Source organism: Coloeus monedula, assembly GCF_965178545.1.
Source record: "Coloeus monedula genome assembly, chromosome: 2".
Classification (NCBI taxonomy): domain Eukaryota; kingdom Metazoa; phylum Chordata; class Aves; order Passeriformes; family Corvidae; genus Coloeus; species Coloeus monedula.
Window position 1 is genome coordinate 22,619,025 of NC_138782.1, and position 144,179 is coordinate 22,763,203.

Genomic DNA, 144,179 nt, shown 5'->3' on the forward strand with positions numbered 1-144,179 from the left:
CCAAAACTCTTCTTTCTGTGACTCACACGTGTTTTAAGCCATCTCTGGGGTAGAGCTGATGCTTAGCCATGAGCACACCTCCAGACAGCAGAAACTGGTGCTGCTCTGTCAAAGAAGCCTGAGACCATAGTCATTTGGGAAGAAAATCCTTTAGAGTGATAAGATTTGTCTTGGTTTTCTCCACAGCTTTAGCTATCTATCCTCCAGTGAAAGGGCAAAGGTCAGGTCTTCCTCTTGCTCCGTGTAGGTCTAGGCCTGCTATCAATGCTGGCAATACAACTGCTGCTGTCTGAAATAAAAAAGCGGTAAGTAATGCAAAGATCGTAAGCTGAGACCTGCACATCCAGCTAGCTCACCATTTTAATCATCAGCATAACTCTGACAAAATTGGGATCTATATATATGATGTAAACTGGCAGACCTTTGTGTAGTATACCACCTTCTGAATCTCCATGAAAACTGCTGCCCAGTGGTTCCAAAAGGAGAGATCTTCCATTCTGCACTGGCCACGTCGTCCAAACAGCCTGAAAATGGAGGGACTGCACCTCAAACCATGTAAGAAATCAGCCAGCAAACCTGAGAAAAGATTCAACTGTTATAGCTGGATTAGAACAGGCCATGTTTTTTCCACCCTGTGATCTAAGGAACTTTTAGAGAAATTTCAGAGACCAAAATACTCTCATGAGCTGATAGAATACATAAAGCACAGTAGTGTTCCCTGTGATATGCAGCATCTATTGAATACACAAGGAAATACTCTGGTGCCCCAAACCTACAACCAGCCAAAGTCAGGCCAACAACACTTTTGCTTCTCTTTCTGTTTTATCAAGGCATGTGGTGACATAAATCAGACCTCCCTTGAAATCACTGGACTGAACTAATGCAGCAAATGGAGACCCAGCATGAAAGCTCAGTGTGCATCAGGACAGCTTGAGATGTGACACAGTTGTGTGCAATTTCACATCTTAGTGAAACAAAAGCTCTACAACCCCAATTAGTTTTGTAATGTCTCTTTAAAGGATGTTGCACTGGACACCACAAATGGGGAAAATTTTAAATCAGGACAACTGCAGGGACGTTACATTTGCCGTGAGGACAAAAACTGGGGGTGGAGGCTGCATTTTTAAAAGTATTTTCTTAGTTTGTAAAAACTTTGCTTGAACCCATCTCTAATACCTCAGCACCAAGAGTACAGATTCCATTAATAACCCTGCAAGGATAAAACTGTGACTTCAGCATTTCTGAGTTATCCTTAACATATGAGCCATTTTCTGGAGAATCCAAACCTTTGATCAACTTTATGAGAAATACCTGTGACAGAAAGAAAACATTTAATGAGCCAGAGATGTCAATTATAAGCTTTCAAGCAATTTTATACCCTATATAATGCATATAAACCAATACAGTTTAAAGTGTATTTTATCATTCTATAAATGTCCTGAACTATCCCTTTTAATGTTTCAACTTTTTTTTTTTCATTTATTTGTTTCAGAGCATGAAAGATAAACCCTTTTCACATGTTCACAGTCTTTCATGGGATAAAGCAAAACAAATTGGGAACAAACTGGCAGAACAGCACAGAGATTGTAAATTTCAAACAAATGAAACACTTCTGCATTTTTTGTTTTAATCAAAATTTGTTCAGAAGGATAAGTGGCTGATGTTGATTTTCTGGTTTTTATGATTTGCTTCTTTTTTAATACTCTCCTTTACTGACCATTATGTTCCAGAACCTGACCCTGAATCACCAATATTAAGGAGGAACTTACCTCTGACTTTAGAAAAAACATGTTTCTTTGCCAACATCTTTGAGAGATTTTAGACATCTTTATTGATTGTTGCTATCTGGTTTTAGGTGTCTTACAGTGCCTTGGTTTTTTTAAAGAATGCTGAATTTCAGTCTCCTGAACTGCACAACCATTATGTGACTCGAAGACAGACTTTCCAAATATCTGTTTGCTTTGGTAAATCTTGATCCTTAGACCTTGAGTTTTGCAAAACTGTTCCATCAGAATGCTAAGAATCTCTGATTATCAGTATAATAAGGAGTGGTAAAATAATGCTACTTTAGCCATTCAAAGCTCATGTAGACCAAATTCTACTTTTTACCATTATCAGTACACTTTGACTGAGAAAGAACAGGATGTTTCCCTTATGCAACTAGACAAATGTCCTGGACAGACAAAATGTTACAACTTCCAATTTAACTTAGGTACTCAAGCAGCAGACAGGCTAAATCCAGCTGCTTTAAAAGGGCTTTCATTCCTTTGCAGTCTCTGGGCCTATCTGTAATACCTTATGCTTCCATTTTGTGAGGTTTCTTGCAAAACATATTAGCCTCAGTAAGAAATCTTCAATTCCCACGGAGAATTACATTTCAAAATGATGCTCCGTGCTAGTAAGTAATATTTTTCCTGGGCTTCCACATATGGCAATATTTATCTTCAAAGTTTTCCTCTTTGGCTCGTAGGCTGGTTTGCAAACCAGATGGTCTTGTGTGGCCTAATTGTAAGATGATTTGTTGTGTGATTCAGTAGCATTGTTTATTTGTACAGTGGTTTGATGGAATTTGTAAACTGCATAATATTGTTTTACTGTGTTTTCTTTTATGACAGAGCCACATCTTGCTCTGGCATTTGTGGCAGTGATTATAATTAAATGTAGTTCTCAAGATACTTTGATCTCTGCTTGCTTGCTGCATTAAACCAGTAACATAAAAACACAGTATTTCTCATTTAAGCAGTTAAATAATGCTGGATTTGAAGGCTGAGTGAATGCACCAAATTTCATCTTGAACCCCCCAAAAATACACTAATCAAACAAATAAAATGTTAATTGAATGCTGGAAATCCGGAGGCTATTCAGCAGTGTCAGCTTCATGATTTACTGGGAGCTAATCATAGAATCACAAAATGGCTTGGCTTGGCAGGAACCTTAAAGATTGTTGAACTCCAACTTCACCATGGGCAGGGATGCCACCCACTAGATCAAGTTGCCTTGGGCCCATCCAGCCTGGCCTTGAACACCTCTAGGGACATCCCCATTTTAACCAGCCCTTTTCACTATGGGTTCTGCAGAGAAGTCTCTTTTGCTTTTTTGAGACAAGAAGAATTTGGCTGTACTTGATCATTGCATATGATTAGTTGTACTCATGTAACTATTCCTTTTTTAGGAATATATTTAGAATTCCAAGCCTACAAACAGATTTAAAGAGCTTTCTGGCCTTCCTGTTCTGTTTCGATCATGAAAGGTACCTTCAGTGGTCTGTTTAGTTTCTGGAAGCAGACTTGCAGAGGGATGACTGTGATCCCAAAGAACACTTCGGGGTACTGGCTCCAAGATTAGAAATTTGGGAGGTTTCTTTCACTTTTCACTTCAAGCCAACCCATTTTACTCAGTCCCACGTGTGTCTCCTAGCTATCAATGGTCTGTGTGGCAAACTGATGGACAAACTTCAATGTCATACACTTTTTCAAGAGATATCAACATCAGATACAAGAAAATCAACACCATGAGCTCATGGCATTGATACACAGAAACTTCAGGACTCAGGCTGCAGAATGAAGAGACAGAAGAAACAGATTTGTCCTTTAGCCTCTGGAAGCAGTTCCCTTAAAGCAAATTGAAAATTTTTGGTATGGATTAAGAATTATTTTGGTACAAAGATGCTCAGCATGTAATCTCTAGTCAGTAATTTACAACAGATTTGGAATAAATCAAAAGAAGCACAGTGTTCTAAACAAATCTCCTAATTATTCCAGCAGGAAGTATGGGTGTAATGATGATTCACATAAAGAGTGTCTGATTGACCTTTATTTTTCATGTGAATATTTGCTACTTTCATCCCTTTATACAAACACATTCTGTGGCAGATTACCCTTGAAAGGATTTCAAAGGAATAAATCAAGATTCAGAGACAGACATACCACCAAACAACCCAAGTGCATGAGGAAGCTGAAACTAGACTGTGATGAAGCTACTCCCACACAGTCCCTGGCCAGCCTAGGGATGTGTCATCATTTTTTGCAGTGCCTTGAGAGAAAGAGTCACTGCTCTCCCACTTTCCTAAGCAGGTCTTTGGTATAAAACCTTCTCCTTCTGCCTGTTTGTCTCCGGAGATGCAGCGTGTGATTCTGGTTCTTTGTGGTCATTTTTTGCTAAATGAGATTCCTTCACGCTTACATTTTCTCTTGGGTCAGACAGTGGTTGAACATCAAGACGTGTCTGAACACAGTTTGTCTTCTCTGCATCTACCTTATTTCAAAGGGCCATCACAGCTTTATTCTCTTGTCAATTGCCACCACTCAGCAGTGAATCAAGGCCCAGCTGCAAGAGAGAAGTGCAACTAAAAGCAGTTTTAAAAGGGATCTGTCATCCCTTTACATTAGCTGGTGGAGAGTATTGGCACTGAGGTGTTTGCCCTCTTCATACAGATAGGAATGGGCAGGGCTCTTTCTGGAGAGGCTTCTCATTAGGACACTTACACAGGTGGACCAATTCATGCTGCAAATTCTTTTATTTCTTTTTTTCTGGAAAGAATATTGTCAAGGCTGAAAACAGTTTAGATGATTAGCTATTTCTTTTGCCTCATTTTTTTTTTCTCAACAAGAACCTGAAAGACATTTTCATTCTTGAATTCCAAAGAAAAAAGATGACAACCGTTTCACTTGTGAGATGTTGTTCCTGTATGCCAGAGGCATGGGGGAAAGAGCATTCCTCTGAAAAGAGCATATTCTCCATTGAAAAGCTACAAAGAGCAAAACTTCACTCCATGGTCTGCTTTGGTTATTCTGCAGACTCAAGTAGATGTTGCTGTCTTAATTCAACACAGCTCGTGGTTTCATGTATTTCTTTACAGTCAGGAACACTGGAAACCTGCTTTCATGTTTGAAATGAAGGCTGATATACTAATCTGATTGTGACCCCAACAAACTACAGTTCAAATGGCTGAATTCTGCTCTCAAGCTGAGCTGTGTGTGCAGAGCCTTTCTGATCGAAAAGTGTAAGGCAAATATACTTACCTGTTCTCTCAGAAGTCAAAGATATCTCAGCAAAGTCTGATAAAACTGTGTAGACAAATTTATCTCTGGGCTGGATTCCAATATCAAAAGGTCAGCCTGAAAACTATTTGAGAGCACTATAAGCCACTGAAAAGGATAGTTTTCCCCAGGCTATAGTTATATATTACACCCATGCAATAAATACAGCCCAAGAATTGATTCCAGCATTAGAGAATGTTATTTTCAATACTGTTGGATGAGATAAAAACCTTGCAACACCTTGCAAAATATACCAATTTAAATGATAATAAGATCAATTTCCTTCTCTAGGATAGTGCCACGTTCATCATCTTCCTAGATTTCAAATATAAGCTTAAATGTGCAATAGAAATGCCTTCTTGCAGGCTACTGTGGCAATCGTTGTTCAAACACTTCACAAACACACGTGTTTTGTGGGAAGGCTCTAGTAAAGTAGCAAACTGAGCTTGACATTCTTAGAAAAAATATTTTAAGCCTGTTTTGTCCCCTGTTGAAACAGTTGTGCTGTAGTAAAGTTGGAGTAAGAGAGCTGGGAATAAGACCAGTCAGTTCAACTCTGTTGCCTCCAAAAGTAATTTCCTGAATCCAGCAATGCAAGTTACAAACCCAAACTGCTATCATGGAGTAACCCAGAAGAGAATCAGTCTCTGAAATTTCCTTTTTTCCTCCCTGGGGCCATACAGTAAGACTGCTAAGAATACATGTAGTGAAACTGTCCAGAAAGTGCAAAGTTACTTAGCAAATAGAGGGAGAGGCTTATGAATACAGGAAAAAAAAATATAAACATTGCATCCCAATGTAAATTTTAAAGAGGCCTTTAAATTTATATTCACCACTTTAAACTATGTATCCACAGAAATGGATCAAGCATGACTTGATTCTTTCCTTTTTCTCTGTGTACATTCTTGCTAGCAAGTGTGTGGATGGGTGTTGTGGGTGTAAACCCAGCTGGAGATGAGGGACCACACGACTGCTCGCTCAACCCCCCTCGCCCTGGTGGAATGGGGAGGAGAATCCAAGTGACAATTGTATGTTGAGATGAGAACAGTTTAATGATTGAAAATAGAGTAAAATACAGTAATAATGGCAAATAATAATGCTGGCAATAAAAAGGGGAAAAAAGTGATGCACGATGCAATTGCTCATGACCTGCTGACCGATGCCAGAACCCCTTCCCAAACCCAGACTGGCAACTCCTCCCAGTTTATATACTGGGAATTATGTTCTGTGGTGTGGAATATCCCTTTGGTCAGTTCAGGTTACCCGTCACAGCTGTGCTCCCTCCTAGTTTCTTTCCTCACCTCCTCGCTGGCAGAGCATGAGACAAGGGGGGAAAAGTCCTTGCCCTAGGATAAACAAGACTTGTCAAAAAGCCCAAAGCATCAGTGAGTTATTAACACCATTCTCATTCTGAATCCAAAACACAGCACTGTAACAGCTACTGAGAAGAAATTTACTGTAGCTAAAACCCACGACAAGGCGGTTTTCCTCTCTGAAATCCATGGCACATATTTTTGCATACACATATTAATCATCTCCTGAGGATAAATTTCCCCTGGCATGGGTGAGACTCACCAATTCCTCCTACACTGCTTACAGGGGGGGAGGAGGTCTGATCAGTGAGAGAGCAGTTTGAATGAGTCTGTGTGTATCTTGTGGAGATCAAAACAGAGTATTTTTGCATTTACATGGATAGCCCAGTGTTGAGAGAGCATTTGAGGTCCTGCTTTATGCACAGCCTGCAGATCATCTGGTGTGCTACAGCACTGCTTCAAGGGACCAGGAGCTAGAGAAACCAGGGAGTTTAATGCTTGAGATCTCCTCCTCACTCCTTGGGATACTTGCTGAGATTTCAACTATTTGATAGACACCATCTGTTACCACAAAGCTATGGAGGAACTTTTAACACTAAAATAAGAGATAGGGGCCAGGAGAACAGCTAGGGGTGCTTAGCTACAGGAAAAGTTAGCTAGGTCTTGTTAACAGTTCATTTAAATTATGTCTCCTGACTGATAATGATCTCAAAATTTATCTTTCTGTTATTCCTAGGTAAATTCCTACCTCCCTAAAGACGCCCCTTTTCTTAAAGCATGAGAAATGGGAATGGCCTGTTGTGCTGTGGAAGCAGTCCAAAGCAAAAAGTACAACAAAAACTAGTCCAGTTTTCCTGTGGAGTTATGTAGGGCCTATACTTATGCTGACAAAAACCTTCTGTTGCGTTCATCTTTCCTGCTCCTCTTTCTGTGACCCAACTTTGTGTACATCAATTGGCTGTATCTGACACTTGGGATCTGCAGTGATTCACCTTCTGTGTTATACATCATAGCTGGGTAGCACAGTGAAAATGTCAGTTCATTTGCTTATTTGCAGTCTTCTGGCTTTTTTTTGCTTCTTTTTTTTTTTTCTTTGTAATTGAGGGTTTCGTAGAAGAAGAAGAGGAAACAATATATTTCAGAGTATCTCCAAATGCAGCTTTCCTTCCCAAATGTTCACAAATTGATCCAGACCACCTCTTTGAGAACAGGTTACACACTGCAGAGGAATGCATAACTTGCCCATGAACTGCTGCATATTTTGTCTTGTATTTACATTTTTCCAAAGGGGAAAAAAAAAAAAAGACCTTTTTTTCCAGATAAAGATATTTTCTGCTTTTGATGGATGAAATTAGTCTGCATATCCTTGGAGACTGCCAACAAGTTTACACTAGGAACTGGAATGAAGCCATCAATTCATTTCATGTGGGTTCCATCAGATGGCAAAAAACCATCACACAGTCCCATCATGTTGGTCCTTAAATCCCTGAAGAATGAGGTGACCCATAATACTCTGGGCTCTCTGGGAAACACCTTGATGCACAGGGACATTCTGACTGTTTCCAACTGTCATTCTTATGAGTGGCAATTATATTTATGTGCCTTTGTGCTCAGGAGAAAAAATAGAAGACTTGGCTGTGAGAATTGCATCTGGCACGCTCAGAGCAGCTCAGGTGCAAGAACTTTGGACATATTAAACTCAAAGCCTTAAAAGCCCCAGCAACAGCTTGGATGATTAAGGTTTGGTTACAAACCAGTTGCAGAGATTGAACCTAACTGAATTTCATAAATTGGTTCAGGTTTGAACACTACTTCAGAGTCCCAACCACTTGATTTTTGACTTTAGTAAAATGTGTACTCTCATGTTAACATTTTGGTTGCATCCATCTCTAATTAGCTGGATCAAATGGTATGTGAGAGCTCATGGTGCACTTCACTGAACACAAAGAGACTCTGGTCCCCATTTGCCATTTTTGTCTTCCTTGTTCCCTTTCTTGTAGCAAATATTTCTGGAATGAGTTTGTGAATCATTAAATCAGGACCTGCCTATAGTATGCAAATGTATGTGCAAATATATAGTATGCCTATAGTATGTGCAAACAAGTGCTGAGACCCAAAGATCAATGATCGCTGACCCTTCCTCCTGCCATCATCTTGGTTTGGCACTAAAACACACCATTTATAGGAAATATTTGTTTCTTGGACCACCATATGGTTGGAGAAAGGTTTATACCCCAGGGGTTGTGTATTAGATTCCAGCAAGTTACTTCATTAAATGAGCATATCAAATTTGATTGGAAGTTCTCATCAGCTTTCTGTTCCATTTAATTTTATTTTTATACAGATGAAGAAATTACTGTTACACCCATACCCACTGACAAGCCAACTACATTACTTCACATCTACTTTATAACCACATATAATTACATAACCTCTTGGTTTATTTTCTTCCAGAACTCATGGCTCCTCATAGAATCTGTTCTGTCTGAACTAAGAGGCAGATTTTGGCCTAAGAAATGGTTTTCAAGACATTTACATGGTTTGGGTTTTTTCCTATATTGAATATTCCACATTTATTAACCACAGTTTGATTCAAGCAGAGCAAGGGCTTCACTGATACAGTCTGGAGAGGCTGTGTTAACAAAAGGAAGACAAGACCAGCATCAAAATACTCTGCATAAATCTCATTATCATGGGACATCTTCCATCTTTTCAGCCCCATGCTATAAAATATCTTTTAGCACACTGTGTTCCCTCCACTTTGTTCCTCTTTAGTTACAGACACCATGACTACTTTCTCATCTAGAATTTCCAATCAGCATTCCCCCTCAAACCCTCCTGTTCTTCAGTGATTTCATGAATACAGCAGACAGGGCTGCAAAGTATTCTCACCTCAAGGCAGTGTGAGGGCTTCTTTGGGTAAGAAGGAGGCTGGCAGATTACATTCACGTCAAAGAACATAGCTGGGTAGCTAAAAATAGATAGAATAAAAATTGGCATCTGGAAAATTTTGAAGGGCCATAGTTTTAAGCCTGTATAAACTCACTGAAATCAATTAAGGCTGGAGCATAACTGTGGTGAAATCGCCCCTAAGACTGTTTTTAATGCTCATCCCAACTTACATTCTTAAACATATTGACAGACCACAGAGTCCATTTGTTATTATTTATCACAATAACCCTAAACAATCTGGCATAAACATGCTCTTTCATTCATGCCAAGAAATGCTATGCACTCCTTAGATGCCAGAGAAGGCACCAGGAAGAGCAGTCCCCAGTCTCCTCATCAGTCCCTGGTCTGGAAGCATTTTCATATATAATTTTATCAACTTTAAAAGGAATGATTCAATCCTGTAGTCCTTTCTCCCATCAGTTTTATTTATTTAAGAGCCCGATAAAGAAAAGCTGCAATTCCAAGCTCCTTAATTCTTATTTGCTTAGATAATGCAATTGCATATTGCAGAGTGCATAGAAATAGACAACAAACTAGGGAATCCTATTTTCTGTCGAAAAAACCATTTCCATGTGCCACATGGCTGCTCCTGGTAAACTGATACAACTGAGGCAGTTGAGCACCAGTGCTTCTTGAGCTCCTTTAGCCCATGACAAAAACAGTGGTTGTGTTGGACCACAACTGTTTGTGGATACATGGGGGTGGGCAGGGGTCTATGAGGTCTCCAGCCCAACCTCCTGCTCAGAGCAGGCACAGTCGGAGGAGCAGGCTGCAACCTTGCCCAGACAGTTTCAAGCATCTCCAAGGATAGAGATGTCATGGCCTCTCTGGACAACCCATTCCATGGCTTGGCCACCTCTACTGCAAAAATATTTTCCTTTTATGAAGCCAGAATTTGCCATGTTCCAACTTGGGTTCATTGCCTCTCACCCATCTCATCTCATCGTGGGCTGCTCTGTACAACACACAGACGCAACAGTCTCACTGTGCTCTCCTGGGATGCGGTGGTGTGGGATCACAGTGTACAGGCATCAGAAAACACATCACACAGAACACCTTCTCACCTGCCACAGCACTACAGAAATGAGGAAGAAACTAATTTGAGATCCTCTACCAGAGAGGAAAGCCCCAAAAACTGGTGCCAGCAGCAACCAGCCTGACAGGATGGTTCTAGTGAAGGACAGAGCTCCTGCCCGGGGCAGTCCCTGTCCTGCACACACAGAGGACAGCGCTGCTGCCCAGAGCAGGTAACCAGAAGCTCCTTCTTGTCTACAGACCAAGACATCCACTACAGTGGCTGAGGAGAGAGCAATTCCCACAGCAGATGTGATCCACCCTCACCCTGGATGGATGTTCTTCACCTCAGCCTGTGCTGGACCACATCAAGGTCACACATGCCAAAACCCCACACCAAATCAGGCTTCACAGGAATTAAACTGCAAAGACTTTAACATTCCAGAGCTGAGGAATTGCCTGTGCCAGAACAACACTGTCATATGAAAGCAACACCAGCATATAATTGAAATAATTTATTTACCACTAGAGCACCACAAAAACAGACATACAATGTGTTAAAATACAGAGTAATCAATCACCAAAGTACAACACAGCTGTCCTTTAAGTTCCTTTTTTTTTCTCCTTTAAACCATGCCAACCATACAGTTGTATTAATGCTAAACACATAAGAAGTGCTGTCCTACCCCACCCAGCTAAGTGCTGTGATTCCCCCTCAGCCCCAGTCAGCCCCTTGGGTCTGATCTTTCAAGATGCTGAACATTTCCCGTCAGTTCTCAGGTACTTTGCTCAGACAGTGGCAATCACCTTGCCAAAATAAGGCCCTGTAGCACAAAGCACTTGACCTGTTGCAGACCCATCTAAAGATCATTTGAGGGGTTCTTACATCAGACCTGAGCGGTGCTTAGGACTCACATTACCCCACTCTGTAGAGGGGAATTTCACCCATGAGTTCTGCATATTGTAGGATCTGGCCTAACACCCTTGGTAGTTGAAGGGAAATACATGCCTAATGAACAAGAAAAAAAAAAATTGTAGGAGCATTATAATAGAGAATTTAAAATATTATCAGTGCATTTTGAGGAACACTAGAAGTTTACAAAAAAAAATCAATCTTGGGCCATGACTTACAGAAGTAGTGTTTTATGCTTAGAGAAGAACTCCAAATCCAAGTCCAAATTTTCAGCTGCATCCAGGGCACAGTGAGTATAGTTGGACAACTATGCTATCTCCTATTCCACTTTTTCAAAACTGGTTTTGAGCTGCATTCCTATATCAGAGAACTGCAAAAACATTTTTAAGTTTTGTAAAATGTGCTCACCCTTGTCTTCTCTCCCATCCAACAAAAATACAGCTCTCATACTGAGCCTGATAAAACTAATTTCGCTGTCATTATACAGCAAAATCCAGAGTATGTATTACCCTGAGGAGTTTCGCTGAGTTCAGTGCATCTTCTCACTGGAGTTAAGTCTGGCTCAAGCAAGTGTTAGCAGGACAGATTTTTCACCTGGTCCCCTCAGCTCACTAAATAAATCAGAAGTCTAATATACCTCCTCCTCTGAGCTGAGCCAGTGGGTGGGATTAGATCATCTCTAGGGCTATGCTCCCATCTAGGCAGTAAGCACAGGCTCCACAGAAGCCCTGAGAAGCTGCAGGTGCGAGCCACCACGGCACCTCAGTTTTGCGTCAGTGTTCTGCTGAAGCCAAAGAAACTGCACTTCTTAAAACTGGAGCTGACAACACCAAGCTCAGGAGTGTTCTCCCAACACCGCTCAGGACAATGGCAGAAAGTGTCCTTCTCATCCAAGCAGAATGCTTGTATTGCAGGTTTCCAGCTTTGCTCTGCAGAAGCATCCATCATGTGAAAAGAAATGATTGTTGCTTCTTCATGATTTTTTTTTTTAAAATTTAGGTTGGGGCTTTTTTTTAAATGAAGTATGTGATGTGATTTTTTTCTTTTTACTCCCTCTATAATATGAAAACGTATAACAACAGCAACAAAACCCTAGGACCCCCATGTTCCTTGTTTTTTTAAAAGAAGCTTTAACATGAACTCAATTGAGAAAAGAATTGGTAAACTTGCAAAAACTCAAGGGTCTGATCCTGCCAATCCTTACACACACCCCAACAGCCTAAAGGGGCCTGCTGAGCCACTGCAGAAGTCAAAGGCAAACCTCTGTGAGCTGCAGCAGGAGCAGGAGCAGCCCCACAGGAGCTGCAGGACCGGGTTCCCGCGTGCCAGGCCGACACATCCGAGTGCGCTCCGATCCCGCTCCTGCCCCGTGCGGGGCATGGCGCGGCCGACGCTCCCTACAGCCTCCTGCACAGTGGTGAATGTCATTCTCTTCAAGGGTTTGCCTTGCCTCAGCCAGGCTGGGACATCTCTTCACTCAACACCTTGCTCCCTGCCCATCTGTTTGAATGTCTACAGCCGAAAAGAAAAGGCCCAGAAATCCGAACCGCATCGCGATCCAAGTGTTATAAACGGGGACAACTGGAGAAGGAGGGGATGGGGGGGGGGGGGGGGGGAGGGTGGAAAGATTGCTTGAATCCATCCCTTTTTATAAAACAGAAAAACAAATGGAGTCAGGTAGCTTATGTCATAATGATGAACAATATACAAAGCACATGTATAGCAATTATTATAAAACATGTATTTGTAGTGCAAGTCAAAATATAGGGACTCTACTCATACTGGCCAGCTAGAGGGAAACACATGATTCTGAGTGATCAAAAAGAGCCCCAAATTCAAATTCAAAGTCATGAGAGCTGACAGTATTACAGAGTACAAAAATATGGTGAAAATTTACACATTACACATAAAGTACGTAATTTTTTAATAGTTTACAAATAGAGATCTACAGATATGTTTCCAATTAAGCTGGCTTCTACTACCCACCTATTGTAATGCTCTAGGTATGGTTACATATACCAAAAGAACAAAAAAATCCCATAGCATAGCTATACAGCAACATATTAAGGTCTGAAGATTAGACCAGTACATGTTAAATATTTCACTGGTTTACTAAACTGAAATTTTAAATCATTTACAGTAAAAAAAAAAAAATCTTATAGACTTGTCTTTGAGACTGAAACAGAGTGTCCTTTATTAGTAAATTATTCAGTATTTAAAACAAGGGTTTGAGACCTTACAAGAAGTCTCTCTAGGCAGCTGGCATGAAAAATAAGGTATTTTAAAGGCAGAGTTTGTCAATAATGTAATAACTGATTTCTGTTTTAATCGAACTAAACTAACCATTACTTTTCTGATTCTTTTGAGCTTGTGTTCCTTTAGGCTTTATATGTATTTCTGGCAGCTTATTTGGTCTCCACTTTGTCCACATTGGCTGGTTTTCGTTTTTCCAATGGCAATACAGAAATGTTCATTTGATAGTTTTTACACACAAATAAATAACGCACTGTTAACTCTACAGCTAAGAGGAATGGGTAGGATGCTTATTGCGTAACAATACAGAGAGATCAAGTAAGGCATGGGACACATACAGCAACTCCACTTCATGGGATTTTCCTGTTTTTTTCCTTTCACATAGTAACACTAACAAATTTCTTCCAGTGTTTATTTTTTAAAAGGTTTCTTTTTTCTTTAACTTTGCTTCTTGTCTATCTCACACTATGTGTAGGTGAAATGTAGGAAAAAGCCTTCAATGTTTTGCTTCAGATGCCAGTTTAAAAAGAAAAAACAAAACAAACTTTCAAACAGTTCAGACTAGTACCGCTTTTTTTTTCTTCTTTTTTTTTTCTTTTAACACTGATGAACCTGGGTTTTTATTTTTCTTCCTTTCCTTCCCGCTCTCTCTTTCTTTTTTTCCTTGGTTATTTTTGTTTTTTTTAATAAACACACGTCATGCTGTTTCAGGGATATCCTCTAGCTGCACTTGCAAGACTTTACAATCATGTTGGACAGCTGTTCGATTTTGGGTGTTTTTCCAATGTAATAGAGGATGGTGAGGGGTTCCAAATCCTGGGACACACAGCATGGAGAGGCAGAAGCTTCTGGATTTATGGTGTTATACAAGCTGAGTACCTAGGAGGAGAAACAAAAACAGACAGATTAAAGCAGCTACCTCTAACAAACAAACTGCTTTCTGCATCACTTCCTCCCACAGCACCTGAGAGAATGCCTATTGAAAGCAGTATGAAGATTCCTAGATTTTAGGGGTTTTTTATGCTTTTCCTCTTCAGTCTGGCATTCACAATATGCCTGAATTTCCTAAGGTTTTGTCTATACAGTCTTAAACCTCAAAGCTGGTACATACCTGGAATCTGCCTCTAAACTGTTGCCATTTGAATCAACAGGCACATTTTATTTATGAATACAGAGCAAATGGAAAGCTTTTTATCTGTTTCTTCAGGTTGTCATTTCCTGTTTACAGGATTTTGGATTTACAAGGGACCAAAGAGAAAAGGGACCTCTTCAGATCATAGGCACTCCCCTTCTTTTACCCTCTGGCTACATTAATTAAGTCCATTAATGCCACCCTGCAAGCACCAGGACTCAAGGTGCAGGTACTCCTGGTGAGAACCAGCTGCAGAGAAGTTATCACCAATGTCACCTTGGATTCCTATGCATGGTTCTCTGCAAGGGAAGTATGTAGGGTTAGCCACTGATGATGCATAGGTGCTCCTGCGGATGCCATTAATGCCTTAGCCAAACACCAAGTGACCTTTTCCTAGAACTTCCACACAACATTTGCAGCTTAGAGAGACAGAAGATCTGTTCAGGACAGCAACACTAACTACTTTATTAGGCAACTTCTGGCTCCTTGGGCATTTATCCAAACCACATATTTGTGACCATGACAGTTACTCTTCCTCTTTCCTTTAAAAACAAGTGCTGTTCCAAAACGTGTACACTGTTACTCCACACCAGCACAGAAACATACTCACCTTATTTATACCTCTGCCTGCTGACATTGCTAACAGTACAATGTCACAGCCAGTGACAGCTATAAAGGGGTCTGTAAGCTCAGGAAGAACATGGTATCATGGTTTCACCAACCAAAAGGAACTCAAGCTGTCCCTTGGACACAGAAGAGTTTTCCCTGCTGGCTGACATTGATCTGGTATTTTAAGTGAGGCTTGAAAAAGGGGAGACATCATTCTTCATATGGACCTGAGGGTGAAATTCTTACTTTATGACAACTGTGATGCAAATGTCTGTCTCTTGCATTTACTGTCTAGACATCCTTATTGATAGTTGAGAGGAAATTAGCACTTCACAGCAGAATACTACTCATCCTAAGGCAGTTGGCTAAAATACCACATCTAATCCCTAAAATAAGAAGTCCCATCTCAGACAACTATGACTTGGTTCTTCAACGTCCCAGACACAAAGTCTCTCCTTCACATATAAATTTTCAAAGTATAAGAAAGAATATATCTTTTGAAGTAAAAAAAAGACATCTATCAGTATATTTCCATGAAGTTCAGCATGGCAGGTGCCAGCCTTGAAATGGCAGGTCATAAAAGTAGGTGATGACCAGGTGGTACCCCACAGCCCTTTTGTTACTCTGAAAGTGCCTCCCTCAGTGCCTTTGCTGACCAAACTCATTGTGCCATCTTCCACTCATGCTCTACAATGAAAGCCTTTTCCAGGCCACTTCCAAAGGCTACATGCTCACAAAAAGAATTTAATCCAACCATGTGTTCATATCAATGAACACACACAAAAAAGGGAAATCTCTGGGGTCAGTACATTTCTCCTGCTTCAATACTAGCCTGAGGCCATGTGTGACTTCCTCTATAGGCCCACATTTCATCCTTAAGAGTTTGAGGCTGACTTTGGGCATTGGTGCTGATATCAGTCCCAGAAACATAGCTCAACCTGCAGTTGCTGAAAATGAGTGAATCCGTTACTTACTCTGCTGTGCTGCGTATCTGAGCTCCATAAATAGGGGCAGGCTCCTGCACAGAAATTAGCATGGTATCCTTTAGGTTCATGAATCCATTTCCAGCCAAGATCCCTCTTGAAGTCAATATAAAGTGGACGCAGACAGCAATTATCCTGCACATTCCTGGGAAACAAAATACAAACACATCGGTCATAACAAAGACAACATAGGGAATAAAGATAATCCAGTTGCTTGCTCCCTGAATGATCCTTCACAGGCAGGCAAGTCTGAGTCACAAAAGTTCTCAACTCAATCCAATAAATTGTAGCTTGTTCTGTAACTGAAACTGGATGCTTAGACATGGCAGGACTTGCTCATACAAAGCTAACGGCTTCCCTGGAGGATTAGTCAAGTGTTTTTCTCCAGGTCCTACAGAGGAGACTCTGAGTAGGTGAGCAAAGTGAAGGTGTTAATTTGGCTCTAACTATGGGGCTAATGCATCTGGGAATCATCCCAGATGGAACTGAGCTTCTGCTGTCGAAGGTCACAGCAATCTGTCCCTGTCTCTGTGGGATTGGAGACCACCAGGCAGAGACCTGCTGCACACAGACCCCCTGGGTCTGAGAATGAGGGTCTGTGTTCTGTATAAATGCCAACTGTAAAGAAACATGATAAACAACTGCATGACACCTCTCAGGCTGGCAGGACTGTGTAAGAGTATTGGATGTGGAGGCATAGTTACCTAAAACAATAGGCAGCATCTAGAGCACGCTTCTTCCGCCGACTGGGCTGTTGCGACTCAAGTCTGTAGGAGGGTAACAACATTAGCAGAAGATGTGGGGTCTTCCCACTGTATTTTTTCCTATTGGACTTTAAAGCTTTCACATCACCACTGGAATATGTGTAGTCATCAATACCTTCAAAAAATACATTTTGGTGATAAACATTGTGTTGCTTTTTCTTCACAAATTAAATAAACCATCTCTTAAAAAAAATCTCTCAGAAACCGGGCCATGATGGTGTCAGCTGGGCATGTTTACTGGGGAAGTGGGGGCAAATTTCAACCCAACATGCCTAAGACATTCACAGTTCTCATGTTATCTATTCTATCAGCCCTCCCACATTCACAGCTGTTTAATGGCATTTCAGCACATTCACTAGAAACGTTTAAATTAGTAACAGAAAAGGTAATTTCAGTCACTGCATCTGCACTGCTTAGTTTCCAATGCCCTAAGCAGTGATTCTTTTGCTGCTTCAGTTAGAGCAGTTTTCCCAACTTTTAACAGCTACCTACCGTTTAAAACCTCTTAACACACTTAAAGCTGCTCTGGATACTTCATCTTCATCTCCCACTCTTATTTCTATCCCATTAGTTTTCTCCATCACAGTCACTCTTTTCTAACACTTGTAAATTCTCTTTCATTGCCAGTTTATTTAAATCTCCTAATTTTTCCCAGAAAATCACTTATTCTAGCCTCTTCCTTTATATGGGCATGGCAAAGACACTGATCAAAGTATTTCTTCTTGAAATGTCAATCCATGGCCTCACATTTTGTATTCTCTTTGAACACTAACTGCCTTACTAGCTTCTTATCTTGGCAATAGCACAGGCAAGAGACTCAAGACACCGGCCTTTTATAGGAGTTGTGTTATGCCTTTTGTTAGGACCCTTTAGAAAATCACCCTCCCCAACCTGATACAACTATCTAAACAGTAAAAGATACACTATTCTTTTTTTAACATATGCAATTACAGTGATCAAACATCATACTAACAGTATTTTTTTAAATGCACACAATGGCTTTAATCATATGTACAGTACATGTATTTACTTACAGGAAAAAATTCCAAAGCAGTGAAACAATGGTTAGAAAAACTTAATGCTTGACAAGGAATATAGCCAAATACTCGAACCACAAGTGAACCAAATCATGATACACTTCAATAAATGAGAACTTCATTAACAGAATTTAGGTTAAAATTGTATATAATATATATAATAATATAGTTATAGATTCATATGTACTGGTGGATGGTAACTATAGTATAGTCAATTAAATATAATTTCCCTTTGTAAAACTGGAAGTTTAATGACTTAAAAACACAACAGAACTTATATGTCCTTGATATATTTACTCCATATCACCTTGCCTGATGTCCATAAAGAACACATATATCCACAACCCTCACTACACAGTTTTTTATTTTTTAATGCCCACTCATTCCAATCTTTCCTAATAAGTCTGACTCATTACAGTACTATGATGGAGAACAGTCAAAGGGTTTATTTTGAAACTACTGAGCTATTGTCTCACCACTATCCAGTAGTGGACGGCAAACTGTGCAACAGTCTTCACTAAATCCAAAATTGTGTGTATATCCTGTGTGCATGCTGCAAACTGTAACACAGACTCTTAAAGAATCGAAGCTGCATGCGTGGAATGAGACAGCTTATTCATGACATCTGATTATAGAATTGTTCATGTGATATAGTTCTACCCTTTGTGTCTCTTTTCCTAACAGCTGAGAATCATGATTCTCAAATGAGCAAGTTTTCATCAGCTGAACGCCTTTTAGGAGGCAGAAACAGATTTTGTTTCCTTCCTCAGTTAGTGGGTGCCACAACGTTTTTAAAAGTTGGGGTTTTTTTCTATCATTACCTGCAAATCTTGCTTCAAGCTCCTCACTTTTATTTGGGATGATATAATTATTGGAAGGCACGAAGGTACAGCACGGACAATGTAAGCTTATCTTAAATCCAAGATTCCTGTCTGCAAAACATAAAAGTGAGTGGAGTTGGTTTTTACACGTGGAATGACTCCGAAATACTCCTGAGTTAATGGAGGAGCAGGTGGGGCAGGAGGGAAGGCAAAGAGCACTTTTTGTCACCTCTGTGATGGAGCCACTCGTGTACAGCCTCAGTGACATCAAAAGACAACCATTCTCCTTCAGCTCTTGTTTTAACTACTTTGCTGTCAATATAGCGCTGTCCTGGTGATGATAATTCTTTAGATTTTAAAACCTGCAAGAAACAACAAATAAGATTGCCTACAGGTTAATATTTATGTGGTTGCTTTTAAAATGGATCACTAACATTACAAAATAGCACAAAAAACTATTACAGCTGAAACCTCTGTGCAGCAGATGAACATTCATGCACATTTTCAGAAAGAATCTTCTTAAGGTGTGTAAGGAGAAGAACCATATACAAACACCCTAATGAAATCAGCTTGTGCTCCGAGTCAAAACACACCGTCACATATTCCTTCACGAGAGAAACCACACAAAAAGAACTGCCCTGAAAACTTATCCTGTAATACAAGGGGTCAAGACATCACAGTAATCATCAGAAGCAGCTATTTGACCTTCTTCAGTAATACTTACACTGGCTAGAGCATAAGATGCCAAAGTCCAGGCTGTACAGTGTAGTCTGTACACCGAAGATACCACACTGCTCCCCTATAACTAACCTGTATGGTATTGCCTTATTCCCGCTTCCAGCCTTCCCTCTCACTACAGGTACTAATCACACATTAAACTGATGGCCACACACAGATTTGTAAAACAGGTGAGGCTGCTTCCATCCAGACTTTGATGCCAGCTGTATTTGTATTTGTGTTGAATGCTTCAGCAAAGCTTCTACTGACCAAGCAGTAAAAAATACCTGTAGAAAAGAAACCCAGGCCCTGCATGACTAGAATTTCAAGTGCCCACAGTCTTCCTCCCAGGCAAACAATTCAGTGAGTGCCTTCCCACATACAAGCATAGCCTGCTATTATTTAGCCTAACTCTAGGACAAAAAAAAATTGGGACTTTTGGCTGTTAACAGGTGTCTGGTTTTCTGGTTATTACTCTGCTGATAGTTTTGTGATGCAGGGATCTGGAATGCCATGCAACATTAAGTCAACTCCAATCAAGATACCACACAATAACATCACTTTGTAACTTTTGGCATGCCAGCTGTGCAACTTCATATATTGTTTCGGGTTTTTCCTTTCTTTAAGCATCCAAGTCCATCTCCAAATGAGTAACTGACAACATCTCATTGTTTCCTCCTATTTTCTCAGCCCAGAACAACCTGACATCTAGCAAGCACTGCTGTAATAAAATCATGAAAACGCATAATACATGTAAAGAAAAATATTTCAAAAGAGGTGTGAAACTATGTCATCATGATAAAATCAGGCTTTTTGTAATTAAACAGGCTTGGAAAGCTCAGATTCTGTCCAGCATGTGGAGTCAGCATGTAGATTCTCCCTATTTATTGCAAGGCAATTCTGGATCTCTCAAAGGCCAACACCATGTCTCCTACAGTAACATTTGTCTTATGAAAAGAACAGCAACATGACAAGCTCCTTGTCTTCTTTCTGATCAACACATTTAGCAACAAGCTGTGAGAAGATGTTGGTTCAAGTCCAGAAGATTACTAAGGGCCCCTAGTAGGCGATGATGAGTTCCCCAGTAGAAACTAAGGGCACTCAAACAGTGAACATTGGGACTCCTTTTTATGAGGTAACCTTCAAACAAAGTGTCTGAACAACTGTTTACAGAGAGTCTGGCAGCAGCAAGGGGACTACCATTGCTCAGAAGTGCCAGAGGGATGAGAGAATCAGTAATCAATGCTGGGAAAGTCCCAGAGAAGTACAAATATAACTTTGCCTTCCCTTTGGTCTTTATCAGGTCAAGTGTTTCTGAGGATGTAATGCAGCTGTCATTCTGCAAAGATGTGTTGGGGCTGGGGGAGGGGGTGGGGGGGGAGGGAGGTGTGAGGCAAATGGGACACAAGAACTTGGCTCATTTGTCTTCCTTTCTGCACAGTCATATCTTTCCAAAGACTCCAGAAACTGCATACCTCAGTTTTGGCAGTGATGTAAGGACTAAAAGTAAGTGATGTGCCAAAAGCAATCTCCTGATGTTAACTATAATTGGTCTTAGACATATTCTGAATTCACAGCAGCGCCTTGGTATCAAAAATAACATGTATTTATCCCAGTCTTTACCCCATTTGCTACCAAAAGACACAGTCAAGGGCTGGCAGCGTGTACCTGGAATGAAAGGCATTTGTAAAAGTACCAGAAATCATCACTGCACATATCCAACGGTACAAGGAAAATCCATCCTCACTGTTGAGCTGAACGACAAGGAAAGTGTTGGCAGGTTTCAGAACTGTATGGCACTATGGGACAGGATGGATGCTGTGGATTGAAAGAGCTGGATATCATCCATCCTATGGTACCTACAATATCTGAAAGTAAAGTTTCTCTCCATGTTGTTTATGCAGCATGTTCAGGAAGAAAATTAAGAATAATGAGGTAAAAAGTCACAAACTAAGTATGAGATAATTTCCACAATTGACACCATGGGTTAAACAGGCACTGGCAGTTCTTAAGCAAAAGGCTGTTAAGTGAGATGAGCATCACATTTAGTGAAATTAACTTCAATCTCCTTCTCTTGGGTTAAGTATCTTTATAGTGTGAGGGTGATGAATGATCTCAACAACCTGAGTACTTGTAAGCAAGAATGATCTTCTAGCCTCACCATTTCTATCTTCCCTGCTTTTTCTCTTACATTGTGCAAGTGTGGAAAGCTAATGGAAGAGAAAATCTTAGGCTGGATCCTCAGAGTCCATTTTCTTCCACAAAATTATCTGATTTTTTTCCTACACTGCATTCTATTTCCATCCACACTGAAGCAATTGCACTCTATACAGCGGTAAACAAAGCGGCCTTTTTGTAGGAATCTCTCAGAAATTTTTACAGCTACAATATATTCTTCAAATGAGTCTTCCAGAAATTACTACATGAAATAAGCATTTTAGGTTCTCTCTGCCATTTCCCCCCTTTGGTTCGCTTCTTTTTACTTTGCCTTACATTTCTGGTTTTAACCTTTCCCATCAGCAACAAACCTTTTACTTCCAATACACCCTCAAGCCTGTATCCTCAATGCAAAGCTTCTCTTTCAGTGTTTCCAATCCTTTCTTCCTACTAGTTCAACTAATTTAGTTTCAAAAAAGAATAAAAGCCTTTTCTGTGCCTTGCAGCTTTTGTGCTTGAAAGCTTATCTTCTTCTTCCAACCACACTGATTGGTCTTAGAAGAGATACTACCTTCACCTATAAACATTGCCTTGCCTTACCTATAAACACCACCTCACCTTCATGCTTGGCCCATCACAACCACATCAAACACTGCTATCAGAACTGCTGCTGCACAGCTTGTACCTGCAGGAGCTAAATGAAAGCCTTTGTGCAAAAGTTTTCAGTGCACTAAAAATATTAACAGAAGGCAAGGGGGGGAAAAGAAAATCCACAGAAGAGAAAGTCAACTGAGTTAAACTTCCCCTTTAATCCTTTCTTATTTCCTTCTGGCAGCTTACCCAAACACTCCTTCATAAAGAGGTAGAAGGAGTTTGGTCTGACTACAGGCCATGACGTGGAAGGCTAGGGTTTTCCGGTGGGGGAATCCTGTGCATCACCCACTGCATGCAGAGACACACATCCCATCATTTGCATGAGCAGGAGACAGAGTTTCCACACAGGCAGGCCCACCTCCCTCACTGAGGAGCGACACATCCCAACACCTGCACGCACAAGCAGCTGCTGATGCACGACGGCTGCGCTCGTGCGGGTGTGAGCATGCACACCTTCACATATGCCTCAGAGAGAGCTCAAAGCCAACAAACTCGGGTTCTGGATGTGGGGATGCCTGCCCAGGGATAGCTGCTTACTTGGTCTTGCTTCCCTCAGAGTGATAATGTAGCGCTGCTGTTGTTACAGTAAGTGATTACACAGGGAACAAATGCATATGACCGCATGCCATCGGGATGAGCTGAACAGGGAGAAGTGTTACCAAAAGGTGATCCATCAAACTTCTAGACCAGTATGTAGAGTCATTTTCATTCAGTAGCAATGCTCTAAATTCTAAGAAGAATTTCAGGTTTTTTCTACCCTATTTTTGTACCTGATTCCTCCCTTCCACAGGAAAACAACCAACCAAAAATCTTGTTAATCTTCCCTCGACCAAGTGTCTCGCACACTGCCTTCTACCTACCATTTTCTATGCCTACTCCTAACCTACCCCTCATATACCTTTTTTCAATTCTGAGGCTTCTTGAAAACACCTGGGGGAAAAAAAGTATCTTACAAATACCCATGAAGGGTCTCTAGATATCACATACATGCAGTTACTGCCAGCAGATCAAGGTGAAACAAACACATGAACAAATGAATAATGCAGTTAATTGCAGGAAATGGCTCATGAAGAAGCCAGATGCAAACAAAGCATTGCTCTTGTTTGTACAGCTCCATATGTTTAGGAAGCCCAGCTGGGGATCTTGGTGATGACAGCACTCACATGCCACCCTCATCAGGCCTGCCAGATTTCTGGTATTTTACAAATCCTGTTGAAATCTACTCTTTGTTCTGCTCAGTCTTCTGGGGGAGAACCTCTGCTTGGCTGGCAGGGACTTGTCTCTGCTCCTCTTCATCCATTAGAGGAGGCTGACCCATGATGTTATCTTGAAAGCATATCCCAAATCACCATGACCAGGGCATTCAGCAGTGAAAAATTTTAGTTTTGTCACAAACTGGTTTCAGAAGAATGAGGAGTTTCCAGAAAATACTGATTTCTAAATTACTTCTGTCACTTGCTATGCTTATTTTTCAGACTAACTGGAAAGCATTAACAGATATATTTTTAAAAAAATTAAGTATCAAGTAGCTGAAATCTTCATTAAAATACTGGAGGATGAAACTGTTTATTTATAGGCACAGATGTTTATACCCTCAAGAAACTATCACACAGTTCTGAGTATAAAAATAAGGATAAGGATTATCCTAGTCTGTATTTTATAAACTGTAAAGTACACTGAGAACACTACATAATTCATGATAACAAACAAAGCAGAATGTTTGAAAAATTAGCAGAAACATGACTTCTTTAAGGAATGGGGCATATCAGAAGCTGACATGAGCAGAGCAGCAGCACTCAGCATCAGTGCAACTGAACTGGTTCAAAAATAAAACCAAGAAAACTCCTAACCCCAAGACTCTGTTAAAAGAAACATAATTATTTTGCTCAAAGTTTCCTTCACCTACTCCCCCGCTCATATATTTAGGCAGCTAAAGCAGGGGATAACTGAATCAACACATTAGTGTATGTATTCTAGACAATAACCACTGACACCAGACGCCAGAACAGCCTGTCTTCATGACTCATTACAGGGCTAAAAGGAAAAAATTTGACATGAAGATACACTGGTTCTTTCAAGTAACTACAGCTCCAGAACAGCAACTTGCTTAGTTCATTTAAGATTTGGTGTTCCAGCCAATAACTACTTCTAGTCTTCTACTGCCACCACAATCAGATGCAGAAGAATAGGAAAATTACAATTAAGTGTAATTTACAGTGGAATAGTTTTGGCTAATAAATTCACCACCTCCTCAGCAAGCAAACAAAAAAACTCCCTGAATGTGGTTCAGCAGTGATGATACACAGGCTGATGCATCAATGACATACATCTGCTGCAGCCAAGAAAACCCTGGGCACCCATCAGAGGCCAAGCTTCAGCAACAAGAGGAGCATTTGATAGCTGGGTTTGAGAATTATGGTCACCAGCTCTCTGGAAATATTTTTGGTGACTTACAGTTTCTTTAAACAAGTTGATGAACTTTCCAAACATAGTCACATGGCCATTTAAAAAATATCTATCCTGTTTCCTGCATTGCCCTGGAACTTGAAATGGGCACTGCTGTCAGTGTGGGCTCTGCAGTCACTGAATAGCAGTAAATATGACATTATCTTGTGAAAACCTGCTATTAATCTGTTTTTCCTCTCCATTCTTTCTGGACTGTCTGATCTCCTACCTCCAGATGCTGTTGGCCCCCTGATAACTTCCTTCCTTCCCTTCCCTTCTCTGTCATTTCAGACTCATGTGATGTTCTTCTGTATTACAACATCTTGGCAGGCTCACTGCTCTTTCTCTTACTTATCAGTCATTATCCATGATTTCCATTGGAACTTCAGGGCCCTTTTACAAATAATGGAAATAACCTGACATGTACTTGTAAGCTCAAAGTAAATAAGCCTGAACAATGAGATCCAGGGGTAAAATAAGGTGCTTATGCTGGTTAACATGAGAGCAGAGATAAGTTCAGCTATGCACACCATGGCTGAAAACTGTCATTTAGGATAACTTTTTCTGAACTAGAAGAAACTGCAGGGAACTCCAGCCTAACTCTCTACACTGTAATGATCAGATTCCCAAGGTCTGCATAGGCAGCTGCTTGTTGTTTCCAAATTCTTACATACTATTCACCCTACTGAAAGATTCACTCACTGCCTGGCTCCAGATTTCAAAGGTCTCCTCGAACAGCCCTCAGGGACTTCAGCCAGCTCTTTCTGAAACTTAAAAAATGACCATGCTAATTATCAATCCTTTCTCATTCCCTGGTTAAATCTGAGGCCTTTGATCCTATCTTGGACACAGGAAAAGCAAATCCTTGACTCTGTTGCGAACCTCTCCAGTTTCTTACTCATTATATGTGAAAACATATGGTGTAAAGTGCAAAGCTTCCATATAGTACCTTTTGCCAGATAATTGTGAATCTACTGGCTATCAAAATCCTAGCTCCTTCTAAGTGCAAGAGACCAGCTGTGTATTTTTTTAAAAAATTGTCAGTGTGAGTTTTCAAGCTCTTCTTGTAGCCACTTGTGCAAGGGCGTCATTCAGACTCTGCCTTCAGTGCTATGGAGTTAAAAGGCCTTTACAGTCCCCCTGCATATCAATGAAGTCCTTCCATTACTTGCAGCGGTCTCCGAATCAGGCTCAAACTGAGGGCAGAATCTTCAAGAGACTAGTATATGAGATGCAGAGTTCCTGCCAAAATACAAAGAAAGGTATGGAGTACTTGCCAAAGTTTGTAAAAAACCCATAGCTCTGATCCATCTGCTCAGAACTTGCCAGACACGTTCTTCATGCAAACTTGCAAATAAAAAGAACATATTGCACACATAACCCAACCCCTTTTATATCTGGATGGGCTACAGCTGCAGAAGGATTCTCTTACAGTGTTGGCTGCTGCTCACTTAAAGGTAAAAGAAGGTGAAGTGTGAGGGGGGTAAAGAGATAAGCACTTAAGCAGGTCAGAAAGGGAGGGGAAGTCAAGTATGTCATGGAGTCACTGTGACTGATTCATTGCATCACCCTGCGGTAAGGGGATGATCTCTGGGAAGAGAATGGATCCTGGGAAGGGATTTCCTCTTCATTTGTTCCCCAAGCAGGGCCTTCCTCCTGATACTGAAGATACATGTGCAGTGTAAGTTGGGGACAGGGCCCCGAGGCCATCCAGCCTGGTTTATGTTTAAGCAGGCAGGAAGACTGCATTGTATAAGCAATAAACAAGAACGGAGGGTCTGGGGTCCTTCTCCTGGAAGACTCTGAAATATTGAGGGCAATTTCCTGCCATTTGGGAGATTTTAAGATAGCTCCAAAGAAAGATTTTATATAAAATGAAGCAAAACAAAAAAATCCCGTAAACTTATCTAGCATTTAGCTTTAACTTGCCAAAGGCACGTTATGTTTTATTAAAATATCAACAAAGAGGAGCCAAAGTCAACAGAAACAGAGTGGGTTCTCCTGTCCTCTAGCCAAATCTCCTGGATCCTGCAGGGTACTCCTGTGTTCATCTCCCCTTTATACACAGGTCTCCTAAGCCCGTTTCTCTTCCTCGGTCCTGTCCCTGACAGTCACATCTCATCTTCACGTGCATTTTACTACAACATTTTGGCATGCAGCTTTCTCGGCTAAATGAATATTTTGACATACTACTTCTTCCAAGATGTTGTCTTCTTCTGCAAGTCCCTCCTCTTTCTTCCCTTCCTCTTGCCTGCATTGCTCCCCATAACTCACAATTCTCTTTGTGGTTTTCTCTTCCCACCACCTACAGGCTTCCACCCAAACCACTCCCATCCTCCTCCATTTTCTCCCATCATCTATTCTTCTTCACGTAGGCTTCTCTCCAACAAAGCTTCACATTGTTTCCTACACCTGCCCACAACAGGAACACCACCCTTCCCTCTCCAACAGGCTCTCTAGCACACGGCCATCAAGCCAACCTGATGTTCCTCAGCCCAGTAACTACCACGCTGAGCTGCTTGGTTCAAACTTGCTCGTGTCCCAGCATAACGTAGGCTTGGCTATCCCAACAAACCCTAGCCCAAAGAGCAGGAACCCAACCCTAGCAGTTGTTTTCTAACCCATGGCCTACACTGCCACGCCTCTGACTATGTATATACACCACAAATGGCAATACATCCATCCATGGCCCACATTTCTACGTGTGGCAGAGTCCAGCTGGGAAGCACACGCTGGCCCTTGCCAGGAGCTGATGGGGATATTATATATTTCTTCAAGTCATCTTCAGTAACTGCTCTGTTCCTGGCAAGAGGTGGCTGCATCCGAGATATGGTCTCAAATTGCAGTGAAGGTGACGCAGCCATAAATACTTCGCCCTCATGCTCACAGAGTATTTTCTGAAGGTACTCTATACATGGTCTCCAATGTACTAACATCTTTTTGCAGGGCATACAGTATTTGGAACCAGAAAAAGGAATTCTGAAACAAGGAGAAAACAGCAATTCAACTGAAATGTACTGCAAATTAACTTCCTCTGACCCTGAGCAGTTTTCCCCCTTTGCTGAGGGAAAGAGAAGGAGGCTGGTAAAGTAGAAAGTTATTACGTTCACGCTTTATACTGAGTTTGGCACTTCAAAGAACACCATACATTTGCCATTCAACAAAACCTGGTAACCTTTCAGAATGCAGGAGAATGGTTTCAGGACAGCAATACATAAACTGTGAGATCCAAATGCCCTACTTTAGATGTGGGTCACAGTGATGGCAGGCAATCATAACCAAATGCCCCAGGTGACATCTGTAATACAGACATCCTGTGCCAGCTCACAGCCACAAATCCTGCTTCATGGTATTTTCTTCTGTGGCATTAGAGAGACGGCACTTTTTGGCAAGAAAAGAGAGCAAGGCCCCTCTGCTCCTGATTATACGGAGATCAGCCTGAAGGATCTTTGTTGCAGTCAGTGTAAATTGCCTCAGATTTGCACCACAGAGATTTGGCCCAAATCTATAGTAGCTCACTCTAAACGTATTCCCCAACTGAAAAACAAGACAAAACACTGTCTGAATTGAAAGCATTTGAACAACTGACTGTGGTTTAAATTTAAATCTGACTCATAATGGGGTAATATGTTCCACAGCATCTTCCTCCTCATACCTCCAAGCAGGGAGAGAGGCCCTGGAATAAGCAGGGGTTACCACTGCCTAGACCACAGACAGTTCTTCCTAGACCCCGAGCAAGCTCCACAGGAGCTCTTGACATGGACTGGAATCTCCATAACATGGAATGACCAAAGGTCTGCTCCTGTTTGCTTCAAATTCTTCACTGCAATCTGATGTGTCCCCCCCCCAGCTTTAACCTGGCACTGTTCATTTGCCCCAGCCCTGTGCGCTGATACATCCTGTGGGACATCCCTCCCATCCAGAGTCTCTCAGGTACCCCCACCCAGAGCAGCCTCAGATAACAATGACAATAAAACACAGCACTTCAGCTGCATTTTTTGTGATGCTTTATGATGTGTTAACAAAACATGGCACTGCTTCCATAGGAAGTAATTATTACTTGTTATTGTTTGACTTCCTGTACGTAATAAAAATACCTTAAACCCAATACCACAATACTCTCTGAAGGGTGTCTTTTCACCCTGTAAGGGTTTCCACTAGTTCTGCTTTGCAGTGGTGCCTATTTATTTTTTGGAATGCTTATTCATAAAAGACAATGGTTTTTTTTGAAGGGTGCGGGGACTTTATTCATAAATACAGAAGCACCTTAATAAAAGAAAGATGTGATGAAGTCTTCAAAGCAGGCAAGAAAACTGATGAACAAAGACATTCCCATAACAACTGAGCTTTATCTGATCAAATTCCAATAAAGCCTGCATTTGGCATAAATCTTTAAAAACATAGCAAGGGCCACCGGAGGATGCTTAAACCTGTTTATTTAATATTATTCCTCCTCCTTTCCCCAAAAGCACTTTATCCTCTTAATATTTTCTGAAGTCTTGGTGCGCGTTGGGAAGCACATTGAGCGAGCATGGCGCGGTGGAAGGACGGGAGAAGCGCGGCTTGTCTGAGGTCACGCCGCTTCCTTCCTTCCCTCCGGCTTCCCACTCGCCAACGTGCTGATGATCAGCAGTATAACCATCAGATTAAGCCTCCCGTTCAGGCAGAAGAAACAACAGAAAAGATAGTGCCTTTAAAGAATTTAATTCTCTGCAGCTTCACTTAACCAGAGCCAAGAAGAGACAGGAGCTTTTATACCAGCCTTATAAAAGTAACTTAATTCCTACTTCGGTGAGTTTTATTATTTTCCATCCTAAGACTATTTAGTATGTGCACTGCACTTCCCATCTGTGCAGGAACACACAGATGTGGCTGACTAATCCTTAAATACCAAGAGAAGCATTCTGGGTGAAAACAGACTTTTTCTGCGCACAGGGATTACTACTTGCCCACTGGCTTTGTGGATGCATCCAGGGCACCTCCATGAGAATTAATCTCTAGGACTCACTGCCTGGAGAAATCCAGATGGCAGAAAACCTGGCAAACAGATTCACAACCACTCACTCCCAGCATAAATACGATGGGTGCTCTCTGCTCCAGCTCAGCCTGCGAGGTGGAACAGGGTCCTGCTGCTGCTGCTGCGCTAGGGGCCGGGAACAAGGGGCCACAGCCCTGGCTCACCATGCCAAGCAGCCCCAGACTGCCTTCCTGGAGTCAGTGCAAACAAGGGCTGTAGGAAAACACAAAGTCCCTTTCTGATGTGGTTTGGAAAAGGGAGCCAAGTACAGCCTGAGGAAAGCTTAGCTGAAAAGGTGCAGTTTTGCATTTCTTCTTTCATTTTTAAGGGGTAGATCTGTAAGGTCAGAGGACCACACAAAGAAAGAATCAGGCAGAGAAACAAAATATTTATATTCTGCTTGCTTATTTTTTCAATTTACCCTGCACATCTGTCTCTAGCTGTTCCTAAAATAGTCCTTTAGAATACTGTTGTCCCTTCTGCTCCAGTGGTATATATGCTACTACTAAACTGGTAGCTGCTGGACTACATCAGAAAGCTCTCGGAGGGTAGTTAGGAGATGTGCACATGTTCAGGAACAGCTACCACCTCAGTGAACTGCAAGAGAGCTCCAATACTCTCCAGAAGACTTCTTCCCCTCTCCTCCTACTTGACTGAGAAAGACAAGGGGACAAAGGAATAACCATTCCTTGAAACTGCAGGTATGAGAGGAATTTCAAAAACCCGCATTAAGAAGAACTCCACAACAAAGCAAAACACTATGCAAACTGAAACTTGGTTGGAGGAGAAAAAAACCCCTAATAATTAAATGTTGCTTATGCAAGATGAAAAACCATACTGTTCCTTCTGGGCACAACAGCCCTGGCAAGCCCAGCATGTATGTCACAAGACAGGAAGCAAAGCTCATGCACAGAGGAGGAGCGGCAGCTGCTCATGCCAACTCCACTAGCAATCTCTTCTGCAAGGCTCACTCTCCGTGCATGGCTTTTCATGCTGGAGTCAGATATCTGTCTAAGTCTTCAGCCCTTACAGAACATATTTGCCTCTCTCACTGAAAGGAGGATCTTCCTCTCCCCTTTTACCTCCCCTGTTTGTACCTTCATTCACTGCTAGACAACTCTATCTGCATTCTCAATACATCAATACACAGCTCTGAAGCTCCTCCAGCACCACTGTGGCACCAATGCCTCCCTCCCATCCTTCTTCACCTTCATCTGCATAGATTTTCATCTTTCTAATCTCCAGAATTCATGTGTTAAGTTTTAGGATGCTTTCTATAGCACTGTTTTACAATACACCATAGAATCACAGAATATCTCAAGTTGGAAGGGACCCAAAAGCCTCTTCGGTCCCTTCTCTCCAGTTTTTCCCTGCTTTTGCTTCTCCTGTTAAACACTGCATCCTAATTTCACGTGCTGTGATGGAGATCAGTTGCAGCAACATTTGGGGACTCTCATGCTCCTGCAGAAGAGCTGCTGCCAAGCAACCCATGCAGTTCAGACTGCCCACCGCAGAGCTGTAATACCCCCGTACATGGTTTTAGGAAGAGCTGCGTACAAGATTGCAAGAAATAAACATGACCAAAGGGAAATGATCCAGAGACAGCTTGCCTCTCTACAAGCAAAGGAGCAAAGTAACATGCCTAAAATATACCTGGCACAAACACACAGGGCATGCTGCCTCTGGCTTGCCTCTTACTTGGTGGAGAAAAGATCTAATCCTACAATAACCTGCACTCACTACTCACCTAACACTTCACTTAGTATGCTCCACCCAGCCCAAAAAAGCAACTGCCTTACTCACCAGCCATATATTTATCCAGGGTCCCAAGTACCTGCCCTGGATGCAGGTGTCAGTCATTTCCATGGGCACAGACTTGCTGGAGTCAGGCTCTTTCAAGTAAACCCCAGCTGTTTCTCATCACAAGGCAAAATCCCAGCCAAGCAAAGGCCCTTTCTTCCCTACCTCTGCTGAACCCTTTATGCCCCATGTTCCTCAAACACGGAAAGGCAATGAACTGAGCTCAGGCAATCACAGCCATATTCTTTTCAGGTGGCTGACTAACAGCTCTCAAAAGTAGAACAACAGAAAGCCCAGAGATGCCATCAACTCCTTTTAGGATGTCTGAACAGTGAGGTCAAGCCAGAATATACAACTGTTTCCAGCAGGCTGCCATGGCAGCATCACTGGGACTCACAGTGTATTTCTCTGGGTTGGCTGTTCTATACAGGCAACACCAGTGATTCTCAACAGACATTCCTAGCTTTCCCTTTTAACAAATAACACCTTATTTGCTCAACTTTTCTGCCATCCTGTTCTTGGAAAGGAAGGCAGTCAGGTCGCAGCCCCCAGTGACCACCTGTGGACCTGAACCACATTCAAATGGGAATTAAGCTTTCCCTATGTTTAAACAACATCTAAACAGACCAATGCACTTTTCCTGCTATCAGCCTCCATGACTGGCTTTTACTGCCACTTCAGCGAGCACGTGAACCCAAACTGCCCCCTCTCTCTGCAGCACATTTGGCTTCCACTGGGCCAGACCAGGCAGGAAAAAGGTGAACATTCAACGTGAGGGAGAAATTTGCACCCACGCAAATTTGCACCCTCTGGATCTGAGCAGGACTCTGCAGTGCTGCAAGCCCAGGAGAGTGCCCAAGCACAGCTAACGCAGGCAGCAAGGACAGAGCTAAAGAGGGGCTCCATACCCTTTTACAATGTGGTATTCTATCCATCAGGGTTTTCAGCAGAGCATGTCACAGGTTGCCGGAACAACCACGAGTTTTACTCAGTATAAAACCGCTAATAGCTGGGCCCCTTTTAGTTGCTGTGTTTCTCAGTGAACTGAACGACACTTTAGATGAAATATGCTCTAGACAGTATTTGCACAAACGCACAGACTCTGTGTTAAGTGAGGTTAAAGGCTCTAAAATACTTAAAGATTTAATGATATAAATCTTGTCAACACTCAAGAGTGAAAGAGTCATGGGGCATTTTCTTATTCACTCCACAATCCCTGAATTGTCCACTCCCTTGCCTCAACCCCTGGACTACTATACAGAAGCCAGGTTTGAAACGGCTAAGCTTTAAGTTATAATGTCATTTCTACAAGGAAAGCTATAAATGCTTCTCCTGAACACGGGCCAGAGAGAGGAATTTGACTTCCATGTAAACTACAGATCAGGTGTTGGGAGACAGACATCCTGGGGACAGCTTTTTTGATGTCCTGTTCTCTCTCAGTTTTTTTATATGCTGAAACATAAAATCACAGAATCACAGAATCACTAGGGTTGGAAAAGACCTCCAAGATCACGGAGTCCAACCCTTGACCAAACACCACCATGTCAACTGATCCAGGGCACCAAGTGCCAGGTCCAGTCATTTCTTGAACTCTTCCAGGGGTGGTGACATTACCACTTCCCTGGGCAGCCTGTTCCGATACTTGACAATCCTTTCAGTGAAGGAATTCTTCCTGATGTCCAACCTGAACCTCCCATGGTGCAGCTTGAGACCATTTCCTCTTGTCCTGTTGCTGGTTGCACAGGAGGAGAGGCCAATCCCCACCCGGCTGCACCCTCCTTTCAGGCAGTTGTAGAGAGTGAAAGGTCTGCCCTGAGCCTCCTTTTCTCCAGGTTAAACATTGCCAGCTCCCCCAGCTGCTCCTCATAGGACTCTCTCTCTAAACCCTTGCCCAGCTTTGCTGCCCTTCTCTGGACATGCTCCAGCACCTCAACCTTTTCCTTGCAGTGAGGGACTGGAATGGACTGAAAAACTGGACACAGGATTTGAGATGTGACCTCACCAGGGCTGAGTAGAGAGGGAAAATCACTGCCCTGGTCCTGCTGACCACACTATTGCTGATACAAGCCAGCATGCCAGTGGCCCTCTTGGCCACCTGGGCACTGTGCTGGCTCAAAACCCTGGAGTCCTGAGGCTCAACTGCAAGAGAAAGTTTGCACACTTCAGCTTCGTATGACTTTGAGTGAAGTCCTTTCTAGGGAAAGGCTGCTTTGGAGAGAGGGGCCTCAGCTGCTTCTCCCCACGGTTTGTGCTGCCTGCTGGATGGGTTGGCAGCAGCCAGGTGGGCAGCTGACAGGTCCGAGGTGCCGCCGTACCTGGTACAGCTCTATCCGCTGCTCCGAGACGCGCGCCTTGGAGTTCTGCAGGCGGAAGACCCTGAACTCAGCCTTCACCAAGTTGGAGGCGTTCTTCTCCATCGCTGAGACGTCAAATCTGACGATCCGGAAGTAAAGGCTGTAATAGCTCGGCGGGATGGCGTCTGCAAGAAAGCAGGGTGGTTTTATCACTTGTTTTGATGATAAAATGATGTTGTTCCTTCAAACATTTTAATACAAGGCAGCCTCAATCAGGAAAATATCTGAACCATGATTCAGTTTCCAGTGGTCAATTTAGTACTATTAACAATTTAATAAAAATTCAAAAAAATCAACCCCGTGTGTTTTTTGTAAGACTGCCATATTAATAGAGATTAACAACTACTTTCAACTCTATTTCAGGTCATGCATTTAAACCTCCCCTTTTTTAGCCTACTGGTGGAAAATCATGAATATTTATGAACTGAGAGAAAAATATAGCAGTTGGTATAAGGTAAATGCCTTCAGGCTAGCAGAGAGTTCACAGGGATCTGCTAAGACAACACATAACAGCAGCTCATCTGATCTATATGTTCTCTGAAACCCACTTCCCCCAGAATATGGAGCATGAATTAGCCAGCTTCAGATTTTGTTCCATACCTAGTTATTAAAGGATATTTTTGGAACAAAATAGGCATTCTGATTATAGTGATGAGGGCTGGAAGAGAAGAGGAAGGAAAAACAAAGGGAAAAGGCAAGCAGACAGTAGACATTATAAACAGGATTATATGAATTTTGACCATTTGGAAGCAGTAAAAGCCATAAACATAACCACCCCTTACTATATATTGGGGAAAAGCAGAAAAAAACCAGAAAAATGCACTCAAGTCTTCAATAGCAGTGTTAGATATCTCAGTTTAGGTTTCAAAACAATGTTTCTCCTTCTCGGCGGTAAACCCTGACTAAGCGTAAGCACCAAGGCACTTTTACACAACCCAGGTAACCCTAAGGGCTTCAGTCATCATCTAAGGCCCTTCCACACTGTCCAGAGCAGCAACACCAGGAGAAATTTGCCTGCAGCACCCCTGCCTGACACCCAAACTCCTCGGAGAGGAGATGAAATTACTTTAAGGCCTCATAAAAATCTTTGTTCAAACCAAGGGAACGGTTTCTTCTCTTACCGTGTGAAAACTGAAGTGGATAAACTAAAAAAAAAAAGAGGAAAATTGTATTTGGGGGTTTGGGGAGGCATTTTCAGCTGAGGAAGCACAGGGGTTCTCACATTTACATATTTAATAACCCACCTGTAGCTCTTTGAGTAAGTTAAAACTGACTACTTAATAAAAATGAGAAAATCTTTGATGATAAAGAAATAATATCGGCCTCAACTGCAGAGGCATTGTAAGTGAGAGATGCCAAGTTCTCAAAACACTTCAAAAAATCCTCTGAAAGAGTACTTCCCAAAGCAGACCCTCAGTATGATCAAACAGGTACAACTATGAACAGGAAGCCCCAGACTTCCTTATGATTCCTTTTAATTAAGAAAACGAAACAAAAAGGTTCTCAGATTTTCACATCTGCAGCGCTTGAAAATAAACCCCCAGGCATCATCATCACCATTCTTGGCTAACATGCTTATTGACAGGAAACAGCTACAATCTCACAGTGAGAACTCAAAGGCAAACGGATGCAAATTACTCCTACACCAAAGCTGCTCCTCTCTCCCATCAGCAACACATCAGTGCTAGAGTCTCCCAAAATACCAAATGAAGGGCTTCTGAGAAAAGCTTTCCTGTATAGCAACTATGAGCTTGATACATTCTGCAAATTCTTATAAAAGCTACTTGGTTCAGAGATTATATCCTCCTCTAAGAGAGAAACAGTATCTTCAATTTATTTTTCCTGCTGTGGGAAACTCCGAGACTACTACTTGTTCTGCAGCCAAACCTAATCCTACTAGGAATATAATTTGGCATCATAATATGTATATATAAGATTGATGCTTCCAGGATGAGTTGTAAGTTGTCCTTCCCTGTCATTTGTTTGAGGCATCAACCTACCATTTTGTTCACTGTGGACAAGCCAAACCAGCAGCATTCACTTGCCCTGGCACAAACAAACCCTGTCCATCCTGACTTTATTTTAGATTGAAAAGTCCTATTTAACTGTCAGTTTGTTTTATATTTAGCTTCTTATTCCTAGAACTTTCTTGTGCTATATTTGTAGGCCTTCTTTCCAGTTTCTTTATTTTAGATACTGTATATTACAAATCTCTGCTTATGTATCTGAGTGGATATTCCCAAGCCATTTCTGCATTTACATTTTTTCTCTCTTTCATATATAAGGAAGACAGAGAATGAATACTCTTTCAGTGTGCCCGTTTTTGTCTTTGCATATGTGTATTTGCACACACTGTAAACAAGTATTAGTTTTCCACTGGAAGGCAGGGATGGGACACCCTCTATGAGTAAGAAGAAATTCTTGTCTTACAGAAGCTTCATCTCTGTTTTAAGATAGTTTTACATCTTTATATGCAAAAACCCACATAAGAAATTTGATTTCTTTACTCTATCATTCATGACAGTATCCACCGGAAGTCAACTGAGGAAAAGGCATTATTCATGGACAGATGAAAAAAAGAACGAATGGCTGACTGCAGAATTGGGGTTTATGTGAAAATTAATCAACATTAAGACTGAGAAATGAGACTTGCAAGTCTCTTTAAAGGAATGGTAAGAACCCTATGGAGTCTACAAGGTTTTGGATTAGCCTTTAAGTGATCTCAGATGCTGCAATTCATCTTTCTTTGTGACTCCACCTTAACCTGACAGTTGTATCAATTCAGACTCAGCTGGATACCTCTGCACTCCCCTCTGGTTTTGGCCCCATGACTCCAGCAGACGCCAGGATGACTCTGACCAAGCTAGTCTGCAAACACAGTTACCCTGCTGCAGACTAGACTCCTGAAGTATTCTTTGAACTATTATCATTAATGAGTAGAATTAAATCAGTATGTTTCCCGGAGCTAGGAAAACACAGGTTTCTTTTGTTTTGGTGGGAGAATAGTAAATGCAATGAAAGGTTCCATTTTTATCATTTTTAAATTACTCATTAAATCAACCCTCCAAAAAAACCTGAAGACTTCCAGCTGTAATAATCACAATCACAATCATCACAGCTGAGACAAGAGTTACACAATACAGTTGGAGAAGGTGAAGGCAGCATCCATCCTCCTCCTCCCTTAAGGCTGCTAAACACTGAGCATCACAAATTTACCCTTTTTCTTTTTTTTTTTTTTCTGCCTTGAACAAGCTGAAACTTCATCAGCTGCTTACACGGGGCAGTCTGAGCTGCCAGGTTCAAATGTACTCTGGTATGTGAGTGATTAAGTGCATAAGGACACTGTGGTTTCTGTGCCTCCTACTAACTTTGTTTGATGTCCAGCATCCTCCAGGCTTCTGTGCCAGCAATCTGGACAGAAAGCAGCCCTGCTCTGACGAAGCAGAAAAGCACCAATGGGAGTGGTGCAGGAGACCTATCCCACCACAGTCTTCAGCATTGCTCCAGGCTGGAACACTGTCAACGGGAGAGACTGAACATATTCTCTGACCAAGCATCCAAAACAGCACGCAGGCCCCTAGGAGCACCGGGGAGGAGAGCAAGATGTAGTCAAGCACCCTGAAACTGAAAGGGGGATAGAAAGTTTGTTTCATGCTGAAGATATTCCCCAAACTGGGAACAACCTGCATAGAAGGATGACACTTCTGCCTTGCGCAGTTGTGTTTGATGAACTAAGCCCTGCATTTCCACAGCTTTCCTCACAAGTACTGCATGTACTGACATTTCAGAAGAAACAAAACACTCTGTTTGACACAGCTCTTCTGAGAGTTGTGCTTTCGTTCTGGCGAGGAAAAAGACCTAAATTCAATTGTATCCAAATGAGGCTTTTTTTCTCCTCTGAATTTTCATTTCTGCTATTGAAACAAAAAGAAATCAATTACATGCACAGCCCAAGTTAGGAAATGTAAACAACTTTTCTTTTCTCATTGGAAGAGGCCAGACAGGCCGCCTTCACACATACACCCACACTGGAAAGGCTGAGAGCTTCAATCTAATCCTTCCATCAAGGGCTTGTAATAAATGCTCCAAAGATTTATTTTTATTCCCTTTTGTGTTTATTAAACTTTGGAGGGTTTCTTTTCCTTTTTCTTTTCTTTCTGGTGCTTTGCCCATTCTTTATTATGGCAGCTACAAAACACGGAGTGCCCTTTTCTTCTCGCTCTCTTTTATTTTTTCCCTCCTCATCTTTCTAACTGCAGTACATGAATGACCGTGTAGTAGGCTTTGAAGCAGCACATGCAAATATTTATAAGAGTAGCTTGATTGTTATTAAATGCAGTTGTTATGCTTTCCACGCTCTGGCAAGCTTCCCTAACCTCTCTAACTATTAGGACCATTTAGGCTGTTTAGATTTCAGCTCACTGATAGCAAATTCTATGGGTTTTTTTCTAACAAGCAGCATAATGTGACATCGTTTCTCCCTCTGTGTGAATTTCTCTCCCTGCTCGGCTTTGGGGTCCCTGCCAGGAGCTGGGTCAGGCTGCCTCCAAGGACATGCAGACACGGTAAGTGAAGCAGCATGCGCTGGAAGGATGAACAGCTTGTCAGCTGTGACAGCACATCTTTCCAACAGGATCCCATCCTTCCTGTCAGGCGCACTTGGGCCACAAATCCTCTCCTCTTTTCCAGGGAAAGTCTCTCCAATAAATTAAAAGCTTGTTTAATGCATCTGGGCTCCCAAAGCCCATAATAATCACACTGCTCACCCTTCCTGACCCTGAAGTGACTGCAAAATCCTGCTGGAAACAGCCTCTCTGCAATCAAAGGAGACCAAATAATGGAAGCCACAGGTCATATCCAGGAATTGGGACTGGCCCCTCAAGGATAAATCAGTCATACATCAGCTTGCCATTAGCTCTGAAACTCTGTCCACTATGACACTAAGCTATGAGCACAACCACTAGCTGCTCAGTGCTCTTGGACACAACACTTGTGCCGTTCTTCCCTCAGGCATCGCTTCCAGGCTCTTGCAGCAAGGCTTCAAAGTCAGACAGTGCAAAATTAGTGTAAAGGACTTGCTCCAATACTCCAGTTTTTATCTACAAAGCTGCCTCTGAGGTATTACCTTTATCTGTCATCAACCATTTGCTACTGAGGAGGGACAGTGCACTGAAAGCCAGAAAAAACCCAGTGGGAACACAGTGGGTTTAGAAAACAGTAACTACCTAATTACCAGATTTTGTGACATGTTTTCCACTGTGGAATGACTTGCTATTCCTCTTCTTAAACACACTTAAGATGTATGACAATATATGAAAAGTAAACAACCCCAGGACATTCCAGATTGAAAAGACAGGCACAGTGAGGCAAAGAGGGAATTTTCAGAAGCCACGTTTGTGAAAGTATGTGTTCCTTACTTAAAATCTGACAAGAGCCTTCTGGTTCTGCTGCTACTTCCTCACTGCTTCACCAAGCCTGAATCAAAAGATGACTAGCCAAAGCAATGACCTCAACAGCAAAGTGATGTGGTAGTCTGGTTTCCAGTTACCCAAATAATTCATTCCCTCAAGGTATTCCTATTGCTCTGGAGTTTGAAGGACTCTGACAACACTCTTACATAATTGTCTTTTGTACTTTCAAATTCTGTAATGGTGAAAAACATCCTGCAGTCATCTTTGGGTCAAAATGCAACTGGCACAGTAAGGATTCTGAGACACCGTAATTATCCCCTGGAGAATCACAGGATTAAGTTTAAGTTTAGGTTTAAAGTTCTCAAAGACAAGTAGTAAAATAAAACTCAAGTAATTGTTAGCAGGGTAGCAAAGCTGCTGCATAGGACTCTTGTACAAAACAGGTTTAAGTCCTGGCTTTGTGGGTCACCACAGAGAAGGGCATCTTACTACATGCCGCTAATTTGTGTCACTTCATCCCTATTGGCACATTGGAGCTGGATGTGAGTCTTACAGAGGGCAACAAACCTTGCCTAGAAGAGGTACCATTGCTGTTATCAGGCTGTAACAATACAACTCATTTTAATCTTTTTTTTTTTTTTTTTTTTTTTTTTTTTTTTTTTTTTTTGTAGTTGTCCTCCCTGGGCTGGGTGAAATCATGTTGCAAGTTTAATCTCAAGTGTGTTTAAATGCTGCAGCTGAAACTGACTGCTTTAGATGTTAATTTGGCATGCAGACCATTGTAAGAAGGGCTGTAATTTTCCTCTATCACTGAATTGTCTGATTTAAGTGTTTCTTATCAGCCAGAAAGGCCTTATTGAGATCCTTTATTCCACTGGACTTTCTACCACCCTTTCACAATTATTTTCAAGCTACTAGTTTTTGTACACTCAGTCCAAAACAACATTTAGCATGAAAAAATCCATACTACTCACAGCAACCAGAAAGAAAAAAGAGAAAATATCTATCCTGAACAATCAGTGATGGCTTCTTCTCTCCTCCCTCTCTTACACGAAAATAAAAACCAGGCCAACACCACATATGTTTGTTCACCTCCTATGAGGTGCAACACCAAGAGTCTGAGCAGATGCCCAAAATGAACCCCTTTTGAAAAAGGTTCCCAGCTATTCCATCACCCAAAAGGCAAAGGAGAGTCAAATTTATTACCAAAGAGAAAAGCTGCAGGAGCATTCTGCTTTATCTGAGAAGATGACCAAAAGCATCGAAGTCCCCAGGATCATTCTCCTGCGAATGACAGGGAGGCACTGCTGCCTCACACACTCCTGCTGCAAGGGGATGGAGAGTTCAGGTGGGTGCAGCCTCCGACAGAAAAAAACTGTCTCCCACCACTGCTCATTGCAGAGATTATTAGAAAATCTGTATGTGTTTCAGCAATGGGAGAAAAATCCTTAAGGAAAACATACACAGTCCTTCCCAACAAGCTAGACAATTTATTTTGGAGGAAATCAGTTGTTTGGGTGGGATGTATGGAGCAAAAAGGTAACACCTCTGGAACACACAGGAAGACACCTGGAACTAAGGTCTATAGACTGCATGTATGAGTTTACATCTTCAGATGTATGGTGAGGTAAATCAGCACAGAGACTGCAAAAACTTGTAACTACTTTACCACCACAGGGCAGACATGAGGCAACTCTGAGACACAATCCTGGTCCTTTACAAATTCCCCTGTTCTGAGAGTGTGTTCTGTTGAGTGAAAGTGCACTTTACGAAAGTGCACTTTTCTTCTGCAACTCTGAAGAAAGCAAAGGCTGCCCAGAAGACCACTTCTGCTATAAAACAAACTGAACATTAATGTATAGAAGAACCTGACTAAACACTAAGCCTCGAATAAACTGCCTGAATCCAAACTTCTGAAGCTGGAGGAGAATCACAAGCCTGTTGAAATCACTGAAACCTCTGGCTAAGACGAAAGGGGAAACTGCCCAGTCCCTTTCAAGAACACAAGACCAGACCTCCAACCCAGGCACACTTGGCATCACTGCTGCCAAATACTCCTGTTTCTTTAAAAGGAGCACAGTGTCCCTGCCCTGGACAGACCCTCTAGAGACAAAGTAGCACACACAGTACTGCCCCACACCTGGTATTTCCTTTCCCTATTTGCAAAAGCTGGAGTAGATGGAAACAGGGGTAAACCTCACATAACAATACCTGCTCAACAGACACTTTCTGCCCCAGCCTTTAGGACTGCTTGAATGTGAACTTCCTGAAGAAAAGTTCCACCATGTGAACTCCCCAGACCCTCCTCTCTCTGCCTGCCTTCAAAGCTTTCCAGGCTGTTGGCTTGCTTTCCCTCGTCCACGCTGAAACACGGGCTGGGTAATGCGAACAGCACTGACGCATCACATGAGAGCTGGTCTCAGGTCTAAATTTTGAGCCATTTGAGCAACGCTTAATTGGGGTAACTTAATTATTTGGGATTATTCTGGAGAACAGCAAATGCTGGATTTTCCCTTCCAGACCATCTTTCACATACACAAATCTCCGGGCATTTTAGGAAGTCTGAAAGGTCTGACCTCAATTCTCCTCTTCTCAAAGTCCTCTTTACACATCACCTGTCATGCAGGGGAGCCAGAAAGGGAATGTAAACACAAACCCTATTGCTACCTTTGTTTCTCAACAAAGAAGTCTTAATCTTGTGGCAAGTTAAAACATATGGGGTAAAGGAACAGCACAACTGCTTGCTCTCTCACACATAAACCCCCTCTAATCTCACTGCCCCATATACAACACTGCAATTTTAATAGTGAGAGAGAAAAACACATCTTCAGATGTGTCCCTCACTCCTGCACTGGATGCCATCACAGCAAGCCCATGACCGTGCATTCCAAAGAGAAGCTGACTGATCCTTTTCTGCAAGGAAGGTGTAGACAAGCTAACAGGAAAGCTGCTGTGTCTGTCAACAGGCATTAGAACAAGTTACAAAGATATCAAAGCCTCTCCAAAACCTGAGTAAAGTTTTGGTCCCACTGAAGCCACCAACCAAACATTCCCAACACTTTCAAAAGGGCCAGGAATTTACCCCCACAATTGCAAGCACAGAGGGGATTTTCAGCACAGGGAAACTGTCTCCAGCCTCTCTGTGAATTTATCTGCCAACAAAAGGCCCTTCAGCTTTCAGCAGTTATTTTGTGAACATTCAGGGAAGAAGAACTCCTTTCAAATCCCCATCAGGATCCTTTGAATGAAATCCCAGGTTATCATGTATCACCACTGAAATCAAATATGTAAATAGATGTGTGTTGTGTTTGGAAACGTCTCAGGTATGTACTTCGCTATTCTACTTACATTGGAATGTAAGAAAAATACTCCTAGTGTCTTTCATCTCTCTCCATGAAAGGCTGCTCCTCTTTCAGCTAGCAATCATAAGGAAGAATTGCAAGTACAATTGCCTATCTCATCTTAAAAAAAAAAAAAAAAAGGCAAAAAGAAAAAGAAAGGTGGGGCAAAAGAAAAAGCTCACCAGGGAACACAAACCTTTCTCACAGGCAAAGTAAGACTTGACTTGCTGGCACAGTTCAGCTGAGGTTTTATGGCTGCAATGACCTCAGCAAGTGAACACAGAGCAAACCAACCTTCCGCCGTTCACAGGACTGACCAACAGTCTTCCCTGTAACAAAGACCTTTTTTCTCTCCCATTTCCCAATCTCCTTCTGCTTGGATGCCACTGAAGTGATACCTCCAGAAGCAACCTGTACCAAGAGACTTCTCTGCTGGCAGGCTGAAGAGACAGAGGCAATCACAAGCCCAGCTGCACTGCTGTGCATCCCCCTGCTTTACACAGACATGGGGATGCTGACTGCAGTGCCCAAAACCCCCTACACAGCTATCAATACTCCACCCTTCCCCCAAACCCAAGTCACCTTGAATAATTTTTATCTAAGAAAAACATTTTACCTTCTCAACAGCAGATTAGGTGTAAGGTTAGATTTATGTATGTGTTTGAGACAGTCTATATATGTTTATTATTTTTTTAAAATCCTTCCTCTTCCTGGCACCTTTCTGATGAATTTCACTTGCACTCACAGCCCAGCCAGCGGGATTAAAGCTGGCTTCACAGTGCTATCACAGTGCCATTTTACTAATGAACTATATTTTAAAAATATGTTTTGTTTAGACATACTTTTATTGAATCCCTCAGATTCACACGAAAAATTACTTCTGTTATAAATCTATCTTCCCCGTCAGTCTACAAGAGGAGCTTGGCATGCCTGCACGCAGCTCTGCACGCTCTGCATCTCTCCCTCCTCCCAGCTCCAGGGTTTCCACAGGCACGAGGCCAAGGCAGCAGCATCCTGCTGCCCTGGGGGGACCTGCCATCCATGGTAAGGTAAGAAAGCTGCACTCCCTCAGCAGTGCCCAAGGCAGAGAGCTCAACCAGCCCACAGGGTCAGGCTGCTTGCAAGAGCCACGGGACATTGGTCCTGCAGGGCCAGCCCAGTCAGGTGCCCCCAGACCTGGGGACCAGGGTGGTCTTTTGGGGACCCCTGAAAGCAGCTCCAGTGAGGAGGGTTGTGGTTAAGCCTGATGTGTGGACAGAAGCACAGGCATATACTCTCAGTGCTAGAAACCAGGGTTTCCAAGAGTAACCTCTCCAAGGAGATGGACTCAGTACTTCCTTTAAGGAGAGCTGTGGTTACCCAGTGTCTGTCTCTGTCTGTAAAATCAGGCTGCTGCACTCTGACAGCAAACACGCTCCTCACAGGCTCTGACCTGTGCCTTTAGTGCTGGATGACTTGAGCTGCCTTTTAAGCCTGTGAATGCCATCTCCATTTTAATCTTCGGTGTAGAAGGGCTTGTAATCAAACAAGCATTGTTACGAAATCCATGAGGATGGCTGGAAATCCCTTGGATATGTCCTAAGGATTATATTATGCCAGGGCAATGCAGCTATACAAAGATCTACTTTACAAAAAATGTACTGCTGCAGAACAAAGCTGCACTGGAGAGAAAAAAAACAGAACTGGAAAATATTCTGAATTATTTAAAGAACTAAGAAAACTTTCCCCAAATCCAATTTTCTCCAACAGTGTCACAACAACCACAAAGCCGTCATACATGACAAACTCAGTGGTGTTGAAATCAAGGAAATGGCAGCAAAAAGATATTCTCAGGCTATTTCACAATTCAGTTTAAGCTGCTGTGCTTAAATTATTATTCTGTGCTACCTTAGCACAGAATAATCCAAATATTGCTTCTCTTGTTCTCAAGTCCAGTGTTTTATCTGTCCTCATACATCTGTAGGGTGATTCAATCAGCTGGAATTGAATGTATGTGATATAAGTGGTAAAACCAGTCTGAGTATTTAGCAGAGTAACAGGGCAAGAAGCCTACCACTCTGCTTCAGAGAAAGTACATAGGCATTAGTTTCCCTTTAAACACAGTCCTGTCAAAGTCATCCTATGAGTTTTTCACGCAGCCATGTGCTTAAAGGATTTCCTGCCTCAGAGCCCATAGCAGTGAGGGACCACAGGGTGAACCCAGTCCTCGTGATGCTCTTCAGACTGAGGAGAGCCTACAGGACCAAATCCTCCATGCTGCTCAGACCTGGAATGTGACTTTTGTTACTGCTTTCCCAACGTACCCAACCTGCGTTTTGGAAAGGCCTTCCCTCAGCAGGAGCAGGACCAGGAGTAGGTGATAGCTTTCCTGCCTATGCTGTGGGTGGCCTTGCATTTCACACTCCCGGTGAGAGAGATGAAAATGAGCGTCAACCTTCTGCAGAGATTGCTCATTCCACTCTTCTCAAGCTGGCCTGTGGACAGTCACCTCCTGCTAACACTCTCCAGGCCTCTCTAGCCTGGATTACATTCCAGGCTAGATAGTCATCCAGTCTCCCCACATTTTTTTTGGTTTTCTCATGGGAAGAGAGTACAGTTTTAACTGACAGAAGTTGGTCAAGGCTGAGATTGAATTGCACAGAGATTAAGTTAAACAGTGCATCCCACAGAACCCAGCAGGGCAGCAGTCTTTGCTCCATCATGGATGACTACTGAGTAAGAATACACCATAAACCAAGCTGTCCTAAGCTGCTTTTCCTTTTAAGATGGACCTCGGAAGAGCAGTGTCCTACTGCCAAAGGTCTGGAGCACCAAGTCCTGGCTGCAGGTTACTGCACGTAATGCAATGTACGTGCATTTGAACTTTGAACTGCTGTCCTGAACAAACTGTGAACTCTCCTTTTCCTCCTTCTATCCACGTATTTATGCAGCCCCACAACCGCAGTTTTTAGGTGCACATCTGTCATTCATCACAACTGGTGGTAGTTTTTACTTTTGCTGCCTCATCTCACTTGGAGCTCTCCCACCATTTCATTCCTTTAAACCACTCAAGCATTTGCCCTCTTCAATTAGTCCCTTAAAACTTTCCTTCCTCTTTAATCTTCTGATTATTCTTTCATTAGTGCATTTTGGGGTGCTCTCAAAGGAGAGCAAAATGAAATAAACCTCTTTCCCTCCACAATTACACTGTCATGTTCTGAACAACTTGTAAGAAACCAAGCCAAGGCACAGACTCATAATGAAGGTAACACCATCAGGTTTCACCCTCTTCTAAAAGGGGAAGAGAGTAAAACTGAATATACAGCCATAAACCATAGGAAATTAAATAGGTCTCTGCAAATGAAAGTTGCCTGTGAAAAATAGTTTCCAGGTTTATGGTTTTAATTACTACATAAATGAATGGAAAACAGGATTAAGGAATTTGCACAATTGTTACACATCATATTTGGAATCACAGCCTTTTACTTCAGCTACAATACCATGAAGGCATAATCCAATAAAGTCCAACTGAACTAGATCCAAGTTCTCCTTGATACTTAATTTGGTAGACAAAAATCTGAACTCATTCTCCAGCAGCACTCCCATGGGACTGAAACATGCAATATCAGGGTGATTTTGCAAAGCTTCCTCGCTTAGGCTTTGGATTTTATGATTTGCAGCCATTAAAAAAGTCTATGACTTTCAGTTTTTAAGCTTTGCTCATTCACTAACTCTGTTTGTAAACAAGATTTCAGGCACCAAGTGAACCATGGACCATGATCTCCTCTACAGGAGAAGTGCTCTGAGTTGATAAAGCCATCTAAGAATCAATCAAAGCGTGCAGAGGAGCAGAAGTGTTGGGACCACTCTTGTGCCCTTTCAAGAATCCATTCATGCTTGCAAACACAAAAGCTTGGTGCTTTTCATTCACAGCTAGAGTAAGCCTTTCTTTTTTTCCCTCCTCCTTTTTCTCGTTTTCCTCTTACTGCAATGCATGTTGATTTTAGCCTCAGCAAACTGCCCATGAGTGACTGTTCTTTACATGCCTTCATGTAAGTCAATTACGCAGGTAGAATTTAGCCTGCTGTACCAGCTCAGTCAAGCTCTTCTTCTGCAAGCTTAAAATTCCCCTGACTCCCTTCTCCTTCACAGGCTTGCTCTTCATCTCCAGTTGAAATGATATTCAGTAAATATTACACTTGCAAGGTAACAGGTCTGGAATGTGAAGCATCTAGAGCTCACTAGAATCTCTTCTTGGCATCTCCTATGTACCCTATTGCCTAGTGCCAAACAGTATTTGACTGGCTTTATTCAATTCAAATAAAGATACTGAATCCCAGGACTGTACAAACCTCTTAAAAATCAAAACCATAGTTAAGAGAAATGCATTCTAAAAAATGCCTTCTAAGAAGTGCCACTAAGAGAAGATACAAGTGCTACACTCCCTTTTAGAGTCCCCAAAAAGAGCAGCATCTCAAATAGACCTTTCAGTCTGGACTACACACTTACATTTTTGTTATCATCCTTCACAAATTAAAGCCAAGAGAAAGAATATAATGGAAGATTTCTCATGCTTTGTCCTGCTATAGGATCCTTGCCTGTCACATTAGGAACTGCACGACAGCAAGGACCAACACGGGCAAACTTCTGTTAATCTATGCCTGGGTTTACAGAATAGCACTGAGAGCCAGCTGATACTGAAGAATAAGAACAGTCATAAAGCAACAACTAAGTTCAAATTCTCTTTATAATCAAGCATTATTGATTGGCACCATGCAGCATAGCTTGGCAAGGATAAACTCCAAGCATTTCTCACCTTCTAACCTAGGGCTGTGTCCTTACAGGCTCAGTCTTGACTAATGCTAACTTCCAAGTGCTCTGTTCAGAACTGCAAGAAGCCCTAAGGCTGGACAAGCTCTTCTGAATTTAACATTTGCTTCTACTAATTAACTGTATGGATTAGATGCTTTGTGTCAGCACAACAAGTCAGAAAGAGCATTCCCAGCTTCTCTCCCATGGGGATGCAATGGCTGGCCAACCCAAGAGGTACAAGCTCTGAAAGGTGTAACTTCACTGATTTACATACAGGCTACAGGTCTGTTTGACCTTGGGACAGAAAGTTATGCCTTGACAACCTAATCCTCAGAAGCCTTGGACCAAAATGCAGATTCTACCTGTCAAAATTCAAAGTAGAAGCAAGCAAAATGCCTTTGAATCTGAAAAGGCACCAATCCTCATCATAGACCTTTATCCAAGAACCTCTTGCTAGTAGCAAGGTGTGGGAAGACCATGGCTTCTCAGACCCTGTTGCTCCAACTTGAACTTTTCTTTTAATCCAATGCTGGAAATGTTCTAGATACTTATGACTAAAACTGTTTTATTCCAACAGTCTACTTTTTACTCAAAACCACCTTTTTCCAGTCTGATCTAAACTGTGGCCTCCAGTCTTTACTGGTCCAAGCACAGTAAGAGTCAGTAAACACTGGCCATTCTGAGCAAGCGAGAGCCTCCCCAGATCACACCAGAACAGTGATACAATTTTAAAAATTCTAAAAAATAAAGAAAAATTATTGCCATAAAAACCTAGTTAAGAGTTTGAGCCTTTTGAGTTGTTGTATTTCTTGCTGCTATTACAAAATTTTGCTATTTCCAATGCACTTAAAAAAAAAGAGAAAGAAAGGAGAATGAAGAAAGAAGGAAGAAGAAGCAGAAAGAAGAAGCGAAAGAAGAAAACAAAGAGAAAAAAAGAAAAAAAGAAGGAAAAACAAGAAAAGAAATCAAAAAGAAGGAAAAATAAGGAGAAAAAGAAGAGATTGATTTTCTGAATAATTTCAAGTTAACATAGTAAGATGTCCTAGATGGTTTTCTGAGTCTTAAAACCATCCCATTTCAAATGTTGGTTTATGTAAATCTGGAAAGTTGCCTTGTCTGGAGTAAAATCATATACAGACTGAAAAAGGATTACGGTTTTTTTGTTACAATATATGCACTTTTTGTATTTTAACCTTCTAGTGTCTCAGACAGGAGAGAATTGGGAGAGTTGGGAATAAGGAGAATGGGGAAGGCTCCGGTTCACTGCAAGGGCTGCTGCAGGTACGGACTCTCTTTTTGCATTGCACAAGGCAACTCGGGGCACTAGAGACACAAAAATGTCATTTTATAGCGTGGCCTCTCCTTGTGACAGGTTAACACACGAGGACATGGCAGAAGTTCGTATCATAGTGGGCACTCAGTTCTCCTCTGTGCTATTCATAGCTGAGTGTTCAGGTTTACAAAGCTAGACTAGCTTTCCTGTGTCCAAATAAAATAGCTGGATTGACCCAGTTGGATTTTCCAAAGGGCAAGATCAACATCTTTCCCCAAAATACTACAAATATCAATCACTCTGCGTGCTGCCACCTGCCTGAGGTTCATCTGCAGGGAACTGGCTTTTAGACAGACATCACCAAGACTGAGTTCCTGATTCCTTTTTCCTTGGTGAGCTTTATCACACTCCCGAGGAGACACCGTGATAACAGAACTGCGGTGCAGGACAGTTGTGCACCAGAGGTACCTGAGTGACAGGTGTGTGGACACACACCTCGAGCAGGTCCATGGTATCACCAGGACAATGGAACTACACCCCAGCTCAACAAGAGATTGCTTATTGCCTCCTATTTTAACGGCAGGTTTTGCTCAGTTCATTTCAACTCTTTGCCTCCACCTGAAGTTTCACCTATTTTGCTTTAAGTTTTACAGTAATACCCTCCAAAATTGGTTTTATATTGGCAAGCAACTTTACTTTCTGCTTTTTTAGGCACGCGTAAATGTTTGAGACAAAATTCTCTAGGGAAAGAAGCGTGCATACAAACAGACGCACTTATATGCACACGAAGAAACAAAAAATATAAAAGAATATGTTTCAGACTAACAAAATGACATCCAACTAAATATTAGAAAAAGATGTTCTGACCATTTATGATTCAGAAGAATCCAAAACTAACGCAGACTCCAGACAGAGATCACATTCAGTGAAAGAGCTCCACAAATTGCATCATACAACACCATGACTCCGATAATGAATATGGATAGCAATTACAGGGTCAATGTCTGCATTTCTTAAAGATCAAAACAGACTAGGAATGCCTCAGCAGCTTCTTGGAATAAGCTAAAGAATGATTTGAAAACATGTTAGTTCAAAGGAGCATGAAAACCACGGTGGCTCTTCATGGCAAGTTTTAAGTTTTCTGCTCTACATGCATTATTAGTCATACTTCCTACTGGTGCGGCTCTGCAGGTATTCAGCTGTCCTGTGCCTGCAGAAGCAGGGCTCCAGGAACATCTTCATTGCTCCAGTCATATGACACTGACACGAATTACACAGGATACTTAAGCTTAAGGACCATTTTCAGAGGAAACATGGTGGTGGAAAGCGGCTGTGAAACAGGGAACTGTGCAAAGAGTTTGTTGCTGAGTTGGGTGTTTTGTTTGAAGTACTGGTTGCATACCCTGGAGGCAGAGTCCTCCTCCACAGTGATACAACAGAACAGGTGACAGTGAAATATCACACCTATTTATACAAAGCATAGAATGCTTCAGGACTATTCAAGCTCTCCTCAACCCAAGGCTGACCCTCCACCAAAAGGAAAAGCTCCACATTTCAGAGGTGAAACTTCAGAACGAATTTGTCTTCAAAATGCACACGTGAATTACATCAGTAATGAGGGGACATCTTTGTCCTGGCTCTGTATCCCTGACACACAGGTACTACCAGCACCTCAGGATCACAGACACAAATGATAAGTATGGGACACCAGCTAACCACCCTACAGTCATACCAAATATCAAAGAACAGTTTTTTGCCATTTTCAAATTTACACAACAATAGGTTATTTTATATACACAAAAGTATTACTAGAAGGCTCAAAACCATAGGAAGAAGTATTCATAAATATTAAAATTACTGTGAAAAATAATTTAAAAAATTATTCAACTGCAAGGACACAGCAAGACAAGGGTTGATGGTATATAGCAGATAAATGAATTCGAGCCACTGAGACTTGAAGCAAAAAAGAAAACAGGAAACGTAAAAAAAGGATAAGCTCATGGGCAAAGTAACATAATCCATGGCATCAAATACAGGCCACTGGAAAAAAATAACGCTTGGAAGTCTCTAACAATCAGAGGAGATGAAACACCACTGTCCTGGAGACCTGGGCAGGGTACTGTGCTAGCATGAAACTTGAGCAGTCCCCATCCAAAGAACAAAAGCCCAAAGAATGTAGAAAATTATGTTTCTCATAAAGATCAATTGTATGCTCTGGGATAGCAAACCTAGCCAACATTGTACACTCAGTCAGAAAGATGATACAGCTTTATTTTGATTTCTTGAAAAGAGTATGGAAAAGTTCTTAATTCATTCGGATATTTTAAAAGAGGCCTGAGAGAAAATGCTTAGAAGTTATTTTCTCCATTCTTTTCATAGCTTCCATTTTTTTGAAAGGGCATCAAATCTGAATTCCATCTGAAAAAAGGAACCAAAATAATAATGAGAGAGTCACAGCTGAGCTTTGTTCTTCCCAACTGATAGCCTGCTGTAGGGAGTTGAGTAAAAGATACTACAGAGTACTACTGTACATACTACAGGTACTACTCATCATTCCTCAGATTGATTTTGAAAACAAAAAAAGGTATGATCATAACACTGCTTAAATTTGACAAGTGACTTTAAGATACAACCAGCAACTCAGTTGGCTGTTTGCAATATATTTCAGTAGGATTCCCAAACTTTGTCCCACTTCTCCGAGTACAGAGCAAGCTACAAACCAATTAAAAAATCCAGCTGGTGAACCAGGGCCACAGCACAGTGTGTAAAAAACACCAGACACAGACCACGATCAGAGGCAGAGGTCCAGGCACAGTCTCTCTGATGCAGACCTTCAATCCCTCCTTCTTCTACCTTTCTTATACAAGCAGAGCAGCTCTCATGCATGGCCTTGCGTGCAAGGGACTACGGACACCTGCACATTTTTCTACAGTTACCTAACCTTCTGAAAATACCTGCCACAAATTAATGCACTACTCTTACAATTAAGAAAAGATAATTTTAATTGCAGTGTCAAGCACTAGAAGACTGGAATGAAGCAATCTATGCTATCTATTAAAAAAATAAAATAAAAGGGGAGGTGAGGGAAATAAGGGGTAGCGAGAGATAAAAAGACGGAACGAGAGTGGAAAAATATTCAAACAAACAATTTTTTAGCACCTGGAAGAAAACAAGGAGTTGAGTAACTGCTCACATGGCCTTGTCAGAAGCAATTAGTGTCCAAACAACCTGAAGTGCCTTCAGGACTGGATAACAAACTTTACAAATAGAGGAGAAACCACAGATGACATTTATCTTGACTTCAGTAAGTTTGGACACTGACAAGCCCGTTAGCAAATGAGAGAAATGGGATCTAGACAAAAACAGACAGCGGGTAGGCTGCAAGACTGGAAATTGCCCTGAGCCAGCAAGTATCAGTGGTTCCTAGTTAAAACAGAAGCTCTACCCACCTAGGTGCTGCGGAGGAATGAGATTACTACTGAGCTATCGAACACAGACTAATAAATTGGGTTGCTCAGCCAAAAAAAGACTACTGAGGGTGTTACGTAAAAACAGCCCCCCGGTATCTAAACAGCTGCCACAGAAAGCAGGGGAATGATCCATTTTCCACATCCATGAGGGATAAATCCTGAGTAGCTCTGAGCTGCAGCAAGGAAGGTTTATTCTAGGCATCATCAAAACCTTTAGACAACATGATGCATAAGGCTGCATAGGGAAGCTGTGGTGGCAACTGGAAGCCTTTGAGGGAAAGGTTACACAAATACCTATCTGGAGTATCATGGCTACAGTCTACATCCTCTAGTAATGCAGGACCAGTGGAGCAGCCTCTTCAAGTCCCTCCAGCTCTTTGTTTCTCCTGTGATAACTGTTGGCTGAGATAAGAGCTGGCAAACAGCTCACGTTCCGGAACAAGCTTTAGGAATACACCTACTGATACCTCCGTGTGTCAGACATACTTATGCAAAGTAATTCCAGAATGTATGTCATCAGGTCAGGCCCCAGAGGGTGCAAATCAATACAGGAACTCTACTGACCAACACACTCCTCTCCAGCTGTGCCCAGTACGCTATAAGGTAAGAACAGCTGGGAGCACAGGGCTGCAAGCCACCATGCACAGAAAGCTCCCACGGCAGTCAGAGTGAGTGCCAGGCTTCTAAGACCCTTCCTGGGGGAATGATTTTTACAGGATACTAATTACACACATACAGACCAGCTAAGTTAAAAATTTAACAAGGTTTCTTTGAAGCATTCTGTTTCCTGGGTAATGCACTTGGAAGTCCGCTGCAACTACCCTGGAAATAACCGATAAATCATAATAGCTCCTTAAGTTAAAGAGATAAGCCTTGTGCTAAAGGAATTTATACCAGGATACTTGACATGTATAATAATGCAAGTATAATGAGTAAATTCTCTGTGGTATTAAAACCGAGTTAGTGCTTAAAACAACGCAGTAAATAATTATTACTGATACTATCCCTGGTTGCGAATTCCCCAAACTAGGACGCTGTGCTGTATGACACTTTCCTCCACTAGTGATTCATTGTCTTGGGATTGCTTGTTATATTGCTTGAAAAGTTATATTCAGTGTGAAGAGTGATGGCAAATTTTTGTAAAATTACTATGATATGCTTTTTTTTCCCCTTAGTCTTTGGCATTATTTCATGCTAAACTTTGAACTTGCTCCTTTCATTGATGTGCATTTGAAGTTTAAGGCAAAACAGTCCAATAGCTGAAGCCAAAAGTTTGACCTCCATTATAACTGCTGTAATCTTCTGGGAAAATATCCTCTTGACTCTAATTTCTCTTTTCAGACTCACCATGCTGCTGATGAGAAATAATAGTTATTGGGGCTGTAAGGCCAAGATTAATGTCTGGCCCTGAATAAAAAAACCAACCCCAAACCAAAACAAAAAACCGACCAGTAGCACTGAATGAACACATGAAGTTTCTCCATTTCTCATGTACGATCACTTCCTAGATAAGCAATCTGGATGAGATGATGAACACTCTCACATGAAGAAATATTTAAGATCACATGAAAACCTCTGGTTTCAAGCACACATGCCTTTTGCAGTGTAACTGATAATACCACAGAGCATCATTATCTGACTTGTCAGCTTAAATGGGAAGGTCTGTAGGTCTGGGAAAAGTACTATGAGATCAACAGTGCCTCACGCACCAGGGCCCTGATCTCTCACTGGGACTTCAGCAACTACTGTAATACAAGTATTACAGCATTCTCTGCTTTGCCTCAATTGGATAGTGTTGTTAGATGGATGCAGCATGTTTCTATCAAGAAATACTTGGCTGCGCTTCTAGAGGAGTGAAATGATCCCTGTAAATACATGGACAAATTGTGGTTGGCCCTTGGCTCCACACATCAGAAAACCTCTCTGTCAGCAGCTGCAATATGGGGTGAAAGTTGGCTGATGCACTAGAAGGACCAGAATGGGAGCAAAGAAAAGGATCTCTGTTACAGGAGCTGCGGAGAGCCCTGACTCACTAAACATGGGCAGTTACAGCCTCCCCAGCTGGACTGTTCCTACCCATAGATGTTTTACTTAGCACCTCTCAGTAACACGAAAGGGGGAAAAAAAAGTAATATCCATAGCGAACTTCTTTCTCTATTTTTCACTTTTTCCGGCATAGAAGAACAAGACTGCTTTCACACAGATTTTTTCGTTTGGTGGCTTCAATAAAAGTTTAAAGCTCCTTGTCAAAAGCAATGAAAAGGTTACAAACAACATAGAATAGATGCTAATGCCCTTGAACTAAGAGTGCTCATGCCCACCTGCTTAGCTGTCAGTACCCAAAAACACTACCACTGCTTCATAATGCTGAAAGTAAGATGGGTATTTTTGTATGTACTTGAGGTTAACAAAATCTCTAAGGCAGAAGGATCCCAGGCTCTCATTGCATTTCCAAATTCCAGTCAGGGACAGAAATTTTTACCAGAAAGATTTTGGCAGAGCAAATGCCATTTGCGCAGCACACGAGATGTATTTGCTCTTGATGGCATTGGCTGCTTTTTGTCAAGTCAGCCATCAGCAGTTTCTGCATCCAACTGCAGGATCATGAACTGCAACAATCCAAACTAGAAGTTTGTAAAGCTCATCTCACCACACCCAGACTTTCACAAAAGTGGATAAAACAAAGCCTCAGACAAATTGTTTCTTCCACCTTTGAAAACAGGTGGGAGCATGAGCAAAGTTTCCTCATGACACTGGGGCTTTGTACAGATTTGAGACTTCCCATCACTGTTGGTGCAAGTGCAGGAATCAGCTCCTCAGGTGAGGAGCTTTGTCACCAGTGGTAAGTCAGTCATGACTTCAAGCCAAGCCATGAACCTCTTACCATTTGCTGACTTCACTTAAGGTTCATGGTAACCAGTACAGATACAGAGGAATGTATCACTTAAAAAGGTGGCATGAGAACCCCATGGCATCTCCAGGTATCACTGAAGTGCCTTAGGAAGAAGGCAAGCAACAGTTACAGATTTAGGCAAGTCAGACTTGGAGGCAAATAAAAGAAAGGCTTCTCCACAGGAGTAATTTTCACACTGGGACGTCTTCTGAAACATGTCAGTGATGAAACCATAAAAGGGGATAGATACTTCCAAACTTTTTCCCAGAGGTTGAAAAGAGAAGCCTTCTCTCTTGTATATTTCTGATAAAGGCCCCAGCAATGAAGACCAAGGAATTAAGTTTAATTAGATTTTACCAAGAAACTTGCAACATTTCACTTCAGAGAATACTCCAAGAAGTAAAGCATTGCAGTGTTGCTGACAGCAACTTGTCTGCAGGAGCCCAAAGCCAGAATGCAATGCACTCCTCCTGCCCAATACTTTATCTCTGCAACAGGGCTCAGGTGCTGTGCAACACTCCAAACATACCAAGAAAATTGGGGGGAAAAAAAAAAAAGGAATCAGAACATTCCAGCACATCCAAACCTAAATATGCTAAATAAAATGGAATAGGATAAACCATAGACTTAGACCCTATTTTTAACAGAAGAAACATATGTGGATGATTATACAAAAAGGACACTCACACCAGGTGAATAGTGATGGTGACCAGACACATGGGAGCACCCATCTTGCCTTACTGGGTATTCAAAATTGCACCCAGAAACTTGTGCTGGGGTGTCCAGCACAGATTAGTATTTTTAACCTATTGCTGTTTATAAGAGCATGCTGCATTTTCTTCCTTTATAGCTTTTTTTCTATACAAGTGGGCCTCACTAGTTAGCTATTCTAACTGGAAGGCCTAGCAGTGGTCAGGAAATTTCAGGACTGCCTTGCAGAGAGTGGAGGAGATGAAAGCAAGTCCCACGGCACAGGCTCCATTCCTCTCGCCCCACCTCTGCCAGGAAGCGCTCCTGTTCCCCTGGCAAGCAGCACAGCTGGCTGCCTGCTCCTGCTCAGCCAAGGGTCCAGGGAACAGCCTTTCCAAACTATTCCCTGGCTGAAGGAGGAAATGAAAGCAAGTTATTTTCAAGAAAAGCGGATTGGATTGTCCAACCCTTTCACTCTGGGGAGAAAAAATAAAGAAGAAAGAAGAATTATACAAGAAGTAAAAGTGTAATGAAGAAGGAAAAGCAGAAGAAAACTACATTGGTTTTTTCAAGATTCACAGACTCAAAGCACAGGCAACACCATCTTTAAATGATTAAGATAAAGACAGCAGACAACAGATGAATGCAAGAGAGAGAGGGAAGTGAAAGTTTTAAACCACATTAAAATTGTTCAATCTTTCTTGTTTTGTAGCAGTAATTACAATTAAAATGATTTACACCCTGGTGCAGTGCAAATCAGGAACAGAGAAGCACAGAGATTTTAAGCCTCTCTTAGAAAATCTCTGCAGCCATTAGAAGTGCCACTAGCTGCCTGCATGCAGGGAACACACACCTGCCTAGGCGCCCATGTAAAGGTGCTCAGCTTTCAACTCCTTCCTCTACTTTTCACTGCAGCTAGCCAGGAAGCTCCCAGGCCACTTCTGAAGATCCCTAAAATGCTTTGTGTACTCCTTGGGAAACGTCTGCTAGCTGAGCCCAGAAACTACTATAGAGATGGACGTGGAAGGATTAGAAGGTGCAGCACAGACAGGACAGGACAGTACAACAAAACCTGGAGAAGCTCATCTGCATGTCTTCATGTACAGGTAGCCACAAATCCTCCTATCATGGAATCATGAGAGCATAGAGAGGATTAATGCAGAGTATCTGGTCATTCTCTTTTAGACGTTAACTTGTCAAAAAAACCCCCCAGATTGCTCCATGAAGACACTTGCTAGAGTTAGCTCCAATTTAGTGCTAAGAAGATGGATTCAATGAGAGTATCAACTCTTGTTATTTAAGAACAGATAACCCTAATGCCCACGTCCTTTTACCGAGTCACAATTACTAGGATGACTTACGATCATTGTGCCCTCTACACTACTTTTAGCACAGGTGAAATTTCTTAAGGGCTAGTGAAATTTCTTAAGGTTAAGGGCTCACACCTCTGGGTGGGGTAGAAGAACACATCCACTAACTACTTTGCACATGGAGTCACCAACTGAGTCAGTGACTTGGAGGTCTCCCATGTCTTGTGCTATTGAACATGGAAAAGAAACCCAAAAATATTATTTGCCTTCCAAAATTATGGTTTCTGGCAAGAGAACTAACTTCACAGCTGGAGTGTCTGGCCCTTTGCTTCTCCGAGGGAAGAGCTGCCAATGGTGCAAGCCCCAGATAACCCATCACCACCCACTCGGCAGTCTGGAGCAGTGGGTGGCACTGCTTTTGCCAGCACGAGGGCCACCACACTCTGCCAGGCCACATCTTTACATCTGGTTCCTGAGGAGATATGGTGACTCTCTGATGAGCTGGTTTCTACAGAACCCTGGTTTTAGGTTGCTGGCACTTCAACAGCTAGGCAACTTCAGAGGGCCAGATATAAGTACTGATTTATTTTTAAGACAGAAGTGAGGTGCTTGACACGCAAGATTCAAAGCTTAGGTAGAAGTGATCACCTCGTGGTGATCACTTCAGGAATCAGGAAGTCCCAAAGAACTGAATACATAAGGGTTTAGTATTATGCAGGAGACAGTCATACAAAGACGATACAATGATGAGCTGAATCAACTGAACAGAAGTGTTCACAGAGAAAAATGGACAGCATAATGGACTGACACTTAGCTTGCTGGACAAGTAGAAAGATACAGAATCAACAGATGAGACCACGCAGGTTAGAAAACTGCCTGTGAACCATAATGAAACCATAAGAATGCCCTAAGAAGATAAAGTAAAAAAATGCAACTATATATTACCAAAAAAAAGTAAAACTAAAACTAACAGCTGCTGAGAACTACTATAACATCAGAAAATAAAAACTGCAGATAACAGATGAGAAAAAACAAACAGGTGCACCAGTTACATGGCCAAGATACTTAGAGATGAGATTTACTTAAGTGTCTGCGAGGAAGCTTAACAGTGATATTCCTCCATTACATAAAAACTGTTGAAATAGCAGTACAGAAATATGAAACATATTTCTGTAGATAAAAAGCCAGGCAAGTACAAGATGAACAGATTTTTTTTTTTTTATTCCAGCAGCAACTCAGAAGGTCTTAAAATAACATTGTAAAATAAGTAAGACCGGATAACTTGCATAAGAACTTTTTAAAGAGCTGTCCAAGGAAGAATGTAAATTACTAAAACTAGCTTTCAATAAATCCTAAACAGTGAAAAATACCATAAAGATTTGAAGCAGAATATAACTGTTCATACACAAACCTAAACAGGCAATCTGTGATATTGTACTTACAGAGTCACCCTTGTACTGATCTCAGAAAAAATATGTGAAGTGTGGGAATGAGAATGAGCTCAGAGGATCTAAGGGAGTATAACCCACACCCGCTCCAGGAAAACAGATCCCACTGGTCTGTACCTTAGTGAGCGACATGGGTAGGTAAGAAAACTGTTTTAATATCATGTACTTGGGTAGCTGCAAGACACTTAAGCTGGTGCTACATTATGGCTTCATTAGGAAACAGAACAACAGGATACCAACGGGGCCAGGCAGTAAATGAATCAAAGCCTTACATTTTCATGAGACTTAAAATACAATGGTAGACAGCAAACCATTATTGAGAGGAAAGCATCCACAAAGGTCCCATTTTACTGTACTCTACTATCTAATATTTTTATCCATTATCTGGAAAGAAACTAAACCATTACTAACCAAGCGCAGATTTAATAATGATATGGATGTGCCAAATAATGAAGAAGATGCACCAAAAATACAGTGACTTGAATCCTGAATTACCAAGATGTAAATGTTTTTCAGTATGGAAATGCAGCCGTAGGACAGAGAAACTGGACTATACTTACAAAGTAAGTGGCTCCATCCTGATAGTCAACACCTCTGAAAAGAACTTGGGAGACACCCTGGTGGATAATTACCCAAGCATGAATTTTAACTTCTCCTTGTAGAGCTCCTGGCAAAGTTACTGCCCAAGTTAGCTGCATAAACTGTGTAGTATTGAATTAAAGGAGAGTTTGCAACATGCATGGAGCTTGATAATGACACAGCCACTCTTGAAATACTGCGTCCAATACTGTTGTCCACAGTCTCAGCAGAACATGAATAAAGCAGAGGAGTTTCAGAGGAGAACCATGAGAATAACTGAAAAGGCTAGGAAGTTATCTCGTGGAGCACAGCACACTCAACTTTAAAGAGATGTGGCTTGATCACAGTCTACAGATCTGAAAGACACTTGAGATTGGATAAAGCAGACCATGCAAAGCTCCTGGCTGCTAATTGCAGGGTCTTCCAGCAGCCACACCAGCTTACTCTCAGTCAGATCAGCTCCCCTCTCCAAAACTTTCATTTCCTGTAGGTACCTACAGAAAGCCCACAGATCTGACACTGGGTCTTCAAAATAGCAAGTGAAAGTTTAATAGACAAGATTCAAATCCTAGAACTTGAATCTAAACAACTTAAACCACAAAGATACCCATTTCTAGTCCGTGTAATTAATCACTGGAATAATTTACCAAGCCTGCTGTGAACTCCCTTTCAAAAAGCAATTAATTCAAAACACAATGCCCTGGAATATGCAGGTAGAGAGACCAGAAGACCATAATGAGGGCTTCCATCTTTTTTAACCTGTCCATTCTACCACAACTCAAAGCTTCCTAGAGCAGAATCAGTCTCATCCTTTCTAAAGCATGACATCAACTATTGATTAGCCATGAGTGTGAACAGACCTGGAACGTTATACCCTGAGAACACCTCACCCTTGCTGAGATGAGCACCTCCTCCAGTTGCCAGGCAACATACAAGCTCAATCAGAAAGCTGCCTGCAGGTTTGGCTGTCCTTACATTAAGGCACTTTATATCCTGTGACATTAAAATATTGCCTTATATTAAACAAGAACCAAACCGTTTGGTTTCATACCCTGAATCAAATGAAATCTCACCCCACCAGGACACAGGAAGTACCACGTAGATAGAACACAAACCAAGCTTTTTTCTTTGCTTTAAAAACAAACAAACACACAAAATTCCAACAACGTGTGGTGGATGTTGAGTCCTTTCAGGCTTTGAGAAGTATACGATAGTAGTACAAACATGATACAAAACAGCATTCAGGACATTTCTTATCAGCAAAGCAGATTTAACTGGCTCAGTCTTCATCTGAACAAAAGGCTGGGATTCTCAAAGGCTACAAAGGAACCACTCCTTTAGGTGCTGCTTAAAATCCTGGCCACAATGACTCTTCTGCTTGCCTAAACAACGGCTGCACAGAATCCAGGTTCAACACCGCAGGAAAAAATCTGGAGTGACTTTACTGACTCAAATTCAATTGCTCCAGCTCTTCATCCATGCAAAAAAAAAGTATCTCAAAAGTTAACTCATTATTTTGTGAGCCATTTAGAGACACATCAAGTCAGAGAGGCTTTATGTAAAACCACATGCACCTTCATGCTATAAGCACGGCTCCTGTTCCCAAAATACTTGGCTTTCCAGCTTGTAAACTCAGCATATATCATGTAGCAAACTGACTTTCAGAATGGTCCTCTCCTGGCTCCAGCTCTATGCAGAACTGACTTTTAAGATTTTATTGATAACATAAAAACACCTTGTTGGCTTAGCCCTGATGTTTCTTTACAGTCCACTGCACAGAGATTTGCCACATTCTTATTCAAAGCCTTTAGATTCTTCCCTGCTCTGGGCACTGAGGTCTGATTTTGCACATGTTTGTAAGAAGCCTCTGGATGTGGAGCGATGAACTTCTAGACAAAAACTTGCTGTAGGGATGATAAAGATATATTATGGCATGTTTATTTGCCAAGACCTTTGCAGTCAGATGGTCATTTATTTTAGACAGGGGAAGATGTGGAATACCTAAGAATTACAGGACTTTAACTCATTCCTCCTTCTCTGCATTCTGCAGTTCTTGCCATATTGCCACCATATGCTGATCCCAGATGACATCTGCCAACAAACGATTCCATCAATAAAGCAAACTAAGGTGTTTATTTTCAAACGTGGTCTTTGTTTTTCAGGGCCTTATGCAGAAGAATGTCTCCAGTGGCAACTCAATAAAGGGGAAAGCACCACATTATGGTAATATACCCCAATATGTCTTGGAGATGTGGCCACGCCCTGAAGCAAAGGAATGACACTTAATACCTGACCAAGACTTCTGCAGCCAGTGGAAAGACTTCCAGCATTTTCAGCAGGTTTTGGACCAGGGCCCTTAATCTGGGGAACATACTCTCAAAAGGCAGAAAAATGGAAAGGTTTGACTGTATCACATGTATAGCTGGCCCAGTGGCAAGTGTGCATGAGGCAGATTCCTTTCCAGACTCTACCTCAACAAATACACTTCCAGCCAGAGAAAATTAGGTCTCCCAATAAAGTGGGTAAATAATGGGACTGCAGCTTGGAAGGAGGCAAGTTCCTTCAGACACATGATATTGTTGTAACTCAGACTATGGCCACCTTCATAAAGATCTCTTTTTCTAGATTCTTTTGGGACTCTTTTCTTCCCTGATTAGCAATGGGAATGTGAAACTTCCAAATACATGGCTCCTAGCACCAGGGAGAAATGCAAGCTGGAATGGGGGAATCCAGATTCAAAGAGGGAGAGAAAGGTCAGGCCCCCAACAATCTGTTCTGAGTCCATCCAAACCGGGCCAAAGCTGCTCACTTAGCTCCCTTGCTCTGCAAACTGTGTATCCTGGCAGGGAGCCTCTCAAGTTCCTATCACACCACCAGATCAGAACAGCAGATTGATTTTCAAGAAAGCTGGAACTTGTTCCCCACTCACAGACCTAGAGATGTGTGTCTGCCATTGTAGGCTGGATAAACACGCAACGAGCACAACAAGCGAGACATACAGACATCTTTCAGCAAACCTCAATGTTGAAATGGGGCTACTTCACTTCCAAAGCCTGCATCAAGAAAAATCTGAGCATAAAGCAGTGATTGGCACAATACATACACAGCCCTTGCTCTGCCAGGGAGGCCTGGAGCCAGCTGCAACAGCCAAGAAAACTGGGTTGGATCTCTTGGAGATTGGGCGCGAATGAGAACATCAAGGACCTGCATAGATCCAACATTATCTCCAGACAGTTTACAATGTCCTATCATGTTGGAAAATGCAATGTATCATTTATCCTTCCCTGAAGGCAAATATCCCTCATATCCCCTGCAGGCATTTGAAGGAAGAAATGAACTGCACGTGTCAGTGGACCTGAACCTTGGCATCCATAAATCTTGCTTACTAGGCATTCATTAAGTGCTCTGTTTAACTTTCTCCAGTCAGCTGGATCAATTCCTGCACCAAAGCCTCAAAGCACAAAGTCCAGGAACTGTGATGCAAAGGGCAGAGCTGCCCCTCCATAGCCAGGGAGAGCAGAGATGCCTCTCAGCTTTGCTAGTCTGGGCCACCCATGAGACCAAGCAGGGGTGGGACAAGGAGCAGCAGCCTGTCCCAGGCTCTGGTGAACACCAGGCCCTGATGGCCACTTGTGCCACTGTTTCAAACCACTGCTGCATCTGAAGAGCCTGAATTTGCAGCATTATTTTTACATGCCATCTGGAAGATGAAAAGTTTTGCAGGTGGTTTATTTCCAAGTGTACATCCTGGCAGTCCTAGAGATCTTTATGACTGTTTGCCCAAAGCCTGAAAGAAGTCATCTTATTCATACTGGACAATGCCCACTCAAATAAGCAAGGACCACTCTCTCAGTTCAGGGTACCGGAGATCAGCTGTAAACACAACAGCAGGCTCAGGATTAGTAAGTATTATTGTACAGAAGCCTTCATCAAATATGTGATTGTGAGGTGCTCTCTGACCACTTCAAAAGAATCAGTGCTGCTAACACCTATTAGTTTTTCAGCCTTCTGAGTACAAAGTTCATGCACAGGGTTGGGGGATTTTGTGGATTGTTTTTTTTTCCACCCCAAGGAATGAAAACCAACATGTTCTGATTCCTATCTTTCAATCATCACTATGGTAAAGATATATTACCATCACTATTTCAGCTGAGCTAGCTGCTGAATTTCAAATGCTGTAAGTAAACAAAAACAAGTAAGAGAAGGAACTTCAACAGGCTTAGCTTGCCTTTTAAAATTCAAAGCAGGGGTTTAAAAGAGATGAAGCCAGGGAAAACACTGTATATTAACACCAGCCAAACAGGGAAAAATAACGAAGTTGTAAGCCTGAAAAACTGAAATGGAAAGAATGACAGATTTACTGCTGCATTTGATGCACATAACCACTGATAGACTCTCCCCAGGAAGTGTTGAAATTACCATCACTGAAATGAATCCAGAAGCTAAAAATTAAATTATCTTTCCCAGAACATTCCAATTTGGGCTTTGGCAACAACAGCTGTTTCAATACTCTGAAATGTATGCACGCGCGTGTGTGCACGCATGCACACATGCAACACACCCTCAAGTACAGTATCCTCTTTCACACAAGACCTCCCTCTTCGTTTTCACAAAGTCAGACTGAACTCACGGTCATTCTACAAAGTCTTTGCTTCAAAGTCCCTGCTCAAATGCACAACTGTCAGATTAAGCAACCCATAAGGAGTCTTACAGCAGCTCCAAGTTATGAATGAATGGTTATTTGTGAACTTGCCTGTCAAGACAGATACGGTATTTGTCAGTGCAGTGTGGGTTAGATATGATGGGAAGGAGCCAGACAAGCAAAGTGAAAGGTCAGTATCACAACATTTTCCTTCTCTGCCCCTCCTCAGTTTGCCTAAAACTATGCCACAGCTTTTGCTGACGTCCAATACAGTAGCCTATTTTCATGCAACTTACCATGCTTATTTGAAAAGCAACATTCAAGCTAGAAAAGCAAAATAAAACCGTGTGCAGAGGGAAAGAAGAACAGGAATATTTTGATGCAAGAAAGCTACAGCAGAGGGACAAATCCAAGACTGGCAGAAGACAGCACATCTTTAGAAATGTGGTGATACTTGAATCAAGACCACCCTGTAGAAGCTGAAATACAATGCATTATTTTCCTTGCATTAAAATGTAGTATTGCAAGGATTACAGGATAAATCATGTTGGAAGTCTAACCTCCAGCTCAAAGCAGGGTCAGCTTTAAAACTTATATTTTATAATTTATACAGTTATTTTTAATAACCTGAAATTAGCATCACACTGTACTAAGTATTATGTAACAACAAAAAGAGGTTTCCTCCCTAAGAGGGATTCAGAGGGGAAAAGCTCAGTTCTACAAAGAAGATCCTGAATATGTCAATGAGCATCACACATGGAATGAGAAGCACTCCTCACTCGTTGTCCAAATTAAAACCTGAACAAGGGAGAGATGTTCTAAAGAATCCTCTCCACACTCTCTGCCACAAATCTGCTGCAGGGATGCCTGTGAGGTCCAGCATCTCCTGGAAACAGAATGTGGATGCCAGAGAGCCCAAACAACACCACAAGATGTATTTCAATGGAGCCTGTCTCTTCACAATGAGCGAGCAGTCTCTCTGCACAGCTGCCTAAACTCATCCAACACAACCTCCAACACAAGGAGCCAGAAGCTCTCCAAGTGGCATGAACTGCCATGTTCCCTTTGGAAAACCAGGTTGTTTTAAAGAATGCTATTTTACCCAAAGAAGCAACTTCTCTACTGTGGATCAACTTGCAGAGCACCAAAAACATGTGAAAATCTATAAAGACCAGACAGGTGTAACAAAGCCAGGTCTGGCACTTCGTTTCTGCAAAGCCAATCCTGTGCCATTCGAGTGAAGGGAACCACAGCACTGAACTGCCTCATAAATTCAAACACAACTAGTCACACTGGAAGGAGATAAAACACAACCCTTGACACTAAGGGGTTTTTTTCCAACATTTTATTGTCTTGTTACAGACAGATCTTTGAGTTTGTCTTGTAACAGACAAATCTTTGAGTTTCTCCTCTATACCTTGCAGCCATATGTCCTGTACAGTCGGGTGCCCAGCTGCAATCACTTAACACAGCACAGACAGCAAGGACAAGCACGGGGGAGATGTTTTAAGAAGAAACATTGCTGCTTCAGATTGACTACTACAGGAAGCCAGCTGATAGTGATGCTGGAGCTAGGCACCAACTATCCACAGCACAGACTGAAGGGGAAGCAAGCAACAGCCTGTGCTGGAAGGCAGGGTGCAAGCTTTCCCTAAACAAATGACCAAACCAATCCTTTTTATCTAAACAAATCAGCAGAAACATCCGTAACACATTATTACATTAAATAATACCTGGGGAGCATATCATCCTCAAGCTAAAAACTGCTTGCTTGAAAATGTGCTGCATGTGGTTTCACAACAGGAATGGAAACATTTGTGTGTCTTCACTCATGACTCGTTCTGTCACCACACCCTGGGGTTCCTCTCTTTATCTGTAATACAGGAGCAGTCTAGCCCATCAGTGCAAAGGCAAAAGAAGCCAGCTGCCCAACAGGGTCAGCCTTCTTCAGGATCACTGAAGAGTTTCTTCTTTCCTCTCTAAAACATGCTGTAAAGCATTTCCTTTTCACTGGGCTCCCATGCCCAAATGACAAATTTCACCACAGTGAGAGGGATTTGAACTGTCTGGCTTTGTTCATCCCTGCAAGTGCACCATAAACCGGGCCCCAACTCAGGAAGCTAATTAGGCATACACAGAGCCTTAATGCTAATGAGTCTGTTCATGTGTGGAAGCTCTGTGCATGTTTCAGGGCTGTGCTGAAGAAGTTCACTGAGAATGACAGCCAGTTCTCTCATTCACCCTTTTGCTCAGCTCTGGTGCAGGCAGGAATCTCAAGCTGACAGTGAAATGCTGGAAGTAGTAACTTCAAAGTAATCCAGCCTTCCTACAGTTCTCATGCAGAGCACCAAAGAGGAGCAAGGCTAAAACCAGTATCTAATGAAGATGATGCTCTGCTTTCTTCACTCAATCACCTACTCACACTAGGCCTGCAAGTAGAGCCAGCAAGAGCAGCACAAGCTCCGGGCACTCCCTGCACATCTCCAGCCACGAGCAAAAGACAAGGGCACATTTCCAGAAAGGTCTCTGGGACTATAAAACATTCACACTGTCAGTGGCTGGAGGGTGGGGAGCACCGGGGGCACTGCTGCATATTCACCAAAAGGGCTTTCAAGCACTGGAACAGGCTGCCCAGGGAAGTGGTTGAGTCACCATCCCTGGAGGTACTTAGAAGTATAGATGTGGCACTTAAGGACAAGGCTTAGTGGTGAACTTCACAGTGCTAGGTTAACAGTTGTACTCAGATGATGTTAAAAGTCTTTTCCAACCTAAATGATTCCATGATTCTGTCAAACCTATTCAGTCACCAAACTACAGTGAAAAATGCCTCTTTAAAACAGACACAAGAGAGAAATTCCAGGAGGGCTATGGAAAGGACTTGGGAATATAGCCCTGTATTTCTGTCTTGTAGCTCATCTGACCTTGCAGTGTTAAAGACGGGGGGTCATGGGTATTTAGCTTTTCTGTAGGCTTCATCCTCTGGAAGAAACTCAAGGACCATGTATCATTCCATACTGGCTCTTGGACCTTCCCCCCTGCTTCCCAGCTTGGCACCCTGCTTACAGTAGAAGTGGCTGGTGATTCAGAAGCCAGGCAGGAAACACATGTGGTGCTGCCCTTCATTAGTGCACCAGAGCATGTTATTTTATTATCCCTCGCAGTATGTAGAGGACTACTGTCTAGAAAATCACCCTGTGCTTTTCTAAAGCCATTTGCAATTTCCTGGGGTTTTCCACCTACAAAGATTGCATTAAGTGTCATTCATGAACAAGGAACAAAGAACTGTTCCCCCTATGCCTCTCCTCAGGAAAGCCTTCACACTGCTTCAGGTCCTCTCTGTACTGCAGAGAGCACGCCTGGCAAACACCTCCTCCTCCAAGAGGTGCTCCAGAGCACAACCATAGGTCCAGCATAGCTAGAAAGTTTTAAAATAACCTGTTCCTCCTGAGCCCGTTTCCATATCATTAATAACATGGGAAAACCTGACAGATTAAGCTCTGTGTTATGCTAAATGCAAACACACGTGAGCTGTTAACACTGTGGTAACGATGCAGTCAGTGCTGGGAGCCCCCGCAGGAGCTTCTGGTGCCCTGAAGACAAGGAACCCACATACCTGTAATTGCTGGTAAATTGAGTCCTTGTTGATAAAGTAGAAGCATGTCATTGTGCCCTGACAGCTTATAATGTTGTCTTTCATGGGGCAAATATTCAGCAGAACCATGGCCTATGTAAAGCAATATTCATGGGACAGAGTTCCTGAGAAGACTAATCCTAACAACCAGTGCAGGATGGAACCTCTGCAGGCTCCTTCACACTAAGCTTAAAACTCATGAAAAACCAGGCCCAAACCCAGAAGAACTGTGTTTTCTTAGGCTAATGAGTACTTATAAACCTATCTTCAAGAATGCAGAAAACTTAAAAGTTTACCTGCATTGGCCTTAAGCAATCATTACGAACCAGTTCACTGTCTGTGGTAAAAATGGCTTTGAATGAAGAAGATAGAATGGGCCCCTGCCTCCAGATACATGTGTTGCCTGTTTTTCTCAAGTATGCCAGGTATTCACCAGCATTACAATTTATAATCCTTAACTGTGTTGGCATTAAATTTCTGTTTACTCTCAGTGCAATGGCAATCATCACCTAGCTTAAGTATCAGGCCCTAGATATTCAAGGAAGAACTGGTAAGTAATAAGCTTTTATAAGCTTCTAATGTGATCCAGCATTCACAGTCACCAGTTTTAAGCATTTACTCAGGTAACTTTGCCGAGGCACAAAATTCCCAAGAACTCTCTGATTTTGTGCTCAGAGAGCACCATACCCAACTTTCCTCTTTAGACTGCTCTGAAAAACCTCAAATTTTGACTGCCACCTGGACTTCGGTGAGATTCAGGCTCATACAGATGCACACAGTCCTGAGTGCAAGGCATGCTTGACAGACAAAAGCTTTCTGTTTTCTCCAAACGTCTTTCTAGCATTCTTTTGTGCCATTTCTTTCACATCTGTTGCTTTTGGGTCAGGCAGTCCCTGACTTGCTGAATTTCCACCTATATCCCGATGTGTCCTTAACCTCAAGTGGACTCTCAAGCCAGATGCCCCCTCACTTCCTCAGTGCAAACTATCAGTAAACCTTAGCACAACTTTAGTTTGAGCCTTAAACTAACAGCATGTGAAAAGATTAATATGAATAATTTCAAAACTAATCAGATCCCTTCTTTAAATGTTGACACAGTATTATTTATATCCCATAAATACCTTCTTGACTAAAATTCATCCCAGGAGATTGGCATCTTGCCAGTTCTGTTCATATTTACTGTATTTATACAGTACAGTTGGCCAAGGATAATATTTAAGACAAAATATGCCTTAGGGTATATACAATATCTCTTATAGTTTTCCTTTTAAATCTCCTCATTGCTAAAAATATTTAGTCTGAACTCTACAAAATGCCCCACGAAGACCTATCAGCGATCTGTAGTGATATATTGCTGACTATGAGTATAATTAGAGCATACTTGTAATACTTGGGTTGTAGTCAGTTACTGAACGCTAACAACTTGTGGTAAAAACTGAACCACTGATCTTTCCCATGCCTGCCGTCCAAGCAGCTTTTGACCTCCAGTGCATTCACACTGATCCCCTTCTCCCTCCTGCTTCTCTCCAACACAGCAGACACTGTAGAGTTAAAAAAATCCGCTCTGAAATGCCTAGGAGAAAGTGCCTGTGGCTGCCAGAGCTGCGCTTTCAATTTCTTCCTTTAAAATATGGTGGAGTGATTTCTTCCTTACTGTCTTTTTTGGAAAGGTTCGCTCCATCCAGCATAACTAGAGAGCAGTGGAAAAACAGTTAACCTACTTACTCTGATGTTAGCGACAGCCCTCGCACAGTAGTGCTGGATCTGCTGCTAGCTGGCCCTCGGATCCCAAACGTCTGATGCACTCTGTTGGTAGATACCTGCAATCTCCTTCGCTCTTCCAAAGCCTCTATCGATACTTCAGAACAAATCTGGCCCCTGACAATGTTTCAAAAATAGATCCTCTTTTGTCAATACCATCCAAGTCACACACCACAGATATTTTAATTTTCTGGAAAGTATGCAGCTGCATTTTGGACTATTGGTTCTCTGTAGTTTGCTGAAGCAAGGAGAGAGGACAGATGTGCTCAGGACGGATGCGCTTTACAATTCTCAGAGACTCTCTATTACAGGGTCAGCTCTCCAAGCCAAGGCACTGCTATAGGTCTTCCCAGCCTTGGCCCGGAGGTGCTCCTCTGCCCTGGGTATGATCTAATAGGTCTCAAAAAGAAGTGCTGACTTCTACCAAAACCACCAGCAAAATAATACAGTACATCAACGTGGAAAACAAGCAGGACTTCTGTGTTCTTGCCACGGCTATGAATTGCACTGAACCACTCTGCTCATACCCACTTGGCTCTAAATATGTGGGTTTTTTTAAAAAAAAGAAAGTATTTCTTCCCCAAGGGTAACAAGGGTGGAGTGTATTTATCATGGCTATTAAGGATGGTGCCATAATTACAATAAAAAAAATGGCTCTGACTGCCAGGATGTCCTGTACCTGATGTTGTCATTTAAGACTAAAGGAAGAAAGGGAGGCAGCTGCACAGAGCGTGGGGTTCAGCTACCTTGGCTGGCATCCTAGGACTATCACATGCAAGACAGAGCAAGCCCCAAAGCTACAACTTGCTAAACTAAAAATAAATAAGAGGAAAATGCAATTAGAAACTCTAGGATAAAGTTACCAAGATGGCTGAATTATCTATTTAAGCAAGAGCTATGTGCTTTTGAGAAACAGACAGCAAGTATATAGGGCATCATGTGGTGGGGGAGGGAAGCGAGCTAAATGAAACGACTAGGGACTAGGGTTTGGTTATGTGAACGGTGAAGTTATTTTCTGCTTCTGGTATTTCACTTTCCTCGGTATGATGATGATCTAGATTCTTTTAAGGCAGTGCGGTGCTTTTTCTTTTTTTTTTTTTTTTTCCTATACACTTAAGCTTCTCTACCAAAACAAAAAGGCACGTCGTTATGATTATTAATCACTCTAAGTGGATTTGGTCAGCACAAAGCATTAGTACCCTCTCTCTTTTTTTGTGCAAAACGTGGCATGGATCACCAGAAGGTCGTTAAAAACAGCAAAAGGCAGACGGGCTGAGACAGGTTCCAAGAACCGAGGCTACCCAGAAGGGAAAAGTTTTTCTGTACCTGAAATGAAAAGTGCCCACGAACCGAAGGGGGAGGCTAGCTAAAGTGGGAAGAGGAGGGAGGAGGTCTCTGTCCTCTCTGAGCACCAATGTGCATAGCAGTCTGCGGGACAATGTTCTGCAGGGGCACAGACAAGACGAGCTGGCGACTTTTTTTTTTTTTTTTTTTTTTTTTTAAAAAGACCTCCTTTTCTTTTCAGTTATGGAGAGATGGAAACCTGCCCGTTCCAGACACTCCAAGGGAAACAAGAGCAGTGGAAAGATATTGGCTCTTTCTGGAGGCTGTACACGGGGCTGCCGGGGAGCTAAACCCGGTGCTCGGGGGGGAGTGGGATCCCGGGAGAAGGGAGCTCTGCTCAGGTACGTGGTGGTGGGCGCCAGAGGCACCCTGGGGGATTCCTGGGTGACTTCAAAGGGGTCTGGAAACCTCGCGAGTCTGGGGCAACAGGTGACCCCCCCCAACAAGTCCCATCCAGTCATATGCATACCCCGTCACCTAAATTAAACCCTAAGAGCCTCCACCTAAGCGATGCTGAGGATGACAAGCAAGCCAAGCAAAGAAGGCAGATTACGATGCTTGGGGGTGCTATTTAAAGGTGCTGAGCACCGCTACGCCTCGGGGGCGAAATTACGCACACATGCACAAACACAGAGGACTTACTTTCGGGGTAAAAAGGCTGCATGTCTATTTTGTAAACTTCTTTGGCATAATACTCCTCGTCGCTCCTCTCCCTCTCGCAAGTGGCGGCTCTGTGGTTGGCTTTCTCCTGCAGCAGGTCCCTGGTGCTGTTGTAGATGGAGATGACCTCCGGGGGCACCTCCTCGGGCTCGGGGTACTCGTCCGGGGGGCTGGTGAGCTTCAGTTTGCTCAAGATCTGCCCCCGGATTGCCTCGATCCTCTTGCGCATAAACTGATCCATGTCGAGGGTGCTGCAGGTAGACAGGCTGAGAGCCACGGTGGCCAGATCCACGGTGAGGAGCACGCTCAGGAGATAGCAGTGCATTTTAAGTGTTTAAATACAGCGCCCCCCCCTCCCGGAAAAAAAAAAAAAAAAGTGACTTTAACAACGAACGACAACAAGGAAAAAATAATCAAAAAATAAAAAGGGGATCTGTGCAAACAAAGGGGAGATCTGCAGACAAAATGCTCTTAAAAACCGGGCTGCGAGGGCGGCTCTCAATCGGAAAACGCACGGGAGGCGCCAGTGAAAAAAACACCAGTAATAATAATAAGGGGGAAAAAAAAAAAGCAGCAAGTTGCTACAACTAGATAAAATTCGGGGGTGGAGTGAGCCGGACAGCAAAAAAGGAGGAGGAAAAAAGCCCCCAAATAGATACAACAAACCTGCAGATCAGGTAAATGGCAGAGAGGCTTCTCTCAGCGCGCTGTAAAACAAAAATCTGAAGCGGGGGGGGAAAAAAAAGAGGGGGGGGGGGAAGGAAGGAGGACGAGAAGGCGCAGTGATGGGTATCACAGGGCGCTGCCGCAGCCGGCAGAGAGAGGGTGCCGGCGCGGCGCTGAGCCCCGCCGTGCGCCCGCGGCGCCCGACGGCTCCCGGCGGGCAGCGGCACCGCCCCGCGCCCGGCGGCGCTCAGCCCCCGCGGCGGCGCGGGCACGGAGAGCCGCGCACGTGTGCGCCCCGCGGCGCCGAGCCCCGGCCCCCGCGCCCGGCCCGGGCGCAGCGGCAGCGGCAGGCGGCGGCCCCGGCCCCGCGGCGGCGCCCGGCGCCCGCGGCGAGCGGCGATCCCCCGTCCGGCCGCGTCCCGCAGGCTGCTGCGTGCGCCCCGCGCCGCATGCACCGACCCACCCCCGCCCGGGCCGCTGCGCGCCGCACAGCTCTTTCCAGCTCCCTCCTCTTCCTCCTCCTTCTGAAACGCCAACCCCGCGCCGCAGTCAGCGAGGCAGCGCCGCCGCGCCCCGGCAGTCTCCCGCGGGTCGCAGGCGCGGAGCCGGCCGCCCGGGGCTGGCCGCAGCGCAGCGCCGCTCTCCCCCCCCCGCCGGCCTCCCTCGCGGGGCTGGGGCTGGCCCCGTCCCCGGCGGCTCTAGCGCTCCGCCCGGCGCCCCCCGCCTGCCGCCCCCGGCCCCTCGGCTCTCCCTGCGCGGAGGGGACGGGTGCCAGCAGATAACATCACGGCCGCGCAGGGAGAGGGAGATTTATACGATCTCCCCGCCCCACGTGCTCGCCTCGCTGCGAAGTGACGTGGAGGGGCTGCGGGAGCGGAGGGCTCCGCGCCGCCGCCCGGCTATTTATTCCCCTCCGCGCCACCGGCGAGGGACTCGCCACAGCCCGGCCGCTGCCGAGGTGCCGCACCCCGGGGCGAGGAGAGGGGAGGCAGCCCGGAGCCGAGAAGAAAAACCAAGTCCTGTCAGGCTTTTGTTTTATTTCTTTTTTAAATAAAGGCTTTAGTGCTTCTTGCACCTATTATTAAAGTAATTGGGCCAAATAGCACTCTGGCGGTAGAGGAAGAATAACACGCCTCTTGGACACCGCTCAGACGCGTTCCTGTTCAAGGTTGCGGGGCAGCTCTGCCCGCTGCTCTGGCACAGAACGCTCCTTGGCACTGCCCCTCAGTTTCACTTCAAGTGTGTTTTGGACAATTCTCGCTGCTCCCCGGACACCTTGGTAATCGGTACTACCGGCCAAGGAAGGAGAGACGACAGATGAGGAAGATTTGCTCCTTCGCCGAGGTCTCCTCTCCTGTCAGAAGCGTGCAAATACATCCTCATCTGCACTTGACAGAAACTCTCAAGCCCCAAATGCTTTGGCTATGCCTGTAATTCAATTTTTCCGCTGCCTCTTTTGGCCACAACAAACATCACAGGCTCCATCCATACCCTACTCTGCCCTAGGGAAATCACTCTACAGTCTACTAGGCATCCCTCAACCTAATGCCATAAAGCTTTTCCTTTACAGTTCATTTATCACCGCTGTACATTAACTTTAAAAAGTGATCAAGTAGCCTTTTTCTTTACTCCCACCCATTTTAGCCCTACATTCCCTTCTGAATTAAATTATCACAGATTTTACTTGCCAGAAGTTTCCAATAACATCATCCTAAGTGGGGCAAGTGTTTTTGAAGAAACTATAGTTTATTTTCAGAGATGAAGAAGGATGTAGAAGAGGTAGTCAAAGGACCATGGGTGTTCCCAAGAACACCTTGGCCATTGCCAGTGGTATTATGGGTAAACACCCACAAGAGAAAGGAGGTAGCATGACTGGGACCTGGAAGCACACAGAGAATCATGTAAGACACAAACCAGCCAAACACCACCAAAGACTTCCTCCAGCTAACCACACCACAGGAACCATCTTCTTTTTGCAAAATTTTCGACTGTTTTCCAAAGCTGGAGAATGCCAGTCCCCAAATTCAATGCGAGTTTTTCCTTCCCAGCAAGGAAAAGTGCTTCCTGTGAGCAGCTGTGGCTGTGTGCTGGGGTGATGGAGGCACCCAGCAGCACGGAGTTGCCACATGCTGTTTGCCTTGGCAGGGTCTGCTGCAGGGGAATCTTGCACCAACACGGCCAGCTAACCTCGGACTGCTGTGGGTACCAGGAATGATGACGCTGTCCGAGAGATGGAGGAGCTAAGAAAACATATTTTTGACAGGTATGTGTACACACACAGACTCTGAAAGTAAACTTACTCTTCATTCTTTACCAGCGTGTGGGTATGTACAGCCCTGCACACACAACCAAGATTGCATCCTCATGATGCAAGAGTTAATAGTGCTTTCCACTTAAATCCATGAATTCCTGCAAGGCCAGATTAAACGTCTCTGCCACAACATCACTCTTCTATGCCGTACATGTCAATGTCCTGCTCCTACTGACCTCAAAAACACAGCTGCAGTGTCAGGAATGGCAATGTTTCCAAAATTACTCAAATAAACAAGCAAGCTCAACATGTAGACTCAGCTGGTTTCACTTCTGCAGCACACCTGTACAAAACCAAGGGGACAGTTCCTCGAGCTGTTACATCTCACAGCTCCACTGCTAGCCAGCTGAGGAATCAGCTCTGTTACATGAGGTACCTCAACCGCAAATACTTCTAAAGAAAAGGGTTATTAAATTATTTCCTCCAAGAGCTACAGCTGAAACCATGGAGAAATTCCTTATACAGCAACTACAGCCCTGTAACACTTGGCTCTGCATGCCACTCACCTCGAGGGTTTCAGAGCAGTGACTGGGACAGTGCTGGATACCCTCCTCATGCAGGGAACTTCCCACCATCTCTCAGGATCCCTCTGCAGATACAACCCTCCAGGTTACAAAGTGTTTTGATCCTTGAAAGTTTATTATTGATGGGGAAAAAAAACCAAAAAACCAACCAACCCAAACTTTGCAGTGTCTTTCACAAACCCTGAAGCCTTAGGGATGCTCTGCTGGAGGCCATCAATCCCCATGTGTGCAGTGCTCAGCTGGCCAGGCTGCCCACAGATCTGCAGGAGGTCCAAGCTCCAGAGAAGCCCTCCATGTGAGCTGCCAGAGATCCAGCCAGGCTGACAGCAAACCAGTCTGATGAGATTTTGAAAGTTGCTGGGATTCCTTCCGATTTGGCAATGATTCCTCAGTGTCTTTTAGACCATCTAGGAAAAAAAAAAAAAAAAAGAATTAAGCTTGGGTTTGTTCTCATCTGAGAAAAACCCTTTGCTTCTCTTCTGACCCTTTTAGTGTGGACATAGGGTGTCAGGCTTACCCAGGTGCATGTCTGCATTTTGCCTTAAGACTGCAGCAAAGCTGGATTCCCCTTAAACTTCCGGATGTCACCATGGTGATGTTTTTGCCATGCAGAACTTCCCAGGCATGCATACTCCATTCCAAAAGCCCATGCCACTTGGCCTAAATCCCCAGCAGCTGCAGAAGCCCACCACACATGCCTGAGCTGCTCCAGTTTGCTCCAGGAACGGACACCTACCTGCTAGCCACATCATTCAAATACACATCCACATTCATAAACATCAACTTTCCATTATGTAATCTAAATGGAAAATACCTGGAATATACACATCATGATAGACCTGATCTTATTTCTAAAATCTCCCCCCTGCACATTTAAGGAGGCTTTTTTTGCCATAGAAATCCTGCAAACTAGACTCAAACAGGTGTCATCTTTACCTTGCTAAAGTGAGGAACACACAGAAGAGGAAATCAAAAATTGTCAGAAATGACAGAACCAAACTGCAGGATAAAGTGTTATATCATCAGAATGCATTTATAGTATGACCTTTTACACAGCTTCTACATTCTACTGTTAATATTTGTGACTGATGTATTATCCCAATTATGGCTCTGTATTTTATCTTGCAAAGCTTAATAGTTTTTATTCATTCCAAAATAGCTTTTATTGATGACTACCTGTTAGTTTCAAAAGCTGCTGGGATTATCACACTGAGGGTCAACTCACACTTACCTCTTCCCTGTGCCTCTATGAAATGGCCTTGTCCTGTGAGGCTGCTGTTAGTGGAGGCTTTGTAAGTCAAGAAGTGGGAGTAGGTCCTTAGCATGCATATGGGGAAGGAACAGAACTTATCTGTTTTGGAGCTTTTAATTGAATACAATACTGTCTTTTTTATATATTCATTTTTTCTAATAAACAGTAACTATTTATTAGAAAAACAGGGACACCTGGAAAGTTACTTCACTAAACGTAAAGGTTTCATGTTTCCTATTAAGTTAGAAATTACGTGGTCAGGATTTTACAATTTGTGGTTTCTTTTTAGATTGTTTTGGTTATACGCAAATGTGCTGTGCAAAATACAAAGGCAATAATCTTTCTGAAACTGCTGACGACCAGGTCATTAAGTAAGGTGGCTGGTCACATTTCATAAACTAAAGAACATTGTTGGAAGAGGAATAACTTTTAAAAGTTAAGAGGTGACTTTTGTAAATTCTCACACTGATGACGAGTGTAGGATGATTGCACAATTAATTCTTTGTGGCACGCAAAGAAATCTGCAGCCATAACTGCGGTCGTGTAGAATCTCAGTCATTCTGATGCAGGGTGCTCGGGAAAAAAACTTTTGAATTCTCCTTTTTATAAAAATACACGCATAAAGGTTCAACTCGGAGAGCCAAGGTGGCACCTAATAAAGGTGAGGCAAAGAGGAGATGACAAATAATGGAAAATTGTAATATATACTATAATAAAACCTTAGATTTTACTGTTTATTATCCTTAGCGAAGTAGAAGTCCGTACCTCTGTGCTGCACATTTCATTAGTGTGCGCTGTAACGCCTGGGTGAATTTGAGAGCAAACCCTGCTGACCTTACTAACACAAGCAGCCCCACTGCCCCAGGATTGCATTTCACACAACCACAGCCCATTCCTGCAGCACTCATGTTCCAGAAGATAAAGGCTACTTTATAGAACATGCTGTTTGACACGCAAGACTGCTACCCATATATACATATGTAACTACTTGTCAACTTGCAAACCAAAGGTATGTTTCTGATATATATATAAGGAGAGAATTTGTGTGAACCAGAACTTATTTTATATATATAGAACAAATGTAAAATATATAACAGGAATAAGAACTTTTATTTTTATACGTATTTATAGACACACACACATATTTTTGTGTATTTATAAATATATGTATTCATACATACATATCTATATATATATAAAAAATTCTCATTCCTACAAATAGATTTAATAATTTCAGGGGAAACAGTCACAAGAGCAGTCAACAGGATCTGATCCAAAAAGCCATTTGGGTGTGATCTCTGTGAACTTATGGAATGGCATCATCACCATCAGGTAAGAACACAAAGCTGTAATGTCCACACAGCAGTGTATAGTCTGTGTTTAAAACTGCACCTTAATAAAAGACATCTAGAATGCAATTAACCCCCCAAAAACTGTACCAAAGACCACCAAAAAAAACCCCAAAACAACAACACTGGAACTTTAGACAGGACACCTCAAGCCAGAATGACTAAAATCTGAAAGAAAGGGGAATGTTCAGGAAGTGCTGAGATATTACAGTTGACCCTCAGAATAATTCCCCACTCTCCAAAAAAAAAAAAAAAAAGTCTTGTGGATAAGAGGGAAAGGGGACAGAAAGGAACATCACCATTTTACATGGCTTGGATTTTAGAACTCCTAAAATAGCTTCTCTCCAGTAAAGTTGCGCCCTGCCTCCACAGAGTACAGCCAGACATTAGGGGGTCTAGGGAAGCATCAGTAGCCTAAACCCACTATTCTACAAACATACACATTTGCTATAAAGGCTGCACACATTAACGCTGCATCCAAAGAGGTTTCTGCTTCCAACAGCCAATTTCCAGCTTTGAATCAGTTAAGATTCAAGTCTTCATAAAAATTTTGCCAGAGAAGTTGCCCCACGGTTACACCTCCTGGAGTTTGATTCCCTCAAGTGCTTTCTCAAACCTGCTTGAGGATGCCACACTAATCTTCTCTGTATCATTCCAGTTTTAGTCTATGTGTCACTGAAAAAAAGGCCTTCCTTAATCCTAGCACCTGTGGTTTTAATCACCACAGGAAATCCTGTTTCCACTTAAGTCAGTAAGACTTAAAATATCAGCAGAGGAAAATGATCAGATTCACTAACTAAAAATAAAAATAATTAAAATAAGACAAGAGAAATATAAGCTCAGTGGTTTATAAACCAGAGGGCCTTGACATCTACTTATAGCAAGCATGACAAAGTAAAGACAGTAGGGTAAAAGTCATCCCTTTAATCTCAAGGTTTGAACTTGTGACCTGCATCTCCTTCTCAGTATTACAGCTGTTGCCTTCTATTTCTGAACTGCATGGTGATGACTTGGGTTATACCTCATTAAGTAACACACAAATGATATCTGTAAATATTGTATTCCTAACAGAGCATCTACTGGAGTTTATTCAACAAATTAAAACCATGTAACTCAAGTTAGAATGTGCACCCAGGTTGCACTGCTGAAGTTTTAAGAAAATTATGTGTATAGCAAATTAATTGGTAGCAACTTCAAAAATGGGCCAGCCAGTAATGCCATATTTAAATCATATTCTGCAGCTACAGAAAACAAATAGGTCTGGGTCTGGCATCCTGATTTCTTCACAAGCTGCCTGTGCAGTCTGCACAGATGAAAAGCTCTAATAAGCTAACATGGCTTCAAAATGTTTTTTTCCTAATGGTTTGAAAGCATCACATGTTCAAGAATGTCCTAGAAAGCTTACAGAAAGCAGTGCACTGTTTCATATTACCTCATGAAACAAAACCAAACCCACAACCAAACCAAACCAAACCTCATGCAGTACCAAGCTTTTGTGCTGAACTCACCAGATTAGTGCAGAGGTCTTTGCCTCTCAGCCTTACACATTTTAAAACCCATTTTCTATGCCTGGCTACTGAAATCAATGAATGCAGTATTCCTGACTGGCTGATCAAACTACATCCTCCCAGCCTGGTGACTCCATCTAGAATTAGAACAGAAAGATCCATTTCTGTGCTAGAATTTTGGTCCATACCCAGATTATTTTAGAGCTGGATCTTGAATAAGCCACCTCTGTGGAGTGGCAAAGGTGTTCAGTATCTGCTTCTCCTGAATCCATGATCTTTTAGATGGGACTGCAGTTAAAGTAACCTACTCCCCTGGTTTTAGCTAGGCTCTGAGGACAAGTCTCTAAACTTCCCCATCATGGATACAGACTGAGAGCTGAAATGTCTCCTCTCACAGATTCTAGTGTCATTTGAACATCCACCTCATCAACAATTAAATCAGAGTGTAAAAATGCCTACACATTGGCTGAAAATGCGCATCAGACCCAGTAGTGTCTCACATAAAGGACCTGAGTCCACAAACCCATAACTGCAGTCTTACAAAATTAAAAGCAATTAATTAATCATGAGGCAGACAGTCCAGCAATGCATTTCAGCAGCAACTGAAGTGAATGAGAATCTAAGACAATGGTCTGTGTCTGGGAGGCACAATATTGACATAGAAAGACATACATTTCCCTGCTTGAACTATCCTCTTCACATAAAATGTGTTCCACTTTAATTCTAGGCAATGACAACAACATTTAAAATAAAAGAACACTCCAGCAGTTTAAAAAAAAGAAAAGGCAAAACATAGCAGATGTCGAGAACAGCACTGGCAATCCTGGTCTGACCTGCCGGTTGCAGTGCTACAGTATCAGAAAGGTGTTCAGCATCTTGCAAGGCCTGACCAGTCCCTTTCTAACACAATCCACAAGAATGAATATCAATATATCATCCTCCCAGGCTGCATTTGTTTGATCAATGTTCATACTGGAAGTGTATTTATACTTGGGTCCAATACATTGTTTTGGCTGAGTAATGCATCCTTAAACTGAGGATCTTGTCTGAAGGTTCTGAGAATCTTCGGTCTTTTTCTGCTAATCATGAAGAGACACTCACTTCAGAATCTTATGAAGTCTTTCTTAATTAATGAGTATTTCTTTCATAATCATGTACCAAATTTCAGCAGGTACTGTCAAACACTTCACTGCTCTAAAATAACACCATATACAAAACCACACAGCTGTTACCTCTTGTACAAAACTACACTACTGCAGCAATATTGCACTACTGTGCAATATGAACCTCTTTTGAAACTCATTGGAGTTATAAGTGAGGATGAAGAGGTACCCAGTGGTGGAAAGGCTGACAGTGTGTGTTTGATTGCCCTTTGCCTCCAAGCAGCCCTGAGAGGCGTGACTGTGAAGTTCGGATGGGCAGAACTCAATTACCAACAGCTCGGCTACTCAGCTCTCCAGGGAGTTTTCATTCAGCTGCCTGACCTCAGGCACCCTTCCTGAAATGGACACAGGCCAGTTCTTGTCCCTGGACATAGGGTACCCTAAGTACCCTAAGTAAAGGGCTGTTTCATTGCCCACAAAACATGCAATTTATGGATCACTTAAAAGCCAAAGAAAATCCTCTTGAGATAAACTGTACTCAACCTGAAAGTCAATGCAAAATCCGCATAATCAAGAAAGCTATTCACTATCTTGTTGCTTGAATCAAAAAACACTTGCAGGTTTTTCTGTTCTGAACAAGATGGGAATGCCCTCCTTTATCAGGATAGAAAAGCAAAGTTCAAAGCAACAGTGTGATTGAATAGCCAAGGGCCTTAATTCACAATCTCCAAGATTATATTCATAATGCACTTCACAAAGGGCTCATAAATGGCTGGTGGAATCTTTAAGTACTTCAGATTTTAAAACGACAGCAAACAACCCTCTGTTACCTTCTACTTATGATCACACATGCCTACAACAGATGATTTAAAGAACTATTAACATAACATCAGCAGGTTTTATGTTTAACCATTTCTAAATTACGCATGAAGTTTCTGATAAGAAGTGTAACCAGTTTATCTCGTAAGTGAACTGTTTCTATTAATTATTCAGCTACTTCTGAGAACACTATGTCTGTAAGAAATCCTAGTGGTATCAAAACCTCAATGCAAGTCTGATCCTGGTTAGCAGTTCACAATTAACACCACCACATATACTGAAAACAGTTAAGAAACACTCAGAAAATGTAAAATAACGCTTCAAAGTTCATGCACTGGCATGAGAGAATGGGCTATTGAATCAACAGAGGCACTGTGAAGAAATAATGCATTTTAAGAGTATTCCTAAAATCACCTTCCAAAGTACCTCTGGGAAGCCACTTATGCTCATGAGTTCACATCCAACAGCTTGATGAAACTGCCCCAATTCATTTAACAATTTTGTATCCAACAGGTTAAACACATGAATTTAAACAAAAAGAAGTCATTCCAAGGGATGAAGCGTTACACAAACACAAGGATCTTTCATGTTGAAGGTATTCAGTTTGACTGGAGTTTCATTTTCAACATGTCCCCAAAGACAGAAAAGCAACTGAAAAGCAACAAAATGCTTTGTCTAAGAAGTATCAGCCATTGCTACAAGTCTGAAAAAGAATGATTAAGAAAAAGCCCTTATCTGCTAGATCACTTACAGAGGTGAAACATTTGAGGTTTACATGCTGCAAGAGGTTAGAAGCCACGACTTTACAACAGCACTAAATGAAATCTACAGTCTTCTACCATCTGTTAATCAAGAACTTTTTCAGTCTCCAGTGTCTGAGGTCTTAGACTCCCGAGTTTAACATCTTACTTAGCACAGGGACCCCATCTGTGTAACATGATCCTGAGTCTCCACTACCTCAAGCCTTCTCCTGGCCCTCTCACTCCTTACCTCAGCAAGTCTTGAAGAAATCATTGAGCAATTTGCAGGGATTGGAAGTGAACAACACTGATGACTGCTCTGTGTGTATATTAACTGTGCCAGGACTCATTTCATAAGAATGAGAAGTTTGTCATTTTCAGTTGTGCAGAGTGTTTTGTGCCAGATGACTTCTGCCTTCCTCCCCAGAGACAGCTACTGAGCCAGCTCCGAACAGATGCAGCTCTACAGACCACCTTCTTCTGGAAGCATCAGATAGTCAAAATACTTTTATGGCCTCCAAACAATTAATTTCTCCCTTTAAAACAAATCAGACAAAAAAGCCCTATCTTCCTGAGGAAGCAGCTTCCAGCTCTTTTGTTCTGCTCAACCTGTGAACCCAGGAGAACCTGCCTCACAGCTGCAGAAGTGGGAGCTCTTCCCTCCAGGTTTTAGCAGCGAAGATGCTGCGGTACAGTGGCATCAGGCACAACAAGAATATTCCATCACCACTCCCAAAGTGTTTCCCTAACAGGAGGCTGAAGAAAAGCAGGGACAAGACAGTTATTTTTTCCATAGGCCAACTCATGCTTTCCTTGATGAAAAAAAGTTAGCACAATTAATGTGAAGAAAAATTAGACCAGGGGACAAGAGACACGGGGAAGAGCTGACCCTGTGCCTTCTCTTATTAAACAAAACTCTTTTCTTTGCGTGCAATCCATAGAATATTAAACTTTACATACTCTGGAATTGGCCTGAAGCCTAACAAAACTGGAACCACCCCATCCTTATTGGCTTTATATAGATAGGTACAGAAATATACAAAGTTGAGATGATTCATGCTCTCTGGAATGAAGGGCAGCAGCACAGCTTTGCTTGAGCAGAGATATTCATGGGAGCAGGAAAAACAGAGCGAGCACTCTGACTGCTGGGAAAAGCTGCTAAAGGTTGTTCTTGGTAGCAATTGAAGAGGAAGAACATTACTGAAAAAGGGGGTAGGGCAGCTCAGAGAAGAGACTGGAAGGTGCCTAGGCCAAACAAGATCTTTTGAACTGCTAGTCAACAAAAACAAAACTTGTGAAATAAAGCAGCCTAAAATCAAAATACATAGTTAGCAATTTTTGTAATTCTCTGAGCTTCTTGGCATATGGCACAAAAAAAGGACAAGGCAAAGACAAGGTACAGTATAAAATTTAAATAACTACTCCATATACATAAAAATATAAGTATTATGCTGCTTTAAAAGGCAAGAAATGCTCTCCACATATAGGCTATGCACTCTAAATGAAAAGGAAGCTCAAAATACCTTTAGCAATATGGATAGAGTCCACATTTTTCTGAAACACACAAGAGACACTTCAGTGCTTTAATCAAAACACTACTCCAAAAATGCACAAATAAACACCCAAGTATTCTAAAAGTATTTGGAAAGCATTCTGAAATTTTTAATAATCACCTCAGGATGCCGCAGTCTCTAAGAAAAACTCAGATTATTTTCCAGAACTTTGATTATGGAAAGAAACCACTGATACGAAACTAGAGAACAACTGTAGATTTAAGGGTGCTGATGTAATTTTTCCACAGAAAGCAGCTGAACTCTGTAGAAAGAGAACAGTGTCAGGTTAGAATGTTATGCTGCTTCAAAGACTCAGACCCCATTGCAGCACGTTTTTGCACTGCACTAATGAGACGGTGACTCTCACTGCACAGCTGTACAGATGTCGAGCCTGCCGAAGCTGGGATAGTCATATGTCAAACTTCTGTGGTTTTGCCACTTGGTATTTTGGGTGTATGCCTTCATTTGTGATAATAAATATCAGACCACAAACTAATGTCTCCTCAGATATCTAATATGTTCAACACTCAAAACAGCTTGAAAATCTAAACATTTCTGCTGTTCGCTTTGAGTTCTCCTCAAAGAATTATGCTACAATATATACCAGATGAATAGGCTAGGGATAAGACAATGATTGCCAGTTGTTGGGATGGGTTTCTCTGCCATTTTGTACCTATATTTTTTATCCTGCAGTACACACAAAGTTCAAACAATGCCTTCATTAGGAAAATCTAAATCCTACTACATATTTCCATGCTGAAGACTGAAAATTTCAAAGTTGCTCCTAATCATATCTTGCCTCTAAGCAGGTACAAAGAAAGGTTTGTATGTAAGGCATCTGTAGAAATGGATAGAACAGTACTATGTATTTTAAGTATCAATTAATAGGCCCCAAGGCTTTTCTTCACATAGCAAATGGGGAAATGTGATAGCAAAGTTAAACAAATGACACAGCATCAGTCAGTCAGTCTGGAACAGCAAAGGCAGCAGAATTCAACCCCAGCCTCTCATTTAGAACACCTTAATCACCACACAGTTCCTTCTGTATGCATATGCTTACAGAAAATATATTATTATTATGTGTGTTAGCTTCTGCACCTCTGCAACCAACAACTACTGAGGAGAAATTGCTGTAGCTTAAACAAAGCCAGTTGTGTTACCCTGACAGATGACTTCCACATTTGTTACTGTTAGGGCACACACCTAGGAGGAAGGGCTCGTTTGACCCTTTGCAGACCTGAGGAATTAGCATTAGAGCTGGCTAAACCCACAGGATGAATCTCGGAGCTCCAGCTCTTCACTGAAAAAGGCGAGAACAACACAGCTGCAAATGAAGCAACACTGAACACAATTTTATGTGGTATTGCTAGAAAAGCTCTCCCTCCCCAATGAAACCAATAGCAATGACTGTCCTTTCCTCTCCTACCAGACTCTTAGCTTACACAATCTCAGACTCGCAATGGAAAAACCATATATATATATACACACACATATATAAATACTAAACCCAGTCAGTAGAGTTGAGTCTCTCCTTTTATAATTGTATTTCCAGAGTTGTCTCCAATCAAACTAATGCTCCAAGACCAGAACTATCACATTAATGGCTACTTTCCTTTATTATCTACAGAACCTTTTCTGGCCAAAATAGTAAAGACTCTATAGGAGTCCGATAACTTTACAAGGTGACGGTATTTCTGTGTTTATTGTAAGTCATTTCTGTTGCAAATTGCAACAACTTTTCAAAGTGCAACAGTGATTTGGACATGCAGGCACACTAATACATCAATTGCCATGACTAATGTATAAACTTTTAATGACCTTGGCAAAATCTATCTTTCATTGGGCAAGTGCCACTATTTTGACTGTACAAAATGTTTTGGAAATATGTTGAAAATTATACTTGTTTTGGAAAATATTTCAGGATTTCAGTATAGCAAATGGAGCTATATTAAATAAAAGTTTGACATGGAGGAGAAAACACTCCAAGGTTGTGTAAGTCTTTTTTTTTTCTTTTAAAAGAGGTATCCTCCAAGTGTTGTACATTCACAGAATGCTGACTTTTTATCCAAACAAACTTAAGAAGATAAAACATTATCTTGAATGGTTTTCAGTTTCATTCAGTCACTGTCATCTTCTTGTTTCAGACCACCTCCTTCTTCACTGTTGCCCTCTCCATCGCTTTCCTTGTCCCAGTCCTTCATAGATGCTCCCATCATGAAGTCATCACGCAGTATATTCCATTCTGGCCCTTCTTCAGACTTCACTTTACCCTAAATGTTTGAGGGGAGGAGAAGAAAAAACAGAGCAACATGAGATAAATGTGAGAGGCAGTAAAAGATGGAAGGTCTTCATGCAATCAAAATAACACCTCCCACAATCGGCAGACTGAGGGCCAGCTCTTTCTGCAAATGGTACAGAAACACGCAGAACAACCAAAAATGACTTGATGCTAAAAAGCAAACTTGTTTTAACCAACCAATAAAAGAAATATGGAAACAAAACAATTACTCCTCATGGATGAAACAGTCAACCCTGGGCATGGCTCGCTTTATTAAAATCTTTCTTGGCAATCAGAATGGATTCATGATATCATTTATTAACCCCCAGGTGCTGCTTCATTAGAACACTTCTTGGCACACTTCTAAAACACAAATATGGATTTAATAAAGGCTTAGCCCCCCCCCCCCCCCAATTTAATATTTAACATATTCGGTGATACGTGAACCAAATCCCCTTTATGTGAATTATTACCTCACTACCTGGCCTTGTCATATGGTACAAAGCTGCCTCTAAAAGAAACAAAGTTGATCTACTCTTAGCAAGCCAACAACACCTTACTCCAAATTTCCTACCTCTTGGAAGTGGATACACTCGAGGTCCACTACACGGACTGGTGAATAATAAGGAAAAGGGGCGGGAGTGTTGTTTCAGGTTAGCACTGAAAACAGCGCCTGGTCGCGGTGACAGATCCCGTTTGGGCAGTGCAACAGCCCCATCCTGTGGCAACACTTCCAAACAACAGCTTGAAGCTACACCTACACCCTTACCGGAGGAAAATACCAAAAGCTGCTCAAGGTACTGAGGAAGGATTTATTTCAGTGGTTTATGCCTTAGCAAAACACTGCTGAGCAACAACACGGCTCAGTGTCCAGCAGGAAAGCAAAAAATTGTCCTACCAACGTGGAATTAGGGGCAGCGGGAACACTCATTTAGTTCTGCAGGGTCTTTGAAACAAAGTTAACACTGGCACCCCAGGTAGGCTTTCCCCACTCCCCTGCTCCAAAGAAAGGACCTCAGCTGACTCACCCAGGTTTAGGTGACAACCACCTCCTGACAGGGTGCACTGGGTGGGGTCACCTCTTACAGCATCCTCGGCAGACAAGATTTGCCTACTGGATGCAAAACCTGCAGGAAATGTATGATCACTGTAGGCATCTGTCCATGCCTCTTCTCTGTCACGCATCTAGGAATGTGATACCACTGCATATTTAAGATGAAGTCTGTGGGAATCAATCTTTGGGATAGAGCAGCATACAGAATTTGATAGCAGGAGGAAACAGAAATGAAGAATGCGGGTCCATCACTGTAAATAAAACATCCTTATCACACCATCAGAAGTTACCTGAGTGCAACAAGTCTGCCAAACAAGGCATGTATTTTTAACAGGCAATCAAAGCAGAAATGCTGCATGTGACTTCTCCTGCAGTTCTTTCTGAAACACTGCCCTCACAAAAATAGGATAACAAGTCTTAACACTTTCCTTCCCAGAAGGAATTTCCCAGGGCCCAGCTCAAAAAAAAAGAGAAGCTCCACAGCTTTTCCTCAAGATGTTTGCACTGGGTTTTGGTTTGGGGCTTGCTTTTGTGTCTTCACAGCTGCTCTCACTAATGGCTACTCCCATCCAACAATTCCCCTTTTCCCCAGGGTAGTGCCTCCTAACCAGTTTCCACTCTTGCAGCAATTTGTTTCCAGTGCTACACCCAGTAAACCTAAAATCGTCTCAGACAGGGGAATTGACTGCATGGAAGTAAAGACCTACAGATAAGGTAGGTCCCTAGGCAGACCTTAAAATATTCACATGGGAATAATCTGTATCATTACAATAGTGCAAACACTGGTACTCTGTTCTGGGATGCAAGGAGCGTGTAACTTTTTTTCCCTCCTTTTTAACTGTATTGCAGTTGTTTTATATGTTTACCTTAGCAGAGTAGAGAACAGTCTAAAAAATCACCAAGCTCTTTCTTTCTTAACCCCAGATCTTTGATAAATCACTATTTGAACCGTGAAATTTAAGAGAGGTAAATCTGAAATACCTAAATTGAAACATCCCGTATTTCTTACAAAACAATCTACATTTTTTGTTCTCAAGAATAAACCAACCAGAATTCTTTCTTTCCCCAGATGTGCAGAACAGGGGTTTTTTCTTATTTTGTTTTGGTATTTAAACAGCACAGAGCAGTACATTATTATCAGCAAGGACAGTGGCAGGCTCAGGGTTTGAAAAGCCCAATCCTCAAATTCATCACAAGCTGCTATTCAGCAACCATTAGCCCTTCTTTCTGGCTATGTCAAGTGAACAACAGGACAAAAGCAGGACCTTAACAAAAGAGGGGTGCTGATTCTCCATAGCATTACCCATTATGTAAGGCACCACAAAGGCCTGAATAGAGTTTTACAACAAGCCCAATGGAGAAAGACAGAGGTAGCATGTTCGTGCCTCAAAGATGAAGATTAAATGCTTGAAAGCAAATATTTAATCAATTTTAAGCATGCTTCCAAGTGAAAAAAATGCCTTGTTTAGTATTTTCATTCCTAACTCATTTACTACTCTCTTTTCCTCTCAGAATAAAAACTCTCCAAGTCTATGGCATCACAGAACATTCCCAAAGCCTTAAGAAAATATGCAGCAAGACTATTTGTATAATTAACAATTAGTTCAACTGTAACATCACTTCCCAACTTGCTTTATGTAAGAATGTTAATACAGTTGGATTTTCAATGCCATAATCTAGCTTCATCTAAATAAAACAAAACTGATTTTTGGCACGTGGAAAATAAACCAGCTTTCGATCTACACAAATGCTTTTGAACTCTCAGTCAGCTGTTCATGCACATCTCACTACAACACTGAAGTCCCCTTTGAACATCCCCAAATGAAAACAAAGCAGGCTACATAAACAACAGAGTGTAACGCTACATAATGTGAATCCTTCAGTAACGCAAGGAGCGAAAAATTCTCGTGTTGTTTTTTTTCCTCTCCTCTTTTATACACACATTGGAATTGGGTTTTCTTTGCCAGAAGGGTGTGGCAACCTATTTCAAAAGGTCTGAGTGGCAGCAATTAGTAGAATACCTCGAGACTCACTGGTGTTTTACTAATTGCTGGGGATGGACTTGTTATCACGAGCCGAAATAAGGCAGACCAAAGCACGAACTGTGGTTACTCAAGTGCTGATATTTACTTGTTGTGATGGACTCATGGTCCAGGTGAAATGAGTTCATGTAAATAAAAAAAAACAACCCAACACCTTGCCTACTTGCTAAGCTATCACAGCACTAGCTAAAGTCTCACACAAGTAGGGCTCTGTAGTGGGGACATACTTCCTGAACTAATTGTGATTTGAAGACATACCCTCTAAAATTTGCACCAGGACAAGATGAACTGAAATTCTTGGCCAAGTCCTAATAAAACCACCAAACAAAGCTCCAAACTAAGCTCCAACAAAGCTTAGTTCTGTCACTTAGAACAAGCAGCTGTCCTCTGCAGGATCCAGGCTCCTGGATGCTTTTAAAGGAATTGGTCTATGAAAGCCTCGTGGTAGCAGCAGCAGCTATATGATCAAGTTAGAAATCTCCCCGGTTTTGTCCATTTCTTTACCACCACAAAAAAACACAGCTATAAAATTTGCTTTTGGTAAATAATAAGACAGTATCTTCAACTGAGACCTGCCAAACTCAGCACTGGAGCTGTGGCAGACAGCGCTGACACCGAGGTGCGGGATCAATCCTCTCTGCCCCTTCAGAAGCAGGATACCTGCCAGAGCTTTTCAGAACCTTATGCTGAAGCAAACAAAAGTCCATAGTGCTTACTGGTAACTAATGGCATTAAAAGATATGCCTTGAAATCAGGGCACACAGACAAAAGACAGCATTTCACTCCACTGTCCACCAGCTCATGTCACTTGAACACACTCCAGCTTCTGCCTCTGCAAAGCAGCGAACAAACCTACAGCACCATGGAGATTCCCCAAGAGCCTGTGTCCAGAAGAGAGGAATTCCAGGGCATTAACAAAGGAACGTTTTTCAGACCTGGGAATTCCAATCAGCACACTGGACCCCCATGCTTTTGCTCCGTGTAAAAGACGAAATGCCAGAGCTTGCAGGGGCATCTCTCTTTACCATCACCCACAATAAACGTTTATTTGTACCTGTCAGGGAAGGAATGTCTAACATAAATATCTCTCAAGCAACAACTTTTAGCATTGAGAAAACAATTCTAACGTGCCTAATTAATCTGAACTGCCTCCCCAGGTTCCTCTGTTTTGCTCAAGACAAACATTTAAGACCTTGAGACACAGCAAAGCTTTTGTCATGACTGAGAAGTTAAAAAACGTAACTGCCAGAACACATTCTCACATACATCTGACAATTACCTGCCCTGTCAGCCTGCATCTTGCTCTGAATGACTGCTGCTACTCTGGTTCTCATCCCCAAGCAAGTCAGTTTAAACTGAGCTCAAAAAACTCCAAACAAACAGCGCAGGCATACACTGAAGTATATTAAATCTCAGTTTAAAACAATAGTAATAATACAACCCCCACTTGGCAGAAGAGGGGGAGGGAATGAAAAACAAAGAACACCAGCATAATCATTTTTCTTAAGTTCATTTTCAGCAATATTTGAGCTCACAGGCTAAGAAAATAAATTTCCCTCAGGCTGAGAAGAAATAAAAAAAACCTGCAGCCGAAGTATCTAAAGAAGAAATAGAAGCAGAAAACAAAATTTAATGATTTTTAACAGGAAAATGATACTTGGACTTGATCATTAATGCTGCTTGCAACTTGATCTGATTTGAATTGCAGCAAGATCTTGACTCTAAGAAAGGTTCCTATGTAAGCCTGATCCCAAGCAGCCAAAACCCCACAAAACTGCAAAGTGAGAATACAACTTGCAGCACTATTATCTTGAACTTCTGAGCTGAATTATCACAGCAACTCATTCTGGGAAGCATTTTCAAGCTTGCAGAACATGTGAGCTGCACAACAGAGATCTATTCTTCTGCAGTATAATTCTGCACAACTGTTTATTCCTTAGGGTGAGAGTTATTCAATACCCATTTGCATCCTCTCTCTGAATGAGAAATTACAGCGACTGAACTAAACTGCCCTGGTTTACTTGAAGTGACACCACACTGTGGGTATCAACAGTGGCACAGGGGATTTACTCAGATCACAAAGTCTCTCATACAGACCAGAATCTGCTCTGGCAATTCTAGTAAATAAATCTAAGAATGAATTTTTTTTACAGTGTGTTTTGAGACCTGCTGTTCCTGTTCAAATTTCTCTGAAAGTAACACACTGGAATTGTTACTACAAGCACAACAAATACTGATTTTCCTTTTGAGCACAGCCAGAAGACCACCCAGAGCTTAACGACCTGCACGAGGAATCTCCCCATCCTCACATCCTCCTCTAGGGTTTACTACAACTGGGGATGTGTGAATGAGAAGGAATGCTTTGGGTTGGCTAACAGAGGCTTAAACATGCCCCAACTTTAGAGGGGTCAGAACTCAATTACAGAATTTCTAAAAACAAGCATTAATCTGGGCCTAAGCAAAGAAGAAAAATCATAAGCACCGTTATTAAATGCTCAGTTGCAAAGAAGAATCTTAGAAAAAGCTAATGAGAGAACAGATTTCCTCAGCCACAAACCTCATAAATTATTATTTGTCAGAAAAAGCAAAACTATTTTAAGAATTCAAGCTTAACACAGGGCCCTTCTGCATACAGGACGCTCTGGAACTCCTCAGCCTGTGCTCTACTCCAGCCATCGACAGCAGCCATCTCAGAAACCCTTGTGCTGGCACAAGGAATTCCACCACATGTTGCTGCAAGACATGTTTGGCCATACTGGCATCAAGACTCCCTTCCCATGTTTTAATGAGCATGAGTAGCATGGGCATGCTACACCAGGAGCTGCTCACAGACAATAAAAACTCACCTGAAAACATGACTCACCCAATGAAACAATCCTATAGTTAAGTTACAACACAGGCATGACCTGTTACCTTTACCCATACCAGCAGTTCCCCTTGGGGAATACACTCTCTAATTTGTAACTTATGCTCTCTGAAATACAAGGCAAAATGACAATGTTGCAAATATGAAGTAATCACACTATCTTTCCAACTGCCGGGCCAAAACACTCCACTGACATAAGGAAGAAAGAAAAGGTCCACAAATAAGCATTTTTAAGTAGGCACCAAGTAAACATTAGTTCCGAATAGATTGCAAGTTCTTAGAGAAGGTACCTGGAAAGATAGGAATAGATTAGCACATTCCCTGTATGAGGCTGCCATGCAACATACCAGAGCAGAAAGTTCATAGACTCTTTCAATATGCCATTGCTCCTCATTTTCAGTCCTGCTGGTTTTTGTTTCCTGTAAGAACAAAACTCTTCATCATCCCCATCTATATGCTTCACACATATACCTTCACATCTGCAATGCCTGTTTATCAGCAGTCACACTACTGACAGTGAAATTCCTGCCTACCAGACTGGCCATTCCTATGCCTGTATTCACCTGTTACTCCTACCATTTATTCACCTGTAAATCTCTACACAGCTTCCATGCTTCATGTACTTGGCACTGCACAGCATCAGCATCAATTAATGCTTGATATAAAGACCCACTGAGTACTGTGGTTGAAAATAACTCATGATCAAGACTTCTGTATTTAAAGCAATGTGTTACACTTTCATTGCTTATCAGACAAGAATCTGTACGGCAAATTATGGTAACCAAACCAGTTGAATCATAGTCCTGACTTGGAAAAGACAGTGCTGTCCATCAGAAAAAACAACTTTTCTTGCTAGCTAGTCATGAGTCTTGGGTCTGAGGCAAAATATTATTCACTTTATACCAAAAGCATACTGGTTAATTACAAAGAACAATCTTACAAGGACAACTCCTTACCAGCTTCCATAGTTATTACCAAAAGGAAGATAATGAACTGAGAATTCTTCTGTTTGGATGGGATTCAAAATGAAGAAATAAAGAATTTTTCTAGATATGCAGCATTTCAACCCTGAAATAAATGCCCCACAACTTCTCACAAGTAATAAAAAACCTCTCCATCAGCTGGTCCTACATTTCTTAATGTACATTTCCTGCAGTAATGAAGACATGGCAGAGTTTAAAGATGAACCTAAACATCACCTCAGATCCACAACATCGTTGTTACAAGTTGCTCAGTTCCTGAACCACCAAGCTGTATCTGGAAAGTACACAGATACAGCAAGAGTGCCTAGTAAAAAACATTCAGTCAAGATTAAGGCCTTCACTGTGCTATCCCTCAGAAGTCACATCCTCAGGTTTTTTAAGTCTACTTTAGACTAACATTTTCCAGTCACAACAGATCTTTCTAAGATGTCACCCATTTATGAAAGACACTTATGCACTATCTCAACTGGGTACCTAAAATTTTCTGCAGGTTTTACAAAAGCTTGCCTGTTTGCCCAGTAAGGAAACATGCAGACCTGCAGCTGTTTGGAGTATTTCTGATTTTTTTTTTTCTTTTAATAAATTATCAGCTTGAAAATTTTTGAATAATACGAATATCACTCAAATCATTTTCAACAAATGATGCTAAAAATCATCCACTGTTTTTCATTATGATTCAGTCAGAGGCATAATGGAGTGAGTCCCAAAAGGCTGTCACAAACAATAAAGGCTACAGTAATGACCATGTCCATCACCCAGCACTTGAGAAATCATCTCACAGAACAGCTGATGAGAAAGAAGTGGGGCTAGTAAAAAGCCTCCTCTTCCTGACTCAGGATTTCCACTTATATTTGAGTGCCAGAAGAAGTATAAGGATCCAAAAAACTTTGAGGTAGGAGGGTGACAAAAAAAAAAAACAACAGACCCCCACAAGGAACTAACTTCTGTGCAATTTTATTGCTAAATATAAAATAACGATGTTTTCATGTCTGCTAAGCAGCTTGTCTGATATAACCTCCCAACAGTCATTGCCCTTGCTTTTACTTAACTGGCTTTTGTGACATATCGTAGAGGTCTCCAAATCCAAATTTCTCTGATTTTATAATCCTGTAATTTCCCCTCACACTGTCATTCGTGAGTGGCAAGCTCATTAAGGAACAGACCACACCCCTCAACACTCCTGGCTGCTTCCTTAAAAACAGTTTAAACCTGATGAAGGAAATGTAAACTGCCCATGATCTCAATCCCTTATCCTAAACATCTGGCTACCCTTTCTCTGCATTTCTGACCTTTCCATCTCCTTCTACGTTTCTGTATGGGCTTTCCCAACAGCTGCAGGTGGAGAAGAAATGACACAGACCACCTGCAGAACATTGACCAAAGTTCAGCAGCAAACCAAAGAGAGGTCAGACCTTTCCAAGAGGCAGTTTTAGTATAATTTGTAATACTACCAGTTTTTTGGATATTTTTTAAAAGTATATTTTATAATATTTCAGTAAATTTCAGAAACACTCATTAAAAACTGGCCAGGATTTCCCATAGTACTGAAAAACAATGTACTGAACTCAGCCATTGCTGACCCTCTAACCATTGCAAGCTGGAAGCAGCTTGACCCACCACTCCTGAAGTCTATCTACCAAGATAAATAGATGAGTAGGTACCCACAGAGGTCATTTATAACACATATCTGCTAGTTCAACACTCTGGAAATCAGAACACTTTATACCTTAATAAAACTTCGAAGTAAAGGAATCACTTTTCAAGATAATTTCCAATAGCAAATGCTTACATGGGGGGAAACAAACTTACTCAGATAGACAAGCTCCACCCAAACCTCCTTACTTCCAGAGAACATTTTTCTATAAAACTTTATGAAATGTTTAGATGTATTTTTCTCTAAGTACACTGCCCTGCCTTTAAGAGTTATGAACAAAGCCAAAAGTGGAGAGCTGCTTTTATAAGGCTTCCAACTTGATTTACCAGATAAAAGTCTAATAGGATTTGACTCTGTGCTTTGTATACTCACAGGAAGATCAAAAGAAGATGTATGCCACAAGTTTTTCAAATGTGGTTGTTTTAGACATAGTTTTACTGAAAAAAAATCCTTGCAACATCTTCTGGGAAAATAGAACACCATCATAGTATCCTGTGCACTAATAAACAAATAGCAAGGCAAGTTACTCTCAAATATGACAGACGGAGCTGTCTCAGTATTGCCTGACATTTCAATCACAAGTCCCTGTTTATATTCACTTAGAAATTTGCCAAACTTCAACCACTTCATGCTGAAGGATTTTGCAATGTTTCAAATAGAACCACTTCATTCCTTTTCACAGAAAGACAAACTTAAAATATTTTGTCTTCAGCTCTAAGGAACAAAGAGACATTTTCTACAGGAACCCATTAAAACCTTGCATCATTCATTCTTTTTAAACTTAAAAATCAGTTAAGAATGTGTTTTGGAGCTGGCAACATATCTTTTGCTATCTCCATGAACATTTGCCTGGATCTGGACAAGTTATAAACATCTGGAAGACTGCCCTCCCCCAACCTCAGGTCATCACCTCAGTAGATGCAATAGGCATTTAGCATCCAAATTCTCTGAAGATATCTGTCCTCACTGATTACACACTATCTGCATCTCAGCAGACAGCACTAAGCTGAACCGTGAGTGGCTCGTGATGACACACAGGGAACTGGCCTTTCTGTGTGAACAGCTGCCAGGGCTGCTCCTGCATTAGGCACAGGATGCTGGGCTGCATGCTTGGCCCTCAGGTGCAGGGGGAAAGAACCTGTCAGGAACATAGAACAGGAAAAGGAGAAAAAAAGAGGTAGATGGGAACAAAGTGAATAATCACAGCCTTTTCCCTTCCTGATTTGTGATCAAATATCTGAAAAAGAGGACAGAAAGGGATATTTCAGTATAAAACCACAGGAAAAAGAGGTAAAATACTGCCCATCACATGACCCTTAATTGTTTTATCTGGAGTTGAATTTACAGTGTCAAGTTCTTGACATCCATCAATCAAATTTAAATATTTAAACACTGACAAATTTAAATTGACATTTAAATATTGACAAAGTCCTACATTCCCATGTTAACACATATGCATTACCTGCTATGACAACAATCAGGGAGCTGAGCTTACACATCTTAAAAACCCAATCCTGTTGATGACCTAAACTCTGTAAGTTAATATAACTTCTAAACAGATTTAAAGTAAAAATGTCACCCTCAAACAACCTCTAACACTGCACAACAACCCCTTACCTTAAAGAACATAAGGAATATAGGATACAGCAAACTGGTGGCAGGCTGTGCTGCATTTATCCCTAAGGATATTCCTAAGAATACAGCATACAATTAGGTAATCAGCAACTTTCTGGTACAAAACCAAAAAACTTCATTAAAAGCATCAGCTCCAAACATATATGGGTGCCCTTCAAGAAAATGTACACACCGACTGGAAAAACAGATACAAATGCAGTATCTAAAGGAATCCAAATTAAAAGTTTTTGTGCACATGATGGGAAGACATTTATTAAAACTGGGAGAATACATCTACTCTGGCTACAGCTGAACTAAATTAATACTTGGCTGCCCCCTCAAATCTGCTGGAATACATGCATGCCTGGTTACTCCTTCAGTTAGGTCTGTAAAACCAGCACACAACAGCTGTAGTAATAAACTTCTGCTACTCTGCAATGCCATTATCACCTAAGGAAGTTTCCTTATAAGATTAAAAGAGGTGCTGATACACCTTACACATTTCCAGAAGTCATCTCTGCCTTCATCCATACTTCAGAAACAATTTCCTAACGCAGGCTGAAGCAACTGTTCAGACTATTGTCACTCCAAACAGGTACATGAATGAAAACAACTTTTTTTTCACCCTCCCTATTTCTGCACTGTGGAAACTGGAAAAAAAGCAGACCATGCTGATGGCCAGTACTCATGAAGCTGCAAGAAAAAGAAGGCAGTCACTCTCACAGTTTTTAAACTGATCTGACTTTTAAGCTGAAAAGCACAATTTATACCCCCATTTTGCTTAAAAAATGAAAGCCCCCCATGCCACTCCTTGTATCCCAGTAAGAACAGCAAAGTCGGAAGTGTAGTACTCCTCCTGCCCTTGAACAATCTTCAAACAACTGCTTAAAATTCAAGTCTTATGAACAAAGAAAAATCTATAGTAAGCCTGACTCTAATCACTGTCCTTACAAATTACTTACCAGATACTTGGAGCATTTATAAAATATGCTTGAGGTCGAAGGAACTTTTCTGGAAAAGCACTTTATTTTAAGTCCCATATGAGCAATAGCTGCTATGAAATAGCACTTGTATTCTTCTCCACTCATCTTCCTTCCCGTCAATAAATTATTTTAGAATAGGTACTATTTTGAGACCAATACACCAATTTTTTCCAGATGCCATCACAACACAGGAAGCAAACTGTACCTCCAGGTCATGTAGCCAGCCTAGCTTACAGAAAGATTACCTTGCAGAATTTGGATCATGGTTACTGAAGTAGACCAGGAAATCCTGCTCTTACTTCCATCACTGAAATGCTCTGTAACAGATATGGTGTAAGAACACTTAAAGCAAAATCATGCTGCAAAGGCCTAATTAAAAATGAAAGGTTCATGAGTGCAGGTTATGCTTGTCATAAAGAGCATCTGTAACTTTCATGCTAGTTGTTTATGTGTCACTAAAAAATGTTTTACCACAGAGTAATGCCTTACAGGGAGCAGCACCAATGAGAAAAGAAAAGTGAAGATGAAACTCACTGACACACAGCAAGGGAGGAGAGTTGAGGCTGCTCTGAGAATGCTAACTCTGAACTGCCTTGTTTTCTTACAGTTAAGACTTCAAGACCTCACGTAGTTCACTACATCAGCCAGCATGTCCGTGCAACTCTAAGAGAACAGAAACTTCACTCAACCCTGGAAGCAAAGGTACTTCCTAAGAGCACCCAGAAATCTCTTATGGACCTAAAGAACACAAAAGATTCCTGCAAGGAATCCTTTACTGCCACTACCTACTTTTGTATTTATTCCATAGACATAAAAATGACTTCAGCCTCACGCCCTGAAAAAACAGCATCTCTGATATGTACCCTTTCTAAACCTGTAGTTTATGTTTCCTATAGCATCCAGTGGGAAGCTGGAAGATGCAACCAACACATCCTGAAATGAAAAGCTGGTCTGTAAGGATTGTGTTGAACAAGATTGAAAGCCCTCATATCTGCCAGTAGAAGATTCCTAGAAAAACCCACCCCAAAACTTAAAAAAAAGCCCACGCGAACACAAACAAGTGGGATTTTTATTATTTCTTTTTAGATTACTACATTTTCCTGCCACATTGCAAGGCTTCAGACAAAGTGGTAAGAGGAGAGAAATTAGTTGATCTTACCCAGAGGCAAGCATCATGCACAGTAACTTAGAAAAAAACCAGGAAAAAATATTACACAAGTCAGCTGGCTCAGCAAGGATTAAGAAATACCTTGATAAACAGCAAATGATATGAAAGGCAAAGCTTTTGGCTCCAGCTCAGAAAAGTAATTACTCCCAGCTGGGCACACAAAACTCCCAAGAAAGGCTACAGTTTCACAAGAAGGGCACAGGAAAACCTTCACAGCCTTAGTCTTTTCTTCATAGTTATGTTGGTAGGTATGTGCCAAGTAACATTTAGGCCAATGGCTAAAAGTAAACAAGACTATGAACAATGTTCTAGTGGGGCACAGGTTACCTGTCCTTCCCAGGAATGCATGAAGCTGATGGAAATAAAGAGCAAAATTTAGAAAGTGGTCATGCTACTTTTAAACCATACTGTTGCAAATGGGCCTCTGGAGCATTTAATTTCTTTTTTTCACACATAAATATACTCAGCTAAATAGTCAATCACAACAGAGCTTTATAAGGGCTTTCTTCAACAACCCCCTGACACTTGAAAAAAATCACCAAACTTTCAAAAATACAAAGCAAATTCTGCATTCAGAAACTCCTGCAGAGCAAGAAAATGCCTTCACCCATTCTCTCAAATATAGTCAAGTCTCATGTCACAGCACAAGGCTCAAGTCAAGAAAGGTTTGCTTCCACTGGTAAAATTTTTTCTGCTATTTTTCCTGCTGACTGCTTGTTTTATGTGGGTGGGGTAGTGTTTTTATTGTTCTGGACTGCCTTTTAATTGATGGCAGAGTGCCTGGATTTTGGGATTGGCATCTCTTCCGTTGTTTTTGCTGAGATAAATTAATGTATTTCCCCCCCTTTTTCAAAAATGAAATACACTCTATACTCTTGACTATTAAAAACAAACCCACAAAAGAAACAAACAACAGCTTTCAGATGGCACAAACAGTCTGCTGAACTCCTGCAAGAAATTTACTACCAAAAAGCCTCATCCAGGCTTCCTACCCCCTGAAACACCCTCAAAGACCAAGAAGCAGAGATACAACAGTGGAGGCCAGCAGAACTGTTCAGTGGCTAAATATTTGTGTAATTCTGAGAAGGAGACTGAAGAGCAGATTTTGGCCTGAACCTCAAGCATCAACAACTACCAGGAGGGGAGCCTGCTCAATGAGTAAGATATGTTCTCAAGAGAAAATAAGGCAGATTAAGAACAGCTTGAAAAGGAGTTATTAAAGAGATTCGTTCAGTATTAAATTGAATGGAGAATCACTGAAGCAAAGGCAAGAAGGGAGGGAGGAAGGGGGGGTGGTCTATCTAGGCAGACATGGAATCAAAAAACCCAACCAAAAACGCCGGTCCCCACCCCAGCTTTTGTGCACAAGCAATGTGAAAGCAGCACCTACATTAATTCTCAAACCCAACACTAACCAGCCAGCATCCAAAGCATCTCCAGAGGACGTGAATGGAAATATGCTGTTACTGATGCTGCCAAAATAAAACTTTTCTTTTTTTTTTAAGTATAGAAACATTTGCAATCTGTGTTTTCTGACCTTGTAATTAAAAAATTGCCCTGCTACAATGTGTCACAAAAAAAAGGTCCTAGTTCTTGCCCAGCTATTGATTCAATGCTGACTACAATAGTAGTTGGCACTGCCATTGTTCCAATATTCTGCTATTCTGAGGGGGGAAAAACAAACAAACAAACCAAAAAAGTAGAACCACACACAGGCACATGCCCCCCCCCCACAAACAGGCAAGCTGGAATCATTTACAGAGAAATAAAGTGTCAGCACCAAGCTAAATTGTTCTCATTATCCGAAGAATTTAAAAAATACTTCAATATTGCACTTGCATGAAAATTGTATGAGCACTCCATGCCAGGCAGTGTTTCAGCATGTTCCCCAAGCGCACACAAACAAAAAACATATGACAAACTGTTGTCTCCTAACTGATTAAAGTATTTCTTCCTGGCATGGAAAAGCACTTAGTTAACTGCAGTGTGTCTAGGCCAATTGCAGTATTCCACCCACTACCAAGCACAGAGTTCAAACCTGAGCACAAATACGCTTCAGAAAAGTGCAGCTTCTGAAATACGAGAAAGAGTGTGTCTGAGCAACTTGTTTTCAACCCTGAGCTACTTGGTGAGCTGAAAGAACTGATGAAGAGTTGGATGAGTCCAACTACACTGTGTCTCAAACACATTTGGAAAAAGTGGAATGTATTTCTTTCCAAAACATCACAAGAGCAAGGAAGCCACACCAGCCCGACACACACAGAGAATCAGGGAAAGAAAACCCTACATATAAGGTTTAATACATCTCTGTTTCTTTCTGTTGTGGTATTCATTTTGTCTGGCAAATCCTTCAGTTTCAGACACCACAATCACCCAAAGGAAGCGAGTTTGACATGATCAAACTGTGGGGACACAGTTTGGGTAGTACAGTCTAATACACCGTGTAACGTGGACAGTCTCCAGGTCTTCAACAATTTCAAGGAGCTAACAATTATTGGCCAAATTCCAAATGTCACAACCCACCATAATCTAGCAGTTTGTTCCATGCCTGGTGCAAAATCCAAGATAAAATCCAGTGTTTCACAATCTTTTTTTAAACACACAGCTAAACCAAGTTATTTGCATAAAAGGCTTGATGTCTTACCAGAAGAGCTTCCAGTGTTTTGTACTTTGATAGTCAAAAGACAGGGAAAACAGGCTAAGAGCTGCTTGTTCCCTTCCAGAAGCCTCAAAACAACCCAGCCATTTGGATCACAGGTTTATGAAGAGCAGGCACATTAACAGTCATTATAATAAGAAGGGACCTTGTACGCATTTTTTTCTCACAGATGAAGCCTACCTGTTTACTTTTTGTGGCCTTTCCAGCAGGATTCTTGCCTCCCTTAGCACCCTCCATGTTTCTTAAAACATCGATGAAATCTCTCTTTGAAACAGAAGACATCAGTTTAGCACGCTTCCTCTCAGAGCTCCCAGCTTTCTTCACCTGCTCTTCCATTTTCTTCTGGTGCATCCTGACAGCATTGAATAATTGTACAACTCCTCTGGGATAGGGAAGAAGACAACAAAGCAAAATTTTGAACTCAAGTTCCTTTTACAGGAATGAACCCCCTACTAAAGCTAATCGGTACAGATGCTGGATGACTTCTAGCTCCCCAAAATGGTTACCTGGAACCTCAGTTCGGTTAAGAAGTAACATTTACTACAACATACAAGACTTTAAATTTTCACTCCTCCTTCATACTCATTGCTAGGAACCAGTAACAAACAAATCCACAAATAACTATTCAGATTCTGAAGTAAGCTTGGTAACATGGCACTGAGATCAGTTTCATCCCTGAGCATGTTTCATCCTTGGGAGCATGTTATTTGTCCTAAAATCAGTTATTAAATTACTCAGGCAAGTTTCTTAATGGCAGCTGAAGTAGGAGGATAAGGCACAGGAATGAGTAAGGAGACAGATACAGGCAGCACATCAATGTTCAACCAGTTCTGTGACACCAAACCACCACAATGTGGAACAAGCAGCTGAACTTCACAGCCGTGGATCTGGGGAATCCTCTGCAGAGAAGCAAAAAACCAGAAGAGTAGAAACAAGTGTTCTGCATTTTTAAAGCATTAAATTAACAAAATGAGGGGATCCAACAAAGCACTTCTGTTAAGCAAACATTAGATTCCCATCTAAATTTTTACTCTTTCATAAAGCTTCTGAAATCTCTTGTTGAACTTGATACTGTACAATGCAGACCTGTCTATAAATCTCTTGGCTCCTGCTAGTCACTTCTTAAAAGGAGTTCAATCTGATTGGAAACAGATTACCTGCACAGGCCTCTTCCTCCTCTTTTTGATATACATATATTTAAGGAAAGCATTCAGAAAAACTTTTACCTCGTGGCAATTCTCTGAAGATTTCTTTCTTTCTCTCGGTCTTTGACAACATCTGGCTTCACTCGGCACATCATTTCCCATTCCCGCTTTTTATCGAGCTGCATTATAAATATTGTTATGTGAAACAACATGGACATTTGAGAATGCAGCATGCTCTGATAGAGTACGTAGCAGGAGGAAAAAAATGTATCTGCAAAGTTCACTTTGGTTGAAAGTAAAGGGAGCTCTGGTATAGGGCTGGACAACAGGTCTGAGCAGGTCTGAGCATTGACACAACAGGGGCCACGCTCAAATCTCAGAGTCATCTGCTTGCAGTAACAAAAGTCTAGGAAAACGATGCTTTCACACTGACAGCCATGAGCAAGGAAATTATTCAATGACAGCCTTCAAATCACAGACTTCACAAGCTGATCACAGAGAAATTTATACATAATGAATCCCTGGGTCCATCAAGACAGGCATGTCAGATTTTGAGCCTTGGGAATTTGACATGCCCCCACAGGATTGATCCCAGTATAGCTTTGTGACCAAAGTGACGCTCAGCAAAGAGTGCAACAGGCAGAACTCTAACACAGGGAGAACACCAAGTGTCCACCAGACAACAAGTCATGTGGACAATACTGGGTTTTGTCTTTTTTTTTGGAGGCTCTGTTTCAAAAGCAAACTGATCCACTTTTCCATTACCAGCAGACACAATACCACCAGCTTTGTTTCTGCTGCAATAGCAGACCACTGTATTTCATGACCTCTGCTTCAGGAGTAAAGTAGTGACATTTTTTCTTGCCCTCTGAACAATTTAACAGTGTTTTAGTCCTGGTGATGTTCCATTAAATCTGTTTTATGCAAGAAGTCTCTAATAGAATTTCAGAGTCTTTATCTTTATAACTCCAAGCAGACTACTATGAATTTCTGAGTTTATGACCATGTTTTGGCCTTTGATCAAAATAACTGTCATATCCTACCTTTCATCAGCAAGAAATCAATAAAAGGCAAATTACTTTCAAGTTTTTCTAAAGCAAACAAGTCAGTTTGGGGACCTGTGGCCCATCTCTGTTTTGCAGTATTCTCAAATATTGACTGGATGAGAGCAGGTATTTAGGACAACCATAACTGGGCAGACACTGTACTGAAGCTCTCTGTATTTAAAAGGCAAGCCATGGCCCAGCCACAGCATGTCCCAAACTGTCAGGTGAATAACCTGGTTATCCCACTGAAACAGAACTGGTAGGATGAGCCATTAGAACTATTAATGTATTTCTAGCCTGAAGGTAAATCAATCAGAGCCTGGAATTATAAGTTCCACTGAAGGCACAAACAAATTACTTACTTGCCAACAAGGTTTTGCTTTCTGCATACCAGTTTCAGAACCAGAAGCAATTTAGGGCACTGACACCATAACAGAAAACTTCAATCAGGAAAATGATTGAGTGGAGCAAACAACAACGCACAACCACATCAGTGATTACTGCAATCTCAACCCAGAGGCCTTGCTTTGGAAGTCACAGCACAATTTAAATGAAAGCAGTTTGCTTCTCTTTCTCCCTCTCACTTTCTGTGGTAGAGAACTATTTCAATTTGTAATGCCAGCAAAGTGAATTTCACCCCAAATTAACAACAACAATTAGAAAACCAAGCTTAAAGCAGCTGCTTTCACCCTCTCAACAACAAAAACACCTTAAGCTGACAGACTGGAACAGTCCTGCTGCCAAAGTTCAGCCTGCCTGACGACCCAGAAGAAGAAGTAAGGGAAAAAACCCTACACAGCATGACTGGAAAGTAAAAAAAAATTAAGCTACTCAAGATCATTGGGAAGGAGAGATTCCAAAACTGAGACAGCCTCAGCAGAGACTTGGGAGAGTGCTCTGAGACTATTTTGCATGTAGCCCATCTGACAGTCACTGCACATGGAATACTGCATCTTTTTCTCACCCTCATCTTCTTTTCCTGCCTTTCTTGTTTTTTTCTCTCTCTCTCCTTCTCCAGGCTTTTATTCTTGGCCAAGATAGTGGACTTATTCTGTGGAATCTTTTTGTTGAGCACTTTTGCCATGGCATCTGCCCAGCCTGAACTTGGGCCATCTTTGGAGCTTGTTGCCTCTTCAGCCACATTGCCAGGGGCAGCTGCTTCATCTTCATCATCACCATCCAGGGCTTCACCTCCTGAGGAGTAGCTGTCTTCTGGAAGTTCTGAGCTTAACTCAGAACCTAAGGATAAAAAAAAAAAAAAAAAAAAGAAAAGAAGCAAAAAAACCAATCAGGAATTGTTTCTAGTAGGAATCATTCACTAGTGCCATTGGCTCCTTATGTAAATATTATCCAAGTTCAGGGCCATGTATTACTGTACATGTACTGTTACAATTAATTCCTCAAGCAGGCACACACTGTTATAATTTATTTATTAGAAACTATGCAGTGCAAGTGCTTGCTCATCTCAGTGATGATTTAAACTAACAGAAAGAGGCTGGGCCAAAGGGAAAAGGCAGCCCCAGATATTTATTATTAGATTATTGAATACTTTTATGTTTAGGGCTGGTAACTGTGGGGGGAAAACCCGTCTATTCTGCAGTTAAAAAAGTGTAACTTATAAATGCCTATACACACAAATATGTATGTATATATGTACACACAGACAAACTGCAACAGTGACATCTGGTGTTTGAGTGCAAACAGCCACAGGGATTACACTGAAGCTGGGGGGCATTTCTTACATGAAAGCAAAACCTGCTCAGAGAGAACACCGCCAGCAAAAATACAATTACCTAAGCATAATGAACCCAGGGGAGACTGCTTTGTGAAATACAGAATCAAGACAGTCGTCAAGCAGCTCAAAAAGAAACCAGAGGCACTGAGCTTTTTTGGGATAAGTAACTAACTGCTCAAGTTACACAAATAAAACACCCCCAAAGTCAAGTTTCCTTACCCCTATGAGCCCTTCAAAATAAAAAAAGAAGGAACTGAAGTTACCAAAGTTTGGAATAAAGCAACATTGAGATGGCTGGAAACAGCCAAACTGATGGCACAACAAACACATGAAGAATCAGTCCTCATTACTCTGTTCAGTGGGCCAAACTGCAACAATAAAAGTCTGTAACAGTGCAGATGATTAACTAGAATGAAATGGGCTGCAGGTTTAGGGTGGGCTTAAATATGTTTGGCTATTTCACTTCACCACGTAATCAAGAGCAGAGCATACACCAGTCCTGCCAGCATTAACTACTATTCCACTAGTATTTGTGCCACTTGAAATTTTAAATTAATTATCTTATATACAACTGTCAAGGCTGCAAAATCAAGTGCTGGACAGAAGGAGGCTGGTTTCTGACCCAGTCCCACCAGCAAGGGACTGATTCCCCAGCAGACGACTCACTTTCATCCATCTACCACTCTCACACTACTGAAAAAAAAAAAATTAAATTTAAAATCACAGTACTGCTGAGCCAAGTGCTTTACTTTGCAAGCACTCCTATATCCCATGAACTACCTTTATCAACCAAACCATTAAGAGAATGAAGCCAGGAGTCCTTCACAAGATCTGCTCTCCATAAAATCATTTATGGAGCCATTAATAATATTCCTCATTAATCAACTGTCTATTTAATTACTTAACAAACATAAACATACACTCTGTTGCCACACTAATTCATTACTCTGCCTTCTCCATGTGCCTGTTTAAACCAGAAAAAAACCTACCAAACAACACAGCAGCGAAACAGTGGCACTGACCAATTTAAAACAAAGCCTCGAATGCCCAGGCATGTTTAGAAGCTTGGAGAGCATTTAGTTATCCTGATGGAAAGAAGTGAGAGTCTATGGTTACAAAACAAATGTGGGAAAGAAATAATCACTGAATAACTGGTCATTATCTCTATCAGTATGACTTTTAATACCAGCAAGGTGAACACAGTCTTGTGTCATCCTCCAACCAAGACAAACTATGGGGGTTTTTTCCCAGCGGTCCTTACTATAAATTGGAAATTTAGAAGTGGCAAATTCTCTCAACACAGTCAGTAACTCCTTAAAGGCATCCTTTTAGATATTTGTATCCATATGCTGAGTTTCAAATAAAAAATAAATTCACACCATTGCCTGCAAAGAAGTAACTGCATCACCACATCCTAGTTCCTACATGTAAAACAAAGTCAAGTTTTCACCCCTGGGCCTTGTCCACGCTAGGATATTGCTACTTAGCTTTTAAACAAGGAATTGACCCCTGCTTGTGACATTTTTTACACACACAGAAGCTAACAACTACCAAAAGTCTGAATCTGAATCCCCCACACTGCTTAGGACCAAGTTTTGCAGTTAGCCACAAAAAACAAGATCAGACTTATAGAAAGGAAATTTGCAAAGCATGTATTAATTTCCTATACATAATATTTTCTGCCAATAAAATAGGACAGTGCTGGATAATACCAGCAACATTTTGCTTTCAACAATTACAGAAAAATTAACAAGTTTTCCACTACCAGCCAAAACGTAATCTATAATACATCAGAGTATCAGTCAACAACATGAGATAAAGCTGAAGTATTTCAAAGTAATTTAAACTAGATTAACTCCATCACAAGTAGGACCTGGGGCTCCACTCTGAATTGAAAAGACTGATGTCCGGAATTGATTTAATCTAAGTTCTAGTCGGTTTTGTGTGTGTGTGAAACACACATCTCGGTACTTTACTCTTTTAAACTTGCTCAGTGATCGAGGCGTAGACACACAGTTAAAATACAGCAAACATTCAGCAATGAGCTCTGAAAGAAGCTCCCACACAACGCTTCTCCTCGGGTTCAGTTTTGACGCTCAAACCAAACAGAACCAATGCGAGCTACAGCTCCAAACGGCTCCAACCTTGATTCCTCCCAGAATAAAGAAAAAAAAAAAGAAAACCAATTACAGGATATAATTAAGAAGTGATCACAACTAGTTAGGTACACCCTCACAACACGCCAGGAGGCGAGAACGAGTGGAGAACCGTGCGTTAAGGGTAAATCAGTGTAACGAGAGTGTCCCAGGGGGTTCCTTCGAAGAGAAGCAGATCCCGGTCTCGCACACACACGGAACTCGTGCAGCTCTGCACTGTCGTTCCCCCCTTTCCCAAGAGAGAGGGCAGCGAAAGCTATTTTGGTGGGCCTAGGGAACTAACCAGCTGCCGTCGGTACCCCGGGGCTGAGCGAGGAAAAGCCCAAGGGCCAGCGCAGGGCCAACCACAGCACCAGGGACGGCGGGAATGCCAGCCACGGGACACGCCGCTGGGAAGGGGCTTCAGCAGGTGCCCGGGCCGGGGCCTGAGCTCCCGTTCCCCGCGCCGACCGGCGCCAGCCCTCGGCCCAGGGTCCGAAGCGGGAGAGATGAAGGGCCACGGACCCACCGGCGGGCTCGGACGGGGCAGAGAGGAAAGGCCTCCAAAGCCAAAGACGCCCGCAGCGGCGGCCGAAGAGGCTTCAGAAGAAGAGAGCCGCCCCCCCCACCCCGTTCCCGTTACCGCTATCCGTGTCCGTGTCCGTGTCCGCAGCCCCGCGCCCACGTGGGCTCGCCACGGCCGCCGCCATCTTTCCCCAGGGTCCACCCAGTGCCGCGCTCCGGCCCGGCCCCCGCGCCGCCAACCTTCGTTCCGGCTCCAAAGGTTCCGGACAGGCGAGCGGCGCTTCCGGGGCGGGGGTGGCGCGGCGGGGCTGGGGGAGCTGCGGGCTCAGGGGGCTCCGGCCGCGCTGAAATGGGCCCGTAAATAAGGCAAACTGGGCTGTCCGGGCCCCTCCCGTCCCCCAGGCCCTGGCTGCTGCTCCGTCTAGCTGTGGGCAGAGCCTTCGGCCGCTTTAGCTTGCGAAGGCACCGTCGCGGGGTTACCAACACCCAGGCCCCGATCGTGGCCTCCCTATGCCGGAAAAGCTGCACGAAAAGTACCCTGAGAAGAGCTCCAACACCGCAAAGCTCAGGCTGGGTGTTCCCTTCCATCTTGGGGAGCTGCGGAGGATGGACGTGGCAACGAGAAAAATAAATTAATGCTGTATTTATGTAGGGTGCCTGGTGGGAAGAGGAATTTCCACAGCTCCTCAGTGCTGGTGTCCCGAGAAAACTTAGCCACGCTTTCAGGCACTGCTTTAAGGCCCAAAAGGAGGGGCTGGAAGTGTTTGCAAAGTCCAGTTGATGTACTGAAATCCCTTTCTCTAGTGGTGGTATTTGTTGTTAGCATTGGCTGGTCAGAAGAGCGGACCATCCACCACGTGTAGGAATACATTTCTCCTACCTTAGGTGAGAGAAATCTTAGTAACACTAATTTTCTATCACTTCACAACCAGTAAACAGATGCACAGATTTTAAGACCAGATTGTAACACTACCAGTCATCCAATTACTCAATTTGATGCATCTGTAAGAAGCACACCCTGAAAACGGCACTACCTAGAACACCAGAACTGTAAAAGAAGCAAATCTTTGGCAACTTCTTACACAGAAGCAGTCTAAACTAAGCAAATAAAAATTACTTATAAAGAACTGCTGTTCTTGTAGGAATAAAATGTGCTGGGGGGCAGAAGCTCCAGTATTCCTTTGAGCCCCAAAGTAGTGCAGCAGAAATAACCACAGACATTGCCAAGTACATCTGTAGATAGGAATATGGGTAGTAAAAGGGGGAAAATGTTGCATGTCATGTAGTCTTGAGTATTTTGCAGGTTTTAAAGTCTTTAAAAGGCTGTTTAATTTTTACACCCTATATTTTTTGTAAATATTTCTTTTGTTGTCGCAACCCTGCACAGTAAGTGACCTATGTCTTTGCACTTCTGTCATTCCACAATTTTCCTCAGTGATGTGGATTGCAGCCAAGATAGCAAATTTCTTTTCCTGCCTCGGTATCAGGTGGGAAAATTAGAAGTTGGAGAGAGGTCAGAAAGTGGAGACAGATATTCTTACATGACTGAGGAAACTGTTTCCCAAGGAAAGATTAAAAAGACTAAGTAAGAGTGTCTTTGTTAAGTGCTGGCTAAGGGCAAACAGGATTTGACTTCTTGTTTCTATCATAATCTGTGCTCCTGAGCAGAGTTATCTCGGACAAATTTCAGTCTAACTCACTGCTACAAGCAAAGAGAAAGTTTGTGCTGAAAATCTTGGGCCAGTGCTGTGATTTGCAGAGTAACAAGAAAACTATAAACACTCCCATGGCGTTTAATGAAGAGGCCCAAGCATTACAGGAGATGCAATTCCTAATGTTTTACTCTGCGGGGCTCAAATCCTACGGTATCTGCCAATAATAAGCGGTAACCATTTGGTCAAGTCTGCTGTGTGATGATAAAGACCCGTTCCATGTGCTTGGCATGATTAATCTCTGAATCACGTTGTGTCAGAAGGGACACTGCTAGGAGAAGGTCATTAAATTGCATAGACAACAAGCTCTCTCAGCATGGCAATTACAGTCCTCATTTCCTAGAACACCCACCTTATTGAACATGTCTCACTCTTGGTAGCCTATTTGTCTTGGAAGTATGTCAAAATCTTCAGATTAAGTCCTGTAATAGGTTCCAATAAAGGACGGCTCTGAATCTTCTTCCCTCAGATTGAATTAACAAGTCACGTCTCCGAGAGCACACTTCTCTCCATGAGCATTATGCCAGAGCATTTGTCAGAAAATTTGTTGCCAAACCTCATTTCAAATGGCTGTCATTGTCTCCCATCACTCTGGTGTGAATGTTTTCTGTGTTGAAATTGTGGTCTGAGGAATGCTGGAGATATGACCAGCCTGCAGAATCTTTCCAAACCAGACAAAGCAGCACTTACATCCCAGTTTATCATTAGGAACAGTGGCTGAAGAGCAGCAGAGACACAAGCTGGCATTCTGCGTGTACAAGTCTATAGTTAAACCTTGGCTAATGAAACAGTGCACAAAACTTGGATCTATGGGTGCACCAGGGCAAACATTGGGGAAAAAAAACCCCAAAAGTGTAAAAAGGATGGCACAGGAATTTGCAATCCTAATCTTTTTTTCTAAGATTTTAAATGTGTTAGGGTTTGGTGTTTGTTTTTTTTTTTGGGGGGGGGGGAGGGGTTGGTGTTTTTTTGGCTGAAACTTTAAACATCAACAGTTCTGGGATACAGCTCAGTTGAAGCAGTTACTGTGTATTCCTCATTACATAAATAGCAGCAGCAAATTCACAGAATTGTAGAATGGTTTGGTTTGGAAGGCACCTTAAAGGTCATCCAGTTCCAGACCCCTGCCATGGGCAGGGACACCTTCCACTACACCAGATTGCTGAGAGCCTCGTCAAACCTGGCCTTGAATACTCCCAGGGATGGGGCATCCACAGCTTCTCAGCTTCTCTGGGCAACCTGTGCCAGTGCCTCACCACCCTCACAGCAGAGAATTTCTTCCTAATAGCTCATCTAAACCTGCCCAGTGTCAGTTTGAAGCCACTATCCCTTGCCCTATCACTACCTGCCCTTGTGAAAAATCCCTCTCCAACTTTCTTCTAACCCCTTTTAGGTACTGAGAGGTCCTATAAGGTCTCCCCAGAGCGTTCTCTTTTCCAGGCTGAATAACCCCAGCTCTCTTGGTCTGCCTTTCTAAGAGAGAACAAATGAAGACAAAACTTCCCTTTGGTTTCTCTTTGGAGTTGTACAACTCCTCTGTCCTGGTGGGTTCTAGAGTTAAAATGAATTTGTAGATCCCGGCAAGAAAGTGACCAATGTCTGCACAAGCCTGTTGTCAGTTTGTCTCTAGGAAAGAAGTTTGCAGGATGTTCTTCCAACACAAATGCACAGACTCACAGGCAAATATGCAGTGGGTTTATATAAAGGGAAACAAGGTCAGAGTAGTGTACCTTGTGCTTAAGCAAGGCAGTAAAAGTTTTGTGCTACCCTTAGCTCTTGTGGGAAAGTACTCCACAGTCTTGTCTCGTCCTGTGCAAAGGAACTCTTGCCTAGACAGACAGGATTACCCTTCCTGAAAAAGTGCAGTCATGCTGTAGTTCTCAGCTGCGATCTTCATCCCAGAGTGGAGCCTCTCAATACCCTGGGTGCAGGCCACCAAAAGCCTTTAGAGACAGGACTCCAGTTTTGGCTTCATTGGATGGGCATAGAAGTAGATGTAGGCACCTGCTGCCTCCTGTAGTGGCCTTTGGATCAAGTTCTTCATGCTTAAATTTCAACAGAATAGAAATGAAAAGTAATATAATGATGGTAATTACTAATGTAGCCCCTTGTTCTGTGCTAGAAATTCTTACTGGCATCCGTGAGAATGGAGCATTGTAGCATCCTTCACATGTTGGTGTACCACTATCCTCAGCTTCCCAAGTGCTGAGCCTGTATTATCCCAAATAAACAGCTTAATGTTTGTGATCTTTCTAGCTGTGTTTTCTTATCCAGCTTTCTCCCATGGCTGCTACCATTCTCTTCCTAACCACATTGTGAACAAATTGCCTTGACTCACACATATCCCCCGAATAATTGCCCTTTCTGTTCCAATGAAGACTGAATTCCAAGCCAGTATAATAAAGTTTAAAATCTTTGCGACTTTTGTAGGTCATATTCATAGCCTGATTCCTGCACCAAGAGAGATCAATAACACCAAGGTAGGAGATGAGCATGATAAAGCTCTCCAGTGCCCTGAGATTTAAGCATGTTTATTCTCATTTCCATTTCTTTGGTTTAGCTGACGCCATGTTTTCCCCTCAGCTCTGCAGGGTATTTGCAGATGAAGAAAAAAAGAGCAGTTCATGAGTAAATCACAGAATACTGTGCTGTCATATAATAACTACTGCTCTAATCTCATATTCAATAAAACTCATATAAACTGACATTTAATAAATCATAATAAAGTACTACCTGGTCCTCTGCAAATGTTTTACCTCATGAAAGTTCTAGTCCAGCTCCCAGCAAGGTCATGTGGAAACTTTCTATTTCTTTCCATGTGAATTCATTTGATCCCTGAGCCTCACAATCACCAGTGCAGTAAACCTGAATGTTTTTAGGAGGGAGACACAGAGTGGTAAATATAACATTTGCAAACCTTTATGCCTGTGGTTTTAAGCATAAACTTGTTTGTAGATTTAGCTGAATGCTTGTGCAACTATTAGCTACCTCAGCAATGAAAAACATAGAAAAGACAAGAACTCTTGTGTACAAAAAAAACCAAAACAACGAACCAAGGTCAGAAACAGGGACTGGAAAATAATTCTAAAAAGAAATTGGGAAATCTTGCCCATTGGATGCAACAGGTTTGCACGCTGTGTATGCATGAAGTGATACTGGCTAATCTTAAATCTGTGTTTTCCAAACTTTAAGTGCTTGAGTTTGCACTATCCGTATTATTTGACACAATTTATGCTGCATGTGGTCGTTGATTATTATATATCAGCTTTCAACCAATACCATGGTGCCATTTGAAAAGGAGCTTCCTGGTTTAAGAGGTATGTAAGTTTATGTGTTATGTTGAGGAGCAATTATTATTTTGTCCCTCATCAATATGAGAAAATTAAAAAGAGATAAAAGGACTTAATTTAGCTAATATGTACCTAAATCTTAAATTCTTCCATGTTTCTTCTTCCCTAACTCCATTCATTCATTTATTCATGCTCAATAATCATTCTTATTCCTATATTTCACAGGAATTAATTATGGTAGTGATGTATTACCTGACACAATCAGGTTCAAAACACAAACCAGTGACTGGAATTTTAGGAATTCATGTCAGATTTTCTTCATTTTATCAATACCTGCATCACAGGAGTTGGCTGGAGCTACAATGAACAAATAAGAAAGAGAGCTTGCGCCGAAAAAAGTGGGTTTATGTCCTGAGTAGATTTTAAATGTTTAAGAACTTGTCAAGGAAGACAGGTGGGAGAACAAGATGGTCAATGAATATGGTATCCAAATCTTTAAGGCTTTAGGAATGGGGATTTTTACATTTAAGTTATTGTTAGCTATGTTCATCACAGCTGATAATTTTAAAGAATTCTCAGTAATCATTAGTAAAGAGAAGAACAAACTTGCATATGTGAAAAATCAGAAAAGCTTAGGTAAGCTCAGAAAGTTGTCTCCTGCTCTCTGGGAATCACAGAAGAGATTGTGGCTTGAGCCTGCCTGTCTGTAGTAGAAAAAAATCCAAATGCCTAACACCCAAGTCACAATTAAACCTCCAAGGGGGACAAAGGGGCCAGAATAGTGACTTAGCTTGTATGCACTGAGGGTTGTGCAGGGACACAACTTATGAAGCAACAAAATGCAGAGAAAGATAATTCAGTAAGGTGACTAATTGTGAATCATTTCCTGCAGAATAGTCTCAGGGAATTTTATATATAAATTTAGTTGAAAGCTTTATATATTTGTTACCTAAATATTTTTATATTATGCTTAATTATTACCTCAAATAGTAAAATTTTCCAGACCTACTTTGTTCATTATTATAACAGTCTTCACAAAACTACTTGAAGCCTCACTGCAGTGATTTCACACTGGCCATAAAAGTCATTACAAAATAGAGACACAGAAGGGTTAGCCAAAAACAGTATTGTAACTACAAAGCAAAATCTGTACTGGGATAATTGAAGAGGATGAGATAATACCCTTGTGCAATGGGGTAAGAGCTAAAGAAAGATCATGTTAAACTAGCTTAAAATTTTCATAATATATTTTTTTAAACCCTAAGACAGGAAAATTCTGTTTTTTACCTGGACTAGACCTTTACTTTAAACTTGTTTGCACAAGATCAGCAAGTGCATGAATTCTTGCCCTTCATAATAATACCAGATTTTGATACACCTCTCTTCGATACCACCTGACGCATAAGTTATCCTACACCGATCATAAAAATAAACCCCAAACAACCGAATAAAATCCAGCTTCAAAAAGCTTCTAAACCCTTCTTCATAAAGACTTCTATGCCTATAACCTCTCAGCATATGAAATCTCTCCATGAGTTCTTGAAATATGCTCACTAAGCCTATGTGTAATTACTTTGATGAAGCCTGAATACACGAGGTTGCAGGCACACGAGTTGTTACTGGGGAGGGGCTACTTGCACCCAATTGCTGATGAAAAGCCTTAATTCTCGTATCAGCAAGTATTCCATAAAATGATTAACTTTTCTTTTTTTTTTCCTCCTGACAACTCAAGCACAATGGGAATTGGTTTACAACTGGTCTCCTGTCATACTCTCAGATTTTCAAGTAATGGTATGTATTTAGGAACCTGAACTTTACTAGTAGTAAGGTGACAAGAACACTTTAAACGTAGGAAACTAAACTTTGCATTCAGATGTATTGCTGAAAAGTAATTTATTCCTAAAAATCAATTCCTCCTCCCCCTCCACTCCCTTCTCCTCACAGTGAAAATCATCTGCAAATCAGTGAATTCAGTTAATACTCCTTCTGCTGAATGAGAACTTGGCCAACAACCGTAGTTAAGACTCATTTAAACAAGGTGAGATCTATCAAGAGTCTTACCAGGCCTGGGATGTATTTAGAGGGACCTAAACTCTTCAGTGAGAAGTGAGTTAGTTTTATATATATTTAGGGATTTTGAATTAAAGTTAAAGGAAGAGGTGGCTCTATCAAACCAGAAGCCCAGTTGGAAGAGATTCATCATCCAATCTGTCTTCATCAAGTTTTCCTGTATTCTAGCAACAGGCACCCTCCCAATTAACATTGGGATTATTTTTCAAAGTGTTTTAGGAGTCTTTCATCTTTAATTAAAGACAAGTAAATAAATTCCTGGCTCCCCCAAAGTCAGTAGCAGATCCTTCACTGTGTTCAGGGAAAATAGAATTGCATACCATATTTTTGTTCCCTGTGCAAAACCATAATTACTAGTCGTTGTTTGTTAATATACACTTCTAGTGATTTACCTTGATGATGGAATTGCTAATGGACAAACCTGTTATAAAAGTACTCACGCCACTTTTTTTCTGTAGCCCCAACAGAAATAATTATTGCAAATGGATTTTTTTTTTATTTTTTTTATTTTTTTATTATTTTTTTTGATGCAATGAGTTTGGCTGTTTGGAATGGATCTTAAGAAATTATTGATAGAACATGAAGTCAGAGAAATAAGCCTTACTTTTGATTTCAAAAGCAGTTAGTTCTGTAAATGTTCTTGGGTTTGTTGTGAGAGTAAGTCCTATGGAGTAAATCAGGCTCATGGCGCTGTTCAGCCTCCTTGCCTGAGTGAACCTCCCCGTGCTGGCAGGACCTTCATTTGTTCTGCAGGAATGTGGCCACCTGGGATCCCATGGTAGCAGCAGGAAGAACAAGTTGCCTTTCTAAATAGGGACAAAAATATTTACCTAAATCTAGGATTTGTGAAGAGCCAGAGCAGAGGATTCGTGGTGATCTTAACCAATAATTGGACCGACTGCAGAGTTTTGTATAAGAGTAACTCTTCAAGTTGCCTGTCTTCGTTTCTGGATTTCATTTCTGATTTTCATTTCTGTCTCTTTAAAAAGAAAAAGGTGGTGGTGGTGTGATGTGATGAGAAAGGCTAGAAGTCTGGCAGAAGGATATATATTATTTGGGGTTGTTTTTGTGGGTTTTTTGGGGGGCTTGGTTTGGGATTTTTTTGTTGAGTTTGGTGGGATTTTTTGCATTGTTTGGAGATAATCTGGATTCTGTCAATGTGATTTTTCAGATGTGAAGATTCACAACTCTAGGAGAACCCAAAATAGGATGTGTGTGTCCATTGCTACTGAAAATGAGACCCAAGGTTTTAGTACTGTTGATAGCAATAAAAGAAACATACCCATGTCTGTCTGAGAAGACAAATGTGAATCCTACATACGTGTGAGTTTCTAATGAAATTCTTTCTGCCTTTAGAAGAAAATGTTTCTGTTTATCTTTAATAGAAATCCATTGTGTGTAGCTGTGTAATGGAATCTCTCGTTTTTTATTTGCATCTGTTAGCTTTTTATTGCAAATAGGGCTCTAAATCTTACTTTAGAAATGAGTATTGCACTATATGTCAGTGCATGTGCAAAGGAGGCCATTAATAATGTTCGTTATGAAAACCTGATCATAAGTGTTTTTAGTCCATTAGCCATTCCATTTTATTTATGTCCTCTTTCAGGAAGAATTTGAAGCCAGAATTCAAAAGCTGAAGTTTGGAAAAGGAGCCACACGAGTCATAAAAAGCTGTCACTTTCAGGATGCTAGAAAATTCTTTTCTTTCTGCAAGGTTTTCAATAACCTTTAGAAAGACATATGAGTATTCATCATGTACTGCTTCGCCATCATTAAATTACAGTGCTTTTAGGAAACAAAACTCTGGAGAAGCAAGCCAAAGTAATCTGCTAATTTCACAAAATTAGAATATGTCGCACTTCCTTGGGCTGTTTAAAGGTACTGCAGGTAGCAACTCTCAGAGTCTTAGTCCCTTCCCCTCAAGGCTTAGATGATGCAACTTTATTCTTAAGTATTTTGCCTGATTGCTAAAGTGTGTAGCTTTCTGATCTCTTTTAGGATAGAAAACTTTTAAAATAGAATACTGGAAAATGGGTAGCCAACTTCCCATCTTCATGGACTTACTCCAACTGACCTGCATATTTTTATATGTATTACTGAAAAAAAATTAGGCCCTAGCTCAAAAATGTCCTGTGGTCCTATTTAGAGAAGACACCCTCAGAAACAAAATTTTGTACTAAAAAAATCCTCATGAGCTGGGTGAAAGCATAATCATATTGGAAAAGGAAAAGACTTTTTCTTTCTCAAATAACCATTCAATTTCTCTTGCATTTCCTTTCTTTCTGAAATACTGCAGCAATTGCATGATTTATGAATATAAAACTGTAGTTGCTATTTTGTCTGAAAGTGAAATCACCTTGTACCTTTGAGCTTGGGAAAAAAAAAAAGGTTTCTTATGACTTCCTTGGAATACAGTTACTGTCAGCTCCAGAGATTTCTCGTGTATGTTTACTGTTTTAATGTATCCCTGAAGCTATGGCTTGATCTTGTTGCATTTAGAAGTTGTGTTTGGGATTTGAAATGTCAGCAGAGGAGCTGCTCTCAATGCATCACCACTGCCATAGGTAGTGGTGGCTGTGGCAGCCACTTTCAGGAGCTGCTGCTGTTCATATTTCACCAAAGCCTTTGGAAAAGACGCTGTGTGAGAAATAGGGCAGCGTAAAAAAGGAATGATCTTGGCTAATCTGTCTTCATCTTTGATTAACATAGTACGAGGCAAGCTGATTGTGTATGATACAAATTATTTCATGATGTATAGGGAGAGTTTTCTTGCTATGATTTGCATTAAAATACAGTTGTTAACCTGATGTAATAATTTGGCATTCAGTGGTTTTCGATCGCCTAGCGCTGAAAGGCTGAAGTGGTTTTTGCATGAAGAATAGGTCGCTAACTTCTGAATTAATTTCTGTAGGAGACAATATGGATGCAATGTTTTTAAAGCTTAATTTAGATTCAAATTAATGTGAGGACAAGCTCCTTGAGTCACCTAGTCTTTCTCTGTGGAATCATTTCTAATTGAATGTTAAGATCAAAGTTTAAGTTTATAAGAAAGAAAAACAAGTGCAGATAAATAGTTATTATCTGACATCCTTATGAAAATTCATGACCTGCCGCTTTATCAGAGACCTTTTAAGAATTCTAATTGTGAAGTATGCATAACTATTAAATGGCTAGAGTGCTTCAGTCTCTTGATAAGAAGCGAGTTAAATAATTGTCCTGTTTAACTTGTGCTTGTTAACCTTTAAGGTCAACTAGTTTGAACATACGTTTAATGAAATCCTGGAGCCAGAATTTATGATACTGCTGCTGAATGTTAAATTGGACAATTTACATAAGCAGGACATTAACCTTCTGAGCACTAAATAGCATTTTAGCACTTAGCCGCTGGGGACAATAAGGGACATGTTCTATATATTTGTGATTAGCTTGCCTGGAAACTCTCATGATGACCAATTGGCCTACCAACTTTAGCAGCATAATTAAATGAATGGACTCAGCCTAAGTAAATTATCAGTGCTGTGTACAGTATATCATTATAGTCCTAAGGAAAAAAAAAAGATATGAATAATTTAATATTACATTACTAATTTATCAATGCTAAGTGACTGTGAGGAGGCTCTTTGTAATTCGTTGTTTTAAATTTGATATTTGATTTACTGCTGGTGTGATTAAACTTGAACCTACTTCATTTCTTTATCAGAAATTTATGGTAAGAGTAGACTTTTTTTCTCAGGGTAATGGATGTTTTTTTCATTTTCTTCAGCTTTAACGATAGCAGCAAATACAAAGTATTACATATTGCCAAACTTGTAATTAAGCAATTTGTCATAACAAGACATGTGTGTCATCTTTTGGCTGGCAGATCTTGTAGCAGATAAGGGCAGCAGACCTGGAATTGTCAGTGCTCCGACATGGAGGAGCAGAGTGATAGCAGCAGTAGCAGCTTAGGGTGTGCTTTTCTCCCTGAGATGAAAGATGGAGCAGGATATCCACACTCTGCCCAACCAGTTCCTCTCTCGGGGCAACTCAAGGCCATGGATTGCAAACAAGCAATGTGGATTTTTTGGGATAGGTGCTGTACTTGTTAGAACAATTACAAATTGCTTGGGATGGTGCCTCTTCTCTGTCTTGTGTTAGGTGGTGCTGCACAAACGTGAATAAGGACGTGTTTTGAAGGACAAGGGAGGACCTGAGCTATTTGCTCAGGTGTTTGTTGGCTGTGAGATGCCTCCAGGTGGGTGTTAACCTGTGGTCATTGCTCTGCTGCTGTTCAGGCCCACACCAGCCAGCAGGATCTACCCTGGGCAGCTGACTCATGTGCAGGTGCTGCATTTCCAGCCCAGCTCATCACCTCTGCTCCAGAGATTACCCTTGGTCAGCAGAGATAGGAATGGGACTTGTGTTCCAGGAACTGGAGCCAAGGAGGACAGGATGGAGCTGACTGCCTTTTCTGACAGTTGCATGCACTGCCTGTGGACTGGAAAGTGCAGGATTTGCAGATACCACTGCCCAAAGGCATTGCCACCAGTGAAGTTCTTGTGTTACAGTCTTAAAGAACAGACACTGACTTATGGCACTCTTCACCGAACAAAAGAATCAAGACGGTGATGGGCGTATAGTAAATTAATAACTCATGGATGTTTCAACACAGAGAGAAAATAGCCCCAAGATCCAGAAATGGAACTGCTCAATAAAATCATCAGGAAGATGTGATGGCATTGCTGTCCTTCCCTGATGGGATGGAGCAAGAGACGTTGCCAAGCTCCGCCCTGTGGAGTTTGCTGAGGGTGCTGGAGAGGCTGAGCAGTGCCAGCAAGCTCAGGCTGTGTGCATGTTGGTGCTGTTGGGGAAGAAGCCCTCAAAAACAGATTTTCTGGCACCCCAGGGTCCTACTTCAAGTTCTGCACTGACGGGTTTCTCCCCCTGTATTGAGTACGAACTTAGTCACCCTGTTCATGTGCCAGAGGAGTATCAGTTTGACCCGCTGGCGAGTTCTCTGCTGGATGTCTGTGATGTGGTTGCTTGGAGCATGGTGCTAGTAATGTCAAGGTTGTGGGTTTGATCCCAGTATGGGCCATTCACTTAAGAGTTGGACTTGATGATTCTTGTGGGTCCCTTCCAGCTCAGAATATTCTGTGGTTCTCTGTACTTTCAGAGCCTACTTGGATTAGATCTTTGTGCTCATTCAGCTACACTCACTTCCCTAGCATCATCTGTTGTGCCTGAGAAAGTCGTGGGGTGTGAGAGAAAACACAATATAGTTCATATTTCATGGATATCCCTAAATGCTACCTCATCAAGGAAGAGAAGTGGTATAGGTTCATGTATGCTCTGAGGCTGCCTTCTGTCATCCAGAAGTAAATGAGAGTGCAGTCAGTGTTGTAACTTTCCCTCCTTTTTACATATTTTTGGCAATGCATGAGATGGACCTGAAAAAAGCTGTTTTTCATTACAGAAGATCAGACTGGTTTCTTAAGTCCTTCTAATTCCAAGTATTTTTGCTAGAAGGGAAAAGGGAGGAAACCTATGATCTCTGAAAGAGCACCTCTCCTTGTAATTGTAGTTCTGTTTTCTTTAAGGGGTCAAGTATTCATGGGAAGGAACAAATTTACAAGATTCCTGCCTATTTCCCCTGGAAACCAGTTGAAATTATTCCTAACGACACTGGTGACTAATTAGGAAGGTTTTGTGCTTTAAAATAAAATGAATCCCTGTGTTTTCAACAGGCTAGACAGTTGCTTCTCTTGGTATTTTGGATGCTAGGGGTCTTAGCCTTTTCCTGGCTAGCCAATGCATGCCAGCATTTTCAGTCTCACTCACTGATTACACCATAGTTAGAAACGATTAATAATAAAATAGCAGAACAGGAAAAACCCTTAAAGCCATCAATAGATTTATTAAAATGCCTGATCATATTATCCTGAGAATTATTCAAGGTGTCATCTGGTAGCTGTAGACATTTGGTAGACCTAAGAACCAATCCAGAAGGGAATTAGGTGTTTTCAGAAGCTGGTTTGTCTGAAAAGAAAACTCTTTGAATCGCTGATTTTTACATATAGACAACCTTGGGTGGCCCAAGTTCATGGCCTTGTTGTGGCAGAGAAGTTTATGTAATGTTGGGCCGGTCACTGAGTTTGAATGCACCAGCTTCTGAGCTCAAGTTCTGCCATACACAATGTGTAGGTAATAGTGTTACCCCTCCTTCAAGTAGTGCTGTGACGATGAATGCGCCAGGACTGTGAGCTGCTCTGGCACTGCAGCCATGAACACGGTGTAAGTAATTCCCCTTTCCAATAAACAGTAAAACTCAATGGGAAAAAAAGTTAACTTTTTGTGACAAAAAGGTTTCAGCTTGCTGCATAATAAATACACTTGCATCTGAGTTGAGGAAAAAAAAGGAACAGACAAAGTCACGCACCAGCCCTTTTTAGCCCCAGAGACTCAGACTGTTAAAAAAGATACATTATCGGCACAGCTCGCATCTATTTTACTACTCTACTCTTGTGGCATCAGTGCTTTCAATCAGCTATCACTGGGATTGCAAGGTGCAAGGGTCCTCAGAAACTATTTTAAGCGAGCTCTTGTATATATGAGAATCACCTTTCCCCTCCCTTCTTCCTTCTTCTGGATATTTGTCATTTGAGACATTTCTCCATACATTTTCAAAACAGTTTTGCAAGTGCAGTCAAAAGTTCTTGGCTTCCCAGTACTTGCCGTGAAGGAGAGCACAGCCCATACAAACCACCAACACTGCAGCTGGAAAGAGAGGGGATCACAGGGGAAGGAGTGCAGAGGACTGCTGGCAGAGGAGGACAGAAGCACCCGCCAGCACCAGGCCTTCAGTATTTTTATTCTTGTAGGAAGGAAGCTATGTGAAGGGACCAAAATGTGGGCTACTCTACACTATTAAGGTTGTCCTTGATATTGTGCCTGCGTTGTTCTGTGTATCTGCTGCTTTATAGAGCCAAGGGTGTTGGTTTGTCAGTGACAGGGAGGTGACAGGGACACTCAGCATGAGACTACATCAGTTATGCTACTCCCCAGGCATTACCTAAGTAGCCTTTTTTATTCTCATCAGTCATAATTACCAGTTTGAAATGCTGAGGGGACTGGGGAGGGCTGTTCACTGGTGTTAAAACTTGGGATTTTTCATTTTGTGATCACAGACAGTAGGGTTACCTTGGTGAGAAAAAGTCTAGTTTTAATAAGGAACAGATTAAAGAAGTGGTGACTTCAGGTAGTACAGCCAGTACAGATGGAAAAAATTAAGGCAGTTGTAGCCCTCAGCAGCAGACTAGCACAAATCCAAAGGGGAAAAGATGAATCTTTTGAAAGACTCAGTGGTTATCTATCACTTAACCTCATCAGCTTTACTCATGGCAAGATTCATTTACACCTCTTTTGTTTCTCTTCTTTTCATATTGTTCAAATTCAGTATAACCAGACAGCTATGGGGTTTTGGGGTCTGATTCCCATTCAAGTGAATTCAGCCTTTCAATTTTTCTCTTTTAGTAAGCCTACAAAATCTCCTGCTGCCCCTCTGTCCTCTACCTCAGTCTTGTTTTAGGATGCTTATCTTGTTTCCACTACACCAGAAAACTGTGTTCTGGCTCAGTTGTCTTTTTTCCCCCTCCATCAAGAAAAGTTTTAATTTTTCTGAAACAGGCAGTCCCTGTTGGGGAAGTAAACTCACAGAACTGTGAGCATCACACGAGGTGATACCAAAGGAAAACAGAACAAAATACACACACACACAGAGAATATACAGTCTGATTAAACAGAAAGACAGACTTTTCCTTCAGTGGACCACTTCCCATCAGTCATGGTGCAACCTGTTGTGCTTGAATGTTATGCTATTTGCAAGTATTTAGCCTTCCCAGTTTTAAAAATGCAGCAGATACATTAGTTGAGAGCATCAGGCAAGAGACTTCATCACATCTTTAAAATCGCCTGCACTGATTTACACCTACAGGAAGCTGCACGTTTAAAATTACTGGCATTGTTCTGTCTTTGCTTTCATCTGCATCTTAGTCTCCCTGAGTCTCTCCTTAGTTTAATGATGTCATCAGTTGGTTAAGTATCCCCCAGCTTCTCTTTAAGCATGCTAATAGCAGTATATGTGCAGAAACTGATACACATGAAGAGTTTTGTGTCACTTGAAGCCATAGAGTTTGTCTCTGACACCTTTACTCTTCCTTTTGCATTTTCTGCTTAGTAAAATATTGTATATACTATTGCTAGTCAACAGCTCTATGGAATTATATACTTTAAACAATTATATACTTTAAACAAGCTTAAAAAATCCCTGAAATGAAATAATTGATGTAGCACTCTGGCAGGCTGAGGAAATTTAAATGTTCTTTTAGCCAGGCTGTAGCTGTAAGACATCTTCCCACAGAACAACTGTTATCTTTTAAGAAAAAAGAAAGACATTTCTCTGGTTTGTTTTCCATACAGACATTTGTAAATATAATCCCTTCTGTTGCTTTGGTAAGTCACTCGCACTAACAGGTACCAGTTATTCAGTGACTGCCTTGGGCTAAAAAGAGCAAATGACAAAAACACTTTTAGGTTGTCATGTGTTAATGCAAAATGCCCCGAGACCCCAGTGCTTATTCATCTTCATCTAGTTGACTAATGCTTTTCCCATGTTGTTACATGTTGGTAAATTAAAGAAGCCTTCCAGACAGTTCTGTCAACAGTTTACTGAAATGTACCTCATTAGTGAGGTTGAGCTGTCACATGAGTGTAATTTAATCTTATTGAATTATCACTCAAAAATGCTTGAATACCAGGCCTTTATACAGTGAGAAAGAAGGTTTTCTAGGAATACTGTCAGGCTGTAAATTGATTAGATGTGAAGCATGTGAAGGAAAAACCCCAGTGCTTTTTTTATACTTGCAGTAAGAATTGTGACAGCTCTTTCCCTGCGTCTTGCATTTTAGAGACCTGCGTAGAGCCAGCCAGCTGCATTTCTTTTGAGCGTTTGTTTTTCATATTCATAGTTAATCTGAGAGACTGAGTGCCATGCTTAAGATGGAATATCTTTTTTTTTTTCACTAAAGCAGAAAGGGGGGAGGGGGGGGCAAAAGAAAGGTAAGGAACTAAAAGGATAGGGATGGATTTCAGTCGGTGCCACAGTAAATCATATGTGTTTAGTCCTCCTTTTAGAGAACACTAGGCATTTGGAAATCTTTGGAATTGGTTCTGTGTTGTTTGACCAATGGACATATGATTTAATCCATGAAGTGCAGGATCTGGCTCTGTACCTGTCTGTGGGGGGTCTTTAAGTACACTCTGTTCCTCTGAGACCATAGGAATGGGCCTCATCTGCAGACTGAGTGTGACACGCTTGGGAAAGCCCAGAACCAGCATGTGTCTGGAAAATTTGTTTGTTGATATTGAGCATTTCCTAGACTTAGCGTTTTAATAATGCTCTTCTTAGAATTGCTTTGAGAGGACTTGGGGAAGTATTTAATGTGCAACAAGGGTAAATTCTGCCCAATGATGAGCTTTCCTGGGCTGTGGTGAATCATAGTTCACAGGACAGCTACACTTCCTACACCCTACCTATACACTCAAAACAGCAGATGATCAGATCTATAGCAGAAACTGCAAAAAAAAAATCATGGACACTTCACAGGAATGGTTTTTAAATGTAGTGCAACAGGGTAGTAATTTCTCATTCACCCCAGCAGTTCCTGCCAAGGAAAGGAGGGGCACAATGGGCAAATGTACACACAGACCCACACTCCATCCACTGTTCATGCAGAGGGAGGGTGAATGGAGAGGTGTCCCAGCAGCTCGCCTTGCTGGAGAACATCCCACAAGACTTGAGCCACAGTACAGGAAAGCTCCCTGCCGCACAGTCCTCTCCCCACTGAAGGTCACTGGGGAGTCTCTGTGGAGCACGTCCTCTGTGCTTGGGGCCAGCCCTACCCAGTTTCCTCTCCTGGTAGGTATGCTGCCTTTACATATTTAATGAGGTTTTATGGGTTTAGGCGTTGTAAATTATACTCGCTTTCTCAGACCTCTAAGACCTTCCTCCACCTACCCTCCCTTACCTGTCAAGTTTCACTGGATATGCTTTAAATTCTGGAGAGGAGAATACTGACTTTGCATAACATAAATGAAAGAGCTGGAAAGCATTACATTTTCATACAAATTACATGAAACCCCCAAGATTCTGCCCTTGAGGGGAGACAGCAAAGCAGCAAGTGCACAGAGAAACAACAGCTTTTGTTTTTGGGGTTGTGTGGGCAGGGAGTACCACTTCACGTACTTCACATAAGGAAAGGAAAGCTCCTGTGCTTTGCACGTAGCAGTTGTCAGGCAGAGCTGGATTTTACTTGGTTTTATAAAAGCAAGAATCCTTGCTGTTGGCCTACACAGGGAAAGCTGTACATGTCTGTGGGAAGTTTAGGTACATATATATATATGTACACACACACATGTATATATATATGCAGCAATTTCTGTTCTGGCCTTCTGCACTGGTAATTTATTCCTCAGTGGAGCAAATGCTCCTTTCCACTGGACTCATCCAACTTTTCTGCTGCAATAGCGGCTGCAACAGGCAAAGAATTTTCAGTATTGAAAGTTCAGTGTTGCATCTTGTATATGTGGCTGAGCACAGCAGCTGAGCTCGGTAGACTATTACTGAGAATGTGTAACCTGTCTGGAAAGCTTTCCTCTTTGGAGTTACCACTGGAGGTAAAGAGATATTAAGATTGGTCAATGGGGTTATCAGCAGAAACTTAATCACTTGCTTGATGCTCCTGAATCATTATTGCCACAAAGTCAGTCAACTTTGGTCTTTCATCACTCTGTATGAGACAAGTGTCTAATCAAAATATGCCTAATAAATTAAAATACTTACTTACAACTGATCACTTCTTTACTATTTTGAACACTAAGCCAGGAATAAAACAAAAGGATCACGTGTTTCCTGGCACAGGCCAAAGCATATGCTGGAAGAGTATCTTGCTCCATTGTCTCAGGTCTTGAGACTTTGGGTTCAGGAACAAATTGTACACATAATTCTGAGTTCATACACAGAATAGTAGAAAAAGTAACATTAATTTAAAAATGAATCCCTATGGATAAACTAGTTTTCATTTGGAAAAAAAGCACTATTCAGTAGAACCTATACGCCCAGTGGGAAGAGAAAAATTAATTTTGGGGTCATTCCAAGAAAGCACATCCTGATTCCTATTTTCATGGTGATGCTTTAACTCATAGAAGCTCTTATGGCCACCAGGGGCTGAACCAGAACTTCATATTGAAGGGATGCTCTGCTTTTCAGGTGACTTTGGAGTGTGATGGGGCCCTGCTTTCCAGGACATGGCTGAACACCTGCCTGCCCATGGGAAGCAGTGAATTCATTCCTTGTTTTTGATTTGCTTGTGTACTTTCCCTCTTAACCTGTCTTTATCTCAACCCATGGATTTTCCAGCTTTTGCCCTTCTGATTTTCTCCCTGATCCCACTGGTGGGGGAGTGAGCAAGCGGCTGTGTGGGACTTGAGTGCTGGCTAGGGTTAAAACACAACAAAAGCTTAATAACCTTATGCTTTCTGGGGTTTGTTTTCACTCTGCCAGAAACATTACCTGCTGTGAGTATGTGGAAGTCCAAACCAGTATTTGTCTTCTGAACTTGGAACTATCATTCAGCTGCTTTCTAGCTCTGTCCATTAAACCATTGTCTAAAACAAAAGCAATACAAATTGCATAACAGCTTGCCAAAATGTACCTGAAAAACCTGAGAGATTGAAAACCCCTAAACCTCACTGTTAGTTTCAGAGCTAAAGAATATAGAAATGTAAAAATTCTATGTATTTGTACTATCTTTTCTTGACTTCTCTTCAGGTATTTTAACTCTCAAAAGGTGATTCTAAACTAGTAGTGTGACCTTAACTTTTTAAACAGTAAATATTTTTAAAACTATTATCTCAAATTTTTTTAGTCAAACCGTGTATCTTTCTGAATATAAAAGTCTTCATTGTCTACTTTGTCTTTATAGTTGTGTGTTTTCTATTTCTTTAGGTTCCAAATGAAGAATAAAACTATATGTATGGTTTCACTGGACTTCTCTTTCATAAGTATGTATATCAAATTCATACTGGCTTTCAGCACCTTCTACTTCCTAAAGAAAAAACAAAAGAAAATATAAGCGTTGTAAGAGTAGGAAGGGGATATTTCTATCCATAGAAAATGACGTAGGAAACCAGATACTCTTCTGCAGAGGATGGGGTACCAATCTCAGGATTTCAAAGATTACTTTTTCTTTTTTTAGTTCATATGGGTTTTGGAGATAAAGTTGGAATCCTAGTAGCTTTATGTTCTGTTTCCAATTATCTTAGCAAAAAACTACCTCTTAAATTTGAACACTTCACTCCTCACAGAAGGGCCACTGAAGTCAAAGGAAAAATTCATTTACCCCATGATATTTTGCATTGAGCTTTTATGTGGAAGCATCTCATCTTCTTTTTATTTTTATTTATAAGTGTTGTACTTCTAAACATTGCTGGCACAGTGCTATTAGTGTCCTTTCTCTTACAAATAGTGAGTCTGCCAGTTCTTAATCATGGGATGAGCTTATAACTTCACATGCAGAGCTTCGGGTTTTGTTCTTGTGGGTGGTTTTAAATAATAACTAGAAATTTGGTTTTGAATATTTGAAGTTCTTGCAGTTTCTGAGTGCAGCATACTTTGTTTTCAGATCCACTTTGTATTTGCTACTACTTTGCAGGTAGCTTGGAGTTAAAAGTATAAGGTGCAGGTCGAAATCTCTTTGTGTCATCAAATATCATGTGACGATGCTGAATGCTCATAGTCTTGTTATGTGATTATGCAATGACTTTTACAAAGCTGGATCACTGCCTTTTCTGGACAAATTAGAGCTGTGTTTTATCTTTCTATTGAAGGAGTGCTGGAGAGGTGTTCTTATGTTTCAGTTCCTATTTAGGACATAATTTGATGATGGCAAAAGGCTCACTGTTGTTGAAAGAGACCATCCTGGTCCCAGTCACAGCTTTGTTCCCATAGGCCAGCTCTGGGGTTTGTCAGATCCCTGAGTGAGCCAGCTCTGCTGACTGTGCAACCAGAAAACCTTCTCCTTGCCAAGATAGATATTTATTGACATTATGAACTGACTCTGTAGGGTATAGGAGAGTGTGGGATCGCATGCCCAGGAGAAAGGGAAAAGTTTTATTTCATTGTAACAAGTGGCCACCTTGGCTTAACCATTAATATGGCAACCTTAATACAATAGCTTTGGCTTAGCCATGACTGGTGTCTTTGAATAAATTGGGTGAAACATGAGCAGCACTGCAGGCAAGCAGAGTTTCCTGAAGTCAGGCTTTTACCCAAGTACCTGCTTGGTGGCGTTGCTGGAGGACAGCTTCTGACCTGTATTCACATTGGCTAGTCCTGATGGGCACTGCAAGAGGCACAGAAGGGCTAAAAATTTGTATTTCAGTATAGATTTAGTCCTTGGCCATGTAATCCACCACACTAGGAAGTCCTTTTGTAGTATTCAAAGAGTGGAAATTCTGCATAGTTTCAAAATGGGAGCAAAAAGAAACAGTGTTGCCTGAACCTTCTTCACTCCCTAGTTCACCTACAGCATAGATGCATAGCAAAATAATACACTAGAGTGTCATCCCATGATATTAAGATCATAGCTATTTCCCCTGTGAAAAAGCAGAAACTGAATAGCTGGGCACAGAAGTGTAACATAAGAAAAGGGATAGCCATTATTCACAAAGAAAAATGAGAATATGGAAGCTGATATGCCTAGGAATTTTTGCTGAAGGTGGGCATGGTCCCAGAGCAGGCACACACATGACTGGAACAGGGCATTTGCATTGTAAGACAGATTTGCTGCTTGTTTTGTTCCTCTGCTTTCAAGTAACAATAGCTTGCAGAGTTAGGTGATTTGTAAAGGTTCAACTTCCACAACAAAAACCCCAGAAAACTAAAGTCATCCTGGAAAGGGTAACAGTGTTGGAAGGCATTCTTAAAATGGATTATACTTAAAAAGAAGTCTAGAAATACTACTTGTTTAGTTTTTGGGGTTTTTTTGGTTTTTGCTGGCTTTTTTTGTCTTGAGATCCAGTACTTCAGAAAATCCTGGGCCTATCTTCTTCCCCACCATCGTTCTTCTGGAGTGGAAATCTGTACCTGGTTGATGACAAACTGAGAGATTTTTTTCTCCCACCCTTTGCAAAAGTGTGGTGCCAAGGCAGCAATGTGTCATCACCACAGTGATAAGCAGTCTCTTGAAACAACATGTCTGCTACATATGAGAAGAAATAGTCTCCAAAACCTTTGCTTCTTGGTACATGGCCCTGGTTCCCAGTGGCTTAACAGCCTTTTACTGAAGTGGAGGTGAATTGAAATGGTGGTATTTTACATGCTCTCCATTTGCCTTTGTAAGGACTGCCCAAGAGCAGATAACCTGGTCTTTTTCTTTGATCTACTACAACTTCTACTAGAAACATTTCTGTGGTGGTCCTCTGTGGCAATGCTTTTGTGTAGGTTATAAAATATAAGTTCACTATGTGGTACTACCTTTGGGCAGTTCTAAAGTTTTATCTCATCTCATCTCATGGGTTAGGTGCTGCAAGCACCAAGTGAGGTGCAAAGCACCTCTTAACCCTTTACAGATATCATATACTTAGGCATGCAAGCATCTTAAACACTGAGATGAGGTCTGGCCTACCAAAGCTGGAAAGGGTGCATGCTATGAATGTCCATACAGTGGCATAATGCTGTATGAAACCATCGACAGGAACTCTCGACAGTTACCAGGAGTCAGACTGGCCAGGCATAAAGAAAACAAAACAAAACCAAACCCACAGCCAAAATCTATCAAAAAACCCCAACGAGCCACAAAACCAAAGCCCAACATTTTGTACTGACTAGCAACCTGCCAGGAAGCATCAGGAGCAGGCTGCTTCCCAAGGGCTGAGGACACCAGAGGCAACAGCAGCACAGAGAAAGAAGCTCAGGCAGAAATTTCTCAGGCCCACAGTACCTGAACAAGAGGAGCAGATGGATTGCTACAACAGCAACCAGGGTCAACCAACAGCCCAGGCAGGCTCGTGGTTACAAATTCGAGGGAGACACCAGGCCAATGTACCACCAAGGAGCAAAGGCAGGTACCTCTGCATGAGAGGCTGCTCAGGGCACTGGTGACGTGCTCGTGGCTTTGACACAAACACCTGCCCTGACTCTATAGATTTGTGATGTCTTGTGTCAAACCGAGGTGTGAAGTTGTGTAGATGTCAGTGGTGAGAAGGACACCAGTGCATGCCTGCCCTGGCACAGGAGGCATGCAAAGAGCAGGGAGAAGCAGACCCCTACTCCCTGTGGCATCTCAGCTGAGTCTCTAAGCAGATCAACTTGTAGATTTTCCTAATTTACATCTGGACACGGACTAAGGCAGTTTGAAAATTAAGAGGGCATAACCACAATCCTGATGGCCTCCCACTTTGCCTGTATCAAATGGATCTTGGCAAAGGAAATAACCTGTCCTTCCTGCTTCTAAAGGGCAGGCTTAAAAAGGCTCCAGCTTTTACTTTGTCACCACTGGGTTGAGTAGATGTTGAGGAAAGACTGTTTTTTTCCAGCAGGGTCATAGCCATGGGAAATTTTTCAAAGACTTGGAAACAAGGCAGTATGGTTTAAAAGATACCACTTTTAGTTCTTCATTGGGTTTGCTCTTGTTTTTTCTCCTTCATTTTTATGCCCATGAAAACTGCTAGGTTGACAGACTTGGAGATGAACTTCCCTCTTTATCCAGCTGTCCTGACAATGTACTTCTTCCCTAAGGGACCACTTTTAAGGGGACTGGATTGATTCCTACATTATGCCTCTCTGCCAGTAACTAACTGCCTGTGAGGAGATGACCTACTTCTGGCTGTGAAGGTGATGGGATTTTGGCAGGCCAAACTCCTGGCCACAAAAATTTGAGCTTTTAATAATTGTCTTAATCTGTAGATAAGGTGCTTCTTTGGTTTAAGTATGAAGAGAAATCTATATGCACACAGACATAAAACATATATTTTTATATATTCTTAAATGCCATGTACTTGCTTTTCCTTACAGTACTATTTGCTCTGTGGGCACAGCCCATGGAATTATTATCTTTAAAGCTATTTTGTAGTCATGACACTGTTATTACCATGCAGGAATGGGAAAAATATTATCTATTTTTTGTGTCAGTTTTCATTAAATTGCTAACATTTTTATACCAAATAAAGAGTGGAGACTGTCAGCCACTTCACGCTTTTTTATCATTGCTAGGTGAACATGAGGGGTTTTTTTACAGATACTGAACTGTGAAAAAATGATTTTTAAAAGGATAAACAATTTCTGTCTAAAATACAGTACATTAATCCTGCTGCAGCTTAATGTAACTACCTGAATTTGATCATTTCTTTAAATCCTGGAACCAGTTGGTTCTGAGTTACTTTTCAATGACATTTAACAGTTAGACTTAAAAATACAGAAGAATGCATTATAAGTTTTACCCAAAATGATTATGGCAGTCATTTGAATAAAATACAGATTTTGCAAGCTGTAAAGCATATCATTATACTATATACTGGTCTAACTAAGGTTTGGTTCACAAACTACAGTGCTCTAACCAAGTCATTAAATCTATCTAAAAGGGCCTCATTTGAGAAGCAATAAAATTTTTAATCATTTTATTATTAAAAGAGTGTTTAATATGTAGCTAATTAAATGCCAAAGGCAGGTTATCTGAGTTTAACCTTCAAAAAGAAAATGATGTATCAAAGTCTGCCTCTGGCATCATGGGATAGAAATGTCATCCTCATAATCATTGCGTGACAACTAGCTGGTGGCCTTTTCTAGAGCTATAGTTAAATTACCTGATTAAATTAATAGCCATTTAGATGTTTTAGGAACTGCACAGACCTATACTAAATGAAAATTAGGTCCATTACATTTTCTGAGTGGGCTAGATAGACCCTAAAATAAAACACGTATGCCATTGTCCACATTACTTAGATTAAGCAATTAAAAGCCCTTTCTTAAAAGCTACTAATTTCCTGTAGTGTGCCACGAACTAGGTTTACACTAATGATCAGAGAGGAAGTTTTTCCTCTGCTTTACCCCACCTTCCTTGTTTATTTTACTCTTAAAAATATCCCTCTCAAGTGTGCAAATGCTTCTGTGTGTTGTGCTGCGTTGATTTCTCCTGAAGCCTGACCTCCTGGAGAGCAGCAAGGGAGGATGTTGAGTGTTCAGAACCAAGTCCCACAAAAATCATGATGGTCTTCTCTATTCAAGCTGGAGCCCTTCAGCAGTGGACTTTGTCTCCATGACAAGAGGAGGCCTTGCCACGCACAGGTGTGTGAAATGACAGGTGAAGAGCAAAAGGCAAAATGCTTGCTCTGCCACATAGAGAGCTTTCAACTATAGGAGAGTGACTTTTAAGACTCCAGAAATGATGTTTTGCTTGTCTTAATAGTCTGCTTGCAGAGAGAGAGAAAAAAACCAACCCATAGGGAGTGAGAGAAAAAACCCTCAAGTGCATTCATTTTGAATAAGGTGGCCAGTCTACATGTTTGCTCAGTTGTTTGTACAGTTGCATTCCCTCATGAAATCCTTCAGATCACTTGACTTTTCTGTACAAAATATAGTTTGTGATAATATCCTTTAGAAATTTGGCTGAGAGAGCTGGGAGACACCTTCATATCATGAGCCAGATTCTGCGGCTAGTGTTCAGTGAAGCTGGAGGCACTCACATTTCCTTTTGATTCCTGCCTCCAAAACTAATACTGTGTGTTGTCCATCAGATTTCCCTGTCCCTCTCCCAGTCAGGCAGATTCCAACCACCTTCACTGCTAAATGCCAGGTATGTGTTCCCCATGTGATTGTCCAAGTACATAATGTTATCTAAGTGCTTAAAGAAATTAGAACCATGCTAAAACTTTGATTTAGATATTAATTTTATGGATGCTTATTCTTTAACCCAGATGTTAATATTTTTATACAGCTCTCATCCAGCAAAATGCTCCATAGATGCATTGAATCCCACTGAGTCCATCAGGACTGTATATACACATTTGACATGGTTTGTACACATTTTTAAAGTATTTTTTGAGTGGCACTATAGATTTCCAAAAATAAAAGAATCTGTTCCAAACCAGGCTCTCACTGAGTGGAGCTGTGTGTTTAGTAGATCAAATCAGTATGTTCTGTAAGTCAAAAGTGTTCTTCAACCTGGTCTTTCTTAGCATATGAGATAAATATGTTTTACCCATTAGGCTTTGAAGTGATGCAGTTTTAACTGGATTAGTAAATTTAACTGTGAAGCATGATTTAAAAAACCCAAACTGCTTCCTGTTTTATAGTTAACTCCAGCAGTATTTTCAGAGTTAGTAAAATGAAACATGAGACAATCTTACAGAAAAGAAGATACCATAGAAGCTATGCTTTAATAAAACATGATATAGCATTTCATGTTTTTTAACAATTACAAAGGCATTAAGACAGTATTTATAATAATTTTTTCCGTTTTAAATAATGTTTGCATTTTTGTTTCTGGAGTTTTCATTTTTTAATTCTACTGTGTAAGCAACTGGTTTTACCAGTGATGTGTCAATAATATAAAGCAGACATTCCGACAGAAGCGTTTAAAATTTGTGATAAATTACATACATCAGGTTGTTAGATGCTGATGATATTAATAGGTGTTCAAATTACCAGTACCAGGCTTATTTGACATTTAAGTTTGAATGAAGTTTAGGGAACTTCCAGGGGAGTAGACTGCTTTTGGGACAGTGGTGTATCTTCTCACCATAGGAATGCAAGGACCACAAAGTCTGGTCTGGTCAAGAAGCAGACTCTTGGTGTGCTGAATCATATTAGGTCTGTAGTTTAAAACAATCTATTTAGGGACACCCTCAGTATTTACAGGGACTTTTTGTATCTGTCCCCCAAAACCAAAACCAAACCAAACAGCCCGCCAAAATCCCAGTATTTCTTCATTAAGTGAATTTGGCTTGCCATACAAGCACTATTGTTTTGAAGGCTACTGGAACTGTCATTCAGTAAGTGGGGATGACTGGTGGAAGAGAGGGGCTGGTATAGGATAAGGAACAAACTTGGATTGAGACTGGATCTGTAGAAGAAAGAGTGACTCATTGCCTCATGTCAAATTGTCATCCCTTGTTTCCATTTGTTTCACACCAAAAGTTTGTTTCTGTTACTGATTTTGTTGCTTCTTTTGTGTAAGTGACAATGTGTGTGTTCACTGAATAGCAACATGACCTATACCCTTTAGGTTATCTTCAGGAGTTCTTGAAGCAAAAGAAAAATTGTCAATAGAGATGATTAAACAGTGATCAAAGGAACGGTGAGTTCAGCCAAAGAAAGTGATCTCCTTAGAGTCCCCCTGCACATCTCTGGAGTCACCCGTGGGTGTTACCTCCGTGTTTGGCTCTGAGCATGGACACATATCCTTCTTCAGTACTTGCAGCATAACCCCTCCTTTCTCAGCACAGCTGTTGTTACCTCTCCTTGCAGAAATTTAAAAATCAGCATGTTGGAAGGGGCATTAAATAACATCTGATTTTGACAAGCCTATTAAGTTCATGGGGATACCTACATGCTTCGCAGCATTTCCCCATCAAACAAGAAAAGGAGGCATTTGTTTTCCCAGCACAGCCTTGCCCAGCTCCATGGTGCAGCATCCCGAGGCCAAGTGTGAAGAGAGGTGATGTGTCTGCCTAAACTAGCTGGATTAGGCACTCAGGCAATGCTTCAAAGTAGGCAACATGGAATTCACATAGCTAGGATTTGGCAGCAGTGCTGCCCCTGTCTGATTTGTTGGGCTCATCTAATGTTTTAGGTCTTAGAGAAGACAGAGCTGCTGGATAGGGTAGCAATATCAGGAACAGTTTCAGTTTTGAGCTTTTAAAAGCCTGGTACCTGCATTAGAGTTTTTCTCCCTGCTGAGCAGTGGATTTATGCTGATAACCCATATATTCTCATCTGCATGAGCTGCTTGCTTAAATGTTGCTCTGTGGTGTGTAGGGAGGTGAGAACCACTGAACCACTCTTGATGTTGCTCCAGGTCCTGAAACACCAGCAGCAAGTTGTGCTAGGCCTAAGAGGAGCTGAGGTTTTGTCATGAACTTTGTACAGAACTAACTGGAACTATAATAAAATAGCAATGTTATAATTACAAGATGTCTTTTGTCTGGAGAGCCCAACATGTTTGTGGAATATTGGAGCACTAATCTTAACAGAATTTAAATATTACCCCTGTTTAATGCCTTTCCTATTACTGCTAATGTGTGGGCTAAGTCATAGAAACAAATCACCTTTATATTAAAATTTTGAGTCATTTCTAACCCAAAGTGTTTAATGGAAACCCAGACACCACACGCTATACAGATAGAGTCATAGAACGGTTTGGGTTGGAAGGGACCTTAAACGTCCTCTCCTTCCAACCCTCCTGCCGTGGGCAGGGACACCTTCCACTAGACCAGGTTGCTCAGAGCCCATCCAACCTGGTCTTGAACACTCCCAGGGATGGGGCATCCACAGCTTCTCTGGGCAACCTGTGCCAGTGCCTCACCACCCTCACAGTAAAGAATTTCTTCCATGTATCTAAACTAAGCTTCCCATCTCTCAGTTTGAAGCCATTCCCACTTGTCCTATCTCTTCAGTTGAAGAGTCCCTCTCCAGCTTCCTTGTAGCTGCCTTCAGATACTGGAAGGTTGCTATGAGGTTTCCACACAACCTTCTCCAGGCTGAACAGCCCCAGCATTCTCAGCCTGTCTTCGTAGGGGAGGTGCTCCAGTGTCTCAGAGTAAATAAAGACAACAGTCTTGCCCAGGGCTCTTCACTGTCCACATAAGACTGATGTTTTTCCATGAAGGAAATTAAGTTCTTAAGGACACCAGACAAAGGATGAGCAATACAAGTGAGCAATGAAGATACAGAAGTGCTTTTCCTATGCAAGAAAATCAGTCTAGTAAAAAAAAAAAAACATTCTGAAGAATATCAAACACAGGCCCCAGCTGAAGAAAATGCCACTGGAAAAAACTTCTAGCAATGCAATTGCTTCAGAAATACATATTTTAGGTGATTTTTCTCTGTTAGTAGCTGGCTGACATTTTCCAAATGTTATGTTCCTGACTTTAAATCTTTCCTTAAAGTTCCCACCTTGCGGGGGCAGGGCTTCATCATACCAAAATTATACTGGTGGTACCAGGCTAAAATTTAGATGCCTCTACTGAAGCATCCCTTTGAGAACAGCTGAATCTCTGTTTGGGAAGCTTATTTTCAAGTGAGACAGACTATCTCCAGGTCAGACTTTTGCAAAGAGCTTTCCCATATCCTGAGCCCTGTGTGTCTTTCCCTTTAGCACTCCAGTTCACAGCTGCTTTGTGGGGAAGGGAAATGAAGGAAGGCGAGCACAATTTGAGCCTGTATAAAACTAGTTACTAGGCTTTCTCTAGAGCAGTTGCCGCTGCCTTCAGTCGCAGTTGAGCTTAAGAATGATGGCAATAATTCAAATAAATGTAATCAAAAGTTTCTGTCTTTAGTTAAGACTCACACCCCTGTGCTACACTGAGTCTTGCCGTTCCATTGGCTCCGTTGCAGCGGCTCAGTATGAGCTGGGATGACAGAACTGAGCACCAAATCATGGTTCTGGTGAGGAAAATGTGCTTTAAGCTGTAAAATATTAACAGTAAACATAAATCAATGTGTTTTTATGGCTAGATAATGATTTCAATAATGGGATATTGGATTTGATAAGCAATGCAAGCTGCCATTGCTGATGAGTTAAATACTAGAAAAAAAATGCTCATGGAAAAAGAACAGTGACTGACCTGTTAAAAAACAAGTTTTTTAAGAAAAAGGGAAAGGCAAAGGGTGCAATTTAATGTTTAGAATATGATTGGAAGTCACTTAGTACCAGCAGAGTGCTGAAAATGCTCAAATAAAAATGTAAGTGATTTTTTAAGTGTAATTGCAGTGATTTTGTCACAGCATCTCATTTTCAAAGCAAACTCATTCTTAATACAGGCTTGCCTTTTCAGTGCTAGTACTAGTCCAAAATTCCAGATATAACTGATTTTCACTCTATTATGAGAGGAAAACAAAGAAAAATCATATACACACAGTTTAGATATATATATGTGCTTATTTCTTCCATCCATGTAGTTAATTATGGATTTACAGTAATATAGCAGAGACCTGAATTTCTCCATGACCTAAGGACAGGATCTTCTAGGTGTTGAGAGCTGACTAAATCTTCCTTTTAAGTCAATAAGCAGGAATGGGTTAGCATGTGTGGTCTGGGAAGACTGTACACTGTAACCCAGCCATAACCCACGACCGAGGTGGTCTGGGGTGAGTTCATACAAATGTGAGAGCATGGGAGCTTCTGAAAGAGTTGTGAGCTGGCAACTGCACATGGTGGGAGCTGTGCCCATATTGGAGATTGAGGCATAGATCTGTTTTTTCCAACTGATGCAACTTTTTGATGAACTGTCACTGCACATTAGAGGTGTCCATACAAGAACAGAGCCCCTGGCGGTGTTACTGAAAGGTGGGCTGTGCCACCTGGCTATTGGTTCCTGGGTTACTGGGGTTTTTCTTTGGAATGCTGGAAATAGGCACTTTCTTTCACTAGTTGACAGAAATAAGCACACTTCTTTCCCCACTATAATATTTGAGTATTGAATATAAAACATCCAGACTTCTGAATTTCCTTTTTATGTTTTTTTTTTTTAAACAAGTCAACTAAGCTCAGAGGCTTCTGAAACCTTCTCGTTTTCTTTGCTGAATCAACTTAGGTAGTGCAAAAGTACAGCCACAAAGGGTCTGGTGCTGTTAAGTTAATTTCCATCTTTTACAGTGTTTACAGCTATTTGGGTCTTTGGGGTGAACCCAGTAAAAGTGTTGACCCAGCACTGAAGACCAAGTGTGGATTCAAGCAAAACATGCCACAAATAACTGGCCTTGTGTTTGGATCTACTCTAAAAGGAGTCAGTATTTTTATTATTAGCCCAATATTTTCCAGTCTTCCATAAAAGGCTTATTTTGATTTTTGGCGCAAAGTTTGGGGGCAGTTTTGGAAGGCACTGTTGTTTACCTTAGTTTGAAACTGTCAATACCTCATAAAATTTCAATATGTAGGGTAAGCTACCTATCTCTTTGCTAATTCAGAATAGTGCTTTGTTTGCATCTGGTTTGGGGTTGGGGGGTTTTTGTTGTGTTGATTTTTTTTTTTTTTTTTTTTTTTTAAAAGCTGCATAATTTTTTTTTTTTTAACATGGCATTTGCTGGCTGCCTGCACTTCTCCTTTAAATACTAGCTGGGAAATACAACCGTGCATTACCTTCACCATTTCTGAACAGTATATTTATCATTTCTATTATTTATGTTTCTGGCTTGCAGTGTGGATGCAAATGTATTAAATGCTGTTAAGACCTGTGTGCTTTAGCATCTGTGGAATATCATCACACCTCCAAGGCTAAGCCTGCAGCTAAAGTGTTTAAGAATTTATATGGCCATTCTTTTTCTCTCTCTGTGGCATTAGAGGGAGGAAAAAAAAAGCAATAATGAAATGCATAACCTACATCCACAGAAAATATAACTGGTCTATTTATGATTATGATTCACAGTTCAGTCACTAGAAATATACTGCAGTTCTGCAGGTTTATGCCTTCAGCGGTTATTTGTTAATGGCAACTCCTGCACACATTTTCCCGCAAGTCTTTTGGATTTCAAGAGAAAATGTGTCCTTCAAACAAGTTATTTCTTTGAGGGATCTTTCTGTAAGTGGGCTCCACTGTGTATTGACTACTCATAATATTTTCTGTTATCATCTTGTCAGGGTTCAATTCATTACTCTATTCATTATTCAATTTGTTGGGCCATGAGCATCTGAATAATTGAAAACTGCAGAAGTATTATAAATTATAGTGTCGCCATGAAATCCCAGTTTTAGGGTTTATGGCTTGACTTTAAGAAATCACTCTCTGTTGAAATTTGGCATATGAGGTCTCATCTTTAAAGCAGAATCTTATCAGTGTGATGGTTTTTAATATCTCTATCGCTGCACACTTAAGAACTCAGGTTGCCTGTGTGCATTAAGTTATTTTAACAGTTTATCTGTTTTTTAATTACTATTGCCATCTCAGTGATGTGGGCTAGGGACAGATAAAGAAATTAATTTATTTTGAGGTTAATAAGCAATTTCCAGCTGTTAATTAAAAATCTTTTTTTTTCCTCCTTTCACAAAACAGAGTTAATATAGTTCCCTGTATTAAAGACAAAATATTTTTGTGGTGTTTTGCAGGTTAAAGATATTCTTATACAGAAAGATAAACTGACATTTAGCTGTTATTTTAACTAAGTACAGTATGTTTTAAATGTGGGTTTTTCATTTTATTCTTAGCTCCTGTGTTTTGATTTGGAGTACTATTGTATTTCTACTCTCTGGATAAATTGTATCAAATGGCATCATATTTATTTTAAGGCAACAACTATTTAATTCTAAAAATATGAATACCTCATAGACTACATTCTTCTCTAGATTATGTTGCTGAAAGGTCAGTAGAATTGTGCCAGGGTAACCTGCACTTCTTGTTTTGAATTTTTAAACATTGCCTGTCTTTAGGTTATAGACTAAATTTGGGAAGAGATGCCAAAATAAGTGAATCTGTTATTAAGGCTGCAAAATTATTTTTTGTTTATTCTCGTGCTGTGTGTAGCCTCATATGTTTCCTCACCAGTAAATGTCAGGATCATCTGATTTTGCTATTATAATAGAGGAAAGCTTTTAGTCATGGTGTTGGCAAGCTGCAAAATGGAAAGAGAGATGTAGTGATGAAGTCTCTCTTATCAGCGCTCACGTGTCAGCATGTTCTTGGGTTGGGCATGACCTTTTGCAGAAGGCAAGAGATGGATGTTTCCTGTGACAATGATCCAGGACTCACCGTCAGCTCTCAGAGCTCGATCCAGCAACCCAAATCTGGATTTGTGACATCCTTTGAGGTATCTTGGCTGTCCTGTGCTCCTACATCTCTTTGTCCAACAGGGTGTAAGGCTCCTTAAATTCTGAGGGATATCAACTGTCTCTGTGTAGGTGCCTCGGGTCCCCTACAATCCATCTCCTGAGCCAAGATTTGAAGGGATTCAGCCTTGCCAACTGCATGGCCTGGGAAGCATCCTTTATACCCTGCCCTTCTTTTGACCAGTTCACCTTTTCATTGTGCTCTGGGTCCTCTGTGCTTCACCGAGCTTGAGGGCTGCTACAGAGTGACAGCTCCCTGGAGCTGGCTGCAATTTCCTACCAACAAAATGACTCAACCAGAGGAAGCAAAAATGGAATTTCATGAGAAGTTTTAGAATCTGACCATCTGCACAAAGCTGAAATGAAAAACCCCACTTTTGAGTCTTCTCAGTGATGCCACGCAGAAAGAGGCCCCAGGTGGCTGTGGCTGCCAGGGATGTTCAGCTCATTTGTCCGAGAGCTCTCTGAGCAGTGTTCACAGGGATGGCTCCATGGGAAGCCCAGCCCTGCCAGCACAGCTGGCCACTGTGTGTTGCCTTCGCAGCTGTGATGGTGCTGCAGCTGCAGGGAGACTGAAAGCCAAGAAATGCAGGGTCTCTTCTGGAAGCAGGGAAATCATCTGGGATCTCAGTGAGGTTTGGGAGTGTATGATTTGTGTTCCAAATCCAAGCGTGCGTTTACCACCTTCATAATTTGCATTGCTTGCACAAATTATCTTGTGGTTCTAAGGCTTTGTGCTAGGCAGGAGTGAGGAATTTTATTGCCTAAGAAAAGGGCTAGAAAAAAGGTTTACTGTATCTTTATTTCCTACAGGCATCTAGAGCTGCTTCTCCATCCTGCAGGAAGTAAACACAGGCGGAATTCATCCCTTTGTGAGTGAAGAAATGCAGCTATTACCACTGCTACTCAAAACTTGGATAAATTTTTTTGCCAGATTGAGGCAAAAACATCTGGGTTGTGGAAAAGCTGGAAGCAGCAGCTCAGTGTTAAAGTGCCAAGTAGTCTTAATGTGTCTGTTGTGCACGTGCCCACAGGACTGCCAGCAGCTTGACCTTAGTACAGCTGAGGCCAGCTGGAGTTTTGCTCACAGCTTTGTCAGATCCAGGGATTCACTCCGGTATTCGCTTCCATGAATCATTGGAAGAGTAAGGATCAAAAAATGTCTTCAAGGCTAGTCAAGATGCTAAAGGCTACCACAAAGAGAGGTGATGCCTGTGGTTTCTTATGGACAAGTGCGAAGAAGGCTGAGTAAAGGTGTAATGATGAGACCACATGGAAAACTCAACACATTCTATGCTGTGCTCATATGTAACTAAATCCCTAACTATGTAATTATTCAGCCAATTTCTGCACGTTATTTTCAGTGAAAGTGAAGCAGGAGGAAGTCTTAAACCCTTTAGAAACACATATTTGTGTGGTAGAAAAAGGGCAGATTAGTTTCTACCCACATCTGAAACCTTCAGGGTAATCTGGATGGCATTTTGTTTGGATATGCAGTAGACAGGCCCAAAAGATCCCAGGGAACATTGTCAACACTGTTGATTTTGGAGAAATATTAAAAAAAAAAGAAAGCAAGAAGCAGATGGGGGATACAAAGGGACACAAAGACACATGGCATCTGTCTGGTCCTCAAATTCATCTGTTCCATTATTCCTGTGTAACTTGGGGATGGTGACACAGCATTGTTAAGGTGTTCCAGCATAGCCAAACCCCAGAGGCTGGTTCCTGATGATACTTTTTATGTCAAACAACCATAAAGAAGGGGAAAAGTGTGATGTTGGGAGGGGTGGGAAGGAGCGTTTGTGTGACATTTAAGTAAAACCTTATAAAATGAAGGCCTTGTTGCCTTTGTAAGATTATGGCTCAGGCCTGTTATTTCAGCCAGAGAAGGACTGTGAGAAAAGTCCGTGAGAAGAAAAACAATTAGTTTTTACCCATGAGATTGTGATATCAACAGAAGCACATTGGGCATATGGTATTGCACTAGGAGAGGGGTCAGGACCTAGTTTGCCACTTGGGTCCCTGGTGTGGGATCCATGGGGTAAGTGGAGGTGACCTTTTCTGGCAGGGATGTCAGTGTTGCCCAAAGCCCCTGGAAGGCAGGGGCTGTTGAGAGGGAATCTGGCCCCATGGGACCAAAGTGAAGGGCTTAGAGAACAAACTCCTGGCACACAATGGAAGAGGGGTGGGGAAATAAAGGGTTTGGATCTGTGGGGGTACAGGTAGGGGCTGTGCTGGTGAGCAAGTGTCAATGCACCATGGAGCTGGGGAGTACAGGCAACATCAAAACTGGAGGGGAATGGGAGGAGAGAGAGTGATGAGCATGGGAGAGGGTAAAAAGGTTAGCAGTGAAGTATGCAACATCCTACTTGCTTTATTTTCTGTCCTGTTATTGACAATCTTATTTTCAGTCATTATTTAATGGGCAGTTAGTCTGAGTAAGACCGATTAGGTGTGGTAAGCACAGTGATTAAAGCAGCGGGGTAAAAAACTGCTTTAGGAAATCTGCCCACTAACATTTTTTTTTTTTTATATCAAAGGAGGTAACGACATTTTCTAGTAAAGTAAGGCTTTTAATCTGAAAGCTGTTTTTCTTCTTTGCTTTCCATACTTTTAAAAGCACAGGCTTTTCAAAATACAGCAAACAGTTTTCTTACCAAGCTGCCACATATCCCACTCCACATTGACAAAGCCTAGCTTGGATTTGCAAATAACTGAGTAGTTTTAAGAGCTAAAAAGCTTTTTATTTATGTTTTAGAGTGAACAAAACTGGGTTTGCAGTGAAAACACATTCTCATCTTCAGCAGTGGGGGAGCTGCCTTTTTGCCTCGGTACGACTTAGAGCATAGGATCATATTTAATAAAGAGATATTTAGTTTGCTATTGGAAAAGGATTGCTGCAGAAGATATAAAAGCTACTTGGATATTTTTATAGAACTTTTGCATAAATCTTGTATCCATAACCTGATCTAGTGACATAAATATTAGCAGCTTGTTTCTATTTCACCTGCTGTAGAACCACTGCTGTCCTACAGCAATAACCAGCAAGGGAATAGAGCTATTTGCTGCTGTCATAAATAAGACAGGGTGTCACAGCTGTTTTCATTTGACTGAGCAGTAATGGAGTTAATTATACTTCCAGTCTCTTTGTTTTTGATCTGTGTTTCCAAAGTCATCTGAGCTTCTTGAATTCTTGCAATTTTTTTAACCCTTTTTTCTACTCACCTGGACTAGATATTTTCTGTAATTTGCAGATGGTTTCATCGTTATAATTTTTTCTGATATTTATACATGCTCTTCTTATTAGTTAGATTTTATTGTTCTATGAACATCTCTACTAAAAATCAATGTATTTAGTTGTATTGAACAACATAACAGGTAGAGAGTATGGTCTTTTTGAAGATGAGACACATAGAGTTGCTTTTGCTAGCAAACAAACCTGTTTTCATCTCCAGCAATGCACATAACTTGCTTTAAGAAACAGAACAAAATAATAAAGCTGTACTTTGATCCAATCAAGCATATTTCTGAAAGAATTCATGGAATTAGAGTGTCAAAAGGACAGCTAGACTTGCAGAAATAGGGAAAAATGATCATATTTAGGAACACTAGTTCATATAGCAGCTTCTCTGCAGCGCATCAGGCAGAACTTAATGCAAGAAGTCCTCTTTGTCATTGACAGTTTTTCAGTTGCTTGCAATTTTATTTGTTCTCTCCCTCTTTTTAAAATTTGTTTGGGTTTTTTTTTTGATGTGACAGTAGATAAGAATAAAGGGAAATCTTTGTTTATAGTCATTAATGCCAATATATTGAATGTGGACGAGTTTTGCTCAAAGAATTCAGTAAGTCTGTAGTCACTCAAAGAAATGTAGTTGTTGAAGTGTCTGTGATGGAGGCTCTGATTCTGAGCCAGGTTTATAAAGTTGCTGGTTTTGTGGGAGACAGACATGAAGCCTGTATGAAAATCACACTGGACGCCTATCTGCATATCTCCATACTTAAAAATGGGCTTTGAGATGTGCCTCCAGCAAGCAAACAAGTGACAAAGTGAAATGTGAGAGCAGCAAGTACTACAAATATATTTCTCTAGTATTAATAGTAGAGAGTTGTCAAGTCTCTGAAATACCCTTGGGATGGAAAGCAAGGAGGAAGCTTCAAGAGTCAGACATAAATAAGGTTGCTAATACACACTTAAAATTTCAATGTTACTTGTAATTTAGCATGACAAAAAACATTATCAGTGATATGTGCCAGCATAAAAGCATGTGATAAGGAACCTTGCTCTTAGTGTAATCGCCTGGTTCTCAAATCCAGTTGCCACACTGTTACTGCAGCATTGCAAGACTAAGGATTATGTATTATTTTATCCCATTTTTTACTCTTTTTGACAAATAAATAATTAACTGAGCAGACAGGATGAGGAGAGACAGATGAGCTGAACTTGGCAGAAGTCCTGCCAAAACGTCCCATCACTGGGACACAGTGGTCATGACACAGAGCTCACAATGTGCAGGAGTGACACTTGTCATGTGTGACAGCGAGAAGTCATAGTTTCCATTTTCTGCTGCCAGAACCTTCAAGCACCCCCACCCCTCACCCCCAAATATGGCTTTGTAGGATCATGGAAACTTTCCCTGTTGATGTAAATTCTGGGATGGTGGAAAGACAGTTATGCTTAGCTGAAAGATAGGGAGAAAGTTGGGGGTTGGTTTTGTTTCAGGTTTGTGTTTTTTTCGAAGGCAGGTAAAATTTAAAATTCAGATTTCATTGTAAGGTGTGTAAAAGCTCTACTTTCAGTAATAGATTTAGCCAGATACAGCCTTTTACTACAGAAGGTCAAATCTTTCACTCTGAAGTCTTTCAGACTCTGAACCCAGTTTGCATATTGAGCTCTCAGAACTATTTTCAACTACCAAGGGCATCTGAGCATGAAGAACACATTTCTTGATGTCTTTAGTTACAAATTGGCACACAGATGGGTTGCAGTAGTATGATGGGGGGGGCTCACATCTTAAATCCGCTCTGTTTATTACCCAGGAAGTTTTGATCAAGTTTATGGTGTTAAAGACTCCAACATATCAACTCCATTGAAGAACAGGACAAG

At 41.6% G+C, this 144,179-nt stretch overlaps 2 protein-coding genes across 2 annotated transcripts; both read right to left on the bottom strand.

Annotated features, from left to right (window-relative positions):
* Positions 1–11,012: 11,012 nt before the first annotated feature.
* Positions 11,013–71,917, bottom strand: TGFB2 (transforming growth factor beta 2). The gene is made up of 7 exons (XM_082302453.1): positions 71,201–71,917; positions 33,936–34,099; positions 19,060–19,192; positions 18,831–18,941; positions 16,913–17,087; positions 16,200–16,353; positions 11,013–14,363 (listed from the first exon to the last, which is right to left on the bottom strand). The coding sequence occupies exons 1-7, from the start codon at positions 71,541–71,543 to the stop codon at positions 14,205–14,207; spliced, it is 1,239 nt and encodes a 412-aa protein (XP_082158579.1). The 5' UTR covers positions 71,544–71,917; the 3' UTR covers positions 11,013–14,204.
* A 12,658-nt stretch (positions 71,918–84,575) lies between these two features.
* RRP15 (ribosomal RNA processing 15 homolog) lies at positions 84,576–107,120 on the bottom strand. The gene is made up of 5 exons (XM_082302434.1): positions 107,049–107,120; positions 103,500–103,774; positions 101,571–101,668; positions 100,525–100,726; positions 84,576–85,313 (listed from the first exon to the last, which is right to left on the bottom strand). Exons 1-5 carry the CDS (start codon positions 107,113–107,115, stop codon positions 85,161–85,163), a joined length of 795 nt encoding a protein of 264 aa, XP_082158560.1. The 5' UTR covers positions 107,116–107,120; the 3' UTR covers positions 84,576–85,160.
* Between the last annotated feature and the right edge of the window lie 37,059 nt (positions 107,121–144,179).

What these genes read in the sequence shown, in the direction of transcription:
- RRP15 (XM_082302434.1), bottom strand. Translation starts at nt 107,115, where the DNA reads ATGGCGGCGGCCGTGGCGAGCCCACGTGGGCGCGGGGCTGCGGACACG. An exon ending in GGCAGGAAAAGAAGATGAGG is followed by an intron (nt 101,669 to 103,499) that starts GTGAGAAAAAGA and finishes TTTATAATGCAG; the next exon opens with CTCGATAAAAAGCGGGAATG. An exon ending in AGGCCACAAAAAGTAAACAG is followed by an intron (nt 85,314 to 100,524) that starts GTAGGCTTCATC and finishes TCAAACATTTAG; the next exon opens with GGTAAAGTGAAGTCTGAAGA.
- TGFB2 (XM_082302453.1), bottom strand. Translation starts at nt 71,543, where the DNA reads ATGCACTGCTATCTCCTGAGCGTGCTCCTCACCGTGGATCTGGCCACC. An exon ending in AGCGGATAGAGCTGTACCAG is followed by an intron (nt 19,193 to 33,935) that starts GTACGGCGGCAC and finishes TGTTTCTTGCAG; the next exon opens with GTTTTAAAATCTAAAGAATT. An exon ending in CAGATACGCAGCACAGCAGA is followed by an intron (nt 14,364 to 16,199) that starts GTAAGTAACGGA and finishes TTCTCCTCCTAG; the next exon opens with GTACTCAGCTTGTATAACAC.